Here is a 143,247-nt window from a genome sequence, read left to right on the forward strand (position 1 = left end):
GGTCCCAACTCCCAATGCTGAAGTCATAAATTAGCACATTCCTTGCCTGACCTGCCTGGCAGGGGCTACAGACTCCCTGGTGATGTCTCAATGACAGTGGCATTTCTGGGGTGCCTACCCTTCACCCTCTCCTCTCTCCTGCTGCCCTGTCTCACATCCAGTCTCCTTCCATCTCTAATCAAATCCATCAGAGCTCTGCTCGTCCAAGCCTGTATGTTCCTCTTTCACTCTCCTGCCATAGAAGGCTGTGCCCACATGGCCTTCTGCCACACAGTGTGGCCTTGCATTGTCGTTTCAATTCCATGGGCCATAGTCTCTCTGAAAGACAGTGAAAGTGTCTGGGAGGATTTAATGTAACAGTGGGTGTGGAAATACTGAGCACACAGTAGGTGCTCAATTAGTACTACTTTTTCCCTAAGGGCTGAGAGGCTGAGAGGAGGCCTTCTGACTTTTGCTTCCCCCTTCAGGCTTAAAAAAAAAAAAAAAAGCCAGAATTATAGGTGGTGGCGCACACCTTTAATCCCAGCACTCAGGAGGCAGAGGCAGGCGGATTTCTGTGAGTTCGAGGCCAGCCTGGTCTACAGAGCAAGATCCAGAACAGGCACCAAAACAACACAGAAAAACCCTGTCTTGGAAAAAAAATCCTCCAGCTGAACTGGCATCTGGAGCCCCAGAACTTGGCAAGCAAGAGTAGGCAAGCCAGGGCTAGGCAGTGAGACCCTACCACAAAAAAAGCACAAACAAACAAATGAAAAATCCTCCTACAGTAATTCACCCAAACAGAATCCCCACCAGAGTGGAGAGTCTAGTTGATCTTACCTGTCAGATGCAGTGAGTCTCAGCTGAGAGGTGCTTAAGAACTACCCCTAGGGAGCCTGGAGATTGTTTAAGAACTGCCCCTTTAATTTCAGCACTCGGGAGGCAGAGGCAGGCAGGTATCTATGGGTTCGAGGCCAGCCTGGTCCATCCAGGACAGGCACCAAAACTACACAAAGAAACTCTGCTGTGGGATGTTCTGTATGGCAAATGTGTTGCTCTGATTGGTCAATAAATAAAACACTGATTGGCCCGTGGCTAGGCAGGAAGTATAGGCGGGACTAACAGAGAGGAGAAAAGAAAGAACAGGAAGGCAGAAGGAGTCACTGCCAGCTGCCGCCAGGACAAGCAGAATGTGAAGATGCCGGCAAGCCACGAGCCATGTGGCAAGGTATAGATTTATAGAAATGGGTTAACTTAAGCTATAAGAACAATTAGCAAGAAGCCTGCCACGGCCATACAGTTTGTAAGCAATATAAGTCTCTGTGTTTACTTGGTTGGGTCTGAGCGGCTGTGGGACTGGCAGGTGAGAGAGATTTGTCCTGACTGTGGGCAAGGCAGGAAAACTCTAGCTACAAAACCCTGTCTCAGGAAAAAAAGAAAAACAAAAACAAAAACAAAAAAAAATTTTATCCCTAGGGATCCTGGAGATTGTTTAAGAACTACCCTGAGGGAGGAGAGTGTTTGAGAACTACCTCTAGGGAGCCGAAAGTGTGTTCAGTGGCTAGGAGCACTCCGTTTGTCCAGAGCTAGCCCTTGGTTTTGAGACCCTTCTGAGGTGGCTCACAACTGCCTGTAATCCAAGCTCCTGGGGGTCTGACATCTTCTTCTGGCCTCTACAGGTGCCTATATCACACACACACACACACACACACACACACACACACACACACACACACACAAATAAATAAAAGTACATTTTTTAAAAAGCACCTGTGTACATGTCACACACTCACACATACAGTGCATGCCTTCATTAAACAAGGTTCCTGTTCCCACTTCCTCTACTAAGACACGAATGACAGCTGTGAGTTCCACTGCTGGCAGAAGTGTGGAGTGATTGAAAACTGAGAAACGCTGAAACAGAGCATCCAGAGTCACAGCCTGGCTTCAGTCTGGGTTGTGGACACCCCTCTCTGTCAGGCCTGTGGTTGCCAGGACCCCGGGCCTTCCTTACTCGGTTAACTTTGCTGACAGTCCAAGCCAATCTCACTTGGCTCATTTCACCCATCTCAAGTCCGTCTTTCTAGTTTATTTCCACTCAGCCACTGTAGCTGGACTGTCTTTGGGGACCACCAGCCCCCAAATAATGACACAGAGACTTCTTATGAAAGCTCGGCCTTTAGCTTAGGCATGTTCCAAACTAGCTCTTGTAACTTTAGTTAACCGTTTCTGTTACTCTACATTTTGCCGCATGGCTTTTTACCGACTCCATTTTTACCTGACTCCCTCTGTGTCTGCTAGCGACTCTCGGGCACATCTAGATTCATCCGCAGTTCCTCTCTGGGCCATTGAGCTCTTTATTAAACCGATCAGGTGCCTTATAGCAACACATCTTTACAGTTTGCTCAAGTATCCTGCCACAAACCACCCAAAACCAGTCTCAACTAATTCAAGCAAATTTAACTCCACTCAACTTGCCACATAGATTCAAGCCACAAACTCAGCTTCTCTCTCCTCCACTGATGTCGAGTTGACAAGGGATGAACCTGTAAGGGTAATCTCAATTGTGAACCTCACTGAACTTCGTGTATCCATGAGCTTGCTTCCAGAGAGAGTTAACCAAGGGCAACACCTGCCATGAATGTGGAATGGAGATGGCCCCATCCCATGCACCCCCACCACACCCCTGCCCAGCTACGGTGAAGTGAACGACTGTGCTCCATCAAGATGGACTGGAACCTCTGAAACCAAAACCTCAAGTCGGATAAATACTTTTTAACACTTTTTTAAGTTTAATGTGTATGAATGATTTTCCAGAATGTGTGTCTGCACAGCGTGCTCCCACCTTGTCCTCTCCCTCCTCCCTCTCCCGGTGTCTCCGTTCTAACTCTTCCCTTCTGCCTGTGCTTATGGCAGGAGCTGCTTCTCTTTCCACACTTCCCTGGGGAGTATTCTGACCAGAGATGCCCCTCCTCCCCTTCCCCCACCCCCTCCCCTTTCCTCCCCCTCCAGCATTCCCAGGGAAGCTTCTGAGAAGCCCTCGGAGGCTGCTGCATGCACTGTGGCTGATGCACACTGAACCCCGAAGCTACAGCGTTCCTCTGGCCGTGTAGCCAGCACACAACACTGACGGGGGCTAGAGGGGCCGCCGGTGCTGTCTGGGGTCCGTGGAATGAGAAGGAAACATGGTGCTGAAGACCCCAGACCCTGAGCTCAGAGGAAGGAGACTTGGGCGCAGGAAACCGAGAGGGCACAGTGGTCAACCCCAAAAGCCACTGCAGGGCTGACAGAGACTGTGGGTCCCGCTGTGGCTTTCAGGGCAATGGCTCCTCTGGAGGGCAATGGCTCCTCTGGAGGGCAATGGCTCCTCTGGTGCGTTCTCAGGGGCGTGGGAGGCGAGGACACAGGAAGGGACATCCACGCTGAGGGCTTGCCCCAAGCTAGGGCAGAGTTTACCACACTGAATTCAGAATCTACCTACTGAGCCCTTGGTCACAGCTCCCTGCCCAGCCAGGTACCAGGCTGTTCCAGGCAGAGCAAGCATCTGGCGGAGGGCCAGGCCTGCATTCTTTCTGCCCCACCCACCACGAACCTCTTGTGCATCCAGGTTCCAAAAAGAAACTGTTTCCCCGGAGAAGGACAAGAACAGGGCCGGGACAGGAGCCTTGGTGCTCCTCTCTCTGAGCACTCAAGCCTAGCCTCCTGTGTCCCCACACTGAGAGCCCCTGTCTTCCTGAGCCCATGCCCCCCACACACGCCACCACTGCTCCGGAGATGCCTCCTCGGCAACCGAGTGCCCAGGTTCCGCCAGCAGCCCGGCCTTCCTCAGAACTCTAGGACTTCTGAAAATAGAAAAGGAGAAGACGAAGATGTGGTCTATGTGGTGTGCGGAGGAGAAGCTGGGTGGGGGTGGTCGAGCAAGGCCCAAGCCTGTGGACAGAGGCTGGAGAGACCCGTCCATCCAGGCTCCTCCCCACCTGCTTTTCACACTTTGTGTGTCTGCAGAATCAGCCTCCATTCACCCACCTACACCCCTATTCAACACACACACACACACACACACACACACACACACACACACACACACACACACACACACACACTGAGAGAGAGAAAGAGAGTTAGCCAAGGACACGTTGCAGAGCTGAGCCCAGAGCTCCTGGCCCCCAGAACTTTTCCAGCAGGCTCTCAGGATGGAGTCTGTTGGAGGCCTTGATTTCTGCTCCACCTGTCCCAGGGACCAAATTCAGGTGGCCCACTCTCAACCCTAGAGAGCCTCTTCTCTCAGAGCCAGAGTTCAGCCTGTGCCTGCAAACCCTGACTCCTGGCTCCTTCCCAAGGGCTCCCTCCTCCTCCCTCCTGCTCTCAGGATGACCTCTGCCCAGGGCGACCTTCCTTCCGCTTTTCCAGGCCCTCTCCCCACCCAAGCCTGGGTTCCAGCCCCAGCCCCAGCCTCCCTAACTGCAATGTCTGGGCCACAGGACACCCTAGGTCCCTACCCTGGGGCAGAGGGTGGGTTAGCCTGTGGCTGGCTCCCCTCAGCACACAGCCTCTACCCTAGGAAGGTCCTGGGGCACATGAAACCAGAGTCTAAGCTTCTAATCTGCGGAACCCACTGAGCATCACTTCCTCTGCCCCAAAGCTCCTTGGAGCCTCCGAGCTCCTTTCAAGAGGTCATGAAGCTGGGTTTGACGGTGCATGCCTTTAACCCCAGCACTCGGGAGGCAGAGCTATCTCTGTAAGTTTGAGGCCAGCCTGGTCTCCCAAACAAGTTCCAGGACAGCCTACACAGAGAAAAACAAACAAAAAGGCCACCAGGGAGCAGGAGCCTGCCTGGCTCCTCCTGTCCTTGGGAAAGTCAGCTGTGGCCTCTCTGACATGGAGGCAATTAGGCACACAAGAGTTTAATGAGATCCAAGGTGGCGCAGGCATCCTGGACCCTGAACCCGCACTCAGCTACTGAGCAGAGTGTCTGTGCTTATGTAGGTAACAGGCTCGGATCCTTTCTCCAGATCTAACCTGGTTCTTAAGCATGGTGGAGAACTAACAAGTAACTTAGTAACTGGCTGCCTAACACTTACTCTGCGTGTAGCACTGGGATAGGAAAGATCAGGACACACACCCTCCTGCCCGGGGAAGATGGGCGCAGACAACTGACAAGACCATAGCGTTGGCACAAGAGGCAAAAACGTACACCTAGGGCACCTAGCTGAACCCTCGAGTTCTTTCCTGAGAGAACAGCATGTGCAAAGGCCCAAAGGCAGGGACCTGCGAGAAGCAGAGGGAAACTGCCTAACAATGGCTAAGACTCTGAGGAAGCGGGGATGTCTGTGTAGTTATGGACTTGACCTCACCCTGGGCTTCTAGGAAGTTCTCTCTGTTGTATCTCCTTGGGGTAGACTGGATACTCTTACAGGTGTGATTAAGGGTGGGACAGACACACTTGCATTGTCTCAGCGTTGGCGCTGGCCATGAAACCAAGCATACGGCTTAAGGTGTGGGGCTTTGGACCCGGCTCCATATGTCACACACACTGAATGTGGGGGACTAACTGGTACATGGGTGATGCCGTACTACGTCAGCTCTGAACATGGAGGCACAGCTGAACTTGACCTTCTGACCACGCTCCATGCATGATGCCAAGTCCATGCTCAGGAACACCACATCTAGGTAGACAACTCCCCTCCCCTGGGGCTCCATTTTTTCCTTTGGCCAACCTTCCCAAGCCTGGAGCCAACCATAACCGGAGTACACCAGCTCCTGGGGGAGTTGGGTGAGTCTTTCTAGAAAATTCTCAAACCTGAGAATGGCTCAAGGAACCTCCCGGCTTACAGCTGGGGTGTCATGTGAGGGTGGCCTTGCCTGGCACAGTACCTCTAACCTTGTAGACGGCCCCAACTCAGCACAGCTTCTTATATGGTGTTTCTTCCTACCCTAAAAATAACGCCCTGAAGGAGGCATAATTACCCTTAACTCTGCTTTCCAGATTGGGACACTGAGTCAAACGACCTGACTAATGGGCGTCTAATGATAAAAGCAAGCTCTGAAAGTGGGAGCCAGGAACTGGAATGCAGCCTGAGCTGCTGCAGGGAGCCGGGAGAGGTGGGGGCGGAGCTGAGCTGGTCTTGAAGATGAACATCGGGGGACACATTTCTATCTGTAGAATGGGTCTGGGGTCCCAAGAAAATAGCCACGCAATCCAAAGTATCTCAGCAAGGCAGTAACTTTGACTTCTGCAGAGGGTACACAGCCGTGTCTAACCAAGTGGAGAGCACATGCCGTGTGGGTCCTGTGAGGCGTCACTCCCGGGCATCAGATCTCCGCCTCACACTCTCACGTGACTGGCTACAGTTGATAATCAGAAAGTGATTGTGAGCACCTTGATTTCAGGAAGTGCTGACCCCGGGGCTGGAGAGGTGGCTTTGTGGTTAAGAGCACAGCTGCACATGGAGTGGACCCAGATTCGAGTTCCAGAACCCATACAGTGAGTCACAACTACCCAAAACTCCAGTCCTAAGGGATCCGACACCCTCTTTGTCCTCTCTGGGCATCGGCAACACACACAATAACAAACAAAAATTCAAACTGAGAAAAGAAGTGCTGACCTTGAAGGAATTTGAGTTTCTGCCAAGCAGCTTCTTTACAATTTTTTCAAAATGGAATTTGTCTCGTTTAATCTTTGGATAGAAAAGATACTGAGTTTCTTTTACATTTACCACTGGATTTGAGATGCATGGAGAGGAAGGAACCAAGACTGAACCCCCAGGCTGCATAGACAGCCAGGGTGCGTGGTCCCCAGGCTTAGGAAATACAGAAAGCAAACCACGTGACCGGATCCATACCGCAGTAAAGGTCTCTAGAGTCGCTAAGGGCTGGACGCACACAGGACGCGCACCCCTGCACAGGACAGTGCTCCGGAGTAACCACCAGATGGCAGCAGAGGCCACCTTTTTCAGGTCTGCTCGGGCAAGGCATACTGAAGAAAGTCTTCCTAGGGGCCGTACTAGGGGTCTGTCTGCCCCAGCAGCGGAACCACGACGGAACCAGGATGCGGCCTCCGCCAGCGCCCCTCGGGAGGCACAGGGTCCAAAGGGCCCAGTGGAGAAGGCTGCCTAGCCACAGCAGGTGTCTCTGTGAGGCTCCTTAGGGAATTTACATTTTCACCCCCAAGAGCTGTGGTCCGAAACAGATTTCGAAGCAATATTTTTGTTTCAAACAAAGTTCCGATACCCCAACTCTAGCCACATTGTAAAACTGAGGCCAGACTCACGTTGGCCTGCTATTGTTGGAGTGAAGTCGGGAATCCTCTTGAGCAGCCTGAAACCCCTCACCTGCCATTGAGACACCCCCCCCCCCATCCCTAGCTCTTGCCCACTCACCCCATCTCCACCCGGGCATCTGTACACATCCTTAGTGTTACCATGGGAACTCCCTCCCCCTCTCCTTCCCCCTCCCCCTCGGTAAGGTTTCTCCAAAGCTTCTGAGGAAAGTGGCTCCCTCCGCACACTGTCACTTGCACCTTGGCCCTCCAGCAGAGACCAAGCACTTGGAACAAGCAGATCCTGAGTGTGTCCAGGGTGAGGGACTATGCTTGACTGCCTGGTAGCACGCCCAGCCTCACCCACATGGAAGGCAGTTGAGAGTGCACAGAGACCAGAGCGAACAGAATGCTCAGCTTGTGCACAGGGGTCACTGTCAACGCTGAGATGGTGTCAGGACCGTTAAACTCACCACAGGTCACATGCAGGAAACCGCCCTGGCTGCCACTAAGCATTTGCTATCTACAGAGCACAGTTCCAGGCCCTGTAATCAGCAGTGAGGAAGACATGGGGGTGGGTGCTGAATTCCAGACAACATGCATCCAGGGATGTTGGCCAAAAAGACTGTCCCTTCTTCGCTCAAGGGCCCTTTCTGCTACTGGAACTGTAGCCCAGCAGAGCTCCGTGCTCTCAAAAGGGGACCACCACCCCCCCCCCAGTCACACAAGGTGCTCTGCCAGCAGGACCCCTGCCTGCACCCCTGCAGCTGTGCCAGACTGCTAGCAGACGAAGAGGAGTTAGAGGTGAAGGTTAGCATCAAGGTCAGCCCATACTGGAGCCCATCCGTGTTGGTGCAGGAAGGAAGTCATGGACAGACACACAGCAGTCAGACACTCAGAAAAGGTCCTGCAGCAACATGGCCCAAAACAATATTGAGAAAGACTGGGGCTGGCAAGGTGGACCAGCAGGCAAGGTGCTTGCCACCAAGCCTGACACCCCCAGACCCCAAAGTGGAAGGAGAAAAGCTTCTCCTGCAAATTGTCCTCTCTCTCTCTCTCTCTCTCTCTCTCTCTCTCTCTCTCTCTCTCTCTCACACACACACACACACACACACACACACACACACACACACACACACCCTTCAGGGCAAGTGGCATAAAAATTATTTTGAAAAAAGTATCAGGGAAGTGGATTTTCAAACTTTCAAAGCAAGGTATCTGCAGGGGTGTCTTGGGGGCACCAGGAGGGAACCCAGGAAAAGCCAGGCACTCAGGCAGCAGCCCTGTCCCACCTCCCACCCTTTGCCAGTGCATATCCTAGGCTTCACTTGGGCTCCTGTTTGAAGAAGAACCCTGCTGGCTCAGGAAAAGCAAGCAGTTTGCCCACCATATGCATGAGACCAGAGACAGTGGACCGCTGGTAGACCAGGAAGCCACAGAAACCCGAGTTTATGACCAAAAAAGGGTGAAGTTGTGCTGACCTGGGGTCTGGAGGTCAGAGGTAGAGCTTCAAGGTCATATTCCACTGTCAGAGGTCAAAGAGAGCTACTCCAGCAGAGGCTCCACCTTTTAGTTGGTATTTGCTGAGCACCTACTATGTGTGGGCACAGCACTAGGACCGCTGATTGTGAGCAAAGCCCCTGCCTGCCCTCAAGGTAAACACAACCATCAGAGCTGAAGAAAGGACTCCCCGTAGGTGGGCTGGTTCCTAGGGGGTGGTCAGGGAGGGCCTCCCTGAGGAGGTGACATTTGAGCCGTCTGACTGAACCTGGGCCAGCTGCTCAGCTCCAACCCCGAGAGCCTGCAGATCCACTCTGGAAAGAGAGGCTGCCAGAGGGGCAGGAAGTCTGGCCCCCTGTAACCGTATCCCCAGGAAGCAGGAAACCTGGACGTCGCTCTCTGCAGCCCTATTCATCAAGGCCCAGCTCTAACCCCAGGCAGTACCCGAGGCTCCGCCTGGGGAGGGGGCAGTGAGGGAGGGGGGAGGCAGGCAGGGAGGGAGGCAGGGAGACCTGGATTGCCTTGCAAACAATAAATGCTTCCAGGTTCCCGGGAGCATTCCTCGGGTCACAGGCGCATCTGATCTCAATTACCCCCGGTGTAGGGTTCCCGGTTGGGGGGCAGGGGTGGAGAGGAGGCAGTTCCTCCATAATCAGAATCTCTAGGCCCAGCCAGCCAAGGCACTTCAGGACAGGTCCCCAACATTTCAATAGGCAGGAGGAAGGATGTATCCAGAAAAGAGGCCTGGGTCCAACCGTGGGTGGAGGTCAGGGTCTTGCTTCACAACTGTTCTGCTGTGTGACCTAGGCTGTTCACTCGACCTCTCTGAGCCTCTGATTCTCCCTGCCTAACTGCAGAAGGTATGGGGATTCAGTGAATCGCGGTGTGCAGCTGGTTCACTCTCAGCGGGCTAGTGTTAATTCGATCAACTACATCCTACAACCACACACACAGAGAAGGCCCGTGGGACTGTCAAACTGCCGAGCTAGCAAGACTTTGTGACTGGCGACCTCAAGCCGGTATTGTCTTCTCCCAGGCCTCAGTTTCCCCATCCATCACAGTGCTCACAGGCAAAATCCTGCCCAGATGAGGGTCCTTTAGGCTCCAATGTGGGAAGCCTCTTTTGCACCGTGACCTCACCAGAGCTGTATAACCAGTTTCTTTCCAGCCGCTAAAACTCCACTTTGAGGGTAGCCGAGGAGCGAGTGGGCTGGAGGGAGCTTGCAACCGGTGGCTGGAGTTAAGGGCATCTCAGGGGGAAATTAAGGGAGACTGCAGGCAGGGATTTGAACCTAGAACCCCGGGCTTGGGGCAGAGCGGATGCCGGGGTCAGCGGAGTGTGGGGCACAGCGGGCTCCGCTTTCACCCCCGACCGGGAACTCCTCTCTGGCCTGGGCCAGGGAACAATGCGCCGCTTCCTGCCCGCCCTGCGGCCGCCGGGAAGCGCGCAGGGCCCGGGTCCCCCGCGCGGGTACACGAGGTCGCGCCCCGGGAGACCGCAGGGAGGAGGCTCCGCCGCCCGCCAGGCAGCGCGCAGGAGTGACCCGGGGCCCGGCAGCCGTGATGCACCCATCACGTGAGCTTGCACAGCAGCATGGGCTGTGTGCCTGGCGCGGAAAGAGGTCTGTCTATGCAGCCCCGGGGCCCCAGCTCTGCTGCTTCAGCAGACGCAGCTCCAGCCTCTGCAGCAAGCCAGGCCCTGGCTGGACACTGGGAACTGAGGCTCCTACTCCAGGGAGCTAGTGAGGAAGAACGCAAGCCATGGGCTGTCAGTCACTGTGCAAGCGGGAGGTCTTTAGTTCGAATCCCCAGCTTCTACACAGTGCCAGCTAGGTGTTCTGGCCTCTGCAACCTGTGTTGGAGAACAGATAGGCAGGTCACCAAACATATTCCCCTCTGGCCTCTGCACAGCTGCATGGGCACACACCACTGCACCATAAAACATACACAACACTCTCAAAATGAAGGATGCCTCACATTACAGTTACATTATGTTTCATAGAACACAGTAAGGAGGGACTGGCATGGAGACGGAGCTGTCTTAAACACAGTGGTTAACAATTTAGCTTCAAGGTGACACGTAGCAGTGACGCTCTGACTGTATATGCGCCAGGACCATGCCTGCTCCTTGGGTGACTGTCATTACATTGTGTAGGTTCATCTATGTCATAGATGTCTAGTATGTATTTGTCCACGTCAGACATCTGGAAACATCATTCTACATGGATTTGCACGTCTTGTGATCTTCCTATGAAATGTATGTGCATGTATGGATCATAAGCCCTTTGAAAGTGTAATTAACACACTTCTGTGCCGGGCACAGATGAACTTTCTGCCTATTTTTCACACATTCTCAAAGCTATTTGATACACCCCATGTACACATATCCTGTGCCGATGACATTCACTGGGTTCTGGCTGCGTGGTGAACCAGGAGCTCAGTGGCCTGTCAGTCAGTCCTAGCCTCCGCGCCACAGGTGCAGCATTCATGCCGCAGTCCGTCGGCCTGAGTTTGCCGCTGCAGTCACCCGCCAGCTCAGGGCTTCCGCTTCCCCATCTGTTAAATGCAATGAGCACATGGCACAGTACCAGACGTCTCTGCGTGTTCACCAAGTGAGACCCAGGCTCGGAGAGGTTGAGTGTCGTGCCTACCCTGGTGTTGACTGTCAGCTTGACGCTGCCTCGAATCACCATGGAGACCAATCTCTGGGCTTGTCTGTGACGGCGCTTGTAGGTTGCGTTAATTGAGGTGGGCTAAATGTGGACAGCACCATCCCACGGCTGTGTAAAAAGGAGACACGGAACAGAGCAGCAGCACTGTGGAGACCATGTGAGCAGCTGCCCAGGCTGCATGCCTTCTGGCGTGGGTGATGGCTCCTCCAGATCGCGAGATAAAATAATATAAAATGGTAAAAGGCAAAATAAGAGGAAACTGGTATTTCTTTACATTGATTTATCTCTGTATATGAGTGTATTGGAGGGGCATGCTACATGTGTATGGAGACCAGAGGCCGGCCCATGGGGGTCAGTTCTGTCTGCCCACCATGCTGATTCCAGGGATCAGACCTAGGTCATAGACCGTGGCAGCCAGCACTGAGCCACCTCACTGGCCCCAAGCCTTCTTCTGCTAAGTTAGTTCTCCAAGTGTTTTAGTCAGAAACAGTAAAAGTAAAAAGTACACCCATGCCCCACCACCAGTCAGTGGCAGAGGCGGGCCTTGATCCCAAATCCTCATCACCACAGGTCAGGTTTCTGAAGTTTTCCAGGCAGTCTGCATAGTTCATGACCCCGATGACACAGTAGAAGAGCACACATCCCTACATGCACACACTCACACAGTCACACACACATATACTCTACACATACCCACAGTCACACACATGCACACTCACACACCACACTCACCACACTCATATATGCACACACATTGTCTCTTTCTCTCTCATATATACACCACACTCATACATGCACACACACTGTCTCTTTCTCACACACACACTCTCTCACATACACACTCTCACACACACACACATTCTCACACACACACATTCTCACACACACAGTCTCTCTCTCTCTCTCTCTCTCTCACACACACACACACACACACACACACACACACACACACACACGCACGCAGCACTCCAGGCCATCTATGCTCACAGATTTGAGATACGCAGACATGCATCACACAGCTCTCAGGTGCCTTTCATATGAACTCATTCACCAGCTGTATACCTCACACCTCCAGGCACCCCACTGGAGTTGAGGGATTTGATCCATGCCTTCATGGCATTTAAAGCCCAGCACACACCACTGGGAACATAAAATTCATAAAACCTGTGTACACATGACTCACATATGTACCGTATCTGATATTCAATCGGCATGAATATACTGCACAAGTACGTGACGCGCCCCCCCCCCCCCGCCCCGCCCCGCAATGTGCCAAATAGATGGATCAGCTGCACACAGTCCACACAGAAAACTCTGTGTCACTTACACCTATCTTCACACCTGCACCCCATGCATCCCACGAACAGTGTGCATACCACAAATGCCATACGCATCTTCTGCACTGTGCCATCCACATCCTACTAGTGCACACATTCCTTAACATGTCCATAGCCCAGGGCAGATAGCACGAACAGTATGGGTGATTTGTGTGCCAGTTCCCTGTCCTTATTGCTGCTCAAGCCAGTTCTTCTGGGCCGGTCTGGCATGGAAAGGGGGGTCAGCAAAGCAGGGCCTGGACCCCCACTGCAGGAGAAAGAAGGTGGCCACTGGCTTCACGCCTAATGACCAGGAAATTATAGTCGACACAAAACCAAAGCAGCGTCTTCGCAGTCCAGGTAATCAGGCCTCTCCCAGATTCAGCCTGACAGTTTAAATGTTCTAATTCCGCTGCCAGGACGGACTCCCCCCTCCAGTCTCAGCCTGGCCCTGGCCTGCTGTGGTAATTAGACCCACGTTTTCATTACACTGAGATTAGGCAGGTCCCCTCCGGCTGGCCGGAGGACGCCCACAGCTGCGCGGGAACCATCCTTTACATGCATGCATTTACCTGATTATAGAGTTTACTTTATAGCAATTGCTCCAGAGCCCCAAGGCCTCCTTTGCCCCACTCCAGACCCCCAGACCCTAGAGGCCTCAACCAAACCTGGACTAGTGGATTCTGCCTGACATACTGCCACCACTGCACCAACCCTGGAGGCTCGGCGGCGCAAACATGGTCTCCTTTATAAAACTCACTTGAAGAATTCAGGGAGGGAAAGAAAGGCATCTCAGGAATCTTCTCGGGGTGCATAGGGGTCTCTATGGGGAATCTTCCTTCCAACGTTGTTTGGTTTACTCGTTGAAGAAGCACACTCAGTTCCCGAGTTGAAACATCTTTGCTGGATGAGGAAATCATTACACCAACTGTGTGTCAGGAGAGACTACACACAGGCCCACTGCCCTCCAGGAGATCCATCTGGAGGGGAGACCTCTGGTCTTTGACAGCCTTTGCTGGGTATTAGGGTAGAACCATTCACCCTACAGAGTAATGTAGAGTCAGAGGGAATGGGATGGGGGCCACTCCAGATGGAAGACCCAGACGCTGTGGCAGTCTGCAGAAAAAAGACCCTATGTGCAAGGGACTGAAAAGAGCAAGAATAATAAGGTGATTGAAGATAGAGCTTGGGGTGCCAGGACAAAGTGACACCTGAGACAGGAGCCCGGGCCTTGACAGAACTTTATCCTGAGGACGGCAGAGCCATGGGAGTCTTGAACAAGGAAGGGGCTCACTCGCTGTGTGCCAGACCCGGGTCCAAACACCCTGCTTTCCCTCACATCAGCCCCCTGAGCCCTTCTTCTCCACAGCATTGACATTCAGGAGCCTCGGAGGCCTTCATGCAGCTGATGTTCAAACTGACCTGGAGTGAGGGGAGCTGTTTGGATATTTTCTCGCAGAGTGAGCTTGCTCAGGAGGTCCGTCCGGGCCCCAGAGGGCATGAGAGCGGGTCCTATTTGACTCACTGGCTGGCTGACTGGCTGACTGAAAAGCAAGATCTCATGTAGCACAGACTGGCCTGGAACTTGCTGTGTAGCCAAGAATGACCTTGGACCTCTGGTCTTCTCCCTCCCCCTCCCAAATGTTGGGAATTACAGACGCGGGCCACTGTGCCCAGTTTTGTTAGTGCTGGGAATTGAACCCAGGGCCTCATGTATGCTATGCAAGCACCCTACCAAGTGAGCCACATCCCAATCCTCTAAAGATTATATAAGCTAAAGGGCTCAGAACTACCTGGATTCTCTGATTGTCAGGCAGGCACTGTAGACGGTCAATCCTTAGTCTACAGCCGAGGAGCTGGGTTCAGTGCCCCCTCCGGGGTCCACACAGGAGCAGGAGCAGCAGTTTTTGGCTTTTGATATCCTGAAATGGGCTCTGGGCCTGGCCCAGGGGTGCAGACCCACCTCCCAGCTGAAGCACACAGGGCTCAGAAGGGGATGTGGGCTACTTGGTCAAAGTCCTACAGCTAGAGAGCAGCAGAGCTGAGGTGGGCGTGGTGTGACGTCACTGGAACTTTTCTGGGGGAACAGCAAGATGGGGACATTAACTGCACCAAATGGAGAGGAAAAAATGAACTTCCTTAATCACAGGTCAAAAGCCCCAGTGCCAGGTCACCAGGCAGCACAGCCATGTCCTCAGGTCCTAGTGACAGCCCACCCCGCCTCCCCCCTCCCAGGCTCCAAGTCTATACACCCAGACCCTGGGGCGGGGCCCTCTTCTCTCCCCTCACTCAAGAAAGTGTTTCTGAGGCGCTTTACACACACACAGCTCCTCCTCCCCGGAGATGCAAGATCCCATCTTTGGAAGACAGTGTCATGACAGATCCTCCCTTCCGCTGGGCCCCGGTTTGCCCTTCTGAAGGTGGAGCTAAGGGGCCGGTGTGAGCAACAGACAAGGCCTTTGCCTGGGGTGGCTGGTGCTGCTGTGGGCACTGCTTAGAGCACTACCAACACCGGGTGAGGTCCTCGGTCATTCCCTTCCCCAACACAGAGAGTGCCCAACTTAAAAGAGTCAAACCCTGCAGCCCGCCTCCAGACTGCACAGTGGAGCCCTGGCTGCAGCTGCACTGGGCATCATGCCCCTGTCGCAGCGTTTCCTTCATCTACTCTCTCTCATGCCGCTGCTGCTACCAACCCCTCTCCGTGCCCATGTTTACACTCTTAAAATTCTGCAACTGGCTATTGACTCAGTCACTTGTTCTTAGTAAGTGCTTTATTGAGCGCCTGCTTTGTGCTCAGGTCGGGACCAGGTACCTGCACAGCTAACCCTATGATGGCCAGGCAAGGAAGGACACTGTCTGCACCTTACAGAGAAAGAAACAGGCTCAGAGAAGTTGCTGGCCTGTGCCAGATCACTAGCTACGCAATGCAGAAAGGGTCCTTCCTTGTCAGGCTGCCATAGGGTTAGTTGTGAAGGCACCTATGTGTACCACAGTTCAAGGTCAGGAAGGGGCAATGGGGAGGGGTTTGGGGAGCCCTCTGTGCTGGAACTGGATTGTGTATGAAGGAGAGGAGGCTGGTGAAGGTGCTCAGGTCTGAAGGTGGAGAGACAAGACCATCCTGGTCTGAGTGCTGAATGGTGAGCACTCCCAGCCCCATCTTTCAGACAGGAGAGCAGTCAGCCAGGGCTCTGTCCCCTTTATGTGTCCCAACTGGTTCATTCATGTCCGGATAATGGCCAATCTGATCACATATCCGACGAACCCCTGACAGCTTGAGTGTCTGCATGTCTCTTCCTGGGTCTCAGACTCTTGGTTATCTGTGTCCTATCTCTGATGGTTGCTGCCTTGCTGTCCTTGCCTGGCAGGCAGGATAGATGGCCAGGGGAGGCCATTGTAGGAAGGTTCTGGAGACGTTGGGAAACAGCCTGTCTTGCTCTCTCTCTGGGAGTCAGAGTTCTAGCTGGAGCTGCCCTGGGGTCTCAGACCAGCACCTTCCATTCAGACAATAACTCTGGCAACCACTAAGAGCAAAGGACCAGGCTAGATAGATCTAGAAAGAACCAGGAGGAAAATGTGCATGGATGAATGCTGGTAGCCAAGAGGCCCCGGGAAAGCAGAAGGCAGACTGTACAGGCATTCGGAGGTGGAACTGGAGATGGGAATGGTCCCCGGGTGCAGCCAGAACAGGAAGAGTCTCCAGACCACACCAGAAGAATCTGGCTTCGATTCCAGCACTACCTCTTGCCCTCTGAGGGCTTCAGTGGTCCCACTGGCTTAAATACAAACTCCTGGGTATCCACATGCCCAGTCTAGGGAAGGGATAGAAAGGGCTTGAGGCAGGGTGTGCAACACTGATAGGACCCATCCACGCTCCATGGCTGGCTGTCACTGTCTACTTCAGGGTTCCATTGTCCAGGAGGAAGACAATAGGCCAGGTGACATCTATCTCTAGGTCCCAGATACTCGGTGTTCAGTGCCGTGTCTTCGTTCACAGTAGGAGGTTTTCTGAAGAAGTCAGAAGGAAGTGTGGTGGGACATGCAGACCTGTGTCCCAGCCATCCTTAGCGTTGATGCTGTCTGTGGGGCAGCACAAGGTGCAAGACTGGGTCCTCTTTCATCTCCCGCCCACAGCGTCCACCCTGATGTTGATTTCAGCAGGACTAGGAACCATGACAGACACTAGGGGCATCTGAAGGCAAACATTGGTGAGGGGCTGAAGTCAGCCGTGGAGACTGCTCAGCTCTAGGGAAGGTGATTCTGGCTCCCACCACCTGCTTGCTCCCTGCTAACCTCAGAGCTACCATGGGCTGAGCAAGGCAGAGATGGGTCTCGGAACCCAGAGGCCAGCGCAAGGGGCAGACAGACAGTGCTTCAGGGAGCTCAGAAAACCCCTGAGTTCTCATCAAGGAACTCCTCTGCAGTGAGGGCTGCTCGGTTAGGAGGAACACAGAAGCCGACAGGCCTCTCGTGGTCCAACTCTTAGAATATTCTCTCCCTCTATCACAAAAGGGCTGGAGAAACCCAGAAAGAGACACTGAGAACAACTCCGAGACAGTTTCTAAACTCTGCCAACCGCCTTAGGCTGGCTTTCCCGTTTGCTGATTGCTCTCAGAACCACAGCATAAGCTGCCACAGCAATAATGATGCTATAATAACCACAGCACCGTGGGCTCTAATCTGGTCAGAGCCACCACCTCGCAGGAATGCACGGAGCAAACCACCAGCTAGTTGTTGACAATAAACTCTTGCTGTTAAACAGACCCACCAAATCACCTCTAGCATCCCGCCATGAGCCCAGGTGGTCAGGCACGCCACTGTCCATTTTGGGCCCAGGCAGAGAGTCTCCACTCCGAGCATGCCTGTGCCTGAGGTCATCTGGAGAACTTCGTGCAGACTGGGAGCCCTGTGCCAGCATAAGGCTAGCTACAAGCTCCCCTCACCCTCCTGCTCCTCCAAGCCCCTCTCCCAAAGCCTGAGCAATCAAGACTACTGCCTCCCCGGGCTAGAGCTAGTGCCCGCCTCTCTCAGCCCCTCCCCTCCGCTGCAAACCCAGCTCATTTGCATGTGGATCGCGCCTGCAACCATGGGTGCTGGGGTCAATTGAAACTCAAGAAAAGAGAAGAAATTTATGCAAAACTGTTGATTGCATTTGTATGTAATGAAATCATCCAATATTCATCTGACTATAGAATCTAATCTGAGAAGAGAACTGAAGGACATGAGTGTCACTGCAGAAGCGTAATGAGCCACTGTAGTGATTAAAAAAGCTCTTGAGCCTTCTGAAAAATCCAGGCAGAAATAGCGTCTAATCAACTCTGAATATAGGAGGCGAGATTGGGCTGGCGTGCTGCACACGGCCCGCCCGGGCGCTGGGGGTGCGTGGTAAACCCTGGCGGTCGTGGTCTGTGGGTGCCAAGCTCCTGGCCACAATCAGCTGAGGCCTGGGTGCACAAAGCAACCGCCTCTCGCCACGCAGAAAGAACCCAATCACAGCTGCTGAGAAGAGCAGCTTGAGGCTGGCACACCGCCTCGCACCCACAGCACAGAGGCCCCCTCCTGAGTCTTTGCTCCAACGGGAAGGGCTGGAGAATCTGGGTCTGCCACACCTAGCTGCTCCTTGGTCCAATCAACCCCACGCAGGAGAGAGTGGTGTCTCTCAGAAGCCTGGACTCATCCCACTCAGAGAGGTGTTCCCTGACAAAATCCCTCTCTTCTCTAGCTCCAGGCTTTGTCTTCCTGCACTTGGCATTGTCTTATGACTGCTTGGTGAATGTTGGTCTCTTCCATCAGACTATGAGGTCAGCAACCGTGTAGTGGCTGGTTCATCTCTGGAACCTGTGGAAGCTGCCTCCAAGGATACTTACCAAGCATGGACAAGACGCTGAAGCGCCAGGTGAATGGAAAAACCCATCCCATCCAGCAGCCAAATGCGCTAAAACTGTTTGTTCATTCAGCAGATCCTTGCCTTATGGACAGTGTGTGTGAGGCTTCGTTTCTGGCCTAAGCAGGCTGTGCGGGTTAAGAAGGTTAAGAAGCCCTCTCAGAGCTCATAGTGGGGGAGAAGGAGAACTAAAGACTACAACACATCAGATCAGTCACGGGGCGGGGGACAGTCCGGGGCAGTAGGACAGCTGTCAGTGGGCACTGAGGTATCAGGCTGGGACCTGAGTCCAGATGATGTCCCAGGATTCCCAGGTTCTGGCGCCCCTTTACAATGAACTGCACAGAAACCCATGGATGGCCACAGGAGCGGAGCGGGAGGGGATGGAGATGAGAAAGAGATATGGAGGGAGCTGCTGGTGCACCTTTCCCCTCTGTGGTCTGGTTCCAAGGAGGCAAGAAAGGAGAGCAGTGAGGCAGGTCCTCAGTATTTCCATAGGACCCACCACTCCCAATTCAGGCCACTAGGAAGTCTACTCTGGGCCAGTAATGCTCAGGTAACTACCCGCTCCCAGCCTTTCCTGTGCCTTTGTGTGTTAATCTCTGGAGTTTTCTCCTTTATTCTCTGTCTTCCTGCCCCCACTAACTCATCTAGCAGAGTCACTGATGACTACTCCATGCAGCTGTGGTCCCTTAAGTTCCTTCTACCCAGAACGTGCAGTCTCTGAAGGGGGAGTGGGTGGGCAGAGCAAGGGGGACAGACGAGCAGCCTTTTTACCTGTCCTTCCTGTTAAAACCTTGGGGCCGGATTTCTTATGCCTGGGAGCAGCAGAATCTCTACCAGGGAGGGGCATGGTTTGCATTTTGAAGAGCTGGTCGAATAGAGAAAGATTGGGGCACTTAGGTTCTGCAGGAATGGAGATGGGCCCAGTTGGCCATGGGGAGTCCCTGGAGGCTCTGAGGAGGGCCACCCCACTGCAAAGGCTGTCCCAAGAGGGTTGATCATAAATGTGTGTACATGTGTGAGTGTATGCATGCCATAGCACACATGTAGAGTAAGGGGACAACTTCCAAGAGCCAGTTCTCTCCTTCTACCATGTGGTCCAGGTGATGGAACTCAGTCTCCAGGCTTGGTGGTACATGCTTTTATTCACTGAGCCCTTTTAATGGACCCCAAAGTGCTACAGAATGATCCTCTTGTACACTGTAAAGATTTGTCACTCAAATTGTCTTAATAAAACTCAAATTGGTTTAATAAAATGCTGATTGGCCAGTAGCCAGGCAGGAAGTATAGACAGGGTGACCAAACTAAAATGATGGGAAGAGGAAGGATGGAGTCAGGAGTCACCAGCCAGATGCAGAGGGAGCAGGAGATGAATGTGCCATGCTAACAAAGGTACTACCATGTGGCAAAGCATAAATAGAAATATGGGTTAATTTAAGTGTAAGTGTGTTGTAGCCAACTAGTTTTTCTAGTGTCTGTACCCAGCAGGACTGCATAAGAGGTTGACTGGACCACGGGCCTGAGTATCAGGTGTTTGGAAGGGTCTACACTTGGCTGTATCTAGCAAGGGGGAGGTCTTTTGCTCCACCCCTTGGCATTGTTATAAATAGACCTTTGGAATAAAGTTCTGGGCTGGTGGATAAGGATCCAGATCCACTCGAGTCTATCCTGCATTTTCTCTGTTTCTCTCCCCTCTATTTCTAACTAAGTCTCTTATCCCTCATTCCTAAAAGTCCCTGGGGTGAATAAATGTGGGGGCTGGTCTGCCACATAAGAGTTAGCTAGTAACAAACCTGAGCTATCAGCAGAGCCTTTATTAAGCCTCTGAGTGGTTATTTGGAAACAGGCAGTTGGGAGGGAACCATCTGTTTACACCAAAGCTGTAGGTCTTGTTAGCAATGTTGCCACAACCAACTAGCTAAAATACAATGGTACTGTACCTTGGACATGGTACCCGGTGCCTTCTCTTTCCTCCCAATGTCTTTACAGCAGCTGCCCTGAACTCACTCCCATTCCAGGAGCCATGGAGAATTCGAGAGTCTATGCCCTCCCAATCCCCAGTTGGTTGTGTTGGACCTGAGATGTGATGAGAACCTTGCTGGTAACATCATAGGAGGATGAGGTTCCAGCTCAGACACCTCTGGACAAAGCCCCTAGGTTGGCTACGCACAAGGCCCTGCTCCCAAGAGGCTACCTTAGGGGGAGACACAAGGGGAAAGTTGTTAAAGCCCTCAGAGCTGCAAAGTAAGGGGAGACCACAGGGAATCATGGGAATGGGGATTTCCTGCATGTGGAGCCATTTAGGTTAGACTTAAAGAAGAGCTATGAGATCTCTCTCTCTCTCTCTCTCTCTCTCTCTCTCTCTCTCTCTCTCTCTCCATTCATTCTCTCTCTTCCCTCTCTCTCTCTTTCCCCCATCCTCCCTCCTTTCCTTTCCTGAAAAAAAAATTGTTTGAAGTCTAGGCTGATGGAGAGTGCAATGGCTCAGCACATGGCTGCTGCCAGTCCGACAACCTGAGCTCAATTCCCAAGACCCACATAGTGGAAGGAAAGGACCAACTTCCAGAGGCTGTCTTCTGACTTCCACATGTGCACATATATGCGCACACACTCACATAATAAACAAATGAATAAATGAAAAATAAAAAAAGATGAATGGGAAAAATAAAGCTGGAGAGTGCTGCTGCCTGGACTACAGAGGGGCCCTATCTCAAAGCAAACAAACTAAATTCCTTGGGACCAGGCATGGTGGCCCACACCTTTTATTCCAGCACTCAGGAGGCAGAGGCAGGCAGATCTCTGTGAGTTCAGGGCCAACATGGTCTATAGAGCGAGTCCCAAGGTAGACAGGGTTACACAGAGAAACCATATCTTGAAAACTGAGACCCTGACTCAAAAAATAAGACAACACAAAACAAAACTGCAGCTGGAGAGATACATGGTTCAGCCATTAAGGGCACTGGCTGCTCTGCCAGGTGACCTAGGTTCAATTCCCAGCACTCACCTGGAGGCTTTCAGCCCTCTGTAAATCCAGACCTAGGGGATCTAATGCCCTCTTCTGGCCTCCATGAGCACTGCTCACACATTATACACAGGCACGCATGCAGCCAGAACACCCATTGAAAAAATAAATAGATAAATAAATAAACTAAAACAAAAAACAAAGCCCAGAATAAACAGTAACAAGCATTCCTGTCTTCACAGCATGTATATGTACACACAAATATCTACACATCATATGTGTATCCATACAATGGCAATCACCATTATAATTTAGTAAGCATCCTTCACAACCCACTCTACTTTTAAATTTTCTAATGTCCCCTCAAAGAGAAAGAGCCTCAGTAATTGTTTCAGGAAGAGTTGCTCTGTGTGACATTCTGGTTTATGAGCGACACTGTCTGTGTGACAAGGCTGGCCTTCTGTACTGCTTCTTGCGCACAGAAGCTCCATTCTAGCTAAAGCCTAGCACCCTGGCTCAAGACTACAGCTACACTGTGTTTATCCATTCCCACAAGGGGTAATCACTACTGATCTTCCAGGTAGAGGGAGGAGCATAGAAAAACGGAAGGGGGGCCTTGAACCCCAGGCCAGGACTGTTCCTGTGGTACACTGGGCATGTGGGAGCATGGGGACAGGCCCTCAATAATCCCACTTCTTTGCTCTCCCTGGGGAAGCCTCTGCTGCTCTTTGTACTCATTGTCTCTTTAATGACCTGCTGAAGTCAAGTACCCATTGTTCTCTGGGCTGGGGCAGCCTCCCAGGCTTTCCTTCCCTGCCTTCCTTTGGCAAGCAGCCTTATCTAGTCCTGCAGCCTGCCAGCCCCAGATGATGCAGCTTCCTCCACCCACATCCCTCCTGGGCCCCGGCTGCTGCACAAGGCCCCAAGGTCTCCACCCACCCTCTCTCCCACTTTTCCTTTTAAAAAGCAAACTCCTGCTCTGTCTTCAGGCTTCTGTCACCTGTCTGTCTGTCTGTCTGTCTCCATGTGTCGCAGCCTGTGTCTACGTATGTGCCTCCCACAGTGACACATGACGTCTCTGTCTCACTGTCTCACTCTGCACTGTCTCCCATCTTGCTGCCTGTCTCTGCCTGGAAATATCTGGGCTTGCATGTGTGCAAGTCTTTGCCTGCACATCTCTGTCCCCTTCCTGTGTGCAACGCTCTTTTCTACCCCCTCCCTGATTCACCTCCCTCATCCACCCCTCCGCCTGTTCTTCCTTTGCCCGACTCTAAACCCTCCTGATTGACTATTATCCTGTTTCCAGCCCTGGCCTCACCACTACTGCACACTCACCCACGGGGTCCCTGACATACCGCATGGGTCAAACCGCCTCCGCCTGAGCCTTTTCTCCTTAGTTACAGCTCCAGTGTCCCTTGGATGTCAACCTCAGAGACATTAGCACCAGGAGTGGGTGTGAGGTCCTACAACTCCCAGACGCTGAGATCTGGGCATCTGCAGAGTTAAAAATAGACAAACAAATGGGAACCAGCAGAAGTTAAAAAGAAATAAAGGCCAGAGAGATGCTGGGTTGGCAAAGGCGCCCAGAGCCAAGCCTGACGACATGAATTCAGTCCCCAGATCCCACAAGGCAGGGGAGAGCTGACTCCTGAAAGTTGTCCTCTGACCTTCACATATGTGCCCATGCATGCATGCCCACACAAAATAATGTGTTTTAAATAAATAATAAATAAATGGGAATCAGTGAGCAAGTCTCCATTTTTTTATTAAAAAAAAAAAACACAAAGGCTTTTTCAAAAGAATGCATCAACTTATCATTGAATAGAATGCCTAACGCCAAAAACAAGAGAAAGAACCAGAAACAGTCATCTTTAACTGAAACTTTAAATTAAATTTAGACAAAGTGCATGAATGTAATTTTATGGGATCATTTGCTATATTACCTTTATTTTACTAATTTTGCCTTAGTCTGGTGAAGTGGTCAGGGTCCCTGACAGGGTCCTCCCCCTGGCACCCATAGGAAAATAGGGATGTTTATTAATAGTAGAAAGTGTAAACTGGACCAGGCCCTAGGAGCTCTCGCTGGTCACTCACTCAGCACCTCACAGGACCCTTTCCAGTCCCACTGCTCTCTCAGTTAACTTGTGGGGGTGCCTGGCTAGGAGTCAGGCACCAGACTGCCTGGGGTCCTAGTGTCCTTGTTCATATAATAACCTGGCCTCCAGGTTGCCAAAATGGGCATTCCAGCCACTCTTACTGTCTGGAAGGAGAGGTGGGGGAGCTGTTTTCATTGAGACCAGAGCCTGGAAAGAAGACATCCGTGACCAGCACTGTGCATGGGCAGTCAGAAGGAGTCAGTTTGGGTTGATGGTACTGGAAAACTTCGGAGGCTTGGAGTCCCCCCCAGGATGCCTTGAGATGCAGAGGTCAAGAGGCAGCATAGAACCAGGGCAAAGACATCTCCAGCAAGATGTACCCCAAGCCCCGGAACGAGCACTCTCTCAGGAACGAGGGCATTGCCAGGAGCAGAAAAGCACAGCCTGCTGATGGGCATTGCCGCTACAGTGGCCAGCCACAAGGGGCCTGCACCGGAAGGAGTATGGTAGATGCCACCACTGGGAACACTACACAGTGCCTTCCAGAGTAGCCCAGAAGCCCTTGTGGCAGGCTTAGCTGATGAGACTGAAGGTCCTGGGGGAACAAGTTCAAAAGATTATTAGAGACTGGGTGGCTGAAGGAAATGGGACTTCATTTGTCTCCAAGGCCTAGCAGACCCTTGGAAACGGACAGATGTTTCCTTTAGCCCAGCTCTGCGCCTAACATGGTGCTGGACAGAGATGCAAACCCTAAAAGAAAGAGATTCTTGTAAGACACTTGCAAGAGGCTCCTCCAGGGTTAAGCACAATTGCCTCACAAGTGGAGCCAAATGCTCAGACCCCCGTGGAGGCCTGCTTGGGACATCTCCACAGCTGAGCCTGTAAGAACCTCTTGATGATCTGCCTTGAATGGAGAATCACTTTGAAGAGAGAGGTGATAGGAGGTGACTTACTGGACAGAGAATGAAGGGGGATAAAATGGCACCTGGGTGGGTGGTGCCTATCCTTTAGGTAAGGATACACAGAAGGGAGGGGTCCGCTGAGTGTGAGGGTGTGAGATTCTAAAGAGGCAAATCCAAGTCTAGAAAGCACAAGGAACGAGATGAGAGAACAGATGCACTGTGCGGGGAGGGATGTGGAACAGAGGGCCATGGAGTCTCGCTAGGTTTTGCCTGTTGGTTGGGGCAGGTATTAAGGTAGCCCACAGCAGGCAAAGCCAACAGCTGGAGGACAGGCTGGGAGGGGACAGCGGCCTGCCACCTGAGGAGAGCTGCCAAGGCCACTTGAGCAGTGGTTGTATGAGGGCGGTTGTGAGAGTCACATCCTGAGGAGGCACATGGCCTGTACTTGACAGACTTGAGGCAGAAGTCTGTATAATTCTACAGGCAGTGGCGTGGGGCGTAAAAGGGTTTTGGGGAAATTTGGGGCCTTTTCCTCAGGTTGACTTTACATAACAGCACAGAAGGATTGACGGGGCCCAGAATGGAATGAGAGAGGACAGCCATGACCACCTGCTCAGTCAGCCAACACTTACCGTCCTCAGAGCAGAAGCAACCCGGTCTTCCCTCTCAGTGTTAATATTATAGAGTAAACTGATTCTCCAAACACACCAGTGTTACCAATCAACGTGAAGTAACCGCAAGGAGTGTTGTAAATACTGGATATAACTTATGAATGGAAGAATAGTCTTTATCCTTGAAAACAAAAAATTCTGACACATGATGTAACATGGATATTAAGGGCGATAGCCCAGTCACAGACAGGTTCTGTGTACGTCTCTACAGGAGGATCCTAGAGAATTCCAACTCAGAGAAGGGGCAGCAGTGGCCCCAAGGGTGGGAAGTGGGGACAGAGGCAGTGTTTGTTTGATGGGTGTAGGGTTTCAGTCTTTTGAGGTGAGGAGTCCTGGAGATCGGTTAGACAATAATGTAAATATGCTCAACACCACTGTGCACTTAAAAATGGCTAAGATGCTTAACACTGTGTGCTTCTCGTCACAATTTAAAAGCAAAGAAAAGATGCAAGGTTCAGGACAGCTCAGGGTAATGAAAGGCCAGCACTAGAAGGGAAGACACCGCAGCCTGGGACTCTGAAAGGCTTTTTAAAAATGAAGAGAGAGAGAGAATGAAAACACCACAAAGTATAGCTCTCTCTCTCTCTCTCTCTCTCTCTCTCTCTCTCTCTCTCTCTCTCTCTCTCTCTCTCGCGCGCACACACACACACACACACACACACACACACACACACACACACACACACACACTCCACAGAGGTGATCCACAACGTGAAGTGATATTGGCCTGGACTCCAGACAGAGCTGCAACTGCACAGAAATGAAGAAATGCTGTTAGCAAGGCTGACCGACCACTCCAGTCTAAGACTCACTAAAAGGCTAACAACTTCTTTCTTCTCCTCCTCCTTTTTCCAAGACAGTTTCTCTGCGTAGCCTGCTCTGTAGACCAGGCTGGCCTCACACTCAGAGAGATCTGCCTGCCTCTGCCTCCCGAGTGATGGGATTAAGGGTGTGCCCCGTACTTGGCTTAAGAACACTATTTCTAAACACCGTTTCCTGGATGCACACACGGAGTCTGCTCCTTACTGTGCATCGTGGAAGCTGAGCTCAAACAGAGCCGAGAAAGCATCAGCTGGGGGCTTCAGGAGCATGAGCCTTCATGGCAAGTCTCTTTCATAACAGCGGAATCGGGCTTAGTGGCTCCCCAGGGGTAAAGACGCAGATGCATTCTGCAAACCAAATGGCTCACAGTGAGCCTGGCACCTGCTGCCGCCACTACTACTGTATCGATTGACCATGTGGCTGTCATTTCGCAGGTTCTCCAACATGTTCTAGAAAGTCACCAACACCGGGGTGTGGATTTATGGGGCCAGGGCCTGAGGACGCTATCTTTTCATCAGAGATGGCTTGGTGCTTTATCCAGCAAGGTGCTTCTTTTCCATTACTGTCCATGCAAGCAGATGTGCCACACACATTTGGAATAACCGTCAGTGCAGCACACGGATTAAGGACCTGCTTCAAAGTTCTACCTGGGTTTGAAACCTCTAGTGCTTGCCAGGCTGCATGGCTGTGGGCAAGCGACACAAACATAATTAACAGCAGCACCTACATCAACTAAGTGTCAGTGGAGTGATGCATGTTAAGGTCTAGCATGCTGCCTAGTTCACAGGGGACATTCAATAAATATGTCTGTAGCTACAGGACTTAGAGTGAAATTTACCAGGTCATCTGAGAATAGGGGTCCTTTTTTAAAATAAAAATTTAACTGTCATTTATTTATTGTGTGAGTATGTATATGTATGTGTATCGAGGCACACATATGGAGGTCCGAGGACAACCTGAGGGAGCCAGTTCTCTCCGTCCACCATGTCGGTCCCAGGATCAAACCCAGCACTTTCACTTGCTGAGCCACTGCTTCCACTTTTTAAAAGATGGGATTGTAGCCCAGGCTGGCCTCAAACTCAAGGGGATCCTCTTGCCTCAGCCTCTCGAGTGTCAGGTTACACTCATAAGCTGCAAATCTGGTGAACAGTGATCTTCTAATCATGAAAAAGAAAAAAAACCTAAGTAAAAACATCCTCCAATGCACAGGATTATTAAAAAATACTATAGTCAAATAAGTAACAGTAGTGCAGCAGGCAAAGGGACTGTCTGTGTGTACACATGGACAGATGGCCACGGCGGCTTCACGGGTAAGAAAAGTAAACTTCAGAAAATGAACACAATAGTTCTCCTCTTTTCACACTTTAAATGGGGCTAAGAGCAGAGATTTCTGAGAAATTATTGTGAACATTCATGTGTGTGGGGCAGGCACATGTGAGTGTACGGGTGCATGGCGACAAGTGTGCACACACAGAAGCCAGTGCACAGGGCGTCAGGAGTCATCCCATCCCCCTCTTCTCTTGGGACAGGTAGGGGTAAGCGAGCTCCTGGAGCTACCTGTCTGTCTGGGGTCCACCTGTCCATCTGCCCAGTGCACATACTTCCGTGTTGAGGAGTCAAAGTCAGGTCCTATGCACACTGCAAGCACTCTTACCACCTAAACCATCTCCCCAATTCCGAGAAGTTTCATTTTTAAATTTTTGTTTCTTTTGTGAGATCTGCACACTTGTGCGGTACACATATACACCAAAAGGAAGATTTTTAAGCAGGCTAAAACCAAGTTTTTCATGGCACTTTGAGAGCCACTAAACTGAACACAGGAGGTGTTAATTCTGCTAGTGGGGGAACTTCCATGCCCCGCTAGCTCTTAAGACAGAGACTGTCATGGGAGAAGCTCCTGAAGACTGGTACCTCAGCATACCCAGTCAGGTAGTCACCTTCTGGTCCCTGCCACCAACATATCCCTAACACACAGGACAGCAGAGCTTCTTTGATAAATGTCAACTGAAATAGAGCAATCAGCTGAAAACCATTTGCTGAGCCGTCTCACTGCCCTGGGCTCGGGCTTTCCTTTATTCATTTATCATGATATATGGCTTTGGCCAACATACACACAGGAGAAAAATTGTTGACATGTGGAACCCAAGTACTGAAAATCTTTCATCCCCCCCACCCCCGTCTGTTCACCAAGTAAGTTTTGTTTATTTAAAGACTACAGAGGATTTGGCTGTTAAGAACCAAATGCCTTTAGAGTGGAGTTACAACATAATTTATCATTTCCTCTGTTTATTAAAAAATCCTGCATCTTTGAGCTGCACATTTGCAGTGAGAATTCTGCCATTCATAGAGCTAGAGTTCTGCAAAGTCTCTGCGTGGCCTGCCCTGCTCCCCCGGCTAACTTCCCATTGATCTCAGGATGTCAGCTCCTTCCATCCTTGGCCTAATCCTAACCTTAAATTCTCACTGCTGTTTCACAGCCGGTCCCACCAGTGTGGGCAGAGGAAGCAGCAGGAGGCTCATTACCTAGCACAGGCCAACTTGGTCAGGCCACATCACCTAGAACTGGAACAAAGCTTCCTGCCTGAGGCACTATGAGGGCAACTCAGCTCAGCGTAGGGACACTCAGAGCCAGAGGTCACACAGCAGCACCAGACAAACTGCTGACACCCACTAGATCCTGACAAGACAGTAGGCAGCAGTGGCTTCTGGGAGTGTGGCCACACAGGGTGCCTCAGAGTGGAGCCACACTTCCCAGCATTTTGTCCATTCTTATTCACCTGCACCCTTCACAGCACACTTTCTAAGAAGCCAATAAACCTACCTCCCAAGTCCTGAGCAGCATCCTGGCTAATTACCCAGATCACAGGAGGGGCTGGGAGCTAGGTTTGTGTGGTCTCAACTTACGATTGTCACCAGGAATGGGGCTCCTTTTCAGGGCGAGTCACATCTCAGAACTGAATGAGTGCAGGACACCTGGCTGGTATCCTGGAGAACTGCTTGGTATGTGGGAAAGCTGCAGGCATTTGTTACCTTAGAGTTCTGCGAGGACCGTGGGAAAAGAGCACGGTTTTTACCCCGCCGGCAGCAGTGGGAGGAGCAGACTTTGGAGTCCGAGATAAACTTTTCACCCCTGCTTTGCTCTTGCTAGCTCTGTGACACTTGTGACATGAGGCCGATGGCAAACAACAAAAATGCCTTAGCCAAATGCAGAGGCGCACGCCTTTAGTCCAAGCTCTGGGAGGCAGAGACGGGGATCTCTGGGAGTCGTAGAGAAAAGAAAAAGAAAAAGAAAAAAAAGGCCCACTACTTCCCTACTCCATTGTCTGGGAGGATTCATTACCTTAACACAGGCATGTCTGTTTCCATATTTCTAAGTGTATGTGGGACATATATGTCCAGGTTCCTGTGAAGATTACAAATAACGCCTAAAAATAGCTCAGCTCATGATAGTTTTATTATTAATTGAATAAATGAAAAAGATGATTGTGGGAGAGGAGAAAAAGACAAACTACATGCTACAACAGGTGAGCTGGCTTAGCAGAAAAAGGTGTTGAGTGCCAAGCCTTGAAGTCTGAGTTCTAGCCCCAGGTCCCACATGGTGAAAGGAGAACTGACTCACAGGAGTTGTCTGACCTCTACATGAGTGCTATAGCATGGGCGTGTGTGTGTGTGTGTGTGTGTGTGTGTGTGTGTGTGTGTGTGTGTGTGTGTATGTGTGTGTGTGTGTGTGTGTTCGCGCGTGTGCATATATACACAGATGCGTGTAAATACAGAAATGCAAAAAGATGGGCCACAACAAAGCACCTGTCTATCAGGAAGACAAGCCCCGGGCAAACGGAGCTCATCACCAAGTCAACACTGACAAGGACAAGAGTGCAGTGACAGAAAGAGAAGCAGAGCTTTGCTGAGCAGCTGCCAACTTACTCAACACCAAGACGGGGACAACTTCAAGCGCCAGTTGGTGTCATTCTCTCCAGTTATTTTTGTCAAGATACAGACTAACAGAGGAGAAAAAGAGATTTAATACAAGGAGCCCGTGAGCCCAACATGGGGTCTAGATCAGAAGGCAGAGAGACTGCCCAGAGGGCGAGGCTGATGCCACAGTGAACAGTCCTGTGGGGCAGCATGTGGGATGACAATCCAGACACTGCTCTGGCTTGCTTTCTTAAGAGGTTCTGGGGCTCTCCCGCCCACACCACTCTGTCTCTCCTCTGTAGTTGTTATTTTCCAATTTATTTAAGTTTGATCATCAGCAGTCAGGGTGAAGGCCCACTTAGTCCAGGGTCTGATCACTGTCTGCAAGGAAGCAGTCTGTGGTGACATCAGAGTCAAGGTCACTGCCACAGCAGACATCCTCTGAGCTGTCACACCAGAAGACTCCAAGCAGAACAACACTATGCAAGGAAGAGATTCGGTGAGTCGGCAGGGCCTCCGTGGAGGAACAGCAGTGAGAGCCTCTGATGGATGGACAGGGGAGTGGTAGGCACCAGCTTGTCACCTAAGGGATGACCAGAATATGTGACTGCTGACTTTCATCCAAGGAGTTCTTTGGTCTTTGCTGCCAGATGCCTGTCAAGCTCCACAACTGTGGCGTCGGCCATTTGGCTGATCTGCAAGAACAAAAATGGAAGTTTGATGACTGCAATAGGGGGCAAGCCCAAACTACGCAAAGGTTACTGGGAAATAATGACAGTGACAAAGTTCACACTAACTGAGGCCACCCAGGCTCTAAGAAATGTGTGGAGACCCTGCTACTGTAGGTGAGGTAGCTAAGATTATTCCCTTTTCAAATAAGAAAAACAAGGCAGGGCACACAGTCAGAAAGTGGTAACATCAAACTGTAATACATAGTAGCCTGAGTCTATAAACCAACATTTAAAACTGTTACACAACACAGAAAAGCCAGCCTAGCTGCCCTAATAAACCTCCAGAGCAGTGGTTCTCAACCTTCCTAACGCTGGGACCCTCTACAGCTAGCTCCTCATGTGTTGTGGGGACCCCAACCATAAAGTTATTTCATTGCTACTTCATAACTGTAATTTTGCTACTGTTATGAGTCGTAATGTAAATATCTGATATGTAGGATATATACTATGCGATAAGGGTTGTTAAACCCCCAAAGGGGTCGCAGCCCACAGATTGAGAACCTCTGCTTTAGAATGCCTTACATGTCAGCTACTCTAGTTCAGAAAGCCTTTAGATGAACTGATATAAAGAGTAAGACTCTAGAGTTAGAAAATCAACAGAGAAATTTCAATAGACACAAAAATGCAAATTACAACAGGATAAACCTTCAGCTATCATTAACAAAACTTGATGCTATAGTTCTAATTACAATATTCAAAATCTGCAAGCTACAGTGAATGGATAAGCTACACTGGATTTAATCCCCAAATATCTCAACTGGGAAATTATCAAGTAAACATGATCTGAACATAAAATTCTTCTTTACTGTAATTATTATTTATGTATATGGGTGCTTTGGCTATGTGTATTCTGTGCACCAAGTGTGTAACTGGTGCCTAAGAGGTCCACAAGAGCATGTCAGATCCCTTGAACTGGATTTATAGATGGCTGTGAGCCACCAGGTGGGTGCTGGGAATCAGACCTGGGTCCTCTGGAAGAACAGCCAGTGCTCTTTAACAACTCAGCCATCTCTCCAGCCCCAAGTTTGTTTTTTTAAATACTTTTCTTATTTTATTTATATAAGTGTTTGTCTACATTTATATACACACCATGTGTGAGCTAAATCCAACATGGATGTTGGATTCCCTGAAACTAGAGTTATGAACCACCATGTGGGTTCAGGGAATCAAACCTGGGAAGAACAATGAGTGCTCTTTATCAATGGCCAACTCTCCAACCCCTAGCCTCCAAATTCTTAAATGCTAGCTGTAAAGATGTTTATATGGGCTTAAATTTTTTAAAAAATTTATATGTATGTGTGTGTGTGTGCCTGCATGAGTTTCTGTGCACCGCATTAAGAAGTGTACTATGTGTAGTGTGTGTGCCTGCATGAGTTTCTATGCACCGCATTAAGAAGTGTACTATGTGTAGTGTGTATGTGTGTGTGCCTGCATGAGTTTCTGTGAACTGCATTAAGAAGTGTACTATGTGTAGTGTGTATGTGTGTGTGCCTGCATGAGTTTCTGTGCACCGCATTAAGAAGTGTACTATGTGTAGTGTGTATGTGTGTGTGCCTGCATGAGTTTCTGTGCACCGCATTAAGAAGTGTACTATGTGTAGTGTGTGTGTGTGTGTGCCTGCATGAGTTTCTGTGCACCACATTAAGAAGTGTACTATGTGTAGTGTGTATGTGTGCCTGCATGAGTTTCTGTGCACCGCATTAAGAAGTGTACTATGTGTAGTGTGTATGTGTGTGTGCCTGCATGAGTTTCTGTGCACCACATTAAGAAGTGTACTATGTGTAGTGTGTATGTGTGTGTGCCTGCATGAGTTTCTGTGCACCACATTAAGTACAGGTACTCAGGAGGCTATGAGAGCTGGTCACACTGCCAGGAACAGGAGTTATAGGGGTGATGAGCTGCCTGATGTGGGTGATGGGAAATGAACGTAGGTCCTCTCTGTAAGTGTAGCAAGCACTCTTAATTGTGGAACCAACTTTCCAGCTCCCCACCTCCAACCTAATTTTGAATAGTGAGAAAAATGAGAAAAATCTAAAGTTATCTGATGGAGAAGCAGATGAACACGGCACTACCATGGCCATGTCAAATTCTTGGGAGAGAAAATACAATTGACTGAGATCTTGGCATGGGTTCCATCTGTAATAATAAAATTGTGTTTGAATAATGCTTCAAGATAATCTTAACATCTTGGAGACATGTTCATGCTTTCCTTCAATTAAAAAAAACAATTCAATATAGAAACGTCTGTGTGAATATCTGTAGAAAAACTAATCTATAAAATATCTAAACAAAAATCACATACTTTAAAAAAACTAAGCTGGGCAGGGTGGTACACACCTTTAATCCCAGCACTCAGGAGGTAGAGGCAGGTGGATCTCTGTGAATTCGAGGCCAGCCTAGGGCTACACAGAGAAACCCTGTCTTGAAAAACAAACAAAAACAAAATAAAACAACAAGAAGAAACTAAGACACATGCCAAAATCTTTTCATTTTTATTAAACACTTTTTCATAATATATTCCTTCCCCTACCTACCCAACTTCATGTTCTTTCTTCTCAAAAAAGGAAAAAAACTAAAAAAAAAAAAAAAAAAAAAAAAAAGGAAAAAGAAAAAGAAAACCAGTAACACAAAAAACAAAATCAAAAAGTGCCAAAAAAAAAAAAAAAAAAAAGTGTTTAATGGTCAATCACTCTTGGAGATGGGGCATCCCTACAGTGTGGCTGATACACCCAGTGATACTCCATTGGAGAAAACTGATTTTCCCTTTTTCAGAAGGCATAACTGCAAATAGCGTCTTGGTTAGGGTGGGATTCTGTGTCCACTTCCTCTTCTCCAGGCTGGATTCTGTGTGGTGTGACCCTGTGCAGGCCGTGTGCCGCTGTCACGGTCTGAGACTTCACAGGTGTGTCTGCCAGGCCTGCTGTGCTGAGCACCGCTTTGCTTCTTCCTTGGAGTCACTCCCTCCCTCTGTCTCTTACAGTCTTACCTGTCTTCCTCTTCCACACAGATCCCTCTGACTTGAGGGAGGAGTTTGACAAAGACAACCCTTTAAGGACTGAGTGCTCCACTCTCTGCACACTGACCAGTTGTGGGTCTCTGCGCTAATCATCATCTACTGCGAGAAGTTTCTTTGATGAGGGTTGAGCAATGCTCTTTCCTACGGGTATTGCAAATATGTCACTAGGAGTAATTTTATTGCTAGGTTCCTTTAGCAGAATAATAATAGTACGTTTTCCCCTAGGCCCATGACCTATCTAGTCTCAGTTTCTTGGCCACTTTATCAGAGTCATGCATGGGTTTTCATCACAAGGAAGGGGCCTTGAATCAAAAGCAAACAACAAAATGAAGGGGCACTCTGGTCATCCTGTAGTGTGTCACTATTACATCAGTCCATCTTGCAGGCGCCCCTGTCGTAGGCCACAGGGTTTACAGTTTGGTAAAAGTGATCACTTTTCTCTCAGGGGCCATGAAAAGTACTTTCTAGCACCACGACAACTAGTCGGCAGGGGTGAGGTTTCTAGTTGGGCACCACCTTGATTTACACATGTTGTGATGACATAAGCTGTCTTTAGCAGCAGAGCCCTACCATCGGGGTACAGAGAGTAATCAGTAGTTTTAGCAATAGCTTGTGATTTTTTTTTTTTTAGGGGGCTGGTCTATGAGACCTTTTTGGACAAGGACTCAACAAAATGTAACCCACTCCTGGCAGTGGAGGTTTTACTTGGTGGCATAAGATGTCTAATTGGGGCACTGTCTCCCTCATTATATGGTGACTCCATTTCAACTTCTTTCATATATGCATAACATGCCAAAATCTTAACATTCTATCTTTTAGTGATGGGAAAATAGATAATATGTTATTTAGGTCTGTATTGATTATATCCCGCCTAAGAAACAGAACATATCAAGTTCTCAGGAAGTTTTTGTTTGTTTGTTTTGTTTTTTGAGACAGGGTTTCTCTGTCTAGTTTTGGTGCCTGTCCTGGAGCTTGCTCTGTAGACCAGGCTGGCCTTGAACTTACAGAGATCCACCTGGCTCTGCCTCCTGAGTGCTGGGATTAAAGGCGTGTGCCACCACCGCCTGGTCAGGAAGTATTTATTAAGAGAAAAATTGTTGAAGTTCTCTGTGTTTGTTTGCAGTAAGTATGCATGCCTTTCTAAGGATGAAAACATGATTTAGTAGGTGTTGCAGGCTCCATTCTAAGTCTAAATGGGGTTGAAATGAAGGCAGGCAGTATTGGCAGGAAGCACTGAGGGCTAGCATAGTATGCAGATCTGTGTGCTCAGCAGCAGGCAGCTGCTTGACATCTTTATTTGCCGACCACAGGCCTTGGCCAGGAATTAGGAACTAAATACATGGCTTGAAAGAAGAGAAAGTAAAAAGGGCTTGCTGCAATTGGCCCCAGGCAGGGAAGTCTCACCCTAGCAAACGCTACACATTTTTTAAGCTGGAAAAGCACAGCTCCTGGGCTGCTGGATGCGATGGAAGAGCGGCTGGACTGGGATGGCAGCTGCCCCTGCTCCGCAGCCAGTCACAAATGTCTGAGACACTTCTGGTCCCTGGTGCTGCCTCTCATAGGCCAGGAGCAGTGCCCAGCAAACACCAGCACTGCAGGCTGCCAGCCTGGGCCAGCCAAAGGTGAAGGCGCAGTAAGGTTACCAGGGTGGAAGGACTGAGAAGTAGAGGGATACCCAGGCTGACAGTTTGAAAACATGGGAGAACAGGAGCAAGTAACATTTCCACTTGGAGTCTGTTTCCTCACCCATCAAATGAGGTGCTGTCCCTTCCTCAGCTAACAGTTAAGACTATACAAGCATGTGATAAGCTGGTTATCTTATGCAAATGCTGGCTGTGTTACTGTGACTTTTACCACCACTTTCTGACTTCAAGCTAATCCATCAACGAAGTATTTACTAGCTTTTTGAACAGCCGATAGGTACAAAAGACCCTTGGGGACAGTTCACCTGCAGGCTCACCATTTTCATCTTTATCAGACTCTGAAACACTGAGGATTAATGACACCACCAGCAAGAGCAGCTCCTACTGCTGAGTAATTACTACATGCCAGACACTGGCTAACAATCCACACAACACATGAAATGCTGCTGTCTCCTTTAGCATGCTTTCACCTAGCAGTTGCATAAGCGTTTCTACTGTATAAAATCTTTCTGTTTCTGTTAACTCATTATTGAAATCCGGCCATCTCACATAGCCCCTATAAAGTAGATAGAACAGTTATTGTCCCCATTCTACAGAAAACTAACCCAAAGTAATCTTGGGCAAGATGGCTCTGGCCATTCTGCTCTACCCACTAACTTCTTGTGTGATGTGGTGTGGCCCAAAACTCACTCACTCCTGATTGGCAATCCTGCTCCACAGCACCTGGCCTACTCCTTCCTCACCTCGGCTCCATGTTGTGCTGGGGGCACTGAGAGGGTTCGTTCCATTTCATTTAAAATCACAAGGTCAGGAAGCAGAGTGGATGAACAAACAGTGAAAGTTCTCAAGGGCCATCAACATATTAGTGTGTCTTCTGGTCCTCCAATTGTTCTAGTGAGATGGGAACAGATCATCCCACTTTACAGATGAGCAAAGAGACTCACAGGTGAATGGAGCCATTGCTCACTTTCACAGCTGGGAAATAAAAGAGCTAGGGTTTGAATGCCTGACTCCAAAGCAAGAAGCATTTCCACTCTCGTGCCTCACCTTATAAAATCATAACATTATCAACACCACCAGGACCTCTGTCATTACTGTGTCTGCTGGTTATCAGTTAAGGAAAATGGAAGACTTCAAAGACAGAGCATGGGGTGACAGGACCACAGAGCACAGCTCTGGGCAGGCCTGCACACAAGCCACCCTTCATGAGGACTGCCTCCCCCAGTCCAGCACCCTGCAGGGCCCTCCCCTCCTTCAGCCCCACTAGCACCAGGCTTCACTCATTCCAGAGAGTGCTGCTTCTCAGAGAAAGGCAGCAGTGAAAGGATCTTGGCCAGAGTCACTGGAGGTTTCTGCCAAATGCTTTAATGTTCAGCAGGCCCATTTATGGCAAACCACAGCGAAGGTACCACAGCAGGCTGGCAGATGTCAAGAGTCCTGAGCAGGAACATCCGTGGTCCTATAGTAGACATGGCTGAGCTAGGGGCCGGGGAAGTCGGGGGTCAGATACAGTGACTGAGACAGAACCTATCACTCAATCATTTCAATCTCACACACCAAAGATGAGAGAAATATTGTTATAAAAATATTTCAAAAGAATTTGACCAAAGAATTTTGAAAACAATTTTAAAAGAGAAGGTCAATTTCATACAATAAAAGGCTATTCATAATCCCATCACTGAAGGGGCTTTGGGTATTTTGATAATTACAAGCTATCGATCTTTGTATGCCTGTGTATCTTTAAAACTTCTTTATCAGACTTACTCATTTTGTTTTATGTGTGTGTATTTTATGCGCACGTATGTAATACACCACATATATGATTGGGGCCCACAGAGGTCAGAACCCCTGGAACTGAGTTACAAATGGTTAGGAACCATATTATGAGTGCTGGGAACTGAACCTGGGTCCTCTCTAAGAGCAGCCAGTGAACTATCTCTCCAGCTACAATGTTATTGTATAGTCCACTATTTTAGAAAATAATAAATTCATCAGTGTGGTGGTTGCATGCCTTTAATCCCAGCACTCAGGAGGCAGAGGCAGGCAGATCAATGAATGAAATTCAAATGGACTCAAATAATGGCGTTCAGGAACTTGGTTCCTGGTTTTCTATCATTATATGTAACACACTAATGAGACACAGTCCCATAGACTAAGGTTGAAAATTTCTCTTAGACATGTTCCTAAGTTATAGATCAGAACTAAATGGTCAGGGCATCTGTCATACTATCCTCTAGGAAGGTTATAAAGATTTATATTAGCAAGAACAAACCATGAAAGAGGATATAAAGCTAATGGTTTCTCTAGTTCTAATCTGTCATGGTGGTTGATAAATGCATAAAAATAAATTCAACAGTAAAAATGTAAATTCCAACATGAAGCACTACAGGTACAGATGGCCTTAAAAAACAAAAACAAAAAACTACTGTATAGGTGTTTTGTCTGTACATCTGTGTACCAACTGTGCCCATGGTACTCAGGGAGGCCAGAAGAGGGTGTCAGATCCCTTAGGGCTGGTGTTACAGATGGTTGTGAGTCACCTTGTGGCTGCTGGGAACAGGCCTCTGGAAGAATGGCCAGTGCACTTAACCGCTGAGCCATCTCTCTGGGCCCCAGAATGGCTATACTAACTGAACAGAAGTTCAGTAGGACATACAGGATTTTAGTCTGGTTATTTTTAGTGTGTGACTTTTTTTTTTTTATAATAAAGTTTATTTAAAAGATAAATACATTTTAAAAACTATTTCTCTAGAGTGTAAAAGATGATTTGAAGACATGCAAAAAACTGTAAGCTCACATTAAAATTTTTTAGTTCAGCCAGGTATGGTGGCACATGTCTGCAGTCCTTACACTCAGGAGACTAAGAAGGATCACAATGAGTCTGAGGACAGCCTGGGCTACATAAGGAGTACCAGGCCAACCAGGACTACATAGAAAGGTACTGTCTCATAAAAACAAAAACTCAGTCTAATGTTAGAATCTAGTAAAAGGTAAAATAAGCTGGTGTGGTGGTGCATACCTATAATCCCAGCACTCAGAAGGCTGGGGAAAGAGGCCATGGGTTTGAGTCTCACCTCAGATACAGAAAAGAAATCATGCATGTATGTTTGAGAAGAGACAAACCACACACTTGAAGTGATTTTAGAAAGATATATTGAGAACCTGACAAACAACACATTTCTGGACTAGAGGCAGAGCCCAATGGTAGAGCATTTACAAAGCATATGCAGGGCTCTGAGTCCAATCCCCAACAGTGAGGAGAAAACACACAAGCAAACCAGTGCATTTCTCTTGCCAGTGATCTCCAGTTGGCATGTTCTTCCTCAAGAAAACACAAAGATTCATAAAGAAGATAGTCACTGTAACCTCTGTAACCTCACTAATACAATTTTTTTAATTTTAAAATAAGTTTTATAAAATAAAAATATCTACAAGCAAGAACTTCTAAAAGATAATTTTGCATATGGGCACAAGATGAACTACTTAGCAATCATGAGAAGTGGTCATTTGCAAAAATTTTTCAAACACAAACAGTGCCTTTATTAACAAATGAAAAATTAAACCTTGGCTCAAAAGTTTACATATACTGTACATCCTCAATATTGTTTAAAACTATGTGTTGAAAAAAAGAAAAGGACCATTTCAACATGCTGAGAGATACCTCTGTATTTATGGGATGATTCTCTTCCACATGTTAAACAGTCTTCACATTCTACATTTTCTTTATATTACTTTGATAATTAGGAACAAAGAAAAATTTAAATTGTTAAAGCAACAATCAGTCAGCAGCTTTATTACATAAAGCAAAGCAAAAACTAAAGCAACAGCAGAAACTCCTTTGGTGCCATCCACACAGAGAAAGGAACACGCTGTAGAGTGCACAGGGCTGCCTCCATTATGTTGTTACCCAAACTTCAACTACACAACTGTAAGAGACGTTAACAAGACGGAACTGATGTCAAGACCATGACAAGGTGTGCACTAAGATGCTGGTCACTCTACTCTACTGAGTAAGGGGCTGTCTTCACTCTGTCTCACAGGAACCAGGCAGTTTAGTATCAAAGGACAAAGACTTTTCACTTAGGAAGCACTAGAAAGAAAGGACAAGCTGAAAAGGGTGGGAAGCCAGTGGTCGTGAGGGAAGACTTCTGTCAAGGTCTCTGTCAAGTGTGTTTGAACAAGAGCACAGATTATCTGATCATTCTTCAAGGAGCAAGGACTCTGCACTCTAAGGCAGACTCCAACTTGTTGAATGAGGGATCTGACAGCTTGGAAGTCCACAGCCTACTACCAGGAAGCAACATGAGGGCCAAGTGTCCACTGAAGAGATGGATCCCTAGGGTACCAAGGAGGAGCAGGCTTTGAGCCCTGATCAGTGCTCAGAGACGGACAGCCTGATCTATGACTGGCCCTCTGAGCGAAGACAGGAGAGCAGAAAGACAGCAAGAGGGGACACTTGAGACTTAAATGCTAGGCATCCCAATGGCACCTTCTAGCATTCCAGGAGCCCTTTCAAGGGAGAAATTACCAAACTCTTTTGACAGGAAAAACAGACCCCAAGCGTCAAGCAATTTCTCCAAGGTCATGGAACATCAGCTGCAGAATGGCTTTTCCTTTTGTACTGCCAGCTTTTGGTTCTTTCATAGTATACTTTTGCAGAAACTATCAGAAAACATTTTAAAAATACACTTTCAAAGCCGGAGAGATGGATCAGCAGTTAAAAGCACTTCCTGCTCTTCCAGAGGATCCAAGTTCAGTTCCCAATATCCACATGAGGTGCTTTAGCTACCTGTAATTCCACTCCAGGGAATCTGACATCTTCTTCTGGACTTTGCAGGTACTTGCACTCACCTATATATCCCCCACATAAACACACATGTATACATAATGTAAAAAATCTTTTAAAAACACCATTCTAGGCAATATACTGAATCAGAAGATGTAGGAACAATGCTCAGGAACCAAACTTCCCCTAGGTGATTGCTGGCTGACCTACAACCAGAATGCTAACTGCTGGTCCAACACGAGGGCAGCGACTCACTCCACGCCTCCTGCAGGCCCCAACAGCTCTCCTGCTCTGCTTGCTTCTTCTTTCATGCTCCATCCTACCCCATCTTTCTTCAGCTTTCCTAAGATGATGCTTTCATCATGAACACAGCAGCTCTGAGGCCTACCAAACACTTGGTATGACATTACTCATTTCAGCTCCTAAATCCTGATAAATTCCCTTCTTGCCTCCATCTCGCCACCTACAGTGTTCTCTACCTGGCCACCACAGTTACTTTTCCTAGGCACACATGTGATCTTATTGTCTGAAAAATGAGAACTTTCAAGAAAAAAATTCCTGGGCACCACTCCAGATTCATTGACTTAGTATCTTGGAGCAGGCTTCAGATACTTGCCTAGGGGGTGGGTACAAGTGCACACGTGTGTGCATAAGTGTAAAGACCATGTGCTTTTTTTTTCCCCCTCTTATTTTATTTTATAATACCATTCAGTTCTACATATCAGCCACGGATTCCCTTGTTCTCCCCACTCCTGGCCCCCTCCCCTTCCCCCCAGCCCACCCTCCATTCCCACCTCCTCCAGGGCAAAGCCTCCCCCGAGGACTGAGATCAACCTGGTAGACTCAGTCCAGGCAGGTCCAGTCCCCTCCTCCCAGATTGAGCCAAGTGTCCCTGCATAGGCCCCAGGTTTCAAACAGCCAACTCATGCAATTAGCACAGGACCTGGTACCACTGCCTAGATGCCTCCCAAACAGATCAAGCCAATCGACTGTCTCACCTATTCAGAGGGCCTGATCCAGTTGGAGGCCCCTCAGCCTTTGGTTCATAGTTCATGTGTTTCCATTCGTTTGGCTATTTGTCCCTGTGCTTTATCCAACCTTGGTTTCAACAATTCTCGCTCATATAAACCCTCCTCTTTCTCGATAATTAGACTCCCAGAGCTCCACCCAGGGCCTAGCCAGACCATGTGCTTTTATCAATCACTCTCCATCTTGGGTTTTGGGTCAGGGTCTAGTGGGATTTTATCTCTAGCAACCCACTGAGTCTATTTAATGAGCAAAGGAATTTATTTGTGGGTTAACTCACAAGACAGAATAAAGGCATTTGTCACAGGATCTTGGAAGGGCAAGGCATGGTCCAATGCTGTCTCTGGTGAGCTCTGCCCTGGTCCATTCCAGCATCCAAAAGCATGAGGTATCGAAGAGAGCACGCATATGTGCATCCTAGGTCTTAAGGGTCCCTTAGCAGCCACATCCAAGAGGCATGTACCTCAAGGTCATAGGCAGGTGTAACAGTTACCTGCGATGCTTCATGGCTCAAAGACCCACCCACTACAAGGGTCTCTCACTGAACCTGGAGCTCACCTTTAGCTAGAATGTCTGGCTAGTGAGCCCCAGGGTTCCTCCTATCTCCGCCCCCTCCAATCCCTATGCTGGGGTTACAGGCAATCACCTCCATGATCAGCTTTGCATGTGGGTTCTGAGGGATCTAATTTAAGTCCTTGTTCTTGCACAGCAAACATGTTACTGAATTTTGAGTCATCTCCCTAATTCCTAGACATCTTCATTTTCCTAAGAGTAAATTATTATTCATCAAATGTTCACACACACCTTCAGACCTCTATGCAGTTAAGTATATACTTCTCAGCAGCAATGCTATCTGGTTTGGCTCATGTAACAAGCTCAGCCAATGAGAAGGGGCAAGAGCAAGTCCTTAAAATGAGCCAGATGTACAGCCAATGTGGAAACACTCTGGACATTGTTCACATTCAAATTCCTCACCTGGTATATAAGACCTTTTATGATGTGGCCACTCTGTTTCCTCACTCATTGCCTTGACCCATCCTAGGATTAAACCCTGCTGACCCAAGTAGAAAATGTTCTTTTACATGACCACCCTTCTGCACATGCTGGTCTGGTCTACCTGGTCTCTGTCCTTTCATCACTTCACTCCAGGAGCATAGCATTCAGCACACAGAAAACACAGCTGCTCACTCCTCTGCAGTCAGAAAGCTAGACAGCAAGGCAAGCAGCCCTAGGTCTGGGTCCCATCTCTCCCATCAGCAAGAGTTGGATGGAACCGGTTCCCAGATTTCCCTGGACCAGGTCTCCTCACCCTCCTCTTACAGTGCTGCTGAGCTGCTGTTTCAGCAATGCGGACTGAACCAGGCCCTTGGCTATTCTTCCAGCCTCTAACTCAGTTTCGTAGTAATGAGGGAAAATGAAGTAAAGTGTCCAGCACAGAGCCGAGCACACAAACAAGGATCAAGAGCCTCTTATCCTCTCAGTGGATCCGTCCAGGGTCTAGCATAGGCTAGACTTAGAACAGAGACTTGGTGTTGATGGTGTGGATAAAGTGACCAGAGGCACTCTGTTTTGCTGTCCTTGCTTCAGACATGAGTACAAAGACTCCTTGGGTCAGATACATAAATACTGCATCTGTTGGCAACTGTACCTGTTTCTCTATGAGCCTGATGGTGTCCTCTGAGGTTTTGTCCTTTGATTTCTTCAGCTTATTCATTGCGTTAGTGCGAACCTTCCGTAAATTTTCTTTGGCCTTGTTGGTGTTCTGTTTGGCCAGTTTCACCAGCATTTCTCTGTGTTCCCTGGTTACTCTGAAAAGAAGACACACACACACACACACACAAATTTGAACACACTATTCTTTCTAGTAAGACACTGACCTCTAGCCAAGAATTTAACACTCCTCTGTTCACTAGCTCAACAATCTACAGCCTTGACCTATCAGCTGATGACCTGACTCCTGACAGATACCAATGCACATGCTTAGTTCCTGATGAGTTATCTGGTAAAAGCAAGTAAAAGACATTACAGAACAGATAGGCTAGGTAGATCCGGAGTCAAAATTCAACCATGCTACTTACAAGATGCAGACTTGTCTTCTAAAACCCCCCAGCTGTCTAACGGGAATCAAAGGGGTGGGAGGAACTAAGATGATCATGTGACTCACTTACCATTGGCCCTGACACATTTTAAATGTTCAATAAAAGAAACCAATCAGCCACAATTAGCTTTCCATTCCACAGCAATGTAAATGGGGGACACTCAGAAATAACACTATTGCTAAACTCTACATCACCCAACCGTCATCATCCTCATCATTATAACACTCAGGATCATCTCAAAACTAACCTTCACTATCCTGATCACTATGACAAAATACTTAGGAATCACCTCAAAACCAAGAGATAGCACGAGTCCCCCTGTAACGCATAACAACTGCAGCACCAGTTGACTTAGAAAGCACCTTTGAAAGTATCCAGCATCTTACAAGGGCTTGGTAAATGCTATCAGCCTGTTATTGTTTCCTTTGTGTGTGGCCCTGGCTGCCCTGGAACTCACTCTGTAGACCATGCTGGTCTGAAACTCAGAGACCTGCCTGCCTCTGCCTTCTGAGTGCTGGGATTAAAGGTGTGTGCCACTCAGATAAATGTCAGTTTTTGTTATCAGCATCTTCATCATCATGACATTGAGCATAACCCGTGAAGAAAGGCATTTTACCGCACACAGCAGTTACTATCTCACATTTCATCATCATGACAACACAGCAGCACAGCACAGCATAAATGTGCTGCCTTCCTTTCTCCATCTTGCACACACTGAGTGCCAGGAGCTGAGGTAATGGATTTGGATGAAGACAATAGACCTTCATCCCGCTCCTATGGAACTTAGCTAAAGAGAGGCAAAAAGATAGTCATCAGAGTGTGAGAAGTACTGTGGTAACCGAAGTAGGAAAAGAAAGGGGCCATACGTAACTGGATGTCAACATGCAGAAGATTGCAAATAGATCCATATCTGTCACCATGCACAAAACTCAAGTCCAAGTGGATAAAAGACCTCAACATAAATCCAGTTACACTGAACTTGATAGAAGAGAAAGTAGGAAGTAGTCTTGAATGCATTGGCACAGGAGACCACTTCCTAAATATAACACCAGTAGCACAGACACTGAGAGCGACAATTAATAAATGGGACCTCCTGAAACTGAGAAGCTTTTGTAGAGGAAAGGACACAGTCAATAAGATAAAATGACAGCCTACAGAATGGGAAAAGATCTTCCCCAACCCCACATCTGACAGAGGGCTGATCTCCAAAATATATAAAGAACTCAAAAAGCTAGACTTAAAAATACTGAACAATCCAATTAAAAAATGGGCTACAGAGTTTAACAGAGAATTCTCAACAGAAGAATCTCAAATGGCTGAAAGGCATTTAAGGAATTGCTCAACATCCTTAGTCATCAGGGAAATGCAAATCAAAACAATTCTGACACCTGTCAGAATGGCTACAATCAAAAACACTGGAGACAGTTTATGTTGGAGAGGATGTGGAGCAAGGGGAACACTCCTCCACTGTTAGTGGGAATGCAAACTTGTACAGCCACTCTGGAAATCAGTACGGCGGTTTCTCAGAAAATTGGGAATACGTCTTCCTCAAGACCCAGTTATACCACTCTTGGGCATATACCCAAGGAATGCTCAATCTTACCACAAGGACACATGCTCAACTATATTCATATCAGCATTATTTGTAATAGCCAGAACCTGGAAACAACCTAGATGCCCCTCAACTGAAGAATGGATAAAGAAAATGTGGCAAATATACACAATGGAGTACTACTCAGCAGTTAAAAAAAATCATGAAATTTGCAGGCAAATGGATGGAACTAGAAAATACCATCTTGAGTGAAGTAACCCAGACTCAGAAGGACAAACATAGTATATACTCATTCATAAGTGGATACTACATGGAGGGAAGGGATGGCCAGACTGTAACCCACAACTCCAGAAAGGCTAGCTAACAGGGAAAGACCCTAGGAGGGACACATGGATGACCCTGCGAAGGAAAAGTGGATGAGATCTACATAAGCGGACTGGGTGTGTGTGTGTGGGGGGGGTGACAGAGGGTGAGGAGTGGGGGATGAGAACATAGGGAAATGGGAAGGTCAACCTGGAACAGGGACAGAGTGGGAGGGCAGGGAGGAAGATACCATGATAGATGAGGACATCATGGGAATAGGAAGAGGCAGGGTTCTGGGGAGGCTCTCAGGTATCCACAAGGATGACCCCACCTTGATCTGCTGACAGTGGTCCAGAGGATGCCTGGACCAGTCTACTCTAGTGACCAGTCTAGTGAATACCCTAATGGTCATCATAGAGCCCTTGTCCAGTGACTGATGGAGGCAGATGCAGAGATCCACAGCCAGGCACCAGGCACCAGGCTGAGCTCCAGGAATCCAACTGATGAGAGAGAAGAGGGATTCTGCAGGAGAGGGACGTCGAGATCATGATGGGAGGACGTGCAGAGATGACCAGCCACACTAGTGGAAGCCCATGAATTGTGGACTGGTGACTGTGGAGCCCCCATGGGACTGGACTAGGCCCTCTGGATACAGAAGACAGTTGTTTGGCTCGAACTGTTTGGGGAGCACCCAGGCAGGGGGATCGGGATCTGTCCCTGGTCTATAGGCAGGCTTCTGGGAATCTGGTGCCTGCGGGGTGATGCCTTACACAGCCTTTGTGCAGTGGGAAGGAGCTTGGACCTGCCTAGGCTCAGTGTGCTGGGCTCTGCTGACTCTACATGGGAGACCTCAATTTGGGGGATGTGGGTGGCTCGGGAAAGAGGGCTGGTGGTGGGGAAGGGAGGAAGGGGGATCTGTGGATGGTATGTGGAATGACTAGAAAATTTCTTAATAAAGAAAAATTAAAAATGAAAAAGAAAGAAAGAAAGAAAGAAAAGGAAGGAAGGAAAGAAGGAAGGAAGGAAGGAAGGAAGGAAGGAAGGAAGGAAGAAAGAAAGAAAGAAAGAAAGAAAGAAAGAAAGAAAGAAAGAAAGGAAGGAAGGAAGGAAGGAAGGAAGGAAGGAAGGAAGGAAGGAAGGAAGGAAGGAAGGAAGAGGGGCGACAGAGGAGCAGCTAAGCCCAAAAGACATTCCTCGAGAAATGACTTCTAAATGTAGCAGGTGATAAGGTCCACTCACCACTACTCAGGACTCTTGCTCATAGGCACAAGCAGAAACACATGTTCCTACCCTGAAATTAGACTGCAAAACTTGCATGATCTAAGGAAATGTGAGTAAAAATGTTGGGTATCATCTCGGGGCAGAAGCTTCCAGAGGCCACATTTGTTTCCCTGGGTCATAGTACAAGCTGAGATAGAATGTCCATCAGCTCAGGATGACTATGAAAAATAGTACCTAACACGTGGTTTGAGAAATGCATGTCTATTGTTACAATCCATGGTGAAGTGTTATAAACCATGGTGACTGGGGACTTCTTGTTACTGCAGCATAATCCACACTATCCTAACTAATATACCTCACTTAACCTGAAGAATAAGTTCAAGTTTCTAGTGCTGGCAGAACAAGAAGGATTTCCAAGAAAAAGCATGTATAAAAGCTTTGAGGTACAAGAAAATCATGTTTCATTTGACCCAGAAAGAGCAGATAAGAACAAATGGAGTAACGAGAGCTGAGGCTTGAAAGCTATATCCTGGATGGTCTTATTAGATCATGAACCCTGTCCTAGTCAGGTTACTATTGCTGTGATGAAACACCACAACCAAAAGCCACATGGGAGGAAAGGCTTTATTTGGCTTACACTTCAGCATCACTGTTCATCACTGAAGGAGTTCAGGACAGGAACTCAAACAGGGCAGGATCCTGGCACAAGGGGCTGATTCAGACACTATGGAGGGATGCTGCTTACTGGCTTGCTCAGCCTGCCTTCTTATGGAACAGGACCACAAATCCAGGGATGGCACCACCCACAATGGGCTGGGCCTTCCCCTATCAATCATTAATTAAAATGCCCCCAGCTTGCCTATAGCCTGATCAATTCTCTGCCCTGAAGTGGTTATCACTGCAATGCTTCCTGACCCCTCAGATCAACAATCCTGAGTGAGTTGAGTCAGCACAGTCCCAAGTTCTAGGCATAGCAATGGTGACTCAGTGGCAGAACCCTCCCAAGTTCTGGGTACATGCTCAGTGTGTACTGGCAAAGGTGTATGTTCAATATTTCATGGCATCTACATATCCTTTTCTCCCATGACAAAAAGAATTTTAAGAAAAGCCAACCTCTGAAGACAAAGCAGACAGTTGAGTTAGGTGACCTCGCTAATCCCCTCCAAATCCCTCCTCAAATTAAGAGTTCCATTTTTCCTAAAGAAGAAACTGAGTCTCAGATGTTAAGTGACTGGCCCACTGGCTTGAGTGACAGAACTGGGATTCAGACCTAGATCTCTCTGGCCTGTATCCTTGTAATCTATTTCAAATAAATCACGAACTTTTGCTTCCAGGCAGAAAGCTTCCAAAGTCGTAATATGAAGCTTGGGATTGAAAAGGACAAAACCACCATGTCAGGAGTTTAGGGATTTGAATCTGATCTTGTTACTTTTATGGTTTTTAATTCACTGCACAAAAATCATGCTGACATGTTTAGGTCTCTTTTTTGTTTTGCCAAAGCATATGTCAGTATAAGGAAGGAACAGGAAAATTAAAACTTGATCCACTGGTTCAAAAAACCTAATCCTGCTGAAAAACTAGGAGGGGCAGAAGAGAAACGAAGCTAACCTTCTAAAGGAAGGTTTAGGAAGAAATCTCTTAAATTTCTCCAAAAAGATCTTGAAGTACTTCAATCTTGTGTTTTATACATAATTTGCAATAGGTATCTGACTATTGAGAAACCTTTAATAAAGAAAGCTAACTAACTTTTCACTGCTTTGTTTATATTTCAAATAGAAGAAAAAAGCCATGCATTTTGAAAAACATAAATTGGGATTCAAAAAGCCTCAAGAATAAAAGGCTATCTAAAAAAATGAAATCATTATATGTAATGTAGCCTTAATACAATCTATTATTTTACATAAATGTTATTACCACCAACTAATATCAGTTTCTAACAGTGTATAACTATTACTGATATTGTCAAAAAACATGTTTTAGGATTCAAATACACAGCCAACTGTCAAAAAATATATTAGGAGGCCGGGCGTTGGTGGCGCACGCCTTTAATACCAGCATTCAGGAAGCAGAGCCAGGCGGATCTCTGTGAGTTCGAGGCCAGCCTGGTCTACAGAGTGAGTTCTAGGACAGGCACCAAAACTACACAGAGAAACCCTGTCTCGAAGGAAATAGAGTAAGAATGGGGAGAGAGGTGAGAAGAGCTAGATACTGGGCACAGAAAGGCCCAACAGGAAGAAGGGCAGATGCACTGGTGGATACTGAGCTTGTACTGCACAGTAAATATGAGAACAGACACCTAGGGCAACGGCAAAGCACTGGTTTTGAAGTCAGACCCATTGTATTACCATCTGTGTCAGCAGAAGACAGTCATCCGTGAGAAAGCTACTTAATCAAAGAAGACGAAAGGAAATCTCACAGAGTGGTTCAGAGAAGCAGGTACAGCAGACAGAATGTTCCAACAGAGAAAGCAGCACATAGTAGTCTCAAATACATGATAGTGTTTATGGATGTCTTAATCAAACACATTTAATTGCTTCCTCATGAAGCAACAAGAGCACATCTGTTTTAGAAAAAGAAACATACCACATTATATTATGGAAATGTCCTAATCCCTTTCTAGTCCAGTGATTAATACATCTGATCCTCTGCAGCTCACATTCATGGGGCTTGGTACTCATGTTTGTGTTCCAGGCGCCTGAATGTCCACTCTAAATTGTGCCCATTTGCTTCTCAAGCAATGGCTGAGTCCCTTAACCCCATGCCAGATCCTGTGCTGGCTGACACACTTGATAGGAGAGGGATACAAGTCTTTTCCCAGAGACTGAAAAAAGGCAGTGTGACCAGAGTGGAGAAAGCAGGAGGTAAGGATGTCCACAGCGAGGAGGCTGACAGGTGCAAAACCACACAAGCACTCCAATGACATACTGAGTTATGTGTGTGTGCAATGGGATGTTATCCAGCCTTCAAGAGGAATGTGATACTGATACATGTACACATGGATAAATCCAAGTGAAACAACCCCAAAAGAAGGACACATGTTGCATGACTCCATCTCTATAAGCTTTCTAGAATGGTCAGAGTCAGAGGGGCAGAAAGCAGAATGGTTCCCAGGAACTATGCATGTATAACTTTTTGATATATACAATTTCAGCTTTACAAGATGAAAAGCAGTGACACTTAAACTGACAGAGTTTTTAATGTTTATTTTATCAAAAAAATTATTTTTGAGACAGGGTTTCTCTGTGTAGCTTTGGCTGTCCCTAGAACTTGCTCTGTAGATCAGGCTGGCCTCGAACTCAGAGATCTGCCTGTCTCTGCTCCTCTGGGATTCAAGGCATGCACCACCACTACCTGGCTCATTTTTTTTTGTTTTGTTTTGTTTTGTTTTAAGGGGAAGAGTACTAGTAGATTCTTCTATAAACAATGTGACACACCACAAAAGAGGCTCAGGAGGTAAAGGAAACCCAACTAGACTGGTATTTGTATGGAGAGCAGTGTGCACACCCTCTCTAAGCAGAGGAAGACTGTGCAGAAGCCCCTGGGCAGAGAGAGGGAAGTGGAGGCCCACCCCGCAGCAGCTTCTTGGCTGGGGGATGAAGACAGCAGCCTTTTCCGCTATGGTCACAGAGTCCGCCCAGCACCATACAGGAGTTTTGGCTGAGCCGGCAGGGTCATACTTTGTTTGCACAAACTCTGCCAAACAGGTCTTCCAGTAACATCCTGGTGGGGGCCTTCCTGCAGAATTCCTTGAGCATGTTCCCATGAACAATAAGCAGAGGGCATGCCCCGTTGGTAACCAACACACAGAAAAACCCACTGGCTGAAACGATACTTCCCATTGTTGCTACCAAACAGGACACATGTACAACGCTATACACCACCCAGGGAAATCCCTGCAGAGTTGGGTCATTACAGCAAAACCCACTTATGATGTCTTTGGTCACTTAAAAAGTAGCACCAAACACAGAAAGATGAGCTTGTCCTAGGGCTCTGCCACTTGCTAGCTTCCAAACTTTGAATGTTCTATGCAACCCCTCCAAACTCAGTTTCCTCGTGTTTAGAACAGTATGGCTACGAAGAGGAGGCAAGGATGAAATGAAATGATGGGTGGCAAGGGCCTGGCACCCTGCCAGCACATATGCACTGCAGGAGCACTACACAGGGCGGCTACACTAATTATTCTAACCACAGAATCTCCAAGACTTAGGGACAATGGGATGTGAGTGGTGAGGGAGAAAACACTTGAAACGGATTTGGTTCCTTAAAGCTTTTGTTCATGGAGTAGATGGAGAACAGCAAAGGATAAGAAGGACAGAGGGCCAAGCCTGGTGCTCAACCTGTAATCTTGATTACCTGGGAGGCTAACTCGTGGGTTGCCACGTTCAAGACCTTCCTGGACTATACAGAGGGAGTTCAAGGCTTGTCTGGGCAACTTTGTGAGACCCTGTCTCAACACAAAAAGTAGAAAGAGGGCTGGGATATAGCTCAATGGTGGGGCACTGGTCTAGCATGTGGGAGGTCCTGGGCTCAGTACTCAAGTACTACCAAGAAAGGAAAATAATAGAAGAGAGGGCAGCAACAGGCAATGGGCTGTAGAGGCCACGACTTCTGCTCCAATAGCAGGGGGTAGCAAGCTAAGAAGGCAGCTGCATTCCAGGGAACAGCATATCAAAACACATCTGACAGTTCCAAAGAGAAAGCTTGCCACCCTGTCACTGGGCAGCTAGGAGACATCCCCCTAGCAGGAGCACAGACCCACAGTCAGCAGTCGACACATGCCCTGCTTTTTTTTTTTTTTTTTTTTTTTTTTTTTTTTTTTTTCTAGCAGGAGCTGCTCGATGCTTTGGGGCTGAGAGTCCTGAAGAAAATGTTTGCACAGCCCAGCTCGATTTCTTATGTTTCTACGTACTCTCTCCACCCCTCCCATTAACCCATCTTACATACATTAACATCTCACAAAGACATCAGACCAAAGAGAATCAGACATTTGGGAAGGCTTCCTACCACCTATGCTAATTTTAATTCCACCTAAGGACGCAACCGGCCACATGCTTCCAAAGGACTGTACACTGACTGAAGTTCAGGTAAGCGGGGCAGGAAGAAAAAGGATGAGTCCCAATGCCAACTGCCAGCTGCATGGTCTCTCTTACATTATCCATCTTCTCTTCACTCAGCTAGAAAGACCAGAACCCAAGCCCTGGACTAAGTGGCCAGAACCCTTGCTGAGGCTTCCACACACATGAATGAACACAAATCTGGCGGACAAATGAGAGCTGACCTCTAACCTCTGCTCTGCCACCAACAGTCTGAGTAACCACGGACACTGGCTTTTTCTCTCTGAGCTGCAGCCATCATCTATGTGGTGGAGCTCTTGAGGCAGGTCTGAAGACACTGGCAGTGTTTGAGGCCCAGGTCTTCTGTGTCTAAGTCTGTCTCAGTTTCCCTGTTTGTCAAACACGTCTAATTTTACTTATTAACTGGATTATTTGAGAGAATTAAGTAAGTCAATAAATGTGATGGTACACAGTGACATACTCATAAACATTATTTGCTACTGCTTTCTCCCCTTTTAAATACAGGACTGGGAAAGGGTTAGGTTAAGTGCTGCCTCTTGGTCATTAAGATGGCTCAGCTGGTAAATGCACTTATTGCCAAGCCTGACAACCTGAGTGTGATTCCTAGAACCACATGACACAAGGAGAGAACCAACTCTCCAAAGTTTTCTTCTGACCGCCACACATGGGCTGTAGCACACACACTGGAAGCAACCTAAGTAAATGTCTTAAAAATATTGTCTTCTACAAAGAACAAATGGTAGATGCTGGTTAGAGAAGCATATGTAGGCACTAAACTATTTTAAGTTCTCAATAACAGAGAACAAATAATGGAGTTCTAGGATCAATTAGTGGGAAGCACCTGTCAAGCACGTGCAAAGCCCACCTCCACACCTACCACCAAAGGGAAAGGAAGCAAAGGTCCCACCTTCTCCTGAAGAAGAGCACAGCACGGCAGCTGAAGCTTAGGCTCTGGAGAAAGGTGACCCTTTCCTTCACTTACTGACGGGGTGACACTAGGCACAGAGAACCAAAGAACTTCCTTCCTCTGTGACAAAATGGGGATGATAACCTAAGGCCCCCCAAAGGGTTATTAGGGATGTGTTACATGATACACCATAGCACCAGAGGAGCAGGGTGCACACAGTAGGTGCTCACACTCAAACACTGGTCCTATTATTACATACTTACTACATGCTAAGCCCTGTTCCTTGGGCTAGGGATACATCATAAATGAATAAAATGGACAAAGCTCTTCCTCTTTCTTCTCAAAGCACTCATACTCCAGCAAAGGAGAGACAGACAGTAAATAAATACAAACTGGCATAAGTGTGTGAAGAAAATAAAGCAAGACAGAGATGTATGGAGGACCTTGTTATCTGTGGTATGGTGACATACTGCTCAACTCTATCTGCCTCATCATCTGACTCTAACATCTTTTCTGCTGCAGAAAGAATAATATCTCCAGGGCACTTTCCAAGTGCCCGGCTCTAAGCCGATGCACGCTGTGTGTACTAACCTGGTGATCGTCACAACACTCCAGTGGCCTTAGTGTCATACCTGGGATTATAGGTTATAAAGCTGAGACTCACAGATGAGCAGCAGATCTGAGTTCCTGCTGGACCTGGAATATGAGGCCAACATGGTCTGAGTGCTGAATTTCATGCCTTATGCTACAGCCTCATTGTTGGTTGGTCAAATCCAGCAGCTATGCTTACAAGTGCACTGTACATAAGACCTGCTTACATATGGAACAGGAAGAGACAGCTGGCTGGACTTGCCTGAAGAATGAACGGTCCTGCAAGGAATGGTAGATAGAGCAGAGTGGCTCAAGGGAAGAGTATCCGCCATCACTAAGCACAGTTGGACGCCGCTAAGCCCCTTTCAAGATTACCGCAGTCTATATACACGGGGGCTGTGTAATGAAATGGCTTTACCAACACTTCCTAGAATGTGCCCATCATGTACACTACCCCTGTAACAAGATCTATAAAATGGAACAATAGATAACATAGTTAGACTGTGAGCTCCGGAAGCAGATGGGTTCCAATCTGAAAAAATGGCTCTTCCACTTCCTAATCTGTGACCTTGGGCAGTTGTCTCAGCTTCCCACCCGTCTCCTCATTTATACTACAGTCACTTCAAAAGGGTGTGTCTAGGCAGCTGGAGAAAAAGCGAGACAACTATGAAAAGATGTGTGCAAAATAATAAAGCAAACTGTGGTAGTGCAGATATTTGATCCCATTTACATAAACTAAGCACAAATGTTCCTCGATTTATGATGGGACATGTCCAGAGGAACTCATCATAAACTAAAGTAACCTAAGTGGAAAAGCACTGCTCACACACCTAACCTTCCAGGCTATGCAGCAGGGCAGTCAGCACTCTTTCCTGTGACCAAGTGGCTGGAGCCACGACTCACCATCCTTACAGGGTTGCTGTGAAACGACTGTACTCTGCATTACTAGACTCCGAGAAAAAATTCAAGATTCAAAGTATGTTTCCACTAAATTAATTCTCTCTCTCTCTCTCTCTCTCTCTCTCTCTCTCTCTCTCTCTCTCTCTCTCTCTCTCTCACTCACACACACACACACACACACACACGTGTGTGCTCTCTCTCTCTCTCTCACACACACACACACACACACACACGTGTGCGCGCTCTCTCTCTCTCTCTCACACACACACACACACACACACACACACACACACACACACACACACACTCACTGATGGCATCCTTTCCTGTCCCACTGCTGTCAGACCCGCATTGCAATCGAACAGTCTCACTGACTCCTGCCCCTCTCTCCTTCACTCCATAGGAGTCTCCCAGTCATTCTTCACAAGGGTAAATGCTGTGATTATTTTGTCTTGCACACAAAGAAAGTAGGGCTCAGAGAACTGGAATATCTTGCCCAAGGACGCAGCATGTTTTTATTGGTTTTCTTAGGGTTGTCCTCCAGCTCTGTCATGGCTTTCCCTGGCTCCATAGCAATTTCCCTCTCCATCCAACCCAGCTGGGGACCATCCTAATCACCTCACCCAACCTGTTATCATAGGAACATTTCCTGGAGAAACTGTGTATCCAAGTATGGGGAAATGTTGCACGAATTCTAATTGGTCTTACTAGTAAAAACCCGGAGTCAGATAACAGGGTGAAAGTTAAAAGATCAGAAAAGCAGAGCAGCCATTCACTAGTTCTTTTTTTATTACTATTAAGAAAATTTTTTATTCATTTTACATACCAATCACAGATCCTCCTCTTCCCTCCTCCCGCCCCTCCAGCCACTAGTTCTTACCTCTATGAAATCCTCAGCCTGAAAGAGACCTTAGATCCTGTCTCTTCCCGCATTATATTCCTCTCTCTGCCCAGCCATATCACTTCTTGTCTCCACCTCCCTAGTGCTGGGATTAAAGGCATGAAATCCCAAGTGCTGGAATCAAAGGTTTGTGCCACCACTGCCTGGCTGTTTCTCTTTTAAACTGGATCAATCTTGTGTAGCCCAGTGTGGCCCTGAACTCCAGATCTTCCTGCTTCCTCCTCCCAAATGCTGGGATTAAAGGTGTGTGCCACCACTGCCTGGCCTCTGTGGCAAAGTAGTGGCTGGCTTTTCCCTCTGGTATTGAGGCAAGCTTTATTTGTACAGTATACACAAAACACCACCACAGGGAAATGTTGAAGTCAGCCTGAGGGAATGTTAGCTGAGATCTCTTGTGATCTCGGTGTTAATACTCTGACCCGCCCCTTGGGGCCAGCCTGCATCCTGATGTTTAAGGAAAACTCAGCCCCTTTCTCTCTCTCTCTCCCTCCACTCCCAGGAGGTGTGCACCCCTCGACCCCTCTCTCTCTGTCCCCCTCCCTCTCTTCTTTCCTATCTTCTCTTCGTCTCTATTATAATAAACCACATCTGTTCAGATGCAGCCTTTGGGTTGTGAAGGTCCACCTGCCACCCCACCACCATGCCCGAAACAACGGGCGGGTTGCCTGCCAGCCCACCACTGCATCTGCCTAGCATGCCAGCATGTTTCCCTGTATGCACGGGATAACCTTGGGGTCTCCCCGTGTAATATGTCATAACACTTGGGGACTCCCTGGTCTGATTGTACTGGGCATTCTGTTTTGATCACCTTAGAACTTTGGTATGGGGGAAGAAGCCAGCAAGACATCAGCTCTACCATCCAACATGTACAGAGGAAGAGGGAGCTAATGACAGCAAATATCCAATGATGAGCCTTAGATGTAAGTAAGTTTGTTGCAACTCTGTGGGTTTGGTCCCGGATTTAACATGAGTTTTGCAACTCTGGGAAGAGGTAGCCTGACCACTTGGGAGTCAGGCGATGGCTGGAGCTGTGATGAGACAGCAGCCCTGGAGAGTGAGATGTCCCAGACACCTGGAGCTGCTTATGACAACCCTGACAGTTGGTGCTGCAAAGAGACAGCTCAGCCTTGGAAGGGAAGTTTTTCTGACTGCTCAGGAGAGTCAGGCCTAGAACTGCTAGGAGCTCTGCGGGGAAAGGTATCCTGACTGTTCATGTGAGCTAGGCTATACCTGGTGTGGAGGGGGATGGTTTCCCACAGGATATAGCAACCCTGCTCTTCTCCTGGAGAGCCGCTACAACTGAACTTTGCTCAGCCCCCACTTAAGGGGGCTTCCCAGCAGCAGAGCTCTGCTTCTCAGGCCTAAGATGTTGCTTCTTTTGCTTCACTCTGCAAAAAGGGAAGCCCCTGCAGAAATGTAGCAAACCTCCAGCTAGAGAGAAAGGTGTTACTTTTTCAGCTTTTTCTTGCTCTGTCCACTGAGGGACATCTCAGCAAGGATCCTCTGTACACCTGTGAAAGAAGATCTTCACACCCAAAACTGTTTTGAGAGATTTATTTGGGAAGGAGGGGTCCAGGAGAGTAGCTGCCTCTACCAGGGTGGAGAGAATAGTTTTTTTTTAACTGACCAGGCAGGGCAATTTATATAGGATGTCTTGGGGCGGAGTCAACCAGTGATTGGTTAGTTTCACAAGTCAGTTGGCCAGGGGCAGAGATGGCTCTGATCTGACTGAGCCAAACTGTGTTTCTCTCTGCCCTGATCTGAGCCATCTTTCCCTAGTTCTGGGCTCCAGGGTCAGGGTAGGTTTCTTTAGCCAGCCCCTTTTCCCTACATTAGGGGGAACAGATCACTGGTTTGGAAGTGTCAAGGATAGCCAGAATCTCTGCCTTTACCAGAAACATAAAGCCAATTTACACCCGACTTTATCTGGATATACCTTCCAAAGGGTCTTGTTCACTGTAATTCATAATCAAAGAATAAACCAAGTGCTTATTAACAATCAAACTACAATGCTCCTGAAAAACTTAAATTCCAAGATAATTACAACATAATGACTCAACTCCTCACATCCCTAAAAGTAGAGCCAAAAAAGAAAAAAGCCATGAACATGTGTCTGGGAGATGGGTTAGTTCAGAAGAGCAAAGAAAGTGCTAATGACTAGAAGAGAATCTGTGAACAAAAAGAAAAGTAGCCTTGATTTGACTCCCAATAACCAGGATTTAAAAAAAAAAAAAAGCTGTGTCCAAGAATTGCTTAACCAGGAGAATTAATTCAAACACCACAAGACAAGGAATTAAATGTATTAAGTACCTGTGACAAGCCTCAAGGAAGAAGTCACACATATAATATCTGATTATTCCTTAAAATCGCTGGTACTTAATCTTGTTATACTGATAAGGAGACCAAATTCAAAAAGTTAAGCACTTCCTAGGGTCTTGTGGGAGGTACACATACCACTGTGACTGCCCTCCCCAGGACTGGCTTTGAGGGGCAAAGATGCCCACAGCTTCTAGCTCCCACAGTGTCAACCCTCCATGACATTTGACTGAGATCATTCCCAAACAGACTCCCTGGCTATTCCTAGACAATAACCAATCATTCCTGGCACAGGACTGACTAACTAACACAGGCCTCCTCCAGGGATGGGCTCTGCCCAGGATCACCCAGCAGCCTGGCTGGGACTTCTCTTAGCTGTACTATAGGAAGTATCCTTCCTAACCTTTATCCTTGCCTTTTTCTCAGACCCGTTGTCAGATCTGGGCTGCCTCCTTCTCCCCTGTCTCTCACAGGTGTCCCTGAACATCTCACACATCTAATCCTGTCTTGGTATCTGTTTCTTGGCGAATCCAAGCTGCTATTTTCCCATGTCAGAGCAACTGGGGAGAGAGTTCATGGATAGAACATTTGCCTAGCATATGCAAAGCTCTGTTCAGTCCCCATTCCTGGGAAAAAGCAGTGCTGGCTGAGGGTCAAGGGTAAAACCTAAGCCTTCATGCATGTTAGGTAAATGCTCTACCGTGAGCTTAACAAACCAAGTTTTCCTGTTAAAATGTTTTATTACATTTTTATTTACTTATCTGTGTGTTGGGGGCTGGTATACATATGCCATAGCTCATGAGTGCAGGTGAGAGGACAACTTTCCACTATGAGGATCCAGATGATGAAACTCACGCTGTCAGGCTTGCCAGCTGAGTCACCTCCCTGGCCCCAACATTAAAACTAATCCAGAATCCATTGTCACCAACACCAAACCAAGGCCATCCCTGGGTTAGAACAGCAGCCAGTGTGAGTCTAAGGAAATTTGTCACTGCCCTCTTCAAAATCCTTAACCGTTTCTTTTCATTCTAAGTAGAAGCCAAAATCCTCATCACAGTTAGTGAAAATCTTAAGGACCTCAGCTTCCTCGCTGCACTCCGATACCACCCCCTAGCTCTCTTCCCTAACCTACTTGCTACAGCCACAAAACTTCATGCTGTTTCTCAAACATCCAAGTCAGCCTCCCTCAGGGCCCTTACACTTGGGGTTCCTCTGCTTCAGAGTTAGATACGGGGGCACTTTGCCCTCCCACGAGCTTCAGTTCTCTGCTGTCTTCTCTGAAGACAGCCATGAATGTCCTCAACACTGAATCACCAACCTCATTAGATCCATGCATGGCGTCCTGTTCCTTCACTGCCTCACTTTTATGCAGGAGAGAGAACAAATCATTTTCCTTCATAGCGCCCTTCTCTCCTTCTGTATGAGTTACTGACCATCTCCTCATATGTATGGTGTATGGCTTTGTCTAGCCTGCTGTCTACTTTACCCTCAGTGTCTACAACTATGCTTGCATATAGAACATACTCAGCAAATACCTTTTGATTAAGTTAATGAATGTCCAGGACACACTTTCTATTTATGGGGGGTGACGGGGGCAGCTAAAACCCAAAACCAAAAAACCAAACCCTTCCACACTCTTATAAAAGTAGATGGTGGCTGTCTGGTATCAGAGAAGGAGGAGACAGCGATGGGTGGGAGGTGACCTGCCAAGAGGGAGATGGGAAATAAAATCTACTCTATATCTTGAATGGAATGGTAGTTACAGGGACATATACATTTGTCTAAACTCACCATCATGTACATTTGACTTTTTTTTTAGATGAACTTACCATTGTGTACACTTGATTTTTATTTATTTACTTATTTTTAAGACAGGGTCTCACTATGTAGCTCTGGCTAGCCTGAAGATCACTATGTAGATCAGGCTACCCTTGAATTCACAGAGATCTGTCTGCCTATGCCTCCTGAATGCTGTGATTAAAGGTATGGACCACCAGACCCGGCATATACACATAAAATGTGTTCATCTTACTAAACTTGAGTTATACCTCTAGAGTTAAATAGTTTCTGAAGTATTATACTCCAGACTGCCCAACTAAAGCACTGCATATAAACCCACTGTCAGATTGTGTCTCTTGATTTGAGCTTTGAAAATCTTGGTATACTTGTTTTTTTAAGATTGATTTACTTTTATTTTATGGATATGAGTGTTTTTCTTGCATGTATGCCCATGCTTGATGTCCACAGAGACCATAATAGTACATTGGATCTCTTAAAACTGGAGTTGCAGAGAGTTGTTAGCTACCATGTGGGTGCTGGGAGCTCAATCTGGGTCCTCTGCAAGAACAGAAAATGCTTTTAACTATCCATCTCTCCAAGCCCTAGAAATAGTTTATTCTACATAGTTTGTATTATTATGGTGAAGAAGAATGGCTCCCACAGGCTCACAGGCTTGAGTGTTTTGACCCTAGTTAGTGGACTCTTTCGGAAGGATTAGGAGGCGTGGCCATGCTGGAGTAGGTGTGTCACTGGGAGTGGGCTTTTAGATTTCAAAAGCCCACACTAGGCCCAGTCTCTTTCTGCCTGCAGATCAAGATGTAGCTATCAGCTACTGCTCCATTGATCATGCCTGCCTGCTGCCATGTTCCCCACCATGATGATCAAACTTCTGAAACTGTAAGCAAGCCCCCCAATTAAATGCTTTCTTTTATAAGTTGCCTTGCTTATGCTATCTCTTCATAGCAATAAAACAGTAACTAAGATGATTATATAATTAAATTTTAAAATAGCGATCACTGGACCCTTTACTATGAAAACAAGCAAATGTAAAATAGAAGGCACCCTTAAAAGTATACAGATGCAAGAATATAAATCTGATGTGAAATTGCCCCAAATCTGGATCCTTTTTAATTCTGCTTGTCCTAGCTAATGAACCTGAACAAACTCTCGAAGGTTTACAGTGCTTATGCATAAGAACAGGGAAGAGCAGAATGAAATGATGCAAACAAAGAGCACACATCGTCACCTTCCGTGCAGTGAGCCAGAGGAGGCATCAAATACTAGAGAGGTTTCTCCAAGGACAACAGCAGGTTTGGTTCTGTGGAACAATGGAGGGGTCACCCAGGTAAGCTGCAGATGGCCCTGAAACACCCACATCTCTAAGCAACTGGGCACTGCAGTGATGCTGCAAATACACAATCAAGCAGCAAGAGCAATGCCAGGCCCCACACTCCACATTCACTTCTTTCCCCATCCCCAACTTCCCTACCTCTCTGCTCTCAGCAGGACCTGGAGTAAAGTTGTAAAATTTACAGGAACTAAAACACAGTTAAGAGGCTGGAGAAACGGCCCAGCAGTTAAAAACACTGGTCACTCTTGCAGGGGACTCAGGAAGGCTAATCACTGTCCATATGGTGGCTCATAGCCACCATAACTCCAGTTCCAGGGGAATCTGACACCCTCTTCTGATCTCAATGGGCACCAGTGACACATGCTGTACACATGTATATATATAGGCAAAACACTCTCATGACTAAACTAAACTGAACAAATCTGTTTTAAAAAGCTACCAAAAGAAAAACAATTTAAAACAAGATATCTGGAATTTGGAAACTAGTTAATGCTAAATACATTAAAATACAAGCACTGAACCTTTAAGAATAAGGAAGCAGGTGGTGGTGGTGCCAGCCTTTAATCCTTGCACTTAAGAGATAGAGGAAGGCAGATCTCTATGAGTTCAAGGCCAGCCTGGTCTACAGAGTGAGTTCAGGACAGCTGGAGCTACACAGAGACACCCTGTCTCAAAAACAAAACAAAAGAATATGGAATAAACCAGGTAGTGCACGTAGGATCAAACATTCAGAGTTGTTTTAGCTACCAAGTGTGGGGTTAGCTACATGAGACCTTTTCTTGATAAGAATAAGAAATCTTCATAGAAAACATGGACACACTGCTTCATTCGGGGAGAAAACAGTACCAAAGCTATTTTCTGAAAAACAATATGGTATTTTCCTACAGCCACCAAGTATAATTGGTGCACACCTTTAATCCCAGCACTCAAGAGGCAGAGTCAGGCAGAGTCAGGAGATGGAGACCAGCCTGGTCTACACTATGTAGCTGATGCTACATAGTGAGACACTGTTTCAAAACAAACCAAACAACCCTGGCCACAGAGCTGATCTCCAATCGACAACAAAAACAGAAAAGGACTGCTCTGCTTTTGGCCTGACCTCCTCCAAGGGACTTACCTTCTCCTTCCTTCTCACAGAACAGAGAATTATGAGCTCAGTAAACTCATTTTCAAAGAACTAAGACTCACAGCAGTGAGGTAGAAGCTCAGAGCAGCTGCAGAGAATTATAGTTGGACAACCAGAGTCAGGGCAAAGGCAAACATGCAGATGATCCTGAGGTACAAGAGTCACAAATGGCCAGAAAAGACAAATTTCCCTATAACTAAACTTGCAATTTCATAAACAGAAACGGATCTTAGAGATTTCTTCTTCTTATTCTCTTGTATTTCCCAAACTTGCCTTGGGGTGTGTGTGTGTGTGTGTGTGTGTGTGTGTGTGTGTGTGTGTGTGTGTGTGTGTGTGTCTGCCAATGACTTGCTGTGATACCCAGAGCCAGAGCTCTTCTTCTTATTCTCTTGTATTTCCCAAACTTGCCTTGGGGTGTGTGTGTGTGTGTGTGTGTGTGTGTGTGTGTGTGTGTGTGTGTGTGTGTGTGTGTGTGTCTGCCAATGACTTGCTGTGATACCCAGAGCCAGAGCTACAGCCTTTGACTCTGTCCTTATCCCTAGAGGGGATGATGCCCTGACCTGCTTGTGAAAGGGAATGAAGGAGACAGCAGCGTTTGATACCATCAAGTGGGTTTGACCCTGCATCAATAGCTCCAAGTACATTATCACATTATCTCCCAATGACCACATACATAATTCCCATGAATTTAATTTTACAGATGAACTTTCCAAGATTCAGAGGTGAAAGAGCTGCTACTGTCATTCAGTCAAAAAGAAGAGCTGGATCCCAATTCAGTATATATGTGGTGGCGGGGTTTAACTCTAACCACTGCGCTCTTCTGCTTCCCTGTGTATCAGGCACTTGGAAGCTCCTGGCAGAGTGGTACCCACTTCTTCGCTCCTTATTATTTACTGTTTACAGAAGTAACAGTGTATGTGGTTTCTTTAAAGAGATCCCGCTATTTATTGTCTCTCTTCATCTCATGAAATCTCTATCGTTGTATACTCTTTCACCTGCTTTACAAATAATAAACTTAAACACAACAGTCTGCTGGAGCCACATGGGAGTCACTGACAAAACCTAATGAAAACTCTGGTCCTTTTACTTTAAAATAAACTTTTATCCCCTCACATGACACAGCCTCCATAATAAAGAACAGACTGTTCATTTTTTATCTGGAAAACTACCAAACGCATAATTCAGTAAGGGGCCTCATGACCCTACCACCTTGTCAAGGAGAAGAAAGTATATAAAAAATGAGGTTTGCAGGAGCAGAGGGTTTTGGTCTGTCAACTTTCTCTTGGATTACATCCATTAGCCAAGATAAAATAATGTAAAAACTAATGTAACGAACCCCACATCTTTGAAAACACAAGTTAAACACACCGACCCTTCAAACTCACATGCGACACACCAAGGGCAACTGTTAACTCCAGTGGGGTTGCAGAGATGTGTGTTGTGTCGATCCGAGCTTTCAAATGAAAATCTGACAAGCCTTCGGGCTGCTCTGAAAGAACCCAAGTCAACAGTGTACATCAGCAGCACAAGCTCACAGTGTTGCAAAATGAGGGGACTGCAAAGGGACCTGCAGACTGAGCACAGCCCTTTGATCTGGTCCATGAGGAAGACAAAGAAACGTGAAGTGGCCTGCAAGACTACGGACAGGAGATTACGAACCAAAGAATGAAGATGCTGCCTACAACCTAGTCCTCTTTTACTATGTAAAAACAATTTTTAAGTTTCTTTTATTTTTACTTACACGTATGTGTGTTTATTCTGTAGTCATATGCCAAATGTGTGGGTACTCAATGAGGTGAGAAGAGGGGGTCAGGCAGTTGTAAGATGTCTGAGAAGGTGCTAGGAACTGAACCTGGGTCCTCTGGAAGAACAGAAAGCACTCCTAGCTGCCGAGTCACCTCTCCAGGCCCTCCATTTGTAAATCTTGCTTCTGATAGTCATAATTACTTTCAGCACTTTCCAGAATTATTCATCTGAACAGAAAATAACAGAAAAACTCATGATTCTCAAATCCTGCCAGCCAATACTGGTCATGTGATCATGGGCGATCTCTATTTCTCAGGGCTTCAGGGCTTTTTGTTTGTATTGTGGGTCGCAGTAGTTTTCCCAGTAAGCTGGAGGTAATACAAACAAGGAGCCTGACAAATGTCCTAGGAGCAAACATAAGGTCTCTGTGTCCCTAGCAGAGCCCAGTATACATACATGCTCAGAAGATACTTCCCAAGCAAACATGTACTGAACTTGAACCCAAGTCCTTATGGCGTTCAACACAAGGTTATGTCCAGTTCACAAGATTTCAGAGCAGAGTGTTAATTTAGTTTTATACAGTATCAAGAACACAGCCATTTCCCTGGCCATACAGCACATAAAAGTTCAGTCGAGGAAGGTCTTCCTTTCCTCAGTGTTATGGCTGGTTCTCACAGCTGAGTGTGGTGGTGCACATCTGCACTCACAGTACTCTGAAGGCTGAGGCAGGATGATCTCAAAAACCTAGCTATGTAGTAAGACTTCATCATGAAAAAAAAAATCTTGATGCTATGATACTTTGTAACCAAGGAAACATGGGCAGCACTAGTTTACCTCTTAGAGCCTAAACTTTCCTCATTGGAAAAATGACGTTAAAAGGGTCATATAACAAGTGAAGCAATTCCTACAAAGAAGCACGGGAGGACAGGTGACACAGAAGGAACCCCAGCCATTCTATTTCCTCTCGTTACTGGAAGATGTCATTCATGTGCTTACATCGTTTGAATGTCCCTTCCTTCCTGAAGCTTGCTTCCATAAAGCCCCCAAATTTCTACTTTTATAAAGAAGATTTTTTAAAAATTCTCTGTATGTGTGACTGTCTGCATGAGTTAGTTCATGTGGCATATGCTCACAGGCCTGTGGCAGTCTGAATGAGAATGGTCCTCATGCTGTGCACATTTGGTCCCTGGTTGGTGGGACAGTGGAAGGATTCAGAGGTGTGGCCTTGTTAGAGGAGGTGTGGGTTGTTTTTGAGGTTACACAAAAGGCTCTGCCACCCTACTCTACACTCTGATTCCTGCTTGTGAGCGCTCACCTGCTATCCAGTGCCACCATGCTCCTGCCACAACGGAACAGGTCCCTGCCTCTCTGGAACCATCCGCCCATGTAGAGACTGCCTTAGTCATGGTGCTTTGTTACAGCAATAGTAACTGAGACAATGCCAGAGGGCATATCAGATCTCTCGGAACTAGGGATAAACAGTTGTAAGCTGCCTAATGTAGGTGCCAGACACTGAAGTCTGGTCCTCTGCAAGAGCAGTAAGTGCTCTTACCTGCTGAGCCACCCTGCCAGCCCTCCTCCAGCTCTTTGCCTTACCATTACCAGAGCTTATTATATCTGCTCAACTATCAGATGAGTTCCAGAGGAACAAGGAGTTTTGTTGCTTTGTTTACTGCTGTACCCCAATAATTAGGAAAGGACCTGGCCTACAGTTAGTATTTAATAAATATTTGTTGAATGGCCAGACGAAGTGACCCAGTGTGGGGCACTGTGTAGGAACGGGGCTTAGTTCTGCTGTGTAACCACGGGTCATGTCTCACTTGGATGCCATGACTCTACTGCTCTTTATATGTCCACTTCGTCCCCTAAATTTCTCGTTAATCAGAGACACTCCAAAGTCCCTGTCTCGTTACCATTAGAAGAAATCCCAGTTCCTCTCATGGCCGTGAAGCCTCCACCATCAGTACTTGAGGTGGTACTGTGTTCCCCAAAATATTGTACACCCTAATAAACTTATCTGGGGTCAGAGAACAGAACAGCCACTAGATATAGAGGCCAGAAAATGGTGGCACACATCTCTTTAATCCTAGCATTCCAGAGGCTGAAATCCATCTGGATCTCTGTGAGTTCAAGGCCACAATGGAAACAGCCTGGCATGGTGACACCTTTAATCCCAGGAAGTGATAGCAGAAAGCAGAAAGGTATTTAAGGCGTGAGGACGAGGAACTAGAGCTGGTTAAGCTTTTAGGCTTCTGAGCAGCAGTTCAGCTGAGAGGCATCCAGTTTGAGGAAACAGGACCAGCTGAGGAATTGGCGAGGTGAGGTAGCTGTGGCTTGTTCTGCTTCTTTGATCTTCCAGCATTCACCCCAATTCCTGGCTCCAGGTTTGTTTTTATTAATAAGACTAAGATTCGTGCTACAAGTACTAGTCCAGCCCTTGCTCTCACTGCCTTCTTGAGCTTCAGCACACCAGCTGCTTTTCTTTTACTCAAACATGTCACCATCTTGTGGGTTCTTTATTTTGAGGAAGAGTTTCGGTGTGTAGGCCAGGCTGGCCCTTGAAGTTGTGATCCTTCTGACTCTACTTCCCAAGTATTATCTTTTCTTTTTAAAAAAATGTAGCTTATTATTGGGAGTTGCTGCCACGGCCCATGTGTGGAGGCCAGGGGATAACTGTGTAGAGGCACAGTTCTCTCTTTTCACCGGTATATGGGCTTCGGGGATCAAACGCATTGTCAGGCTTCTAGGGCAAGGATTTTACCCACTGAGCCATCTCATGAGCCCTGTCTTCTCTTTCTAAATTTAGGAACAAAGATCTATTCTAATTCACTTAAAAATCCATTAAAAACATAACAAAAACCACTACTCGGGACTTATGCCTTTAATTCTTCAATTACCAAAGAGGAATGTAAAAATCCCGACAGGGGACGTGGGGTCAGAGCTGACAAGTGTCAAGCTGCTTGCTGAGCTGAAGCCTTTGTGCTTGCCACTCACCCTTCTTGGAGTGGTTCCTCCAGGCTGATGATTCCGCCTCATCATCTTCTCTCAGCAGAAACGTTAACTCCTTAAACGACATCCCCACGATAAAGCTGCCCTTCCCACTATCACGCCCGTCAATCACTCCCTCTTGAATACTGGTGGCTTTTCTTCCCTCCTAGAATTTATTTCATTTGACCTGCAATGACTTGGTGTGCTAAGTTGTCCTAACTTGCCAAGCAGAATATGTGAGGACAAGGTGTTCTACAAACTTACTGCTGTCGACCAGCATCTAGTACACAAGTCTGCATCAGCAAACTGATCTCATAGCATAGCCAGGATGAAAGATACAGGTAAGGGAGCCACACCATTGGCCCAAGAATGTCTCAAGGTACTACTAGTTTCCATCCAAAGATAACCATCCCGCGTCATTGAAAAACATGGATTTCAGCCAAACTTACTTAGGAATAGGTACCCGAATTAGTGTCCCTTCCACTTCTGGGTTCAGATTCATTCCACTTTCTCTTATAGCCTTGATAGCTGCAGCTGTACACTGAAAACCAGATCAAAAGGTAAACAGAATTAGTAAATAATTATTACCAGATGCAAGCCCTCTGTCGATAACTGGCAACCCATCTTGGCAGAACATGGAAACATTTAGTTCTGTTACCAGTAAGATCAGGAAGTTACACTGGTGTAGAGTGCTTTGATCAAGCTGAATAGCAAGCCATGTCCACTCCTGGTACCAGTGTACTGCGGAAGGAAAAAAAGAAAGGGAAGAAAAAAGAAAAAGAAAACAGCTCTGCTTCTTTGAAAAGATTTCAATGGTTTGAGGCAACACAGATCAAAACCACAATAAATCCTCAAGGGAGGAGGGCTGGTCTGTGCAAAGATTGGTGTAAAGACAGATGAAAGATTTCATACGTTAAAAATTCCAGTTGACATTTTACACTCAAAATATACCAGTGCCAGTTTGGAATGAGTAAATAAATTTAACTCATTCGCATCTACACTCATACCAAACTCACTCATGCTTTGGAATAAGCAGTAAACCTCCACTGGTGTGCACCACAGCAAAGGCGGAGTGATAGGAGAAAAGCATGGGTTTTGGAATCATAAAAACTTCAGTTTAAATCCAGCTTTGGGACCACATACCCTGAGCAATAAATCTGAACATTCATAATCTGAGATGATATGGTACCTAAACATCACAAAAACAATGAGATAATGAAAGCAATGTATCCAACTCAGTGCCTAGCACACAGTTAACATCCAATCAAGAGCAGCTATCGTATGAACAAACCATATCCATGTATTGAAAATGTGTAAAGTCCTCAAATTAATGGCGGAGTTAATGTAAAGATTATACTGACACACTGCTGTCCTCCTAACATCCTTCAGGAACTTCGCTTACAGGCTCACTCACTGGTAAACAGATTTCCTAAATGTCCAACCTCATACTTTAACAATATGCTGACTGCACCTTATATCAATCCTAAAGGCAACAGGAAGGGGGTGGAAGACATGGACTCACAAGAACAAGGCTTCTGACATGTTCCAGAGCTGATCCTTGCCATCTGAACTCAAAGGCCAAGTCCTGTCCTTGAGTTCCTCCAGCTTCACGTCTGAAAGGCATGGAGGGTGGTACACACCTATTTTACTTTTCCAAGCATTTCACTGTTACTGTTTTAGCAGAGGTATCTAAAAACTTACTCATTCCATCTTTAAATGGCCTTAATTCTACACCTGTATGAAGTCAAAACGACAAACCAGAACATCTACATACAGATGTGTAGAACCTAAGTGTGTACAGAATATAAGTATTTACAGTAAGTGTTTTAAATGGTGCCTCAGACCATAGGCTCTCAGTGTTAGAAAGGGGTCTCTGACATAACCAAGCACCACCTATTTATTATGAACAACAGGTCTACAGGGTATATTCACATCCTTTAGAATAGACAGCCCAAGAAAGATGCAATAAAGAGACAACCTATCAAACTTCAGTTACTCTCAGGGGTAAGGAGAGGCTGAGCTGCATTTAGTCTAATGTGACTTTGTCTTTATTCTTTTTAACAGATCCTCAACTCAATGTATTCAGTAATTACTACATAAAGAAATGAACAACGTGTGTGTGTGTGTGTGTGTGTGTCGATTGAGCTGGAGAGATGGCTCAGCAGTTAAGAGCATTTGCTGCTTTTACAGAGTACCCAAGTTTGGTTCTCAGCAGCTCACAACCACCTGTAACTCCAATTCTGGGAGACCCAATACCATTTTCTAGTCCCTGTGAGTACTGCATGCACACGGTGCACACATAAGCAGACGACACACTCATACACATAAAGTAAAAACAAACAGTAGGCAAAGAAATAAAGTAAATCTCTCTCTGCAGAGAATGACCACCCTTCATAAAACCATTCATAGAGTTAAAAGCAAAGGGCGAGCCCTCGCTTTAAAGAGGAAGCTTTATCTCCCATCCCCCAACCTTCCATAGCTTCTCGCTCCATAACCAAGGAAACACTGCTCTGACACCCTATGTCTCAGTGCTGTGAAGACACACCATGACCATGACAACTCTCATAAAGGAAACCAATTACTTGAGGTTGGCTTACAGCGTCAGAGGTTCAGTCCATTATCATCATGGTGAGAAGCACTACAGCATGCAGGTAGACATAAGGAGCTGAGAGTTCTAAATCTTAATCCACAGGCAGCAGAAGGAGACTGTCACACTAGGCCTAGCTTGAGCATATGAGACCTCAAAGCCTGCCTCCAGAGTGACACACTTCCTTCAAAAAGGCCACACCTACTCCAACAAGGCCACGCCTCCTAAAAGTGCCACTCCCTAAGGATCAAGCATTCAAAATACATGAGTCTTTGGGGGCTATACCTATTCAAGCCACCACACCCTACTATCACCAAACTCCTTTTCAGTCTGGTCCAAGTAGTTCATGCAGCCTTCCCCTGTAGGTACAAGAGTACTCACTACCGGGCTGGAGAGATGGCTCAGTAGCTAAGAGCACTGACTGCTTTTCCAGAGAACCTGAGTTCAGTTCCCAGCACCCACATGGCAGCTCAAAACTGTCTGTAACGCCAGCTCCAGGGGACCCAAAACCCATGGCAAAACACTAATGCACATAAAATAAGTACAAGAGTACTCGCTACCAACATCAAGCTAGGCAGGAGTATGTCTCACTATTTGCACCTTCACAGTGGAAGGCACAGCTCCAGTGAAGTGCTAAGCAAGTGTGCAGTAAAAGCTTGAATGACTACTATTAGTAATCCTATTTAAACCTATTAGAAAATGCATTTCTTGACTTTATTTCAAAACCTTATTTTACATTTAGTTTTTGTATGTCTTCATATTCAGGGAAAATGTTAGCTGAGATTTCCCATAAAGAAACTTACCGAAAGTAAGTCTTCTAATTTTTCTAGGTATGTATATTTTCGTTTGACACAAAATCATTTATTATGATTATAACATTTATTTATAATATAGTTATTAATATGATTATAATAATTTCCCTAACAGTATGTTTAAACTATTCATGGGTCAAACAAAAAAGGCACACACAGATATACAATACCATCCCTTATTTTTCGCCTTTACTCCATCACTGGAGGGGGACACTCACCGGCATCACAAGGCAGACTGGTTACTCTGCTCTCAATACTGACTGACTGGTTATGGCTGCTGGAATACTGTGTATTGAAAAAGATCACTGACCCCATTTGGAGACCAGCAGATAAAAGTTCCACTATCAACTAGCAATGCCTGCCCTTGTTATTCTTAAGCTAATCCACAATAATGGACAAGGGATGGCAACATGTCTGTACATAGGTAAACATATTCTTGAGAATTCAGAGTCAACTGTTAGTACCTTATCAATTACTGGCCTTACATTTCTTTATACCTCAGTGAGTCTCTAGAATAAAAGGCACACAAAAACAGACCTCTAGTATCTCTTCTCACCAATGAGTTCCCAACCCTCCACATAGAAACTCCTCAAGTGGAAGACACAAAAGACACTGGTGAGTTAATGGAGGACAGTGAAAGGAGTACAAGCCTCCACATCAAGCAGAGCCATGTTCAACAGCAGTGTGAAGTGAGGGGAGGTATTTCCCTTCTCTGATTCTACTGCCTCATCTACAAAACAGAACACTAGTGTTGATTTTCACTGTTGATGGTGTGGAAGAAGCTGTAAGAAAGTAACTGCCAACATGGCAGAGATTTGGTGCACATCAGTTCTTTCCCATCCACAGACAAATTATGGAGTCTGCTGGTGTATTGTTGTTGCTGTTGTTTGCTTTGTTCAAATGATGCTAAGTTTTCATTCACTTCTCTTCTTTCCCATCATTAACTGTAGCTTCAGGCATGTTTAGGGAAGAGGGCAACTCTGTGCACCATTATCAAGCAGAATATATGCTCAACAAATGCAACACAGTTTTTGCCTTCAACGTGTTTGAAAGATTATACATGTACTGTGTCCCAACAGCATGACACAGAAATGTTCAGATTTGGAAGGAAAGTCAATTGCACATGAAATAGAAAGGAATTCTATAAACACAAGGAGGATTAGCTCAGCATTTTGAAGCTACAAACCTCAGTACTTATAGGCAGCTTTTAAAGCTGGAGGAAGGACATGTTTAGCTAGAGCTGTTTGTTTAACGTACACAGCAGAAGAGATAAAGAAATTCAGAAGACTGCGTAACTCACCCTTCCTCCCTGGGCCTCTACAGGAGCCCTCTACTCACAACATGCTGGTTAAGCTTTTCCCAAAACCCAAGGAATTGCACACTAGAGAAATGGCAAAGATACTTTAGTTGAAAGATGAAAATATACTCCAACTTCCTAAGAAAAAATTAAGCAGTTAATACCTCCTCTTGCCTCCTAAGAGATGCTCTGGTGGCCAATCAGGTGCTACTTCTGTGAATACCATTTGCTACTTAATAACAGAAGTGGTTGGCTCTGAAAAGCAATCTGCCTGATGAGGTCTTCAAGCTGTGTAATTAGGAGGCTAGTCCCTAAATTGGCCTACAGTGCCTACAGGATTAGATGAACATGGCAGAGAGGCCTCAGGGTTTCAGAGGGACAGCAGGGAAAGAGTTGACAGTTCCTTTTCATCCGTTTCTACACTCCTCAGTGACATCATGAGTGAGTGCTTCCCTTCCATACACCTAATAACACATATCCACCAATTGAAGGACAATGTATGGAGGAATTCCATGTGCCTAGCACTGTTTGATGTGAACACAATGAATCAGTTATATATGACACTTCTACTACAAGCTTACAATCTAGTGAAAAAGTGACATCTACATTGTAATTCAAAACATGAATAGCAAACAGCCAGCTGAAAATGTTCCAGCCACAGGAGCAGTACCTAAAAAGACCCAGAGGGTACAAAAGTCATGATTCATTTCAAGGCCAGTCTTAAGTAGAGCAGAGTACCAGGAAGACAGTACCACAGGACTGCAGAGACTGGAAGCAGGCTGAGCCAGATCACCCAAAGCCTTCTTGTCCACAGTAAAGATTCTGAGAATAATACAACCCAATACATACTTGAAACATTAAAGTTCACTGTGCAGAACCAACAAGGGCAGTGGGTGAGCAACAACTCTAGAAGTAGGCCTGGCCTATCAGTCACAGGAGGCTTCTGACTGGAAATGGTTTCTTCTGCTCCTACTGGTAAGTTGGTTCATCAAATCCAAAACACAGCCTGCCAGTCACAAAACTACTGAGACAGAGACCAGAACAAGTGAGGGAATGGAGGCCAGCGAGGAAGTAACTTGCCAAATGACAAGGCAGAGAGAGGACTGGAGTTCAGGTTCTCTAGGTTTCTCAACTACAGTTAAAACCATACAGCCTCAAGGTTAAATGGAACTCACCTTCCAGTCTCTAACGCCAGCACTGCTTATGTTGTTCTGTCTAGTCTAGAGGAAGGTGAGTTCCTGGAGGTTCTTCTCCAAATTCTAATACAGAAGTCACAAAATGGTGGCCCTCAGGACATATCTGGCCCATTAAAATGTTTTATTTGTCTCAAGGTTTTTTTGTTTGTTTTGAGGCTGTCTCGTGTAGCCTAGGATAGCTTTGAATTCCTGATTTTACTGCCTGTGCCTCCCAAGATCTGAGATAACAGACACATGCCAGCCCTCCAGGATGTCCGCATTTTAAAAGGAGAAAAGTAAATTAGGCCAAAACATTTAGAGAGCAAAAATACTTTGTACAAAATTCGTGGTTACTGGTTTCTTTTGGAAATAAAAACTGGAGCATCTGTTAATATTAGTACCAGGCCTATATTTCTGCCTGGCAATTATCAGCAAGAACTAGGCAGAGGTGCCCCAGAGATAGGCCACATGGTTTCCAGGTATGCTGGTTTGAATGAGAATGTCCCCCTAAGGCTCACATATTTGAATGCTTGGTCTCCGTTTGGTGGAACTGTTTGGGAAGGATTAGGATGTGTGGCCTTGTTGGAGGAGGTGCATCACTGGGGGTCAGTTTTGAGGTTTCAAAAATTCTTACCATTCTTCACCATGCTCCAGTTCCATGCATACCTGCTGCCATGCTCCCCTCTATCATGATCACAGATAATTAAATTAAATGCTTTCTTTTATAAGTTGCCCTGGTCATGGTGTTTTATCATGGCAATAAAAAAGTAACTGAGACCCAGGTTACCAAACCCTTATACTGCCCCAAAGCCAATCACTTCCTCTCCATTATTGTTTTTCAAATCACTTACTTGGTCACACTATACATTTGAATTTAACAGATAAAAAATTAAGAGAGGGGCTGGAGAGATGGTTCAGTGATTTAGAGCACTGGCTGCTCTTCCAAGGGACCCCGGTTCAATTCCCAGCACCCACATAGCAGCTCACAACTGTCTGTAACTCTAGTTCCAGATCTGACGCCATCATACAGACATACATGCAGGCAAAAATACCAATGTAAATTAAATAAAGATAAAATCATTAAGAAAAATTTAGACATAAGAGACTTTTCTTGTCCTATATTTTCTTTAATAAATTTCTTTCCAAACTAAAGGGACCATTTCCTTTCTGACCTGATTAAACCTCTGTTATCCAAAAGAAACTGAAGACAGACCAATTCAATAAAACACCTTACCTCTGGGAAACTGGCCATATTCACCAAAATCAACTGCGGTGACTTCAGGGAGATCTGGCCAATGTGATTTAGAGCAAGCTTCCCATCAGCAGTTACCACAGTAATATGATCAAGGGATCCTAAAGAAAAAACAGTAAGGTTTAGAATTCTAAAAGACCTTAGAAGCCCGTACCTCTTAATCTAATTCTGATTCAAAAAGCATACAGGACTCCCTTACCAAAGTGGCAAAGCTGTTCATAGGAGCAGTTTCAGGCAGTGGATAGAGTATGCAATGAGCCACATTGGAATTCCTTGCTAGAACCAGGATAAGTAACCATTCTGGTCTACCTGGATTTAAAGCCTTCCCTGTGATACAGGACAGATCATCTGAAGGAAGCCAGGACAGGAACTCAAGCAGGGTAGGAACCTGGAGGCAGGAGCTGGTGCAGAGGCCATGGAGGGTGCTGCTTACTGGCTTGCTTTCTTATAGAACCCAGGACCACCAGCCCAGGAATGGGATTGCCCACAATGGGATGGGCCCTCCCCCATCAATCACTAATTTAAAAAATGCCCACAGGCTTGCCTACATCCTGATCTTGTGGAGGCATCTTCTCAATTGAGGCTCCCCTCTCAGATAACTTTAGCTGTGTGAAGTTGGTAGAATAAACTATCCAGCACAGAGCTGACACTGAAAAGCACTGACCTCCTTTCAGTAACTCTACCACTCACTAGCTAGAAAACCACTAAGAAAGACATCACTTGCCTCTCTCTGTGTGCCTTGGTTTCCAACTCAGCTTTAAAAAAAAGTAGCTGCTTTTTTTAAATTATGTGATGACTACAGCTAAACAAAAATGGCCAACTACATAACATACCAAAGAATAAGCACTGACAAGTCACCTCCTCCTGCCCCTTAGTTCTTACCACCATCCCACCCTGTAATGCTGTGACTATTACCATCACTTCAGAGGAGAAAATGAGACTTGAGGAAGATAAATGGACCAAGATCAGAGTTAACAAGCGAAAAACAATCAAGAGCCCTAAGTCAAACTCAAGTGTGCTCAAGTCTGATTTCAGACAAAGTTCTTCCCTTCTCTACACAGATCTGAGCACAGAATCATCAGGGCTTCAGCCTGTACTCTTGCACCCCCCAGAGATCCTGATTCTGCTGTAATGTTTTTAATTCACCACACAATTCTAGCACACAGCCAGTTTAGAACAATTTCCTTATGTCACCCTTGCCTTTGGTACTGGGGACCCACCTTTCAGAAGCAAGTACACATTGTGTGTGTGTGTGTGTGTGTGTGTGTGTGTGTTTGTATCACTGTTATCCTGGATCTTTTTCCACACCTATAAAATCCTAGGCAATTTTTTCCGAAGTCAAAAAAGATAAATAAGCCCACAATTCTCAATGGGAAATTCTTCTAAATCCCTGATTTCCTATACAAATGAAACTAGCAGAAAACCCTTGTCACTCACAGTAGAAACCACTCATGGATGGCTCACGTATCTTTCAAATAAACTGAAACTATTCTGGCAATACGCTGTAAGATGGTCCAAAGATCTGATTTGAAGTACTCAACCAGATTCAGTGTCATGACAGACAGTTGTGGACACCACTGGCTTTAACCTACAGAAAGTATAGGAGTATAATGATAAAAAGTCGCCTTGATTTTAAAATCATTCAAATACCAACTCACTGCTTCCAGAGTCTAAGCACCTTCTGGGCCTCTACTTCTTGATCTTTAAATGAGACCAAAACTATACTTAACAGGCTTTTAGGAGGATTAGACTCAAAAGTATATTAAAAAGCATTTATAGCTACAACCCATTAGTGCTGTTACTATTTTTTTAGAATTTTTGTATTTTAATCAAACGAATATCCTTGCATGTAATTTCCCTTCTATTAGGAATAAACTTCTCTTTTCTTGAAATTATAAAAGTTATTTAATTCACCATAGCTTAAAAACAAGAATAAACTTAACTAAGAAAGTATAGATGTCTACTTTAAGAATTACAAAGCAGAGGCAGGCAGATCTCTGAGTTCAAGGCCAGCCTGGTCTACAGAGTGAGTTCCAGGACAGCCAGGGCTACACAGAGAAACTCTGTCTCAAAAAACAAAAAACAAACAAAACAAAATAACTATAATCACTTATCATAATATTTTAGATTCATTTATAATTTTTCTCAACATTCCTTGAATAAATCCTATTTGAAGCTGGGTCTACTGACTCATTCTCATAATCCTAGTATTTGGTAAGATGAGGTAGGACAATCCCTGTAAAATTCTAGTATATAACTTATTTTTTCCTCAATGCTTTTTATTTTATTTTATTTTAAAACAGGTTTCACTGTGTAGCTTTGGCTGGCCTGCAACTCACTATGTAGTCTACTATGTGAGAATATACTTCTTTACTGGGTAACTCATGTTCCCTCTTTAAAGTCTCACTGTAGTGGTGTCTAATCTCAGGAGCCTTGTCTGACTCTTACGAACCCTCAAGCATCCTAAGGATGCTTCAACAATAATGGCAGCAGCTTAAGTTACTATGTTCTATAAGCAAAGCTCCAGTGCTAATGCTTTTTAATATTACTTGCTTTTATTATCTTATAAGGTGATTATTACCACCATCATTTTACAGATGAGGAAACTGAGGTAAACAGAATGAACTACCCAACATCACAACAGCTCTTAATAATAGAACTTAAATCCAAGTCCAGGCACAACCGTCTCCAAAGCCTGTCTTCACTGTTCTGCTGTTATGTGGTTTTATACACATTGGTTCACTTGTCTGCCCTTCCATATGAGGTTCTAAGTTCCTGGACATTAGATCTTCCCTCTCCATGTCCATACCTATTAAAGAAAGTGGTACGAAGTAAGTGCTCAGTACTACTGTGGTAAACAAATGGATGGACGAAGGACAAAGGGAAAGCAGCAAGAAGAAAAGAACAAGCCTGCATCTCAGGCAAGCGTTGACAGAATCCGCTGTTTCTGAGACACACGCAAGACAGAGGAGTGAAGAGGAAAGCACTGGCAGTCAGGTAGCAGAGAGAGACGATACAGAAGAGGCAGTCTAGCAGAGGACACGGGCTAAGCTTGGCTTGCTTTGCCCAGTTTCTTCACAGCCTCAAATTCTACACAGAACACACACAAACTTAACCTAAGGAAAAGAAGGAAGGAGGAGACTCTAAGGGGAGGTCTGCTGAAGGAGGATCTTAGGCCAGCCTCCCTGACTGGCTGTAAGAGCCTCTGCCCCAGAAGTCCCCACATGGGCATCTCAGTGTGCAGTTGTGGTGGCTCCTATTCCTCAATCCTTATCGACATAATGCATCAAGCCCTTTCCCCGCAATCTGTCCCCAGTGGGAATCTCCCTCAAGCTCCCTCCTGCCCCTCATTTTCTCAGAGGTTAACAGTTAACAAATTACACTCCCACCCTCCTTCCGAGCCCATCATCATCTTAAGTTCAACAAGAGTGGAACTGGCCGGCTCATTTTAAGTATCACGTTTCTCCCTGGGCTTCTCTCAAGCTGCTCTCTGGTTTCGGCTGCAGAATGTTAACAGGCAGAAAGCACAGGGGAGACAGAGCACTTTATCAGTTTCATACCTAAAATAATAAGCAAGCTTAAAATAAACAGTTGCGAAAGACTGAATGGCACGCTTTACTGTCAGCAAAGGCAGAAACACTCCAGCACAAAGGTTAACAAATGCCAGGAACTGCCTTCTAGTCTCACGCCAGATCGCATCTCTGAACTCAACGTGGTTCTGATCATTTTTAGAATGAACTGAGTACTTTTCACAAGCAAGTTCATAAAATATCTTCTATTTTCCTTACAAACTTCCCCAATTAAAACATGAGTGGGAGGGGCTGAAGCTCCCGCAGACACCTTCAGAGGGGGTCCCAGGCCTAACTATAGGATGATGACAATTTGCAGAAGGCCAATTTAACAGCAATTGGATTTTTCCTGCCCACTTGCACCATTAGCTGACAACCCACTTCTCCATCACATCTGCAAACAGTTCTCCTAGACAGTTCTGACATTTCCCACTTAGAAAAGCCACTTTCAGGAAGCTATTAACCTAAACAGAATCGGAATCTTCCTGGTCAAGCTCACGGGCACAGAAAGGCCTCAGGTGGGCAAGTCTGCAGAATTTGGTTTTCAGTGTAAGATAAGAACTGCCAAATAGGACAAACTAGAAAAAGCAAACTAAAGGACATAGAACTGTGAGTCTAGAAACCCACATATGCTTATAGCATCCACAAGAGAACCAAATTCCACAAGCACTGATCATGACAGGTTTTGTTCACTGCTATGCTAGTTCTCTGTGGACCAAGCACAATGCTACTCCACAGGAGACAGTTGCTTAATGGACACATGCAGCACTATCCCAGAACCATGACACAGTTAACTCACTCACATTCTACAGCCCCAAAGCCACACGGCAGGAATTGGACAAGGCAACTCCTCAGTTACAGAAAAATAACTGCTCATAAACACCAGTCAGTCAGGCCAAAGCTGGGACTGATAGGGTGACAGGCCCATGCTCTTTTCCACTATAACACTCCCTGAAACATCGGTTTAGCCACTAACCTGGTGCAGTCCTTATGTTGAGAGTCTTATTGAAATTATCCTTGAGTGCTTCCATCACAGATTTCATTTCTTCATCCACCTCTTCCAAGTTGATTATGTCCTCAACCAAGGCTGTGTTAATGTTCACTCTGGCCTGGGGCTGTCCTTTCCCTTTAGCTGAAAAGCGAACAGTGAGCAGAGGAGTAGACGCATACACAGAAATAATAAGCACTGACTTTTTTCTTTAAGTGCCTACTGTGTACAGGGCAAAATGCCAAATATTAGAAGTTTATAAACACATCCCTGCCCTACACAAGTGCTCACATCTACTAAGTATTGGCTAGCTCCCAGGTCTGTGCTAAAGCCTTAGCCATTAGCAAGAGCAAAGGCTTTATAATTAGACACTCTGGGTTACACCTGCTGTAGTGCATGCTGGCTTTAGGACATTGTGCAAGTTACTCTATCTTTGAGTACTGGGACAAATAAAATGTGTATTATAAGGCTGCTCCAATAATACAAAGTCACTTACACACCCAAAAGAGTGTTCTACATATACTAGGGAATCCAGGAGTAAATTAATACCTTATTTTTTCAGAAAAAAATGAAAGACAAGAAAGGTAAAGTGACTTGCCTAATGTCACAGGTCAGGAAATGGTCAAGTCAAGATTGGTCCCAGATCTGTCTAATTTTAAGCCCATGAACTTTTCATAAGACAATCTCCACAAATCTAATTGAGAGAAAGGAAATATATTAATTCAGTTTCAAATGCATACTAAGAAAAGGTTATGCTCAGCATTGTATGGCTGCTCTAGACAAAATGAACTGCAGAGACATTAATCCTACCCACCACAGCACACTGGCTTCTATTCTAGTAAATCAACAGTGCTGGAAGACGGACGGAATCTGATTTCATGTCTAAACCATCAGGGGTTTTTTACACACATTCTGAAATGTACATATGACACAAATACTCTTGTATTTCTACATGGGGGGGGGTGAGAAAGGAGAAGAAAGATGGAAATAAATAGTATCTGAGTAATGAAGACTACGATGCTTATTCACTAAACATTTAATAAAACATTAAAATCCATTCAGCAATGTTTATTATTGACTTGACTCTACACTATCTGTGTTTCACATCCTAATTTGCAATTTCAAATGTGCTCTTCCATTTAATTTCCAAGATAGTTCTGAGGTAGGAAAATAAGAACTTAAGATGCAGGCCATTGAAATATTTTGCCCCAAGTAACCAGCAAACAAGCAGCAAGGTAACTTTTCCAAAGGTTTGTCGGGTCACCACTCTGCTTGAAGATCCCACTGCTTTGGAGCAAACAAGCTAAGGGCTTAGAAGTTTTGGAACTGATAAAAAGATGTCAATTCAGAAAAACTGATTACAAGCAGGACAACAGAAGCAAATCCATATCTAGACAAATTGTAAATAAAAAAAATCAAAGACATACAGATCATTTTAAAAGATGGAGAGAAAAGACAGATTTATCCACACGGGATTAAAATTATACGTTGAACAAAGAGGCAAGACACAAAATACATACTACAGTAAAAAAAAGCCCCATATTAGAACAGTGTAACAGACAAAAACCAATCCATGCCATCAGACATCTGAGTAACAGTCACCAGGGAGGGGGCACAGGGAGAGGGTGGCACTCACTAGATGTGGATAAAAAGGGACTTCTGATGTGCTGAAAATATTCAAATCCAGGACTTGAGTGTTCCACCACAGAGCTACACCCCAGCCTCTGGTTTCTGAGACAATATCTTGCTATGTATGCCTGTCTGTCTGTTTCAGCCTCCCGAGGGCTAGATTATAGGCATGACCCCCCCCCCCCAACACCAGTTCTTGATTGAGGGGAAAGGGGAGTCCTGGCTACAATGGTGATTTCAATTTGTAAAAATTAGCAAGTGTAGTTTATTTCTATGAAAAGGTTTAAAAAAAAAAGTTTTTACTATCCAAGTAAAGACAGATGGTATACACACACATCTTGCAAATCAGCAGAGATGAAAAAGGAATAAAGAAATCTGATTAACTTAATAGAAAGGAAGAAAAAGTTAAGAAAGCCACAAAAAAGTACAAAACAAGATTAAAATGTAAATACTCAACAAATAGGATAAACAGAAATGAACCAAAATGACTAGCTAAAAGTTCAAGGTTCTCAGTGAGACTTTAACTTAACCATATAGAATATACAAGAAAATTTATAAATATATGAAATCACAGGTTTAATGGATAGGGAAAATTTTATAGGCCTGAAAAATACTAATGAAAATAAAGTTGGGTTTATTATATTAACGGCAAGTAAAGCATTTTAAGACAATGTACTATTAGAAATGAGGGCTACTTCAAAATAACATCAGAAGATATATAACAATTCTGGGCTTAAATATATAGCCATAAGGTAGCCTCAAAATTAAAAAGGGGAAACTGTTCAATCTACACTCACACCAGGAGATTTTAACACACTTTTCTTGGTAACTGATAAGCAAAGGAAATAAAAAGTTAAGTGAATGGAAAATGTGATCCTAAGTACAGACTACCTTTAAGCCCATCACTCAGGAAGCTATGATATCTTTGAATTCAAGGCCAGCTTGACCTACACATGAGTTTCAGGGCATCCAGAGTTACATGTTGAGACCTTGTCCCAAAAAGAGTAAGTAGAAAATACAAAAAATATTATCAACAAAATAAGAGACTCACAACATTAAAAGATTTTTTTTAGCCAGTCAATGGTGGCACATGCCTTGGGAGGCAGGAGTAGGCAGATCTCTGTGAGTTCAAAGCCAGGCTGGTCTACAGAGTGAGTTCAAGAACAGCCAGGACTATACAGAGAAACCCTATTTCGAAAAAAAAAACAAATAAAGATTTTTTTTTTTTAAAGCTTGTAACACTGATAAACTTCTGGTAAAATGATGATATGAAAGATGCTAAGAAAAAGAGAACATATAAGAGTTATCAAAACAGTAAAAATTTTAATCTTTTGTTTTGTGTTCTGTTTTTCGAGGCAGGGTTTCTCTGTGTAGCGCTGGCTATTCTGGAACTTGCTCTGTAGACCAAGCTGGCCTGGTCCCCCTACCTCTACCTCCCAAGTGCTGAAAACTTTGAATCTTAAGAGGCTATTAGGTGCAATTTTAGACCAACAGCTTTGAAGACATAAAAAAAATTCTAAAATAGAAAATATAAGCAGTCTCATAACTATTAAAGAGACTGGATCTCTAATTTCAAGTTTATATACACTTTCCAAATCCAGATGACTTACAGGCAGGTTCTACCTAGGAGACAAGGAACTTTAACCATCCTACTGCATCCTATTACATGAGATATGATGCACTCATCTCACACCATAAGGCTAATGTCAACAACAAGACCTAATAAAGGCAGCAAGAGTCAAGCCCTTCAGTATGTGGAATTACATTCAGCCTAATCTTACACATGCAAACACAGACTAAAGAGCCTAACACTTAATCCCATATACAAGCTTGCTAAGTCCAGCAATGAATACACAGATTATGTATCAAGCAAGACATATACAAATTATCAAAAACAAGCAGGGCATTTGTCAAAAACGCAAAAATGATTTAACACAAGAAAAGCTTTTGATGTTGAGTTATTCTATTAATAGATTCAAGGCAGGGGAGTACTGGGGATTGGCATAGAATAGAGTACATGCTTAGCCCACACCAGGCCCTGAGTTCAATTCCCAGTCCTGCAAAAACTAAAGGGTCGGAAGGTAGGACCACCTCAATGACCATATGTATCATTTGATTAGAAGTTGGTGTCTTTTAAACAGCTCAAGGATTAGATACATTTACCTAAAAGAGACTTCAAAAATATAAAGGAAACATTCTTTACATCAACATATAAGAAGTGTTCTCTCTAAAATCAAGAATAAAAACGGATGCCCATTATCACCAATCTCACTTACTTAAATTAGAGATCCCAGGCAGTCCAGTGAAGGGTAATTCCAGGGAAATGGGGATGTATGTGCATGCATATGCACCAAAACACATGTACAAGAATGTTTATATTGTAATGATACTGCTAGTTTAACTCCAAATTCCAAGTGACCCAGATGCCATTACAGGATAGATACATAAACTACAGCGGCACATCTGGGACACTATAAAAAAATTAAAGCACACAGCAATTGTTGCAGGTACAACATGCAAACAGCTCACAAGAAATCTGTTACCCCACAAAGCCAAACATCAAGTTCAAAAAGGATGAAACTAATCTATGGTGTTAAAACCAATCTCCTGCTGAAGCTTCTAGAATATGGGATGTTTTCTTCTTTTCTTTTTTTTAATAACTTTTGTTTCTGTTTTTTTTTTTGTTTGCTTGTTATTTTGTGGTTGCTGTTATGTAAGTGTGGCTCACCTAGAATTTGTTACACAGCCCATGCTAGCCTTAAATTTATAGTGAACCTCCAGTCTCTGACTCCCAAGTGACACCATGGCATGCTACATTTTATTTCTTTTAATTTAATTTTATTATTTTATGTGTATAAGTATCTACCTGCATGTATGTCTGTGCACTACAGGTGGGCCGAGTGCCCAGGCAAACCAGAAGAGGGTCTTGAGTCCTCTAGAATTATAGTTACAGACGGTTGTGAGCCACCATGCTGATGCTGGGAAAAACCCCCAGTCCTCTGGAAGAGCAGCCAGTACTCTTAGCTGCTAAGCCATCTCTCCAGTCCCCTATATTTTATTTCTTGATCTGGAAGATGGATACAAGGTTGTGTGCACTTTCTAAAACTCCACTGTGACAACCACTTAACAATGTAGGAATATACTTTTCTGTATATGCTATGCCTCAAAATAATTATGAGTATATCATAAAATGATACAATAATGATATCATTTTCTAGAAAATGTTGGTTTGTGACTATAAATTTCACATAGAAAAGGAAAAAGGCAAGAAAAAAAAAAGTGTGTGACAGGTAAAAATCTGCAGCAGTGCACACAAGCCTTATGACTGGTTCCAGAAGTAAGGGCAACTTAGTGAGGAAACAGCAGGTCAACAGAACAACCAGGAATTAGCAGCACCAACTGGATGACAAAGTGCTGGCAACACAGCTCATGGCCTGTGTGAAAAAGAAACCTAAACTGAGCTTTAGTTTCTGTTTTTGAGATAAAGTCTCAATTTGCAGACCAGGGTGCCCTGGAATTCACTATGTAGCCCAGGATTACGTTCAACTGTCAGGAATCCTCCTGCCTCAGCCTCTCAAGCACTGGGATTACAAGTGTGGGCCACCACAGCCAGCTTTTCAGTTAAAATTATTAATTCACACCACATTCAGAAATAAATTACCTTGGGATAGAAAAGCATTCTTGAAAAAGATACAAAGAGTAAAAAAAACTGAAAATGACCACATTCACAGACATAACACCCTGGTAACACAAACAGTAAGGGATAGTATCCCTATTGTAGAAAGACTCCAAGGGATCTAAGAGAATGAAAAGAGCCGACTCTTAGAGGAGCAGCCAAAAAAGATGAAGATGCTGCTTGCAGGCCATACTGAGCATCTAGAAGACTGTGATGCCATGGTGTCAGAATCGCCAGCTTCCCTGTCCTTCCTCTATCTGGAGGCAACCATGAGCAATTCTTTTCCAAACAACTAGACCCTGGCTTCTGTATTTGCAACATGTTAAAGCCTGTATTCATTAGACAATTGTAAGGATTTCTTCACTGGAAAATTATAATTGTTTCCAATGAATAATGGTAAGGATTGGATTAGAAAATCTCAAAAATAAGATACAAATCACATCTGAACTTAACAAGATAAGTCTTCTAAGAGTTAATTTTATTTCAGAAGCACGTTAATCCTCCTTTCAACAAAAGCAGATCTGTGTGAAAGCAGAAAAGGAAAGACTTAGGAGCACATTCTAGCACCATCCTCAACAGCAGACCACCTGACCCCACCCCAGACAGGGGGTCTGCCTGATCACTCTCTGTCATCCATTCATCCAAGTTTCTGAAAATACAGTATATATACCAGCCCTGGAGAGTGCTAAACCGCAAAGAAACTGATGTTCATCAGATCCAACATAGCAGGCAGCTAACAAACAATAATCAATTTTACAACTGATTAATTAATTACTTCAGTTCTAAGAGTGTCAAAAGTTAAGTAACAGTGTACATGAGTGCATGTAACAGGGAATCTGACCCAGTCTCAGGCCAAGGAAGGCATCCTGGAGGAAGTGGCATTTAAGCAAAGACCTGCGGTACATCAAAATCTCATTCTTGGATGACATAAGCCATTAAGATCATCCATCTAACTCGTAGTTTTAATGCCCTGTCACCCAAAACCCTTCTGGCTTTAATTATACCCCCAATCCGAATCTTCCTAAAGAATGAGTGTATGCTGATCCCTGCCATAAGCACTCCAGCAGGCTTGATACTTTTACCTCTAGTTCTGCATCTAAATAAAATAAATGAGGCATTTTCTGAGCCACCAAGAAAATAAATGAGGTGTAATGGTAACCAAACAAGCCCTGGGTTCCAACACAGTCTGCATGTGAACTTCTGAGACATCAGGAAGGACTCTGAACATCTCTGAGATCTCTGCAAATGTAAGAAAGGACTGAGAGGGGAAGGAGATCACCTACCTTTTGCTTTCTTGGTTGCAAACTGGCGAACTGGCATGGCTGGGTAGGCTAAGTACTGCCTGTGGTCATGTTGTCTTCCATGCACAGGTTTCATGGAAACTTCTGAAACAGGTCTGGTCAAAGTAGCAAGGTAAGTGCAAAAGGCAGGGTGTAGCCGGCGGAAGCAGTATACTCCCAAGGCCATGATGGGAGAGAATCCACAGAAACAGCCACTAAAAAGAGAAAGACAAAAGATTCCAGTAAAAGAAAGCCCACAACAACTTTCAAAACTAATCCACACCAACTACCAAGCAATTCCTCTAACTGGGCCATGAACTTGGCAATTCACATACTTAACTCTAAGCCGCCTCCCAACAGACTCAGGAAGAACTATTATCCTCATTTCACAGGATGAAAAAACTGAAGCTCAGACTTAAGTGACCCACCCTGTCTGTGGAGTTCTTTCAGTGCATTTAAATGCCTATTAAGCAAATGTGCAGCAGCCTAAATCTGTGATGATGCTAATTAAGCTTTATATGAGCAAAAGCACAAAATCTTGATAAAGCTTAAAGAGGAAGGGCAGAGTACTAGAAGAGGACTTTAAGTAAGAAAAACATTTTAATAGGCATAAAATGACTAGAGAATTTACATGGCAGCATTTAATTAAAATTTTCTTTGGTTCCTTATGCACTGATTACCAATTAGAATGCACTTTAATTTGAGTCTGAAGCATGATTGAGGTTTGAGGTCTTCCACAGTCTAGAACTAGGAAACGCCAACATCCATTGAGTTAACACAAGTTATACACACTTCTGAGGTCTTTGACCATACAAAGATGCTATTGCTTCCTCAGACAGAACACAGTCCTAGTCAACAAATACAACACTAAGAATTTCTGCCAAGAATCTGGTTATTACTTAGCTAAAAAATTAAGAACAATTTAGTATCAAGTGTCTGAAAGCACTATCTTTGAAAATCACATTTCATTAAAAAAAAAAAAACTGCTCAAATGGTGATGTAGCATTATGGAAAACAAGAGTTGGCATTCTGCAGCATGAAGACATAAAATCCAATCCCAGCTCCAGTTTCAAGGACTTCCATGCTAGGGTCAGATATGATGAGGGCACCTGCACTCATGTCAGGACTGTAAAGTGGCCTAGATTCAGTCAAATGTGATACATCTGCCTGGGGTAATTCATCCTTTCCCTATCAATGAGAAAGATAAGCCTCATTTAAAAATGGAATACCAAATACGTATAAAACATTCAGCATGGTACCTGGCACACGCTAACTGCTCAAGAAGTGTGACTATTGTTGACTATTATTACCATCACTACTTCTTTTTAGTGAAAAGAAAAAGAGCAACACATAATGCCACATATGGTGAGGAATGCCTATAATCCTAGCAGTTAGGTGTACACAGGAGGAATAGGGGTTCAAGGTCATCCTCAGTTAAACAGCAAACTAGAGGCTAGCTTAAGCTAGATGTGATCTTGTCTTTAAAAGACAAGCAAAAAAGGAAGGGAATGGATAAAGCAAAGGCGAACCATTTCTCCTGATGGGATTTTTAACAAGTTATGCTGGATATCAGCAATCAGCATGTGAAGTTCACACAAACGCAGGCCTGGGCTGCTGGCTCACTCATATCAGTTCATTTACTCCCGTGAGTAATGCCGCAGATAAAGCATTATAGTCCTACTTTGTAGATATTGAAACTGAGGCCCAGAGAGATTAAGACACTGCCCAAGAATATGGAACTAATAGTCCAAACTGTTCACAAAAGTTTGGCTTTGAGTTGACATTTCTAAATCTAAGTTTCTACCTACTCACATTTATATCCAAATATGGCTGCATAATAATGTGCAGTTTGGGTTTTTTTAGTTGGCAGGGTCTCAATCTGGCTGCAGTGTGTGTGACAGGTTTCCTGGAGTTCCTGTTGTGGGTCATAATACCAATCCACAAAGCCACAGCAAACTAAAATGGGTTAGAAATAAACAACCTTTGACAGAAAATCCAGCACTAAAAAGCAGGCCCAACACATGTGAACCGGAAGACAATTCTATAAATACACCACATTGCTGGAATGCTTGAGGCATACGTTTCCACTGCACAGAAGCCGGGGAATTTCACAGTGAAGTTCAATAAACCAACCTGTTAGGTCTCTAACCTTAGGAACATGAACTCTCAGGTCAGTATATGAAGCATTAAAAGTGAAGAAGAAACTTATGAAGAGTTTAAGTATGTTCCAATAACATTAATTTACTCACAATAGAATGTTTCCCTACTTACTACATGTGTAACCTTGAGTAGGTTAGTCATTCTCAGCAACAACTTCCACATCTTTTCTCACTTTAAATAACTAATATTTTTAATAATAACTTACTTATTTTTATTTTATGTTTTATTTTATCTTATGTGCCTTGATGTTTTGCCTGCATGTATGTCTGTGTGAAGGTGCCAGATCCCCTTGAAAGACAGTTGTGAGCTGCCATGTGGGTGCTGGGAACTGAACTCAGGTCTTCTGGAAAAACAGCCAGTGTTCTTAACCACGGAATCATCTGTCCAGCCCCCAGATAACTAATATTTTAATAACAATTTTTGTTTACTCTATAAGAGTTTCATACACTTATGAACCTATATCCTAGCTTGTCCACTGTCCTAGTAACCCCTTCCAATCAGCTGTGTATTGATACGCAACATACATTTCTAATATGTTTGAACACGACCTTATGTATAAGATACTTTTCCCATTTTATTGTATTTGATTACCACACACATTTTACAAAATAAACTGATCTTCCATTTCCTCATGAGCTTCTCCCATTCCTGACTTTTCAAATATGATATTAAGAGGGCTGGAGAGATGGCTCAGAGGTTAAGAACACTGGCTGTTCTAACACAGGATCTGGGTTTGATTCTCACACCACATGGTGGCTCACAACCATCTATATAACTCCAGTCCTAGGAAATTCAACACCCTCTTCTGGCCTCCACAAGCACTAGGCACATATATGCATGTAAGCAAAACACCCATAGACATACATTTTTGTTGTTGTTTTTCAAGACAAGGTTTCTCTGTGTAACAGCCCTGGCTGTCCTGGAACTGTCTCTGTAGACCAGGCTGTCCTTGAACTCACAGAGATCCACCTGCCTCTGCCTCCCAAGTACTGGAATTAAAGGCGTGCACCACCCCACCATCCTCCACCCCCCATACACCTACCCAGAACAATAAAACATTTTTTAAATCATTAAATATGCTTGGAATGGTCTCCCCTTGTCTCTCTGCCATCGTTTTTCTTTAGATGACTTAAGCATCTGTCTGTCAGAGCACAGGGTCAATGGCCACTTCTTCCAACTATGTCACATTTCCTGAAATCCAGTTTTCATACCCAACACTTCATCACAACACTTAGTTTTTAACATAAAAGTAAATATTTGTGTAATTGTTCGATCCTTGTCTAAATATCTCCACATGGCTGCTGGCACTCCATAGACTATTCTAGTAGACTAATCTACTTGTTCACTACTGTATTCTGTACTTAGGATAGTACAAGAACACAGACATCGTACAGATGTGATAAGTATGGTAAGAGACTTCTAGAAAGATTAAATCCTTGTCCAATGTCAAAATGCCCACATCAGAGTTGGAATCTACACTTCTGATGGCAGGTCCTGGGATCTGCTTCTCATCACTGCTTTTCCAGTTCTTTGCTTGGAAGAGGGTGTGCTCTTTTTCAAATTCAGTGTCATATAAAGAAAGGTATTTGTAATATCTGACTCAATACAGCATCTTAATGTCCTTGGCACAAGCCAAAGAGGAATGATAAAATTTAACAAGTGGACAAAAGGCTTTGCCTCAAGACTAGAAGGCCTAGACTCCAATATCCCCACTTTATCAATCCCCATCACATGTATCTTTTGGATTCACAACCACTCCCATTCAAAAAGCATGTATCTCAGCTCCACCAAGGACCTGCACTGGAGCAAATCATTTCTCCTAGCTTGGTTTTTTTCCTCAACCATTAACTGAAGGAATCAGATGACGTTTCCAGCTTTCCAACTACAAGTTCTCCAAAATTCTGGGAAATGCAATGGAATGTGCATTTCCTTCCCTTACAGGGAAGGCCATCCCGCTCCAGGATGAACCCTCACACACTATAGAAAATGCAAAGGCCAAGAATCGGGGTAAGGAGGGGATTCCTCCTGATGAGCAGAGGTTGATCCTGCTGGTAAGCAGCTGGAAGATGGCTGTACTTTGTCTGACTACAAAATTCAAAAGGAGTCCACTCTTTATCTTGTGTTGAAACTTCGTGGTGGTGCTAAGAAGTCTTTCTTACACCACTCCCAAGAAGAAGAAGCATAGAGAAAGGTCAAGTTGGCTGTGCTGGAATACTATAAGGTAGATGAAAAATGGCAAAATTAGTCAACTTCGAGCGTCCTTCTGATGAATGTGGTGCTGGAGTTTTCATGGCTGGCCACTTTGAAAGACATTACTGTGGCAAGTGTCTGACTTACTGCCTCACCAAACCAGAAGACAAGAAGTGTGTATGAGTTAATAAAAAGACAAGAATGGGGAGAAAAGAAAGAGCACCAAACTTTGAGACGGCCTAGGCAAGAGTCCTGCTTCTAGCACTTCCTAAGCAATCTCAATCTCATCTGTAAAATTTGCCAGAGTAGTGGAAATGTTGAAGTACCATCGAAATGACAACTGTTTGCCCACAGGACGGCAGAGTGACGATTTTAAAAGCCCAGGCGTTCGATTCAGGCCTGGGTGGCATTTCAACTCCACCACTTGGGAGCCGTGAAACCCTAGTAAGGATAGTGCTTCATCACTGGGAATAATTATACCTCTGCGCGTAGCGCTGGTCGGAAGAGGCGACATTCCTGTCAGGTGACGTCCTAAATATCAGGAACTATTTACCGAGTTCCCTGCAAGGCTCTAAATGCGGAGTGAGTGACACGAGCCCCGCCCCCACCCGAGAGGGTAGAGGGACCAGAAGTCCCGCCCCTGGCCTTAGGTCGAGCCGAACTCTGCTGAGCCGGTCACGGGCGGTAGCCTAGCCCCACGAGGTCCCTTCGAGGTCCTTGAAAAAGTGTCAGTGGCAGCTGGACCCCGCCCGCGCCTTGAGACCCCTGGAGGCCACTCACCAGCTATAGCCCGGATGATAGAGAAACACGCGCGACAGAGGCGGCGGCGGCGGCGGTGCGGGCGTCATGACGTCACGGGGCGGCGCGGCGGCGCAGACGTAGCGCGTCACGGGCGGCCGGGCGGCGACCGGTGTTTCGCCTGAGGTTTCCTCACGTCCCTCGCTCGGAGCCGGGCGTCGGAAGCTGGTTTCAGGGCATGAGCTGAGGGCACAGCTCCGAGGCTGGCAGGTGAGTACCAGCGCCAAGCTGGCGGCGGGGCCGTGGCGGAGACTGCCCTCACCGCAGGCTCCTAGGCCCCGCCCCGGATTGTCCTGCTCCTGGCCCGGAAATAACAACCCCATTAGTGACCTTTCGCAGCCGCGAATCGGGAAACCCTGGTCCCTGGCTGACCCCGCTGGTAGCGTTTAGGAATAAGCGACCCCAGTCTCCTCCTGGCTTCTAGAGTTGATACAGCTCAGCTGGGAGGGATCGAGAGAGGCATTTTATGAACTGTTACTCCAAGTTGTCGTCACTGCAAACCCCAAAAGATTTGGTAGTTGCATACTACCTTATTAGACTTCACTGTTTTTCAAAAATCCACGTGCTGAGCTTTCACGTGTATATTTATTTTCTTATTTAAAATAGCCACGTGATATAGGAATAATTGTCCCCGTCTTTGGAAAGAAGATAATGACTTTGTTTCATTCATTCTCTCAGAAAACAGTACCAACTCTGAGCCAGGCAGTGCACTACCTGCTGAGCATAGAACCATGATCAAGCCAGGCGAGTCCCTGCGCTATAGGAGCTTTTATTGTTTTAGAGACATGGGCAGAAAGTAAATAATACATTTTATTCATTTTATATGGAAGGGAAAAAATGGCAGAGACAGAATGTGAGGAAGACACATAAGGGAGATACTGTTACTTACAAAAGGCACATTAATTGGGAAAGTCAGTTTTGAATACGGATCTCTCTAGTCGAGTGCCTTGTATTCTTCCAATTGGAACATGGCATCTTTGGCATTTTTAAAGAATCTTTTGGTGTTACTGTACCTTTTAGACCTGAGAACATCAGAAGTTATAGCACTCAAATCTAACTCTATTCAGTCTAAAGTAGTCCAACCCCAAGTCGCTTGATCCTTCTTGTTGTAAATAGTATCTGTCATTAATTAATTTCACTTATTTAAATTTATTAAAATTTAGCCGGGCGGTGGTGTCGCACGCCTTTAATCCCAGCACTCGGGAGGCAGAGGCAGGCGGATCTCTGTGAGTTCGAGGCCAGCCTGGGCTACCAAGTGAGTCCCAGGAAAGGCGCAAAGCTACACAGAGAAACCCTGTCTCGAAAAATCAAAAAAAAAAAAAAAAATTTAGTTCTGCTCTCCTTTCAAATATAAGCATTCTGAGGGTGGGAACTATTTCCTACAGGGCTGAGCTCTGAGTCACCTCTCAATATAGAAGACATATGGGGTTTTTGTTTTTCTAGCAGGGAGGTCTGAAGTCTGGCATGGCCTGCTATTTTCCCTGTCCCTTTATCTTTCCTTTATCATAGTATAGATTTATTTAAAAAAAATTTTAGATTTATTAAAATTTTTTTTCATCTATCAACTCATTTCTTCTCAGCAACCTTAATAAGCAAAGCAAGGTTTATCTTTATGAATTTTTTAGAGTAAATAAGCAAAGCAAGGTTTATCTTTATGAATTTTTTAGATTTATTTACTCTATGTGAATGAGTCTTTTACCTGCCATCTGTGTATGTGCACCACATGTATGCAGTGATTGCAGAAGTCAGAAGAGGGCATCTCATCTCCTGGAACTCAAGTTAGAGATGGCTGTGAGCCGCCAAGTGGGTGCTGGGAACTGAACCCCTTGGTCCTCTGCAAGAGCAACATGTGCTCTTAACTGCTGAGCCATCCTTCCAGCCCCTCAAAGTTTGTATTAAAACATGAAGAAACTGGGCCAGCAAGATGGCCGAAGCAAGAGTGGGAAGAGAGAACCAGCTCTTGAAAACTCTATCCTCTGACCTCTACCTGTGCTGATGATCTGCACGTGCCCCCCCCCCCATAATAGAGTAAATAAATAAGAAGAGGAACGGGGGTACTGAGGACAATCACTTCAGTGGAAGTGGAACATTCAGGTCTTCTCACACCAGGCTCTCTGTTCTTTCCATTACTGTCTCTGCCACAGCTGTCATTCTCCTGCTCTGTGAGATGAGATACTTCGGGAATTAAGACGAGTAAGAATTATTGGTCTTGAATACTTCTAAGAATCGTGGTCCTAAAAGCCTTAGTGGTATAACTTGGCAGAGCTACATTCCTTTATGAGATACTGTCCTCACAAAAGGACTTAAGAGTAATTAAGTGACTTGCTGAAGGTTACACTAAGAAAGCAGACGATGAACTGTAATAACTAAGGAGATTCCCTTCTTGTTTCTACCAAAACAGTAAACTTGGTGATCAATAACTAATGTATATTGACTACTTACTGTTGTTAAACATGTGGTTTGGTAATTTTTTTAATGTATGTAATCTTCACAACAACTCTATAAAATAAGAACTATTGCTTCTAATTTTACATTTGATGAAATTGAGACCTGTAAAATTCAGATAATTAAATAAGTCACACAACCTGCTTTCAAATCCAGCTCTAACTCCAGTGTTTGTGCTCACATCTCTTGTGCCACCTCCTCCCTTGCTGAACTGCTCCAAGAAGAACAGGAGCCTAAGCTGTCCTGTCCCTGTCCCCTCTCCCCCTCCCCCGTCCCACCATTCCCTCAACATTCAAGACTATCTTCTTGGTGGCTTTCCTTTTTTTTTTTTTTTTTCCTGGTGTACCATGTGGTGATAGAGCCTTTGGCCTCCTGCCTCAGGAAATTAAAAACCCTCCATACAACCATACCTCTATCCTAAATGGCAGCTCTGACTGCCAGAAGGACTGTCCCAAGGGAACTGGTCCAAGGCCAGTTGGGAACAACAGGCCTTTGAAGGACTGCCCAGAGAGCATGCCTTCCTTGGATAAATTGCAAGTCTCATGTTCACACAAGATTGTTCCACTCCTGCCTCAGTGCTCACATTGCCTTTAGTATTTCGTAGAGATTGATGGAAGCAGAAACCAAAACCCTCCCCCTGGAGAACGCATCCATCCTTTCAGAGGGCTCTCTACAGGAAGGACACCGATTATGGATTGGCAACCTGGACCCCAAAATCACGGAGTAAGTGCAGATCACTTAGTTGATTGTGTGCAGAGGTGCAGTGTCTGCTGTGGATGCTCAGGAGACTTCCAGAGCAGTGCTGTACATCTCGACCCCTTCATTTGGTTTCAGTTTATCTTTGATGGGGACATGATACTCTTTTTAGCCTGTTCCCATTCTTCATACATTTGCACTCCACAGCTATAAGGACACAGCTTTGGATTTCCTTCAGCCTCTTCCTTCCTACTCAGCAAAGAATAGAACTCTTTGCCAACTGTTTGACTCTGAACCCAGTGGTTATGAGGAATTGTTCTAGAGCCAACCTAAGGCATATTTTATCTCCCAGAGCGGAGGAACACGAAGAAGTCTCAGGAACTTTACAAATAGGCATTTGGGCCCCATGTGACTGACTGCTATAAGTAGCCACAGAACCATAGAAAGTGAGAGTGGGAAGAGATCTTAGCAATCACCCTAGTCCCTTTGCTGTTCATTCATTCATTAAATGAGCGGAGTGCCTGTAGTGTGCCCAGCACCATGCCGAGCAGCTTAAACAAGAGAAGCCCTCTGGTAAATCTGAAAGAAGCCTTGTGTAAAATATGACTTCAGGGCTGCTTTGACCAAGGAGGGAAAAGAGGCGCTCGAAGCCTTTTATCACTTGCCACTCTTCTTTTGGCAATCCCTAGGCAAGCTCCATGGGTTGAGATGACTCTGATACTGTCCATCTCTCTTTCCCTACGATAAAGGAAAAGAGGGTCTGAGAGACAGAATTACTTTGCCCAAGATCACATTACCAATCGGATGCAATAGTCTTGACTCCCACTCTTTCCATCAGAGCCGTTATAGTGAAAAGGAATATCTTGGCAGGGAATTAATAGGTTTTTATTTCTACCACTTGTTTTGAGGGGGGAAGGTATTGGTTGACGGCAGAGGAGCAAAGGGTAAGAAGACGGACCTACGTGGAATCAGTACTTAAAGCAAGCATGGAATAAATGAGCAGTCTTGGAATTACTCCTCCGAGAGTGGGGCTAACCACAGAGTAGGAAGAGAGGGAACCTGCTTTCCTGAGTCTGGGGTGAGATGAGGTGTGTTTAAGGATGGGATTAGGAAAGAGGAAAAGAGATGTGATTTTACGTCACAACACCAGTTTAGCTTCTACACCTTTGAAAGCTCAAATCAGGTAAGTGCAGATGTCTTTGGGTATCCATATAAGTTGCAGAGATAGTAAAGCTGTGTTGTCTGCATGTCATGTTGCTGTGGTCGTGGGAACTCTGGAATGTGGAATGTATTTAACATCCTCTCTATGACTGAGAGTAGATGTGTGAACCAGCACAGGCTCTTAATTAATGTCTGTTCATCTAAATTTTTCCATCATCTAAAACCCAGGCCCTCAGGGGTGCTCCCCAGAGGGTTTCCACTCCCGCCTCTCCTTGTTTGAATGGAGATCTGAAGTCTGGACACAGTGCTGGTTGTGTTGGCTGTAGTTCAGGTAATGAGATTTCTGTGCTGATTGTGTCCTGCTGTCCATCAGAGGGTTCACAAGGGCACCTGCCCCTGGGTTTATGGCTTAGTAAGTGTATGAATGTATTCCTGACAGGAACATTGGAATAAGACTTTCCCATTGATATTTCAGTCAAAGGCAAACATTAAATGCCAAGTGTAGGTCAGGGCCCTGCTGACCAGATGTGTTGTACTCTACCTGTAGTATCTCCATTTCTGTTCTACTGCCAAAACCATTTTCTCTGTTTTCCTTCTATGACTTCCTCACCTTGGGATGATTTGTATTAAACTAATTTGTTTCAGAATTTTCAAAAACATAGCTGTCAATCAAAGCTTGTGGTTCACTTGACAGCTTTGTGTCGCTTTGCTAAATTTCATGAGTCTTATGGAGACATTATTTCCTTCAAGTTGCTCAAATGCATGAACTTTTAGATCCTGCTTCTCAAAGGATAGAAAATATTGAACCTAGTTAAATAATTAACGTACAGTCGCTCCCCAGCATGGAAGGAATATGAACACATGGTACCTGTGAATGCAAATCTCTAACCTTCTAATGACTCACAAGGGGAGTTTGCAGAATGTCTTCCAGTTTTCCTAATTAAGCTTACCCAACCAAAAAACTGCTGCCACTTCCTGCTATTTCCTCTTCACCAGACCCTTAATTCTCTTTCCTGTGACTGTATCCCAGCTCCTTAACACTTCTTTCCTAATCTCTTCCAGAAGTTGATTTGAGTGTCTCTCCTTAAATACTCTCTTACTTCTTCTTAGGAAACAAAGCATATATTTACTATCAGGAATAGTTACAGGGGTATCTTAACACAGTGGTGGGGGTGCCTTTTTGTTCTTACTATTTTATACATATGGGTATTAGCTGCATTTATGTATGGTGCACCACGTGTATGCCTAGTACCTGCAGAGACCAGAAGAGAGCGTGACATCCCCTGGAGGAACTGGAGTTAGAAATGGTTGTGAGCCACCATGTGAATACTGGGAATGGAATCCAGGTCCTCTAGAAGAGCATCCCATGCTTTTAACCACTGGGCCATCCTACAGCCTCAATGGTAGTTTTTTAAACAACATTTGAACAATGCATTCTGTCTTTAATTTACCCACATTTATTTTGTGATTAGTTCTAGTTGCTCTGTGTATATCTGTATTTTTTTTGGTTATTAAAATGAATTCTTCTTAAGCTATATAGGACGTCCATCAGTCTCCTCTCAAGAATGTGACAGTCTGGTCTCAAAAATAAGCTCTTCATGCTCATGCGATTCAGATACATAAACTCTTGGATCGTGCTCTTCTTCGGGTAGATATGGTGAACCTATGTGAATAATTAAAATAATAATCACTCCCAAATATTGCTGTATTGTAAGATAGAGCATTGTGAACATAGAGTGTTTTAGGACTGGACTGTGCTGTATGCCAGAAGCATTCATGTGACTGAGGAGATGCTGGAGACTTGAAGTGATGGGCACTTGATTTTACAGAGGCATTCAAGCCTAAGTGCATGTTACTTCCACTGTGTTCGAATTCCTCATCTTCATTGTACCTCATGTTTCTGTGAAGTGAGAATGTCAACTAAATAGCAGAAATGTTTCTTCTAACTCTAATACTGTGTGACGTCCTCCTATTTCACCTCATAACAGCTTGGGTGAGGGGAACAGATTTGCCCTTCTGTATAGGAAAAGGAAAGTGACACAGGTTGGCTCAGTTGACAAAGTAAAGGATGATGGTTCTCGTTTCCTCCTTCCTAATTCAGTGTACCTTTGCTCAGATAGTCTGATAGAGTCACTGAATAATCGTGACCTAAAGCATCCTGTTTTGAATTCAGACATGTGGAAACTTATAAATTGCTGTGAGACCCAAGCAGTAAGCTTATAACAGTACCTCTAAATACCACCAGTCCTTTCGGCAGGGAAGCCGAAAAGTTAGTATCCTCACATGTTGATTTGCCATGCTGTACTCAGTACTGGCTTTCTTTTTCGGGTATTAAATGTGCTCTGTAAATAAGTAAGTAACCTTTGCATTGTATGAAAGTATGAGAGAAAACCAGTAGAAATTTTCATAGTGCCTTCTAAGCAGAGGGGAAATAATGACTTAAAGTGTGTCGGTCAGAGCAAGGAAGTTGACTCAATATAAGCAGATCCAAAAGGACTTTTTAGTTTAAGGCAAAAATGAGTCCTACTGGTAATGAAGAGGCAGTTGGATAGGTAGAATACTGTCAGGTGGAGATGGGCTCTTTACGTTGTATTCCGACAAGTTGAATTTCCTGTAGAATAAAGCCACTGGATATTAACAAGAACCTGATACCAAGACAGGAAGGTTTGGTGAGGACTTGACTGCATGCGTGCGAGGTGAGTTGGAAGGGCGAGAGCGAAGCTGCAGGTTTGTCAGGAGACAGGCACTGTTCCTGCTGCCACGTGGGTGGGGTAGTGCGCTTGGAGATTGCTGGGTGAGTGAGGTGTGAGAGACAGGAACTGAAGAAGAGTGGAGTAAAGAAGATTCTGAAGGGCCTTCTACTTCTGTTTGTAATGGTGGGCCTCAAACCCATGGCTTGCCCAGAGGTCTTGCCTGGGGAGTGTAAACTCAAATCTCCACTGACCATGGGGTAGTTTGTGGGGAAGAAGTCAGTTTGCCACACATTGAGTAAACTTAAAAGCCAAGAGGTGGTGAACCAACCATATGCAAGTGTCCTTCTGGTGCTGACTGGATAAACCAAGACTCGCTGGAAGCAGATGCACGAGCCTGTGACAGCCGGGTGTCTGCCACTTCAAATACTCTTCCTTCATGAAATGGCATCTGCTGTTTGCTTACTTAAATCTGAGACAAGAAAACATTTAGTAAGGTGTATGGCACAAGATAAAAAGATTCTCTTCAGAGTAATTTTTATAGACTTACAAAGAAAATTTTCTCTAAAAACTTTACATACTAAAAAAAGACAAAGAACCTAAAGGTCATTTCATTGGCTCTCTGCTTCCTGTACCATCAAATCGAAATTCCCTGAATGCACACCCTGTATTCATGGCCTGTCCCTACTCTCTCCTCTCTTCCAATAGGTCACACCTCGCCTTTCTCATTGCACAGTGTTCACTCACACTGATGCTGCGTACAGATAGCCCCTTCTCAAGCCTTCCTGCTCTTCCCTGTGTGTGTGTGTGTACACGCGAACATGTGTGCTCTATATTGTAAATGTACACTGCTCATAGTTGTGTATACATTGCTCTCCTCTAACCAGCATTGAGGGTTATTCGTCTAGAGGTCCTGATTCCTCATTGGTCCTCAGCACCTAGTAGGTGTTTGTTTTAGCATTTGTACATGTGATTGCTCTGTGCCACCAGGCCAGAAGGCCCTTTTAATGACTCACTAGAAGAAGAGAGCACTGATTGGGTTACAGAAGTGTGTGGGGGACGCATATACTAATTCTCTCTCCTGAAGGCAGCGGTGCACGTTTCATTAAGGGAAGCGAGCCGCTGATGAGGGCTGAGCTCCCATACCCCAGCAGCAGATAAAAGTACTTGCAGATGTGAAGGCAAGAGGCTTCAGGCTTTTTTCACTATCAGCCTGCAGTCCCCATCTCCAGGAAGCAAAGTAGTAAACATTTCATTCCTTTTGTTTCCGTGTTCCGATAATTTCAAGAAATTATCAAACAAGAAAAGAAATCCTAGCGAAGTTGAAAGACACAGACCTAAGCAGATGTTCCTGGAATCTTAAGGTCACACTTCTCAAGCAGCATGTGTTTGTTAGCTTTACAATGAATAATCTGTTGGCATTTTTTTCCTGAGTAAATGAAAATTCATTTCCTAGGAAATGCCAATCGCGTTACCTTCCTGCTATTTAGTAGAACGAAGCTAATGAAAAGATAGCTAAGCTATAGTAGCCTGAAGTTTTGTTTTGTTCTAAATGGGTTTGACCCACCATTCTATGGCATTGACGTGGTGTGAAGGTTTGAACGGGTGCAATAAGAGCAGGTGTGGCTATGAATTAAAGCCTGTGGGGAGACTCAGCCTTGCTGTAGCCTGTTTAGATAATCAAGAACAGAGGTTTGTACTAGAAATGTCTCCCAGCTCCCCCCCCCAGGGAGTCCTGCATTCTCATTGGGTGATTGAGGTCTCCTGATGGAAGATAGTAATTAAATACAGAGTTGTGGTTCTTTTCCTTTTCAAAACCAGTCCAAGGACCAGATTACTATCCTTAATGGGGCTTGGGGGCCTTTCCTCCTATCCCAGTACTAGACCTGCATGGTGTCTTTCTACAATGGTATCAGACACCTGAGTAACTATAAGGACTTGCTTATTGATGCACATTAGTGTCAGATTTAGTGCAGTGTGTGACGTATTTCCTATCTCTGCTTCCCAAAGGAGATCCTGCTCAAGAATAAAATCTTGGTGAGTTTCTCCTAGCAAACAGCAGGAATATAAATGTGCCCACAAGGACTTGACTGGCTCCCTGTGGGGTAGAATTCCGAGTAGTAACCGATTTAGCATGTGGCCTGATACCTTTTTAGTATCAAGGGGACAGCATTGTTTAGAGAAAGCCTTGACTCCATTTGAATAGCTTAGAGGGTGCCAGGAGGAAGGCCAGAGGAAAAGGAAATGGGAGAGCTGTTGGTTTGTCTCACCCTTACATGGATGACAGGAAGTCAGAATGGAGGTTGGCCACAGCAACCTGCTAAGGCCACATCTGTTTGAACAACTCGGAAGTCTTATTGAAGCCAAGTGAGTTGTAGGAGTGGGGAATACAAGAAAGGAACAAGCAGGATGGCAAGAGATAGTGTGGTGAACCTCTCCTGGGAGTAAATTCCTCCATTGACTCTGTCTTTTATTGACCATACCCAGATGAGGTAGGCTGATTACAGAGCTGGCCAGTATCACCTGCATGGTGAGACCAGCCTCAGTCACATTTGACTTCCATGTTGTCCTAATTTCCAGTCACGTCTAAAGCCTTGTGGAAGTGCCACTAGCTGTGTTTGGGTTCAGCAGAGTCACTACAAAGTCTAACAGAGAGGTGCTTTAGGGCTGGTTTTTGTTTGTGTGAATATGGATGGTTTTGCAACTTTGTTTATTTTAAATGCAGGATAGATTCGCGCGCGCGCGCGCGCGCGCGCGTGTGTGTGTGTGTGTGTGTGTGTGTGTGTGTGTGTGTGTGTGTGTTTTTCTGATGAAGTTACAGATACTCACAAATGCTAAATCATTGCCAAGAAATTTAAAAAATAAATAAGTCGACACTATTTTTGAGCTTTCTCCAAAAGAAAAACAAACAGTGCTTGTAGGCAGACAGATGTTTGTTAGGTGTGGTTTTTTTGTTTGGTATTTTGTGTTGGACAGGCGCATAGCCATGACAATTCTAGTTCCCATTCCAAGTGGAGGCAAACAATCCTGTTTCCCAAATAAAATAGTACAGCATTTTACAGCATTTTGCAGGAAAGCATAGGGCAGTAGCCAGGGAATTTTTTTTTTTTTTTTTTTTTTTTTGGCCTGAGGTGAATTATCTCCCTCTTTTATCTCACCTTTGAGGCTGAGCAGCCAGCAGCATTCCAGGAGTGGACTCATGGGCTTTTCTGTCTTCACAGATACCACCTCCTCAAGCTCCTCCAGAAGTTTGGCAAAGTGAAGCAATTTGACTTCCTCTTCCACAAGTCGGGTGCTTTGGAGGGCCAGCCCCGAGGGTACTGTTTTGTTAACTTTGAAACTAAGCAGGTAATCGAGCTCCCTCTCCCGCTCCCTCTCTTAGTTTGCACTGTGTCATGATCATTTTTATATCTCTTGACCACCAGACCTCATGGGCAGGAGTCATGTCTGGTTATTCTCTGTGTGCCTCGCACTGAGCCCTAACGGATACATCCCTTCCACCAGTGACGTCAGTAGTGCGGCTTCACAAGCTTCCTCTTCCTGGGCTCAAGCCAGAAGATGACTGGTTCCTACTGGCCACATGATTTGGCATACCCACATTGAGCATGTGATAGACAGATTTGGCATACCCACATTGAGCATGTGATAGACAGATTTGGCATACCCACATTGAGCATGTGATAGACACCCTTCATACCTTGTTTTGCTTGATGCTTTAGTGGCTGGCCAACCAAGTCTCCTTTCCTTTCGGTCAATTCTGTTGAGGCCTGTTTCTGGTGGAGCCACTCACACACTTGATTCCATTTTATCTTTTAAGCATGTACCCTTCTGGGGATAGGGAGAGGGTTCAGTCAGGCAGGTGCCCAAAGGGTACATAGGAGGGACTGAGTTCCAAACCCAGCACCCACATAAAGGCATGGTGGCACACATTATGACCCCAGTGCTTCACAGGGTGTGCAGAAGGTGGGACAGGCAAACCCCCTGAGCTAAGTGGCCAGCCAGTCTAACCAGTCCATGAGTTACAGGTTGGGGGGGGGCCCTGCTGTAAAAACAAGGTATGAACGGTGGAAGAAGGCACTCTGCATTGACCTGACCACTACATGTGCACGTGTATGGGCCCGCACACCACTTTGATGACACATATGCCCACATAATTTATGTATTTTTATCTCAATGTCTCAAAAACAATGCATGCAAATTTTATTTATTTTTGTGATGTTGGGATTAAACCCAGGACCAGTCTATCTGTTCCTTTTTTTTTTTTTTTTCCTGAGGCAGCCTCACTTGTGTAGCCCTGGCTCTCTGGAACTCACAGGGTGCCCGCCTCTGCCTCTCCAGTACTGGCATTAAAGCTGTGCACCATCATGCCTGCAGGAACTCAGGGTCTTGTACATGCTAGCTAGCTAGATAAGAACCCCTGATCTACCCTACCCAATAAATAGCACACGTTGGTCTACAGTGATCTGTATCTAAGGCTTGTACTTGTTTGTTTTTCAAGACAGGGTTTCTTTGTGTAGCTCTAGCTGTCCTGGAACTCACTTTGTAGACCAGGCTGGCCTGCCTCTGCCTCCTGAGTGCTGGGATTAAAGGTGTGTGCCACCACTGCCTGGCTATGAAATTTGTACATTTTACATGTAACTTAGGATGCAATTAAAAAGTAATCATCAGATGCTGAGTGTGATGGTATCTCTGAATTTGAACCCATCTTGGTCTATATAGTAAGTTCCAGTCTAGCCATGGCTACATAGTGAGACTCTGACTCAAAAAAAAAAAAAAAAACAAGAAAAAATTATAATTTCTGGTGACTGCATAGTATTATATAGATTTATGTTACATGATCCCCAGTTATTAGTTATATGAGTCACCACCAGTAACTGACTAGTATAAATATTATGGAGTGGGTATCTTTATAGCTGTAACTATGTACATTCACTGCATTTAGGGAAATGGAATGAATGGCATCATCAAAGGGCATAATTTTTAGCCAGGCATGGTGGTGCACACACTTAATCCCAGCACTTGGGAGCAGGCACAGGCAGGTGGATCTCTTGATTTTGAGGCAAGCCTGATCTACAAATCAAGCTCCAGGACAGATAAGGCTACACAGCTCAAAAAGAAAAAAAAAAAAAAAAAGACATAATTTTTCTTAATGCAGTTGCCACAGCTGGGCATGGTTTTACATGCCTGTAATTCTAGCACTTGGGAGACTGAAGCAAGGAGATTGAGAGTTGGAGGGTAGCCTGGACTACATAGTTTAAAAAAAAAAAAATGCAGTTGCCAGAATGCCTATCACAGTGATGTATGGGAGTCCTAAGACTGCCCCCAAAAAAAATCATCTGTCCTCACAAGTCTGAGTATTTTTTATTTCCTCTGATTTTTGAAGATATTATAGGCAACAAGGACATGTTATTATTCTAATTGTCCACTCCTTTTTGGAAGCAATTAAAGAATGGTCATATGATAACTATTTTTATATGTTTTTCCTTAATGATAGAGTGATGAGGATTATTGCAGACAATTAAAATCAGAGGTCACGTTAGGGACACATGTTCATTTTAAAACCCTGGACTAGTGGTCATAAAGCCTACTCTATATTCCTGTATCTTTTCTTACTAGCTTTGAGCAAGTCTCTTTCGGCCTCAGTTTTCATCTAACAAGTGGGGCAAACGAGGAGGCTCTCTCACAGAGGTGGAGGCTAGGAGGGTGTGTAAGTGTGTGTATGACAGTCCGGTTGGTATTTAGTATGAAGTTTGTGAACTTTGAAACAGCACAGAGATGGAAATTGTTCTTCTGGAATTCTTATCCCTTGCCGGCCTCTACTGCTGCAGACGCTTGAGAACTAATAGAGCCCTGGGGCATTCTAAGCTACCAAGGGAGACAAAAGCGTATGTCTCCTGTCTAGCACTCCGCTGTAGTGGAGCATTGCTGCAACAAGTGAACAGCCAGGGCCTGGTACATGGTGGATAGCGAATAATAGGAACTCACTGGGGATGCCGGTTTGGCTACTCCTCAGTCTCAGGTGCATCTTGCCACTGAGGTCTTCCTTAAGGGTCCCTTCACCCCTACTAGAGGTGGGTTACCTTTAGTTGGATGCCTCATGGATACCTGAGGGGCAAAGAAGGTTTGTCAGGATGAGGAAGCATGGCCGGGTTTGCTGGGAGTATATACAGTGACTTTATGCAGCTTTAGGAATTCTTTTTAACCTTGTTACTGTTACATCTGATCAGGGAAGGGTCAGGGGAGTTTGTGCTCTGAAAACTAGGTGTATAGATTGCCTCACATAGGCACGTTGCTCAGTCTCTTGGGACTGGCTCCTGCTTTTCCAGACTGATTTCTTGCACACCATATCTGTGAAGCTATAGTCCAGGATGTGGCTCCAGAGCTCCTGAAGGGAGCACAGCTCCTTGTGTAGTCTGTCTTAGGCCCGCTAGAGCGTGTGAGTCGAGAGGTAGACCTGATGGGGCACTGCTGTCAGCCAACACCAGGAAGCTCCTCCCCTGTTGGCGAGTGCTCACACTACCCCGGGGGACAAGGAGTGACTGCATTTTACAGCTGACAAATAAATGACAGAGGATTTGAAACTTTGTTTCAGTTTTTAAAAATTCAGATGCTGTTGTTTTGCCATTTGAAATTATAAGCCATTTCCCAAGTACCAAAAGCAATTTGCTTAGAAACCCAGCCACTGCAACCTACTAAGGCCCGATGAGAATACAGATAACTAATAAGCATTTGATTTTCTGACCAACTATTGCCCCTCTCTTGGACAGGAAGCAGAACAAGCCATCCAGTGTCTCAATGGCAAGCTGGCACTGTCTAAGAAGCTGGTGGTACGATGGGCTCACGCTCAAGTCAAGGTAAGTCTAGGTGAGACAGACAGACAGACAGCATCCTGCCTCGTCCTCACCCAGTCTCTGCAGAAAGCTGCCACCTCTCCATTTGATCCCAGCCTCTTCGCTTTCCTGCTGCTGTCTTGCCTGATTTTTCTTTTGAAAAGCTTCTCAGGAAGAGAGCAGGTTCCTTCGTTGTTTCTCTGCACATGGCCACAGATCCCGTTTTTGATTGATTTTTGCTTGTGGCTGATGTGTACACTCAAACCTCTGCCTTTTTTTTTTTTTTTTTTTTTTTTATGGGAGTTGTTCTTTGAAGGGAAAACAAATTATTTTTGCTGTGGACATTAATAGACTCTTCCCAGCCTCACATCTCTAAGGAGAGTTTGAATGTATTTATTGTTCTAAATGCTTGAGAAATGAGTAGTTTCTCTGTGCGCGTAAAGCATGGCAGTCTCCTTCCAGAGGTCTGGAGAGTTACTATAGTGTAGGTTTGTGGGATGTCTCCAGGCCCTGAAAAATGGCACACTGCCCTGTCCATTTTATAGTTCATCTCTTGAGGAAAAGTACTAGAAAAGCTGTGGCTGGTTTGTTTGTTTGTTTGTTTTCTTTTTCTAAAAAGGTATTCTGTTCCGCTGGCACAGAGGTAGTGAAGTATGTGGACTAGAGCAGTCCCAGGAGACGGCTCCCAGTGCAGTGGACCTGGGCTGACCTGCCCGCAGACAGGTCTGCAGCTGCCAGAGCGGAGCCTCTGCTCTTATCTAGACGAACATAGGTCCTGAAGCATGCTGCCCACTTCCCATAAAGACTCAGAGTAAACCAACCCTCGAATGGAGATTCTCTGCTGAAAAGCAGATCATAAAATTGTGAGGCCTGTGAGCATCTCAGGTCATGATGGGGCACACTTAGTGTCTAAGACAGAATTACCAAGTGCTTTTACTCAGAATAAAATCAAGTCTCATTTGCCAGACTGGCTGGTGTTTTCTCATCCTGCATCTCATTGAAAAGGCAAGCAGGAGAAATTACTCGTCATCCTGTCTCTCATGTGAAATCTCTACCTCATGGTTCCTTTTTGACCAAAGGCTCCTGATTGCTCCTTAATACCACACTTACTTTTCACAACAAATGTGTAATTTATCTTACATCAAATTAAACTCCTTTACTATGTAATGTTTTCTGTATCTGCCACTGAATGCTGTTACTACTTCTCTTCCCCACTCAGGCCTATTAAGAGTTGAATGTTATGCTTGGTACTTCGCAAAATCGACCAGAATTTTAAAGTGTTTTGAATAAAACAAATATTGTAAGAGGCAATCTATGGCAGTTTAAGAATGTGAGAGGGTAGCCCTGCTGTGCATTTGTACCATCTGGAAATTTGAACAGTGAATTCTCAGCTGGGAAATCCTTCTTCTCCCAGTGATGAAGACAAACAACTAGACAAAAGCTTTTCTCAACTTCTCTCCCTAAACTGCTTTAGACCAAAACTAGGATGATTTTTGTATGATATTAAATATAATACAGGCTTAAGACTGGAAATATGCTGAGATAATCTGGGTAGGGTTGGCATGTTTTAACCATGCACTACAGTCAGGAATACTTTCTGCCCAGGTGAAATAATTTACCCTTTTTCTCGATTTCAGAGATATGATCATAATAAGAATGATAAAATCCTTCCCATCAGCCTTGAGCCATCCTCAAGCACTGAACCTACTCAATCTAACCTCAGGTAAGGTGGCGTCTGTAGGACTGTCATTCAATAGGTCAGCCATGTCTCTCTTCCATGCCTTCATTTACAGCACGGTGACTCTTATTCTAGAATAGAATCTCTGGTTCCTTGTTGAGAGATGTATTCAGTATATAGTTCCTCTTTTTCCCACCCACCCCCACCATGATCATGTACCACCATTTATAGAATTCATTCACTCAAAAAAGAACAAGTTTAATTGTCACGTACCACGCCTTGATCTGGGGATACAGAGATACATCAGACACAGCCCTTACCCTGAAAACACGCATTCTTACGAGGCCTCAGTCTCCGGCGTTTCCATCATGTACTAGTTCCTCCCTGGTTGTGGCTTCCCTTGTTTGCAGACATTAAGTCTGTGTACCCGTGCAGCAACTATAGTAGTTTTGTTCCAGTGTGTATGAATTGTCAGTCGAGTTAATTCAGAACAGGAGCACTGAGAGTTGAGGAGAAAAGGGACGTTCAGTGGGTGGTTGAGCAGAAGCAGTTTGGGGGGGGGGGGTGTTGGGGGTTTTGTTGTTTTGTTTTTTCTTTTTTTGCACTGTAGCTTAGGGGAAAATTTTAACAATAACAGTAACAATACCCAGGATCTATTGAACTTTCTATAAGAACTTATAAGTACTTTATTATATCCTTTCTTTAGCATATATCCTTTAATGCCATAAAAAGCTTAGAAAAGTGAAATACCATGCCTGAAACTGTGCTGTAGTAAGCAACAGAATCAGAGTTAAAGCCTGTCAGGAAACAGGAAGAAGGTATTCGAAGCAACAGCTGTGGATCAGAAATCAACAATTACACTCAGTCTATCGTAAGATTATAAAATTTGTGATACCTGTTTGGACAGAACCCCGGACAAGAAGGAAACATGTCCTTATATGCAATGTGCCATGAACCCCACAGACTTAAAAGCATCTCACTGAACTGCAAGAGGAAGAGATGGTCTTGAAATTGAAATTAATTACTTAGAAAACAAACATAATATTTTGGGTGTCATTGAGAGCTCATATCCATATGGCATCATCCCCATAAAATCTGATCTCCATGGAGATTTTTATAGTTCTGCTGTATTGATCTCTGGATTTTTGCTTGATGGTCTCCATGTTACAGTGAACATGGCTTTAACTTGTCAGACTCTGTACTTGCAGCTGTTTATCAGATAGCCTGGTGTATTAATACATTAGGATTTTATTGCAATATAGGGCTCTTCTACTAATGCAAATATGGCGCATATTTGTGGGATCCAGGCGATGTTTGAACAACTGTACGCAGGGAAAGGGTCTGTCTCTTCACACATTTGTTCTTTTCTTGCTGACTTTATTTTTTAATTTGTTGCCTATGAGAATGTTCAACCACTGTATGCCCTTTGAGGATCTCTAGAAGACCTTGTAGACACTCCTTACAAATTTGTCTCACTAGCTATAGACCATTGACGGCACCAAGAATGAAAAATGGGGAATCTGCCAGGCAACATGTTGCTGCCTGAGTGCTTTGCATTTTACTCCAGCGATTGCAGTGTCCCTAGTCAGACTTAAATGCCTCTCAGCTCGTGCAGCATCCCTCACTTCATCCTTTGTGTGTCTACAGAGCTATGCAGCTCCCTCTCTGATGCAGAGGGAAAAGCAAAGGCTTTTTGACAAAAAGGCAGGTGGAGTCCTAGCTCTGCAGTTTGTTAGCCTTGTGACTCTCGGGTGCACTTATCCCATAAAATCCTGAGGGGAACCCCTCTTGTTGTTAGAAAGATTAAAAGTGGTAAAGTCCAGAGGATGGTGGGTGTCTGGCTCACTGTATCATATTGGTTAATAAAAAGAAACTTGGGGCTGTAGACATGGCTCAGAGGTTAAGAGCACTGGCTGTTCTTCCAGAGGACCTACATTCAATTCCCAGCACCAACACAGTGGCTCACAGCCACCTGTAACTCCAGTTGTAGGGGATCTTCTAGACTCCAGGGGCACCAGACACAGACATATCTGCAGGCAAAACATCCATACACATAAATTAAAAGAGAGACAGACAGACAAAGAGACTTGATAGGATTTCTAGATTTTTTTTTTTTTTTTCTGATACTGCTCGGTGGTTGAAAAGGTATGGTAGTTAGTGTATTAGTTAATAACATGGGGTTTTGAGCCAGTTTGTATCCAGATCTCAACTCTCACTTGCTAGCCATTTAACGTTTGCAAAATAAGAACTATACCCTACATTCTGACGTCATTGTCGATCTATCTTTGTCTACTTCCTGACAGGCACGGAGATGCCACCTGGTGTCTGTGTCTGAAGACTAACTATATAAGGCCATGTGAAGTATGCAGAACTGCCTAGGCTTAGGTCATACAAAACATAACTGGTTGTCAGACTTGACTTTTCTTGGTTCATGTTTATAGTTTCATGTTAGGCTTCCCTAATACACATGAGTGTAAGGAGGGGAAGCGGGAGGGTTTTCTGAATGTCCCCGGCACGTTCTGACCCTCTGCTGTCCTTTTCCAGTGTCACTGCAAAGATCAAAGCCATTGAAGCGAAGCTGAAAATGATGGCAGAGAACCCTGACGCAGAGTACCCGGCCGCACCCGTTTACTCCTACTTCAAACCACCAGATAAGAAAAGGACTACTCCTTACTCTAGAACAGCCTGGAAGTCTCGAAGATGATGATGAGTTACCAGAGCAGCGAAAGCAAATGGTCTCCATGTTTGAAATCCTTCTCCTTTGTCTTTGTAGATGTGAATGGTACTGCCAACAACACAGTCACATGTTAGGGCTGCTAACATAACGTGTTTGGTATTCATATGGATGTGTCTTCTCTGAACTATGTGTGGAACTGAGCATCATCCAGAATAAATAGGAACGTGTCCAAACTGTGATTTGAACACTGAGCTGCTCTAGTTGGCTGCTTTGTTTGGATTTGTAACTCCAGAAACACAATGTGCCAGAGAGAAAAGCATACAAAGTTGTTATTTAAATCAGGAAACTAATTTATTAACATCTACCAAAAACTTTGAGCACTTTTATGTATACACATCTTTTCAACATAAACAAAAAATAAGGGTGAGGGTGGGAAGTGAGAGACATTTTCAGTCATTTTTAGAACTGTTTGAGAATTTACTGTGGAAATCCTTCAGTTGGACTAAAAAGAGAATTCTTGGCAAAAAGCAGCTGATCCCTTGAGTGAATATTGTAGCGATCTGTTTAAGAATTATGCTTATTATTTCCAAATCTCAATTAGGAAAACATGGTGTATGTCTTAAAATTGTTTATGTCAACAAAGTGTAGAATCAAATTTAGCATTTTATATCACAGCAGTATTCTATTTGGAAATCCAGCTTTTATTATTTGGCAATCATGGTTTTAAATCTGAATAACCTTGCCTTCTGTAATACCAAATGTTATTACTAACCTGGATTTTAATACCCTCGCTCCAAGAGACTGTTTTATAGCATGAAGTTGTTCCAGTTAGCACCATACCCTGATCAGTCTAGGTAGAAAAGAACATTTCTCTGAGAACCTAAAGTTTACTTCATTGGTCACTCTCCACCATTATTTTCCAGCAGTTCTGTGGGGTGTGAAAAGTGGCTGAGTGACCTTGTACAGCTAAGGAGGGCAGTGCCGCCAGTGCTTGGGCACCAAGACATAACAACCACATGTGTTCTGTCATTTTGGAAGATGGCACAGCTTAAAAATGAGTCTTACTCTGACAGCATGCTTCTCCCCAGATAGCTTTGTCTTTGGATATACTGAATATGATAGTATAGAGACAAACGTAAACAGACAGCCTTGGGTATGTGTTCCTTCAGCTCAGTGTTGATCATTTTGGTGCCGGACCTGACAGACTGTTTCATTAGCAGCACCATTCTCCGCTAGGCAGATCACTGTCACTCACCACAGGTGCCACCCATGATAACTTGGAGTGTAGAAACTCAAGTCTCCCTGAGGTTAGACACTTGACTCAATCGACCTCTGAGGTTTTAGAGTCGACAGAACTGCTTCGGAGGAATTCTTACCACTTTTCCCAAGGCCGGTCTTTTTAGCTGTCTTTAGATATTGAATACTTCCTGAATTTATTAGTTGTGTGTATCTATGACGCAAGAAACTCTCTTTCCACTTAGGAGCTCATTCAGGGAAGTGGGAACACTGGCTCCCATTTGTCTGGTGACTTCTTAGACTGTAGACTTCACCGTTTCATCCTAAGTTCTCAAAGGGTTGTGGTGGGGTAGAACTTGACGCCAATAGCCTTCTATTTTTAATAGGAACCTAGAAAATACTTAGGATTATCTAGAGTTGTTTCTTTGGAAACTAGAACTATTTATTTGTATTTAAACAATGTCTATGATTTGTACCAATTCTTACCCCTCTGTGTGAATAAACGCAAGACGGTATCTATGTGGTTGTATCATCCTTCATCCATGTACCAGATCACAGCTCTCTGGTAGGCTGGTTCCACTCAAATTGGCCAGCAGATTCAGGTGATATGCTACTTTCGAGTGCCTTCTCTCCAGAAGGTTCCGTGGGCCCAGTCGATTCACCCTTTTCCCTGCCTCACTCTGCCATTAGAGATGAAGAAGGGGGCTAGGTGGTCTCAGGGCACGGGTGATTGGAAGGAAAATGGGAGATTGAAGTCCCTGCATGTATCATAGAATGTCCCTCTCTCTAAGTAGAACTTTTAAAAGGATGAATGTGTACATTGTAAATGTGCTGAAAGGGGCTGATGAAAGGCTTCTAATACAAGTGTTAACCTGACAGCTAAGAGGTTATCTGGGCAGTGGCGGTGGTGGCACAGACCTTTAATCCCGCACTTGGGAGGCAGAGGCAGGTGGATCTCTGTGAGTTCGAGGCCAACCTGGGCTATAGAGCGAGACCCAGGACAGCCAGGGCTTTTACACAGGGAAACCCTGTCTTGGGCAGGGCGGCGGGGGAGAGGTGGTCTACAGTTTGAAATTATTCTCTGGTTTGCTGTTTTGTCAGCACCGTCTCGCTTGTAGTTTTGACTGGTTTGATGGAAATCCTGAGGTGGGAGGTGTGAAGTGTCAAGGTCTCAGCTCGTGTCTCATCAGGTGTACAGCGTCACCCTGACCTGATAGCTTTCTGTTCTGAGGGAGAGGATCACCTGAGGAGAGGCTTCCCAGAGTGCTCTGTGAGTAGGTAAAGCCAAGCATTCTACAACCCTGTCTCCTGTTTATGAAGACGAGCATTTTATTTCCAAATCGACACATTCACCTCTGGTTTTCAATACTAGTGTATAAAAGAACAAGATATTCTTGCCTTATAACTGAAGAATTAAACATTTCCTGTGTGTAATCACCGTGTTCCTAAAATATTTGAACCCAGCAAATTTGTCCTTGATTTCTTTCTTTTTCTTTTTTTTCCTTCTTGCTCCTATCTGGTCCATTTTCCCCAACATCTGGAATATGAGTACTACTCACCCAGCACTCCTGTTCTGCTCAAGTCACAGCTACTGCAATATCTCACTAATTGTCCCCTGCCTTTAAAGACACTCCCACAGAGAGGATTTGCACAAAAGATTGAACCCAGGAATTTGCATGTGCTAGCCAAGTGCTTTATCTTTGAGGTACATACCTAGTCCTTTTAGTGTTTTTTTTGTTTGTTTGTTGTTGTTGTTGTTGTTGTTGTTTTTCATTTTGAGAAAGGGTTTCACTCTGTAACCCAGCAAGCCTTGAACTTGTGTCTCAGGCCTCAAGCAGCTGGGCTAACAGATCTTGTCACCAGACCCAAGAAGCTTTTGGTGGTGGTGGTCTTGGTGGTGGTGGTGGTGGTGGTGATTTTTCGAGACAGGGTTTCTCTGTGTAGTTTTGGTGCCTGTCCTGGACCTCACTGTGTAGATCAGGCTGGCCTCAAACTCACAGAGATCCGCCTGCCTCTGCCTCCCAAGTGCTGGGATTAAAGGTGTGCACCACCACTGCCTGGCCCAAGAAGCCTTTTTTAACATTTCTTTTGAAATGTCTTTTTTAAGCTATATACAGTAACGTATATATCAAATCTGTAGTCTCAAGTACTTGAGAGGCAGAAGTAGAGCCACATAAGTCCAGAAAGCCACTGATAGCGTGGACCCCAGAGCAAGACTTAAAAAGTAAAAAAAAAAAAAAAAGGAAAGAGAAAAGAAAAAGTTACTTTCCATGGCTTTCCATTACATTTAGAATAAAATCCAAAAATCCATATGGTCCCAAATGACTTGTGCTTATTTACCTGTCAACCCTGTGGCCTCTTCCCTTGATGACTGCACTCAGCCATGTGGCCTCCCTGTTCCTTTGGGTTCAAGGGAGCGGTTCTCTGAGAAGTCCATTAGTGGCTGCTGTTGCCTGAGATGCTCATGGGCCCACACCATCTGGTCATTTCTCTGCTCACATATAAGTGATTAAGAGGCTGTCCTTGGCCTCCCATTAAAACTACATCCCTGCCACTTTCCAGTTCTTGCTTTTTAACTTTCTAAATAGAACCACTACCCAGCATTCTATATAATTCGATATCTGTCTGTTTAAATATAATGTTGACTACAAGAAAGAACTCTGTCACTGCTATGTCACCAGACACTTAAGACAGTGCCTGTCATGTAACACATACTCAATGGATTTGCTGATCCATTCTGCTGAGACCAGAATCCTGTTTGAGAGGTGAGACTTGTAAGACCATCCCATCTCACTCCTTTGTTATCCAGGTGGAATATAGGGAACCCTAGAGAGGTGATGTGGCTTAGGCAGGATCACACGGCTAATAGATGCTATGGTTTCAGTGTGTCCTTCAAAGGTTCATGTGATGAAGCTGAACACCTATTGTGAAGTATTAAAGGTTGGATAGTGGAGGCAGGCATGGTGACACACACTTTTGGTCCCAGTACTTAGGCTGTAGAGACAGGCATATCTCCATGAGTTCAGGCCAGTCTGGTCTACAGAGTGAGTTCCAGGGCAGCCAGAGCTACACAGTGAGACCCTGTCTCAATAAGAAAAGGAGGGGAAGAAGGAAGAAGAAAGGCAGGAAGGCACTAGATGCAGGCACACATCCCTGTGACTCAGCTTGTGTACCTCACATACACCGCAGGACCCTGTCAGTAAGATGGCCGCCATTAGATGCAACACCTTGGCCTCTGGTTGACTTTAGAACTGTGAGCGAAAATTAACCTCTAGCTATAAAGTAGCCTACCTCGTGTACATCATTATAGTGAGGCAAACACAGCACAGTAGAAGAGTAGAATCTATAAATGTCAGGGCTAAAACAGCTCCCCAAGTGGCCACTGCTTCAGCACAGTGACACATGCTACCTCTGTGTGTGTGTGCAGCTGTGAATGTAAGTGCTTGAGCGGAAAAGTCAAAAGACTCTTGTCTTGTGGCACTTGAAAATCAAATTTCAGGGTCCAAGGAAGTTTTAGTTAGAACACAGATGTCCTCATGAATCCACGTAATATCTCAGGACATTTTCCATTATAGCAGTATTGGAGTAATTACAACAAAAACCTGTGGGCCCTCAAAGCCTGAAATTCATATCTGCCCTAACTGTCCTGTTATTGGGAATGTCTTCCTGCCAAGGAAACATACCCACTTCACAGCCATAGACACCATCATGGTGTCTACAGAAAATACAGAAAGCAGATAATGTGACGCGCAGTGGATATCGCTGCTTCCCCCCCCCCTCCCCCGTTATGTGTATGGGTGTTTTGCCTGAGTGTATTTGCACCAAGTGCATGTAATGCCCTTAGAGGCCAGTAGAGGGCGTCAAGTCCCCAGGAACTGGATTTAGAGACAGTTGTAAGTGCCTCAGTGGGTGCTAGGAAACATGATGCCAGTGTTCTAGGACAGAAACCATCTCTCCAGCCTCCTATTGCTAGTTTCTTGTTTGCCTCTGGAATAGGGAATTGTCTGTACCCATCCTGGTATCACTGTACTGCATGTGAGAAAACCAAGCCACATGAGCACTGGCATCAGATGTGCCTGGGTTAGTTTTCCAGTCCCAGTGAGAACTCTTTCAGCTCACATGAAAAAAAAATCAATGTTCCAATCACCTTGTGGTATGAATTTTATTGGCTCATATGACTGAAAAGTCCAGTGTTCAAATGATATGTTCAGAAGTCTGTTTTTGGATTGTGTTTCCTCTGGGTTGAATCCATTCTCAGGCAAGCTCTCCCTAGTGATCTCAGATCCATGAGAACCTATCCCAGGCCACAGGACACTGGGTCTTTACCTTCTTCCCTCCACATTCAGTCCAACTTTTACTAGGACTATTGATGATGCAGAATAACATTTTTTTCATGTGTCCGGCTACTTTCCTAAGGTAGAAATGACATTAAAATGGTTGTAGCCTTTTTCTTCCTAGAACCTTCACTATTTGAGATGCTGTTCCTGCCCTTCCCCCAGCCAAGGAAACACATTCCACAGCCATAGACTGTAAGGATGACAAAGTCTAGCTCCAGTGCATGGTCATGTACTACGACAAAGGCAAGAGCAGAGGAGAGACCTCTAACACAGGGACAGAGGCAAGCGAATGATGACTTCCTGGAAAACACCTGTGCTAAACCAATGACTTAGGAAGAGCATTGGCAGGGGTAGGAGGTCGGATGGAGAGATCAAATACCTGGAGTGAGAACACTTGGGATTTAATTGCTCTGTAAGTAAGGTCTGTCCAAGTACCTGCATGTGTAGAATAAACCAGGTTTATATACTTTTGCAGTCTGCCCCAATGTGCCATCTCCCTAGCCACAAGAGACTCTATATTCCAAACTAAAAAACCTCCCAGATCCACTCGCCACCACCACTACCTGGGCTGCATTGCTGAACAAGACACTCCTTCTACCAAGAAAGTCCTATCTTTCTATAAATCCTTAAAGGGTGACCCAAAGCAGTTACTACCTTTCTGCTTTGAAATACAAGTCCTAGTGCCGGGCGGTGGTGGAGCATGCCTTTAATCCAAGCACGCGGGAGGCAGAGGCAGGTGGATCTCTGTGAGTTCCAGGACAGGCTTCAAAGCTACATAGAGAAACCTTGTCTTGGAAAAAAAAAAAGGGGGGGAGGGAGGGAGGGAGGGAGGAAGGAAGGAAAGAAGGGAGGGAGGGAGGGAGGGAGGGAGGGAGGGAGGGAGGGAGGGAGGGAGGGAGGAAGGAAGGAAGGAAGGAAGAAAGAAATACAAGTCCTGTGTCAGCATTTCTCACTATACAATCTGCTTTGTCATTTAAAAATGATCACCACTGACTGAAAGGAAGATAAATCTCATGTGCTAGGTTCCTCCCAGAAAGCAGACAAGGCCACTCTTTCTATATCTCAGCAGCTCCTGAGACTTCTGTCTGTCTCCATAATGACATCTCAGAAGTACCCTCCCAACTCTAGCCTCCTGAACTTCCTCCTGAACACACCCCCTGCCCCCATACCCTGACCAAACTGAGCTTATTAAACCTCCTTGCCTGTCCCTAATTGCCCAGCCTTTAGAGAAAATAATTAGAAATTAGAAACCCCAGAGTTAGCTTTGCCATTTTCCACTACATAGTAGTTATATATGATGTCACTAGACTCATATAACATAACTATACATACAAATATATATATATATATAGGATCATATATAAAACATAAGTATACAACATATGATTCTACACAGGAATGCAACATTCATGATTCTATCATTTAATACTATACATAACTTTAATATGTAAAGCCAGTTTAGAATTGATGTGTAGTTATAAGTATAGTTATATGTCTATAGTATGTGATTACACACAACAATAAACCAGGTATCTCTTCATTATACTCCTTCCCATCCTCTTTGTTCCCATAGCTGCCTCATGACCTCTCCCTTGCAGAGGCTCAGGGCTCACTCCCCACCCTCAAATCTGTCCTCACATCAACTGTCTGCCATCTCTACAAACCCTGTTTGACTGTGTCATCTACATGCTTAAAGGTCTCTGGTGGCCCCTCACAGTTTATATTTTTGAAGCTGATATTCCTTAGCATATTATTCAGGTCTCATTCCCAGTTGAGGGATGTTTATATTTGAAATGATGGAGTAGAGCAGGTTGACAGTGCAGAGTGAGTGTGGTAGGAGCAGAATTCCCTGGGAGGTGCCTGGTCGTCCTGGAGGACCCCACTCATTCTAGTGCCTGTACCCATGCATTCTGAGCGATGACGATGGCTTTGGGTAACAAAGTGCTCACCAGACACTGGACCAGGGCCAAGTTTATTGTTGTTATTATTATTACCATTATTACATTTATTTACTCACTTGGTGTATTTATATGTTGCATGTGTGTATCTGTGACAGTACGTGTGACACATGGCATATGTGTGGCAATCAGTGGACAGCCTAGGGTTTCAGTTTTCTCCTTCCACCTTGTGGATCTCAGGAATTGAAGTCAGGCACCAGGCTTGGCAACAAGTCCTTAACCCACTGAATCATCTCGGCAGCCCAGAATCAAGTTCTTAACTTGAAGATGCGTCATGGATTCCTGGACTATCCCAATACTTCTAAGAGGGTTTTCTGTTAGTCCTGTTTTATGATGGGGAAACTCAGCTCCCGGAGTTTGTCGCTGCTCTAGAACTCCATACCTAGTGTGCTACTGAGCTAGGCGTCATCTCAGACTTCCAGGGCCCTTCACTCCACCCTGTGCACACCTGCAGAGACCGTGGAGCTGCCCATGCACACCCAAACTTCCCACTCACCTCCTCTCCTAAACACAGCCCCAGCACACACTGTCTGGGTCCCCAGTCTTCACTCTGATCCAGCCCTGCCTCAGCCCCTGCCTGCCCCACACCAACTCATCCTTCAGTACCTTCCTGAAAGGCCACCTCCCATAGTGCTCCACTGGTGCTGCACTAGGGGTCCAACTAAGCAAACCCTGCTCCTTGCTCCCAAGGGACCCCTTGTAACACTTATCACATCACACTGCAGCCTGGCTTTTCTCTCTCAATAAGATGATGGGCCCTTTGTGGCAGAGACCAGGTCAGCTTCCTCTTTCTGGTCCTAGCTGGAATCTGGGATGGAGTAAAAGCTTCATAAATATCTGCCAACCTGAATTTGCTCAGTGGATGTTCAAACAGGCTGATTTGGGGTGACTATTCCTATAGATTTTGCAGTATACTTTGAGGTCTAAAGAATTTACATCAATCATTCCATCTCATCTTCCAAAGCTCATAATGTTCCCACAGCTGTGGAAACTGACTCAGTTCCCTCAAGCTCACCCAGCCAGGAAGTGGCCAGGCGAGGACTCGACCTCATGTCTCTCTGAGTTCAAAGTTCTCTCCAGCACTTCCCAGATCATCCGATTCAAACAACTTGCACATTTTACCAAGGGTGCTGTAACTGGGAGAGAGAAGTTGCTGGCTGAGGACCATTCCGTTTGTACACCATTGCTCCTCTCCTCCACAGGAAATGTCCAGCAAGGTGACAGGGTGGGAAGAGGTCCTGGACAGGACAGGAGTGTGCTGCCTCCGTCTCTTCCCATTTGCTCTCTCCCTGTGTGTCACAACCTGAATGTTTAAATTTTCTATTTAGTATTTACTCTGAAATGGCTTTCATCTGATTTCCCCCTTGCTCACCAATTTAGCTGTCAGAGTAAATAAACGTGAAGCTGGGTCTCCAGCCTCTCCAGCTCACATTACCTTCCTAGAATTACTCCCGGCGGGTTGGAACCACTGCTGGGGGCCTCCCACAGAATTATCCGGTTACTAATGAAGCCTCTTTTCAAGCCCAAACCTTTCAGGACAACAGAGTCTCAGGTTGGGGGGAGGATGGCAAAATCCACCTCAGAGGAGCAGATGACCATGCCCCGTTAGTGACCAGTGGGAGCGGAAATGGTGACAGCATGGATGCCTAGTACTAAACACAGCTCCAGAATGGAGTCAATGTTTGTAAAAGTGTTCATGTGTAATGTGTGGCTAGTTGTCACTCCAACCCCGAGGGGTGAGGATTGTTAGCCCCATTTGCAAGTTGAGAGCTCTGAGAGGTAAAGTGACCTGCCCACAGTCTCCTACAAGAGGAAAATGAGTATCCTGTCTGAACAGACTAAATGAATTGTTCTAAAGTTTGGCAATCTGGTCTCATTCTGCTGCAGGAGTCTGGGCTCGTGGGAAGGAAGATTTCTTGTCCGAAGTGATTTCATTTTTGTCTTTGAAGTTGGATATGCTCTGAGCTAGAATAATAGGTCTGCTGCTTCCTTGAGTAAGTTATTCAGGAGAGTTTTTGAGTGTTTAAATTATGCCTTACCTATTTCAGAAAGAACTTGAAGTAGTATCCAGTAGAATTAACACAAACTACAAAATCTGGTGGGTCCCTGCCATGGTGGCCCCTAATATTCAAGGACTGGCTAGTGTGTGACAGACATTTCACAGTTGGGTGGGACTGTGCTTAGGAGGTTGGACTCTGTTATCATCCCTGCCTCGAAGGAGAGGGAACTGAAGCTGAAGGAGTGAATGGAGGACTTGCTAACCCAAATCATAAGGGGCAGTGTTATGGCTAGTACCAAGACAGGCTGTCTGCCTCTTATTCTAGTTTGGATTTTTCTGAGGATCTAATCAGAATCCAGGTGTGGACCTGCATGGAGATAAGAGTTTCTGTTTGGAGTGCCAAGACCCAAAATCTAGATTCCAATAAGCAAGGGCACCATCCCATTTTTGTAGAGTTACTAGGAGGGTTGAAGCGGATGGTGCATGCAGAACAGAGCTAAGTCACACAGATGGTGCTGTGTCATTGCGGCAGTCGTTCTGGGAGCACGCACTTCCCGATCCCCCTCACAGCGTGGCACCACCTGCCTGCTGCCACCGGACCTTTCCATCCTTTCTCTACCTGGACCACTGTCTTCTGTCTCCCAAACTATGTAAATCTCAACGACCATTTTGTTTCAACTGGTCTTATCTTACCTACGAAGTTTTGGAGGACCAGCACCCCCTTCAAGCCTGGTCTTTTGGGGTTCCTATGCATGCTATGCTCTGTGTATTGCCCTCTGGATTCTCCAGGCCAGGAAAGGAGAGGAGAGGAAAGGAGAAGAGAGGAGGGGAGGGGAGGGGAGGGGAGGGGAGGGGAGGGGAGGGGAGGGGAGAGACACAAAGACAGTGCTGTTGTTTTTCTGTCTGTGCTGATGAGCCAGAAGTATCCATAATTTTGACAAACTATGAAAAGCATGTGTGTGTATGCACATGCTCACCATGAGTTGTCAGAGTCATGGGTATAGCCTAGAAATGAAGGGCATAAGCTCTGTAGGTGAATCCAATTTTGAGTTCTTGGCTCAGGCAGTTATTAGCTATGTGGCACAATGATGGGCATGAGTTCTTTAAACCTCAGTTTAAAATGGGTTAAATGGGTAACATAAGGAATGCTGTCTCACATAGAAAGTGAGTTCACAATTGTAAAATGCTTAGCATTTTAATGCCTAGCCCAGATTAAAGCATTCAAGAATAGTAGTGTATATGTGTACATATGTGTGCATGTACACACCTCACCTACTTCCAAAGTTTAATATGTTCTCTTTAGTATAAAAGACTAGTTCAGAACCTTTCTTCTCTGTAGATGCCTGTGCCTGAGAGCAATAAATTACTGGAATGCAAGGGCTGATGCCATTAGCTGGGGCTGTTTCTGCCTGAAGGAGCAGATATGTGCATCTCTTAAGGATTCCGGAGACGGGTGTTTAATTCTGTGATGGTGTGTAGAAAACGTTGTCAGTGTGTTTCTGGCTATGTCTATTTGTGCAGCTAGAGACTGACAGCTGGGAATGCTGTTCTTTGCAAAGGTGTATGCTGCTTTCTCATAAGCCTAGTGCCTGTTTCAACACCTGTAAGAATGCAGTAAATAGTAGATGTCAGATAACAGACAAGTGGTTATATGGGTTTGGAGCTCTGTGGGAGCCTGGACTCTCCTGAATATGGCTGTGTGTACAAGTGTAAGCATGGTGCTGTTTACATCTGTAAATGAGGGCAATTACGGAGATGGTGGTCTGTGTGATGGTGGGTTGTTGTGCTATGCAGGACTGGATCTAAATCTGAGTGTGCACGTTTTTTAAAGGAAAGGATGCGTATTTACACACTTCTTTGGCACAGTTTGTGTGTAGAGAAAGAGGCTGAGGCGTCCATTTGTGTTTGTCAGTTTGAGGGCTCAGTGTTCCGGGGGTGTGCCTCCTATCTACATGTCCAGGTCTCTGCCTTTCCCTAACTCTCATTGTAGTTAGAGCCCCATGGAAGGTAGAAAATGTAGAAGTAAATTGTGAAGTGAAGGTGGATGTACCAAGCAATTCCTTCCAAAAGAATCCAGGCGAACTGCCCTCCCACCACCACTGGCACACTCAGCTTTGACCCCAATTCTAAGCAGCCCTTAGGAGCTAGTGCAGGCTCTGGTTGTTATGGAGTGGAGATATCTTTGCAAGAGTGTGAGGGGTGTGTAGATGTCCGGGACCTGGAGGGTTAGTGTGAGCACGTAACCATTTGCGGCCATATGTACACAAATGTGCCGGGCTCAGCACTGCACCAACAGAGTGTGGCTTCACGTGGAATCCAGCTTTGCAGATGGGCTGACCACGGATTCCTCTCACACTTATGAACCGGCTGTGTGAGGGCGGTGGGTGCCCTTGAGGGAGGGGCGGTAGTAGGAGCTGTGAGAATGTAAGCCCGCCAGTGTCTTTGTATGTTAGCATGTTCCGAGAGTCCCTCTGTGGCGCTGAGTTTCAGTGTGTCTCTCTGTGTGTAAGTCTCTGAGTCTGCCTCCTTGTGAATGTCTCGCTCTTCTTAGCGGGGAGGGGATTGGTCACGCATGACTCATCTTGAACGGAGCGGGGCTCCAGCGGCAGGGCGGTCGTCGCCGCAGCTGGAAGGGGAGGAGGACGAAGAGGAGGGAGAGGAGGAGGAAGAGGAGGAGGAAGAGGAGGAGGAGGCAGCAGCGGCAGCGGCAGCCGCAGAGGCAGCTGCAGGGACCTTTCCAAGTTTGTCGGGACCTTCTTCCGAGGAGGCAGTGGCGCCGGCAGCCAGGGAGGCTGGGTCTGCGCTCAGGCCGGGGGCGGGAGCTGGGGCTGGGCCCGGGGCGGCCCGGCCGGAGCCTGGGCTCTCCAGCTCTCGCTGCAGCCTCTGCCCCCAGGGCACCCAAGGCCCCCCTCCGCGCCGCTCTCCGTGCTGCGCGCCCGCCGAGCCCTCCGCTCCCGGGCCCATGTACTGGAAGCATGAGAGCGCCGCCCCGGCGCTGCCCGAGGGCTGCCGCTTGCCGGCGGAGGCCGGCCCCGCTACCGACCAGGTGAGCTAGCTGAAGAGTGGGTAAGCCTACTGGATCCCGGGGCCAGCGAGAGTCGGGATTCAGCTCGGCCCGGCCGGGTGGCGGGCGGCAGCAGGGAGGAGGGGTGCTGGGTGAGCCCGGGGAGTGTGTGTCTGCGAGTGTGAGAGCGTGCAAGCGGGTGCGGGGGGGGGTCGCGGAAAGCGGGAACACATTATGCAAATGTTGGAGGAATTTCTCAAAAAGCGATTTAGCAAAGACATAGGCGAATCAAGAGGAGGCGAGGCCAGTATTGTCCGTCTGAATAGGCGCTGATAGCGCCGATGCTCCGGGGTTGTGCCGGAGCAACGCTGAGAATCCCGACGCGGGGCCGGTCCCGGGCTCTCCGAGAGTCGGGAGGGTTCTCTTTCCTCCTCCAGGAGGCCTCTCTTTTTTCTTTTTGGCCTCATTTTATTTGCCGATCTCGTCCTCTTTGGCTCCGGGCTTCCCTTCCAAAGGCGTTTGAATCGGTGTCAATATCCGCGCTTCAATTTCGCGGCGCGCGTCGGGCAGGAGGGCGGATGCTCCCAGTGCTCAGGGTTTTATTTTTCTCAACCATCACCACTACCACCACCACCCCCATCTCCTTTTTATTTTCTTTCTTTCTCTCTTCTCCTTTTTGCATTTTGTGCCGAGAGTAGGAGAAGGGAGGGGTGGAGGAAGAAAAAAATTCGATTTTTAATTACTACCATTAAAAAATCAAATTTGCAATTCTTTGGGCGGCCTGATGGATCTCACTGATTGACAGTTGGAATTGACACTCTGGCTACCTCTTATCTTGGGCATTCACGACAATTTCTAATTGCAGGTAGTTTGTGTGTGTGCGTGTGTTTTTTTTTCCCCCTCAGAGGCTTGGATTGCAAAGGAACTAAGCGATTACTTCAAGAGCCACGGGTTAAGTGCAGGGAGAGGGGGAGAGAGAGGGAAAAAACCCAATCCAAATTCAAATTGCTTCATTAGAGAGACACCGCTTTTGTGGGGAAGGGCTTTAAATGCCCACTACAAAGTTAGGATTCATTGTTCACCGCCGGTTTATATAACAGGCGCGGGGAGGCGCTGGGCTCTGACAGCTCCGAGCCAGTTCAGCAGCCGCCGTCGCCTGCATTCCCTCCCCCTCCCCCAGGTGATGGCCCAGCCAGGGTCTGGCTGCAAAGCGACCACCCGCTGTCTTGAAGGGACCGCGCCGCCAGCCATGGTGAGTCCATTCGGCTCTGCTTTCGGCCCCGAGTTTTCTCCCAACGGCACAGGCCAGGGCATCTGGCTCAGCCTTCTGGCTACCAACCTCTACCCCTGCGCTGGAGAGATGCCGATAGGAGCCGCCTCTCTTTAAGCCTTGGTTTTTCTGGTTTGGAATGTGGGCTTTGGTTACTTCCTGCACCCAGAATACGCTGTGTTAAAAGTTGGGGGCCGTCCCTTCTTCTCCAATAGATCCTTTCATTCTGGTCCTCCAGCCTAGGGCGCGACATCCCTGGCACATTTCGTTGTCAGTCCGTGCGCAAGGGAACCAGATTTGTCTTTACGGCAACTCCGGGTGTCCGGCTTAGCGCTTCGCTGTTCCTCTTTCCTATTTCAGGCTCAGTCAGACACCGAGGCCCTGGCAGGCGCTCTGGACAAGGACGAAGGTCGAGCCTCTCCATGTACGCCCAGCACACCGTCTGTCTGCTCGCCGCCCTCTGCCGCCTCTTCCGTGCCGTCTGCAGGCAAGAATATCTGCTCCAGTTGCGGCCTCGAGATTCTGGACCGGTATCTGCTCAAGGTGAGTCAGGGTAGGTGTTGCCTGCATGTCGGTGGGTGTGAACTGTAGGGAAGCCCTGAGGACTGTAGAGAAGCAACGCCCTTGCCCGGTCCATTTTATTCGGCGTCCTAGTTCAGCCGCTGACGGATTGCGCCCCTTTGGGCAAACGTGGGAGGTCTCCTTTTGCCCCGAGTTTCAACTAGAAAATGAGAAGAGTGTATTTCAATGTCCTTGAGCCTCCGTATTATAGAAGAAAACTAGAAAAGCCGTTCGCCCCTTCTGAGCTTCAGTGTCTCTCTCCGCAAATGAGGCTGGGGAGGCTGGGGGGCGGGAGTGAAAGAGGCCCGCGCTGAGCCGACTCCCCCCACCTCCGCCCCCTCCCCAGGTCAACAATCTCATCTGGCACGTGCGGTGCCTCGAGTGCTCTGTGTGTCGCACATCGCTGAGGCAACAGAATAGCTGCTACATCAAGAACAAGGAAATCTACTGCAAGATGGACTACTTCAGGTAGGCTGCAGCGGTTTGGCCAGCAAGCGCTGGTGCACGCAGGCCCTGCGCAGGAGTTTCTAGGCCACTAGTGTGGCCTGTGGTCTCCGACTCCTGAGTCCTGCCATCCCGAGAGCACTACGCGGCTTGGCGCTCTGGTCCAGCCCTCCTGCTCTGCACGTCTTAAACAGAAGGCTCTGGGTAGAGTGCCAGTGCCAGCACGAGTTCGGGCGGGCGATCTGCCTCGGGTTCCTGAGGTCTGATCGGCCCTGGTCACGGTTCTGGTTCCGTTTCTGGTCTTTTCTGAGTCTCGGGCTCCAGTTGTGATCTGTTGAACATTGACATCCGTGGCTCTGGCCAGGATCGGTCCGGCTTCTAGGCGCCATCCGGCTGCTTCTCTAGCTCTGGTTCCCACTTGAAATCCAGTTGTGTGTGGCCTATCCTGGGAGGGAGATCCTAAGATAGGCTCAGGACTCCAGTTCTAGCTTTGCTCTGCTCTCAGTTCTGGGCTCAGATCTGCTCCAGCCCCAAGCGCCAACGCCACATCCGACTGCGGCCCTAGCCCAGATTCTGGCGCTTAGTCCTAGGCACCAATCTTGATCTCTGCCTCTTCCTCAACTCATGCCGTGGTCGCTTTTTGAATCTGGAGTTATGACTAGGATCCAGGCTCCTGTTCCCGCCATTGCTCGACCATCGTTTCAGCCCTGCCTAGGTTCAGACTCTATCTAGCTCTAGGCCTCCAGGACGCGCTTTGGGAGCGTTGCAACGCGTTGGAACGCGTTGCGTTCCACCTAGCTACACTTTGCGCCGCCGCCACTGTGCCGAAAGCGTGCTCCCCAGCAGCTCACGACCCATCACTGCTGGTTGCACGGTCCCGGGCCCGGCCTGGCCGCTGAACCTCCTACAGGCACCTAGCTTCTAGGCACGCAGCAGGCGCCTGCTGACCCGGTCGAGGTCACCGCAGTGCCCAGGGGCACAACGAAGGATCTATCAGCTCTATGAGGGAAGCCTAGAGTCTGCAGAAGAATGATGTGGAATTGGTTCCTCCCAGCAATGCCTTCTTCCAAATACTTTCTCCGGAAGTGGAGAAAGCTGCTCTATGAATACATTCCCCCTACCCGCAGACAGACAGTCAGGCAGACAGACAGATAGACATACACACACACACACACACACACACACACACACACACACACACACACACACGCTTCTCTTTCTAGAGAAGTCTTGACTCAGTCCCAGAACACTTGTGAGTCAGGAAATGTGGTGGGTGGCCACCCTCATCCTCTTTGAACCTCCAGGGACCCGGCAAAAAGTCCTTGAACCCAGGGAGAAGGTAACAGCATGTGGGACTGCAGTTCTCTGAGAAACCAGGAGAAACAGCCTCTTCCTTCACATCATGGGTCCTAGGACTGTGTGCAAGGAGCATGTGTCTATGTGGTGTGGTCCAGCAGTGGTGCTGGGTATGTGCCACCAAGCAGGATCGGACATATGAACAGTAGGTATGTTCCTTTATAGAAAAGCATGTGTCTTTCTACTCACATGTGAGTGTTGAGAGTATAGGTCTTGCATGTGATTGCTGAAACTTTGTGCGCTTCCCAGTGGTTTGCAAGTTGCTTAGGACAGGAAACACATCTGGACCGAGATGTAGGAGGGCAAGTTGGGGTGAGAGGATTTTAACATCATTCTCCACCTCCAGATTCTCTGAGGGAGCATTGCAAGGGTAAGGGTGTGGTGTGCAGGTGGACCTTTGGACTAACAACTGCTGTGCATGTACATAGAAGAAGGTTATGCCTTGTGGTGTGTAACAAAAGATTGAGGTCTTCTCTGTCTGATGTTTTATCGGCTTAGTTTAGACAGAAAATGTGTATTACAGATATTTTGTAGTCACCTTTTGCTCTAAGCCTTCCTGCATAGAATAAAGCTGGGCAGGTGCCTTCTTCTGGCTCCTCAGATGACAAAGGCCCAGGCAGCCCTAGCCTGTGTCCGAACTCCTCATTATCTCCGTGCTGGACTGAGACTCCTTGATGTCATGTTTCACAGAAGTTTGAAGGACCTGTCAAAACTAGGCTCTTGATTCCCTCATGTATAACCCCCACCAATTCCCCATGCCACTGCACTGGTGTGGTAGGTGGCATGCACAGCCAACCTGAGAAGAGGCTAGAGACTCTGAGTCTAATTATGACCTTGGGCAAGTCACAGCATCTCTGCTCTGATGTTCCTTTCCCAGGATGGCCTCCTGAACCAAGGAGGCCACCAAGAGGGAGCAGTCTCCATAAAGGCTCATACCTGACAGTGAATATGAATGCATCAGTTATAACCATTATGGTCATTGGCAGGGTGGGTACCAGTTGTGAACCTATGATAGCATTTCCTCAGGCAGCCTGGAGAGCTGGACCTGCCTGTCTGGCCAGGCCATTTCTGAGAAGAGGTTCCAACTGATAACCCTTTCCCAATGACAGGCTATCTCAAAACAAAACCAGATTCTAAGTCAAGAAAATAGTGAATAAAAGCTTACTTTGCCCAAAACAAGGGTAGGGTTGCGGATTTTCTGATCCCTTCTCTTCTTGCCAGTCTCCATGCGGGCATAAGTCATCTCTGGCAGCCTCACCAGTTACACAAATAATAAAACTCAAGACAGGGAAAGAGAAAGTCTGTAGAGGATCAGGCAAGGACTATTGTCTGCCTGAGCAGCAACACAGACTCTTCCCAGGGAGTTGAATAATGGTGTGTGGGAAGCAGAATTCCCGCTCAAGAACTGGTGCTAAGAGAAGGCCAGCTGTGCCTCTCCAGGCCTCTGTTTCCCGAAACAGGGGTCAAGGGTCTGATGGGGTGTGGACTGAAGTATTCTGCCAAAGGAAGGCAACATCTTCCAACGGGGTAGAGGAGAATGGTGAGCAAGAGAGTGCCCAGGGCCCCAAGGAGTGGACACTTTGGACTCCCAAGAGCTTCTAACCTCTGACCTTGTCCCCACAAAAGGGTTTTATCCCAGATTCTAGCTCCTCTCTCTCCCTTTCCTAACATTATCTTGTAGAGTTTTCTTCAGTCTCTATTGGCAGAGTGGGTGTTGGTGGCTCAGAAGTTGGAGGTCAAGAAGAAACTCCAAGTTCAGCAGGGACTGAAGTTGCAAAACCTGGGGGAACTGGGGTGTCTGATGCTGCTCCTGGCTTATTTGCACTTGTGGGGGCAGATGGTTCTCCCATTATGTGCCCTTGGCCAGGTTTCTGGACATTTTGGCCTCAGTTTTTCCAATTCCTTCTCCAAACAGAGAACTCACCAGCCATTGTAAGTTCATTTTGATTCTCCACCTACCCCTACTCTTGGCAACAGGAAGTAGGGTTTTCTTTCTTTCTTTCTTTCTTTCTTTCTTTCTTTCTTTCTTTCTTTCTTTCTTTCTTTCTTTCTTTTTCTGAAACCATTCCTCCTCCCTAATTTTCCCCATGAACTGAAGAAGATTTTGGTGTGTGTGTGTAGGGTGTCTGAACTGAAGAAGATTTGGTGTATGTGTGTGTGTGGAGGGTGTCACATTCTTCTCTGGAAAATTCATTTTCCATTACCGCCAGCAAACACACCACAGGGCAGTTTGATGTACCTACCTACAGCTATTGCTCCATGGCCTGCTGGCACTACCCTCAAAGCTCCTGTGGTCTCTTAGAGTGTTCTACCCATTTGTAGCAGAGAAGACCCGTGTGCTAGGAGAAGAGCCCAGGATCACCCAACGATTGAGAGCACACAGTGAGGCTACCAAACCTTTTGTCTGCAGTATCCTGAATCTCATGTAACCATGTGATCCACCCTGTGTGATACTGTCAGCATCTCCACCTTATGGGATGAGGTCAGCCAGGTGATGCTCAGATAAGCTCCACAGCCACCTGGCTTTACAACTTCTTCCTCTAAGTGTCCCTATGACTCTTCTACAGTCAAAACATAGCTGCCACCTTTTGCAATGTAAGGCATATAGAATGGCAAAGGCCTTCCTCTGCTATCCCTGTGATTCTCATCCAGGCTCCCTGATTCACATAAAGAGCACCCACTATTTGCTTGAATGGCCCCACAAGCACTACATCAGAAGTAATCTTTTCAGAAGTCAATAACTAGCAACTTTCCTGAGACCAAGGACTCTGGTCCTTATCCCTTTTCTCTTTGACAATGGGAATAGGGAACAAAGAGGTATAGGGATGGGATTGGAGCCTTAGAGCTCCAGAACTAACTGAAGTTCCTGTTCTCTGCTTGGCTTACCACGGGGGTGGAGCGTGGGGGTGGGGGCGCCCCAGCCTTCTCTGGCCTTCCACTCTGAGCTAAGCTCTGTCTCTGGTCTCCAACCCCTTTCCTCAGAGCTGGGTTCCCAGGGGAGACTGACAGCCTGGACGCCAGCCCCCCACCATGTGCAGAGAGGCCCAGCAGCAACCAGCTGTTGGGGGACAGATGTTGAGGGAATGGAGGGGAGAGCTAGGAAAGAAGGAGCCTCAGGCCAGGACCTCCAGGCAGGCTTAGCTGCTGTTTAACCTCTTAATTGCTGGTTCTGCACCCCTTTTCCTTTTAAGGGTTTTGTGCAGGAAGGAAGTGAGGAGAGAATAGGAAGGGCTTCACTTCCAGTTCTCCGTCTACAGTTCTCTGTCTTGAATGTCTAAAACCTAAAATAAGTGAACTCCAGTTTCTTTTGGTGTTAAGAGACCTCACCCTGAGCTTCATTTCCCTCGTGTAAAAAGAAGCAATTTAATGTGTGGGGGATTCCAACGAGCTCACTTATTTTTAGAGGCTCGTTCACACAACACATATTAGGAGCATCTTCTACGTGTCCAGGGAAATAGGCCTGGAAAATGAGCCTGACCTGGTCAAGGACGCAGTTCCACCTACAAAACCGGCTCTCCGGGTTTCTGCTCTCCACTGTGGGGAGAGGTTTGTTGGTCTCCCTTTAAGTTACTAGGATTCGCTGCCTCTGTCGGGCACCTCTCCATCCTCGAAGCTCATCCGTCCTTTTCGTCTCTTCCTGTGGTGTGCTGGGACCCCGGAGGGGAAGCGCAGAGAATCCAGATCTCACGGCGTGGCTGAGGGTGTCAGTAGAGTCATCCCCCATCCCTTCAGCAATTCCTTCACAGCTCCCAAGCATCCCTTTCTTGAAGTTTCGTTGTCTCCGCGGACGAGGCCGTTTTTTCGCTGCTTCCGGAATGAAGTGGTGGAGCCTCGAAGCCGGGAGTTTGTCGGTTTGTCAGACTTGAATCGTGGCTTCCTTTCGCTCTCTGTGAACTATCCCCTGTCCTGAAGACACTTTGTCTCTCCGGACACAACGGATCCAAATGCGGGCAGTGACACCTTTTTCATGCTTTGTTGACTGGGCCAGTTCGTGGTGCTTCAGTATAGGGTTGAAGACAGCATTTGAGATGTGCAGAGGGCGAGGACGTTGCTGGTGGGTGGGTTACAGGAGGCACTTACTCAGGAGCGAGGGGATGGGGCACTATGACCTATCTGTGTAGGCACCAAAGTCCCGCTCATAAACAGGAAGATCTGTGATTCCAAGGGAGACTGGGACCAGGAATCCCGAGGAGTCAGGTGTGGGGACCGCGTGTTCCAGGCGCAGAAGAGCACAGCACGGAAGCCAAAGGCGGCTGCGCCTCAGGGCAGCCCTTCCCTGCTCCGCCTCTCCTTGATCTCCGATTCGGCACTTCTCAGAACCCACTCCAGGAGTGGACCAGCGTTAGACCAGGCCCCTTACTAACCCCCACCGGGATGCCAGGTGTCCTCATCTCCATTCCAGTTGCTCCCAAGCGGGTTCTAAGACCTTCAGCACCTCGAGGGGACAGACCTTAGCTCCCACCACCACTGTGTTGTGGAATAAGTCAACACTGTTTTTGCACCTCTGACTCCAGGTGCCAGGTGTGAAAAATAAGTTTGAGTCTGTACTTCACTGGTCCCAGCAAAGATGATGGGGTGCACTGAAGGTACTGAGCTGGGGGGAGGGTTGCCTAACAGGAAGCAAGGGCTCTGAGAAGGCCTGGTTGTTCTGTTACCCCAAAGTACAAACAATGGAAAACCAGCCTCCCATGGGTGGCCAGAAAGTGGTTCCTCTAGGACTACCACCAGCAGGGCTGCGGGGTGGGGTGGTGGTGGTGGTAAAGCGGGTTCATCTCCATTTTCTGAAGGTTTAGGAATAGAGACCACAGACTGGTCTAGACTCTCCCACAGGGAAGCCTGATTTCTAAGGTCATGAAAAGCATCTACTTGGGTGGGGGGGAGGTGTTTGATTAGGCAAAGGGCTGAAGCTCAGCCTGAGCAAACCTAGAGGCCTGGGCAGGGTCCCTGGACTCCCCTTGAACCAGAGAGGAGAGAGAGATGTTGTGGAGTTTGTGTCTGAGGTGATGAAAGTGCTGGAATCCAGCATTTCCAACAGCCAATTGCTCACATTTGCCATGGTGTAACTGGAGTGAATTTTGCTGGCTGTTTATACACACACAGGTAGTGTGAGCATGCCTTCTGGTGGAAAGGTGCTGGCCCTGGAGACAGGAGGACAGACACTTTTGTATACCCTATCTCCAGGAATGCCAAGGGTGAAAGGGGCAAGCCAAAGACCCAGACACTTAAAGAGAAGTGCCATCAATGCTGAGATGGTGGTATGACTCTGGGGGAAGTCAGGGCCAGGGAAGGAACAGCCTGCAAAGGCCTGGGGGTGGGGAGAACAAAGGGCTGAAAATGAGCGTCCACTGTGGCTTGGGACTCCTGCTTGAATACAGGGTGGGAGATACTGAAGATTAGGAAAGAGGTGGGCCTGAGGAGGCTGTGGTCTGCTGGGATTTATAAATCCCAAGTATCTTGGATTAGACCCTAAGAATAACATGGAGCCACCAGAGACTATAAGCAAGTCAGGGGACAGGATTCTGTGTTCTTGCTGAAAATGTAGCTGCAGACTGCGGTGTGGAGGATACATTGACAAGCCAACGTTGGAAAAGTAAGAGCTGAGTGCAGACGGGGCAGGGAGAGGAGCCTGGTGGGGATCAGCCACGGAAGGCAGCAGCGGGGATGGGTGAAGTGTAAGGTTCCGCTATCCACACTGGAGGGATGGATGGTTGTGGTCCTGCTTCCAGGATAGCGTGTGCTCCAGAGGAGACAGGCTTAAGGCTTAGGACCATCACAGGTGAGTCAGCCACTTGGAGGTGGGCTAGGCTCTGCAGCTTCCTGGAGGGACTCTCAGTCTGGGGATCCAGGCTGTAACAGCCTGACAGCCCCTACAGAAAGCAGAGAGAGAAGGGGAAGGGACAGAGAGACAGGCAGAATGGAAAAGAAGGCATAAGGGTAAAGGGAGCTTTCGATCTAGACCCCCCCCCACACACACACATTTAGTATTAGGATGCCATGGGCTCCAGAGTTCAGGACTGCTTGGGTTGACTGCAAGACACTAAACAAATAGTAGCAGTCATTGCTGTGGTCCTCTTTGTAGCTCGGATCAAGGAAAATGAAAAGTCAAAGCAACTCAGTAATATGTGGGGTCACAAAGCCAGTGAGTGCATGTAGATGTATCCCAAGAAAGGCTGGGGCTACAGCTGGAGTCCCTGTCGTGGAATGAGACTTTTCCTGTTAGGGCCTAGCTTCCCGACCTCCTCCACTGCAAAATGAGAACCGAGATTAAACTCTGTGAAGCATTAGACTCTTGCAAGGCAGGCGATACTCAAACCTTTCCGTGTTTTGTACTGTTGTGTTTTCCTAACACTTGTGGAATAGTATAATGAACAAATACACAAATGTTAAGTGACTGTTGTAGAAAATCTCGCTCTCAGTCATCTTACTGGTAGGACTTGGACGCAGTGATGGATTCAAGTGTAGGATAATGAGGGGGCATGGGTGCTATGTGAACCCTGAGCAGCAAGTGCCCTGAGCAATAGAATGCAAGAAAGGCGGCTTTCTAAACTTTACTATCCCAGTCCGCGTCCCCTTTTGTCCCGCAGCCGATTTGGAACCAAGTGCGCCCGGTGCGGCAGACAAATCTATGCCAGCGACTGGGTGCGGCGGGCGCGCGGCAACGCCTACCACCTGGCCTGCTTCGCCTGCTTCTCCTGCAAGCGCCAGCTGTCCACCGGGGAGGAATTCGGCCTGGTTGAGGAGAAGGTGCTTTGCCGCATCCATTACGACACCATGATCGAGAACCTCAAGAGGGCCGCCGAGAACGGTACCCAACCTGCCCTACCCAGCACCTAATCCTAGCCCTTTCCCACCATCCCTAGCACCTAGGTATGGTCGGCACAGTGGTACCTGCTGAGCAATAGCTGAAACACCTGAACGGGAGGGGGTGGGGAGGGAAGGCTACACGTGGAGCACGCACTCTGGTTCTATGATTTGTGTGAGTCGCCAAGTTTTTATTGGTCCCTGCAACGCATGCAGCAGGCCTCATTGGCCTGCCGGGTACCCTACCCTACCCCCCCAGCTGCCTGGGCAGTCCAGGAGATAACGGTGTTGCCCACGTTCTTTCCACTTCCTTATGGGCCACACTAAGCCAGAGGCAAAGGATGGCTCATGCTGGATCAGGGGTTCTGAATAAGGTTTAAAAGGGTCTTGGAGACACGGCTCCACCATACAATGCCAACAGTGGAGGTTTCCTCTTTCTCTATGGGCCTCTTCCTGTCCTACATCTGTGCAAGCTATCTAGATGTTGGTCTAGAATGTTCTTGAATCTCCTCAGGCTCTGACATCATAACTTTTCCAAAACATATATCCCAGGGTCAAAGCATGCGGGGGGGGGGGGGGGTTGGGGTGATGTAAAAGGGGAGGTGGGGGACCCTAAAAGGGAGTGGAGCTGTGGCCAGAGGCAACCACCCTTTCCCTAGTACTGCTGCCAGGATCTGTGGATACTGCTAACTTCCCTGGAATATGACCGGCTGTATAAATCCTTACAACACTTTTAGGAGCTTTGTGGTATTCAGAGCTAGGAAAGAGGCAGAGGTTATCTGCAGTATGCACCCTCAAAGGTTACACCTAATAGGTCTGCTCCAGCCCTAAATTTCTTAACTACATAATGGAGCAAGCACACTACAACGTGTTACTTCATCCCTATGCTCCAGAACCCCTTCAACGGCCAGGAGACTCCTGGGATGTGCTTGCCTCTGTGAGTTTCATTTTTTCCATCTAAAAAAACTAGGCACAGTAACCCTTAAGATGACTGCTTTTCTTGGAATATTAATATCGCACAGCTCCTCTCGAGAGGAGTATGGACCTCCCTACCTCAATTTCTAGGCACCAGTGGAGGGCTAGTCAGGGCCCAACAGAGTGTTACTGGCGATGGCCTCACCCGAGGCCATCACTGTCTCCTGTTAGGATCAGTAGCTAAGTGGGGAGCAGCTGAACTTAAGGCACACTGAAGTTTCCTGTAGTTCGGGACAGGTCAGCAGCAGAGCTGGGTTGGGAACTTAGGAGTCAGAGCTTCCCCTACACCGTGTAAACCACTCAGTAAACCACAGGCTCCTTTCACTCCCCGGACCACCCAGGGCCACCCTAGTCCTTGCCTTGCCAATGACCTCCTATGCAGGGGAACACCTGGGCTTCTGGTCACTGGCTGTAAGCATTGGCTATTGCTTTTCTTTTAAGCAAAACAACACACATATTCATTATAGAAAAATGAGGAGAGGTGGTTAAGGAAAAATTTGAGATGTCATTATCTCCCTGTTTCCACTTCCAGTTTTTTCTTTGTACATGTAGGTTTTTTTTTCCCTGCATTAAAACATTACAACAAAGTGTGAGCAGTGGTTACCCTTAAGTAGTAGACTCACTGTGACTTTCCCTTTTTTTGTGCTTGCCAGATTTTTGGGCTTTTGATAAGAACAATGTATTTTTTTTTATTAAGAAAAATGAAGCATTAAAATGGGAATATATTTGGTTTGCAATCATAGCTGCAAAAGTTCTATAAAACAGAAAGACAGTACCTAAGATATATCCTATTTAGTAAACTATTTAGAGAAGGTAAAATGTAATTCTTTTAAATACTTCAAAAGTTGCTGGGAGTGGTGGCACACACCTTTCGTCCCAGCAATCAGGAGGCAGAGGCAGGTGGATCTACATGAGTTAGAGGCCAGCCTGGTCTACAGGGAGAGTTCCAGGACAGCCAGGGCTACACAGAGAAACTCTATCTCGAAAAACCAAAAATAATAATATTAGTCATAACAACAACAACAACAAATAAAATAAAGAAAAAGAGGAAGTTACTGAAATATCGAAAGTGAAGTCACCACAATCATACACATTTTCCCTCCTGATTGTTTCTGTGAATTCGGGATTATAGCTTCTACAACCGCAAGTTTTTATCTCTACCTCGGTTTCCCTCCAGCTTAGCTAGGAGGGATGTTAGGGTCAGCCGGGCTACAGATGTGAGTCAGATAATTTGGGGTTCCCAGCCAGGAGCTTTCTTCTTTCTGAGCCTTAGTTTCGTCTCTTAAAAAATGGGCAATAGTATAGAGAGGACGCACTGGGCTCGGGAACTATGGCCCTGGGATCCCCGCTCCCAGATACCTCGCTCCTGACCCTTCCAGGGACAAGCTCCCCCCCACCCGGTCCTTTCCAGGCTGCCACTAGAAGAGATGGGGACGCGTGGTCAGCCGCTTCTGTCGCCCCCCAGGGAACGGTCTCACGTTGGAGGGGGCAGTGCCCTCGGAACAGGACAGTCAGCCTAAGCCGGCCAAGCGGGCGCGGACGTCTTTCACAGCAGAACAGTTGCAGGTACGCAACCCCGACCCTCCTGCTAGCCCCGAGACGTGTGGGCGGGGCCTCGGAGTGGGCGTGGTTGTGCGGGACTTGTGACTCCACCCCCTCGTACTGGGACCCGCGGGAGGTCGCGCGGGGCTGAAACTGCCTGGGGCGTGGCCTCGGGTCCCGAGCCTCTGATTGGGCGGAGGTCTCAGGGCCCTCGTACGCCCCGCAGGTTATGCAGGCGCAGTTCGCCCAGGACAACAACCCCGACGCGCAGACGCTGCAGAAGCTGGCGGACATGACGGGCCTGAGCCGCAGGGTCATCCAGGTGGGGCTCCGGGGTCTCGGCGTTCAGGTCTGGGGCGGGCCTCGGGGCGAGCGCTGGAGCTCGTAGCGGAGGGTCGCGGGTGCACGTGGCCGCCCCTCTCCAGTGTGGCCTGAGGTCGCCAGGCGGCACGGCTGACCTCTTTCCGCGATTGCTGAGACTGCGGAGGCTGTCGTTCCAGGTGTGGTTTCAAAACTGCCGAGCGCGTCATAAAAAACATACGCCGCAGCACCCAGTGCCGCCCTCAGGGGCGCCCCAGTCCCGCATCCCCTCCGCCCTGTCCGACGACATCCACTACTCTCCGTTCAGCAGCCCGGAGCGGGCGCGCATGGTCACCCTGCACGGCTACATCGAGAGTAAGTGACATTGATTCTGGGGCCGCCAGGCCTGCCGGGAAGGGGACGCTGAGGAGTGCTCCTTGGTTACGTAGGCGTGGGGGGATCTGAGGGAGACTAGGGGATGAAGATGTGAAGAGGATCAGTTTCCATCCTTCCTTAGTGGGTCGGGCTTTTGGAAGAGGGAATAGTAAAACTTCAAGCAGCCACTGTGTATGTGCGTGGGGTGGGGGGCAGGAACTAAGAAGCCTGCGTTCTGACGGGCAAGACAGCCTAGGTCAAAAGTCAAGTGTGCATGCAGTTTTCATCACAGTGATTCCTAGAGGGAAGATGCCAGGTGGGAGTGTCCGAAGATGCTGGGGCTGGAGGAGTATTGCCTCTGAGCAAGCTGGGTTCTGAAGGATGGGCTAGATTCCCTGAGGCACATAGACTGGGGAACTGAAAGTGGGTAAACCCTGGCTCAGAAGGCATCCTGGGGAGCAGAAGCCAGGATGGCATGACTACGCAGGGCTGTGAGGCCTTTGGACAAGTCACATACTCTCCTCGAACCCTTCTGTTTCCTCATCTGTGAACTAGAATAGTGATAATGCCTCTCAAAGGGTATTGAGAATTGATTGACATGGGCATCCAGCAAATGTATACTCTGATGAGTGCCTCCTGCGTTCTTAGCACTGAAATAGAAGAGTCAAGAAATAGGTCAGAATTGCACTGCTCCGGGGACTCACATTCCAGTGAAGAGACAAATTCCTCCCTTCCTCTGCCTCCCTCTTTCCTCCCTCCATGTCGGCATGATAGCAAGTGTTATGCCATTGAGCTATGGTCCCAATAAAGACAGTAAAGGCAGATATGTGGGTGGGCAGTGGGCACTAGAGGGGTGGATGGGTCATGGTGAAATGATCTTGAAGCTGGCACCTAGATGAGTGAAGGCATGGCCTGAATTTCTGAGAGATGAGAGTGAATCTGCTACTCAGCAGGTGCTTGTTACAGTCTCTCTGCTTTTGGGATCACTTCCTCAGCTGGGTATGACAAAAGGAAAAAAAAAGTCATGCATACCCATGCTCTCTCTCAAGCCATCGGTGGCTCCAACTAAGGGGGAGAAGGGAGCAAACCCCTGTTTATGGAGCACCTGCCCTTTGCCAGAGGAATGCCATCTGAACGCCAGAGGCCATTCATCCCGTTACACAGACTAAGAAACCAAAGGGCCCACTGTGAAGTTCCATGACTGAATGTGGGCTGTGGTGTAACTGCCAGGGATCAAGCTAGGAAGCCGCTTCCTAGCTTGGTGACATCGGGCAAATTTCTTAGCTTCCTGGACCGCCAGCCTGATTTTTCATCCATAAAAACAGGGACAGTGAGAGTAGCCACCGCACAGCAGTCCTGGGAGCAGCACTGAGACCACTGACTTCAAGGCCCGTTTAGCACAGGGAGGCTCGGCACCAGCTGCTCTGGGATGTGCTGTGGATGTGGTTGGCAGAGCAAGGGGCAGAGCCCTGTGTGCTGCGCCTGGCTGCCAGCTGGCACAGTCTCTCTAGACACTTCCATTTCTGAACCTTCTCACCAGGAGGGACACTTTCTCCCTTTTGTTTCTAAACAATGACTTAATGTTCAGCCTGAATAACACCTATTAAATACTTGCTGAAGGTGCCAAGACTAGGGACTCTCTCTTACTGGGGGTCTTGGCAGCCAGCTAATACTTGGTGTGGAGTTGGTAGTGGGTCTAGGTGAGTTCTGTCATGTATTCTGTTCATCAAGCCTGGATCTACCTTTCTTCTAGAGAAGGGGCTGTTAAGTTGTCTTCTTCCCCTAGAGTCAGAACATACCTCTGTTGCATGACTAAAGGGCAAACTAGCAGTTTGTTTACAGTGATCTCAAAACGCGGAGTCTTGGGTTTTCTGAAATGTTAAAGCTGTAAAGTGAGTACAGGGTTTAGAAGCAGACCCAAGGGTCGGGGGTGCCCTTCCACTTTGCAGTCAACTAAATTCAGTTCTTAGAATCTGATTTAAAATAATTTTCTTAAAAAACAAAAACAAACAAACAAAAAAAAAACCTTGGAACCAGATTCCAGAAAACATGCAGACCGAGTTATTTGGGTAATTTGAAGCTGTTCAGAAATGTCCTGAACACCCAGAGAGTTAAGAATCCTCAACTAAATAGGATTGCCTTACCCTGCAGAAGAGAGAATGGCATCTCAGAAAGGCACAGCAACTTGTCCCGACTTAGTTATCACTTGCAAGTGTCTCTCTAGGCTCCACTGAGCAAGTAGGTCAGAGTCTAGAGAAGAGACAGGCAAGTGAGTGCTTAGCTATAGTGGTAAGCAGGCAGAAATGTGAGATTTGGATCAGAACCAATGATGAACTTTCCTCAACAGTTTTAGATGTTGGAATAGGGTATGGAAGTTCGTCCAACAAATATTTAAAGAGTGAGAGATCACTCAGCAGTCAAGGGCATGGCTGCTCTGTAAGGGGATAATGGTATGGTTGGAGAGATGGCTCAGCAGTTGAGAGCACTGACTGCCTTTCCAGAGGACCTGAGTTCAATCCCAGCACCCACATGGCAACTCACAGCTGTCTGTAACTCCAAGATCTATCACCCTCACACAGACATTCATGCATGCAAAACACCAATGCAGATAAAATAAATTCAAAAAAGAGGATAGAGGTTTGATTCCCATAAATCCACACAGCAGCTCAGTACTGTCTGTAACTCTAGTTCCAGGGGATCCAGTGACATCTGCCCTCCATAGGCACAAGCACTTGTAAGTAGTGCAGAGACATACATGCAGGCCAAGCACCCATATGTATAAAAATAAAATGTAAATAAGAAAAGAGTGCCTTGTATATCCCATGCCTCATCCTAAGTACTAGGAAGCCAGAAAGATCAGGTGTGCATGGGGGAATTCCCACTGTCATAGAGCCTGCATTCTAATCGATGAAGAGACAATATTAAATAAACAGTGAAATTATATGTAAGTCAGGTGATTAGGGCTAATCAAGAAAAGAACGAAGTGCAGAAGAAGGAAGAAGGACAGGGGCTGTTTGTTGGGCTGCAGTTACAAGCAGGGTGGTGAGAACAGAATCTCCTAGGAGGCAGTTCATAAACTGTCTTTGGTGATGCTCTGGAAATGAGAATGTGTGGGAAAGGATCTGAATAGGTGGGTACATCCTTCTTTGCAGGCGGGGCTCGGTACATTCATATAGGAGTGTTGACTTATCAGTGAGCTGGGCTGTAGCACCTCATAAAGTCCTTCACATATATAGCATTGCAGCCAACTCCATTGAGATCATTCCCAGAGCTACCCATGCGGCAAGCCACAGAGATAGAGCTCTGGGTTTGTGATCAGGCTTTAGCTTGCAGAGCACACAACAGGTGGGATCCTGTATGGAGCCTGGGGGATGGGCTCCAAGGCATCCTCTCGTCCACAGGTCAGGTACAGTGCGGGCAGGTGCACTGCCGACTGCCTTACACCGCGCCCCCTGTCCACCTCAAAGCCGATATGGATGGGCCGCTCTCCAGCCGGGGTGAGAAGGTAAATGGAGCCTGGCTGTGTCTGGTGGGTCAGAGCCTTCCTGCTGGGAATGGGTTTCTGGCAGTGTTCCCTGTCACTGAGTGGGTACCATGCCATGCTATGGCAGATCACTCAGGCCCCCCAGTGTGTCCCCAAGGCAGTCATCAGAGCAGCCTGACTTCTCTGAAGTCTCCTTGTAGCCCTGTCCTCCCCACCTATTGGAGTGAGGCCTTCTTATTTACCTTCTTGGAAATTATTCATGTTTGCGGTTCTGGGGAGGGTTTCTATCCCACACCACTCCATTTCCCATTTCATATCCCTTTCTTCTATTCATTTCCATCTGTTGGCAGTAACTAATTGTATAGGGCTGGTGGGTCCCAGGAAGAGAAGACCACATGTGACCCAGCTGGCAGGGCCTTCTCTGTGGAAGTGAGTCTGTGGTTGTTCTAGGCATTAATACTGAATTTCCTAAAGGATGCACAGTCTGGTGGCTTGGTTTAATCTTGTCTACATGACAGGTGAAAGTAGCTGGATCTGCTTTAGGTGTAACAAGGAGTGGGTAGGAACCTTGTCTCTTCAGTTGAGAATACCACATAGTTTGACCTGAAAACCATGATCCCAAACAGCTCCTTATTAGATGGAGAGCCTGGGGGAGGGGAAACGTGGTGAGAAACAGAGCCTTAAGGATGCTATGTGGGGGACTTAGATTTCCCAGGCATCAGGGTGATGGTGATGGTGGTGGTCAGTGGGGCTGGGTAGGGCGATCACATGGGAAGCGGGAAGCTCTTGGCATGCCTCGGAATAATCCCAGAGGCAGCTTGGGAAGGTATAGATCCTCAAGCCAGGGGTAATGAGGAGCAATGGAGGCCAGCAGGAGTAATGCCTGGCACTTGTACTTCTGATGGGCTGCCCTGAGAAGAGAGCACTTCTTTTCAAGGCAGGTCTTCCCTACTGCTTTCTGAAATCTGCTGTGCACAGGGATTCCTGGGTAGTGGGCACTATGGGCAGGGGCTGGAGGATGGAGGTCCAGGTGGTCCGGCAGGACAGTATGGTAGCATTGCATGAGAATCTGGTGAGCAGGCTCCAAGAAGACACCTCTGAGCTTCTCAGCCACGGTGAGAGCTGCTGACCGTTGAGCTCCTCCTCAGTTGAGGTTGGCACTTTATACACACTGGTCGACACCTCCCAGCCGCTTCAGTGTGGACATGGCCTTTTTTTCCCTCCCTCCCTCCCTCCCTCCCTCCATTTATTATTATTATTATTATTATTATTATTATTATTATTATTATTATTGAGACAACATTTCTTTGTGTAGCCTTGGATGTCCTGGCACTCACTCTGTAGACCAGGCTAGTCTCAAACTCATAGAGAGCCACCTGCCTCTGCCTCCTGAGTGCTGGGATTAAAAATGTGTGCCACTATGCCTGGCATAACCTTTTCATTGTAAAGACAGAGAAACAAATTCAGAGAGGTGGCACTATTTGACCTGGGAGTACCAAATATTGGAATCTGAAGTCTGCATACTTTAGTGTTTAGTCATTGATGCTTTTGTGTGGCACTTTACAGTTTGTACAGGACTCTCTCTGACTTCATCTTCCTTTCTCAGCCTCCCTGGGGGCGGGTTATAATGCTCTCCTTTTCAAGTCCATAGAATGTGAGGCTCAGAGCAAGCTATAGCTCTCAGGGTCGCAGTGAACATGGCAGAGCTGACCTGGACCCTAGCATTGCGACCTGGAACTGGACCCGACGCTGGGACTGCAGAGGGAGAGTCATAACCTCTGCCCTCAGGGCCTGTGGGGTGCAGACAGGCTTGGGGCAGATAGAATGAGGAGCAAGTGTGACCCCGAGGATTCACAAGAGGGAATGGCAAGCTCAAGGGGAGAGGCATGGAGGAGACAGAGCTCAAAGGACCGCTCATGTCCAGTGTGGCTGGGGCCCAGGGAGGTAGGGAGAACTGGCAGAGGCCACCTCACAAAAGGCCCAGTGCCTGGAGTGAAGGGTTTGAGTCAGGGGAGCCGTGGAAGTGTGCAGGATTGGGCTCAGAGGAAAGCCTTTGTTTCTCATGCTGAGCTGTGGTTGTGTCTGGTTCAATCTGAAAGATGAGCCAGGCTGGGTGATGGCAGCTTTGGCTCTCGGTTCTTGGCCTCTGGGTTTGTCTGTTGAGCCAGAATATCTCTTTCTGGGCTGTGTCTCCAGCTTTGTGGCCAGAAGCTCTGTGGTACAGTGTGTGTCCTTCCGTCATGACCTACTACCCTCTTGCTGTCAGGCCTGCTTGCCAGCTCCTAAGTACCTCTGCCAGCCACATCTGCTTACACATGTGAACGAAGTTTGCTGGGTTACAAATGTAGGGTGGGACAGACAGACGACAGAACTAACTTCCTCCCAAGTCCTTCTGTGGAACCTATGAGGATACTCAGAGTCTCTTGGTACTGGTACACTCATTAACACTAGTGCTGGCAGCCAGGTGGTGGTGGCACACAGCCTTTAATCCCAGCACTCGGGATGCAGAGGCAGGCGGATTTCTGTGAGTTCGAGGCCAGCCTGACTAGTGCTGGCCTGGCTAGCCCTGATCACTGAGGCAGGATGGAGCTTCCTGTCTCCATGACAGCATCATTTGGCCCCACACACCTGTTAAGTTCCTAGGACCACATTTCTTCCTGGTCATATACCCTGATCCCACAGCTTTAGCACTTGGAAGGGTCTTAGAAGTCAGGCAGGCTGGGTTCGATCAGTGGAAGAATGGAGCCTGCAGAGAAGGAACTGACCAGAGTCATTTCCCAATAGGATTTCAAAGCCAGGTGTCCCAGGTTCAGGCCCTGAGGGAAGCTATGTCCAGGGCTGGGTACGGAATGGAGTGTGAACTTCTGAGGTCAGGTGATCCGAAGTCCCAGATCTGCCACCTCCTCCCCCAAAGACTTTGAAGTACAATTAGCTTTCTGCAACTTCGGTTTCTGCCTCTCCTCAGTGGGGCTGTAATAGTTCCTGCCATCCTCCGGTGCTGTAGAAATGAGAGGCAGTGTGTGTGAAGAGTCCAACACAAGCGCCTGGCGCACAGAAGGCGCTCAGCAGCTTTGGCTTATCAGCATCTTCTCGGTGGTCCTTCATATATGGGAGCTGCGGATGCCTGAAACTGAGGCTAGAACTGAACCGTACACATATATACCCATGATAGGGCTCAATTCATAATTGGACACAGTCAGAGATGAATAAAATAGCAAACAGTAAAACAGAACAGTTGCAATATGCTGTAGTAACTGTGCCGTAAATGTTCATGGGGTCCAGAGTAAAGCACATGGTGGGTCTCTGCTGCTGCTCTTGTTCTGAGAGATTTTGCCATCCCTATTTACACATGAGGAAACAGGCTGGGAGAAGGGAAGTGAGCTGCCCAAGGTCTCACAGCAAGTAAACAGAGCTGGGATTGAAGCTCAGGTCTAAGCTCTGAACTCACCGTTGTTCTCCAGCCTTGAGGCCCCCTGGGCTGCTGGGTGGGAAGGCACCAGCTCAGACACTTCCCTTGCCCTTCTCTTGCAGGTCATCCTTTTTCAGTATTAACGCTGCCGGCACTTGCGCATCTGTCCATGGGCACCGCACAGCTGCCCCTCAGCCGCTGAGATTCAGCATCCAGCTGTGGCCAGGGATCCACCACCTCTGCATATACCCTCACCCGCTGCCATCCTGCCCCTCTGCCAGCGGTCCCCCAAACCCAGGCCTGGTCTTTCCCTCTCCTGCTGAGAACTAGAACCCACCAGGAGCAGCAGAGTCCCTGTTTGGGAAGGCAGGCTCCCTGAAATGTGGCATCAGCATGAAAACAAGCAGCCTGTCCTTCCTCATCAGACGGGAGTCATCCTTGACGTCTGTCACCTAATCACAGCAGCAATGGCAAACTGAATCTCGAGTCACCAACAACCTCCTACTTTACAGGTTTTCTTCTTCCCTACATTGGCCTTTATTTACTACTTCCTTGGAACCATCTCTGAATTCTGAATAGCCAACAACCCCCAACGCTACATACTCTGTTGCTTTTGTCTGGAAAACTCTACAGTGTTTGTGGGATGTCCCCAAAGGAAAGCTATGTTCTAATTTTATCATTTCCATCTGTCTGGTTATGTCAAGTTAACTCAGAAAAAGAAGAGACAGTGACCAACCCTGAGAGGCCCAATAGGGCAGAGATGGAGGCCTGCCCAGATGGAAAGGCAGAGGGACAGGCAGGGATGGGTGCCAAAGACCCCCATTGGCTTGGAGGAGAGGGACTGGGTACACTGGACTTGGAAAGGCACTGACCATTTCATGGAGAGAAAAAAGCAAACTTGGGGAGGGCCCTTCCCCCACCAACTACCCAGCAGGAGTCATGGCAAGGCTGACGTCTCATCTGCATAATGGCACTCCTGAACGTTTGGGTGGGCTAGCATTAGGGACCCTTGTTGGCTACTTCTCAGTCCTGAGAGGAGGGCCCGAGCCAGTGTTCGCTGAGGTTTGGGTGGGACCATTTATGAGGAACACAGCCCAGTGAAATGGAGCCCGAATATTAGTTCTGACTTATCCCCGAGAAAAGAGAGGTGCCCATGGCCTTAGTGAGTATGCCAAGCCCAGGATTCCAGCTGGCACCTCTGCGATTTCCCCACCAACTCTGAGCAGAGCCAGCTCCACCCACTCTTGAGAGCAGAGGCCAATTCCAAATAAAGGTTCAGGTTACACAGGTCCCCAACTTATGTTTTCCGGGGATGCCCATTTGTCCCACGCTTATCCTGTAATTATAGAACCACTTGGTGGCCCGATGCACTTCTTACTGCAGCATGTTTTAGCCAAAGTCCTCCTTGCTTTGAGAAGGAGACTCCAGGACAGGGAAGTCAAGTTTCTGGTATGGATGCATTTGCTGTCCCTGCTTCATCCATGACAGACATTGCTAATCCATCACAGCACTCCATTCCATGGAGTCTGGATAAGGTTTCAGGATTCCCATGCTTGAAGTTGGCACTTAACAGGAGAACCACTGTGCTTTTGCTGTGGGACCTGGAGGAGGGTCAGGCAAGGGTGATGCCCTGGAAGGGACTTTCATCTTCTTCCTAAACTGTCAGCTGACTGAGGACAGAGAGCACCTCCCAGAATGCCGAGTGTGGCTCAGTCCAGAACTCCTCCAGTACCCTTGCCAGGCACTGACTCCAGCAGGAGGAACCTGGCCGGATCTCTGGCTTTGGGGGACCCAGATCTTTCCTTTGATTTTTGCTCCTAATGATCAAAACCCCAATTGCAACCATGTGGGAAGTGGCCAGCTGAGCCCAGGTCACTCAATACCCACTCTGCCTTGAGCCTTCCCCCAGGGTCTAATTTTGCGTGGATCACGTGGCAGTAGCATGTTGCAGTTCATACGTCTCCACTACCCTGTTCAGAATAGCCTGGGAATGTACAGGCCATCAAGGCTATTTATTTAAATACACACAAAAAAGGGGGGAACACACAAACGGAAAAAATTGTAAGCACTTTTTTTTGTAAACCAATGTCTGTTTTGTTACATACCTTTCATGTCGTGCTTTGTAAATGTCTTATTTGTGTAATAAATAAAGTTAATGCGAGTAGAAGGTGCTGGCACTCAAGTCCACAGCATGATGGGATTCCACTGCTCTCTTCTCATCGGTCCCTGGCTCAGGTCCCTGGCTGCTGGATGGTGCAGTCTCAGAACACTGGTACCATAGCCCCAGCAGTGGACTGTGCTAGGCATGGTGATGGGTCTCCTCTCTAACACTGTGTCATTTTACATATTGGCTTCTCTGTGGGAAGTCAGGCTGGTTGCTGACCTCTCTTCTGCTTTCTGAATAGTGACTCTGCTGTGTCCTGTGCTGCTCTGCCTCGGAGGAGGAGCTCCCAGTCTGACCAGTGCTGCCAGCAGACATTCCTCCAGTGGGGGGTGGGGGGACTGAGGAGGCATTTGATCCAATTCAGTAAGATAGGAAACGCGAGGGTCTGGGAGAGGGCGGGGAACAAGG

General features: G+C 46.5%; 3 protein-coding genes across 13 annotated transcripts; 2 read left to right on the plus strand and 1 right to left on the minus strand.

Moving 5' to 3' along the window:
* Positions 1-29,498: 29,498 nt before the first annotated feature.
* Positions 29,499-89,559, minus strand: Mrrf (mitochondrial ribosome recycling factor). Of its 5 annotated transcripts, none has more exons than XM_006995281.4 (7): positions 89,430-89,559; positions 84,303-84,514; positions 77,703-77,858; positions 73,140-73,258; positions 66,484-66,575; positions 42,828-42,987; positions 29,499-30,672 (listed from the first exon to the last, which is right to left on the minus strand). In XM_006995281.4, the coding sequence occupies exons 1-7, from the start codon at positions 89,495-89,497 to the stop codon at positions 30,595-30,597; spliced, it is 885 nt and encodes a 294-aa protein (XP_006995343.1). In that variant the 5' UTR covers positions 89,498-89,559; the 3' UTR covers positions 29,499-30,594. The 5 variants fall into 5 exon arrangements, with proteins under 5 accessions (XP_006995343.1, XP_042130710.1, XP_042130712.1 ...); XM_042274776.2 differs by lacking the exon at positions 89,430-89,559 and adding an exon at positions 89,130-89,280; XM_042274778.2 differs by lacking the exon at positions 89,430-89,559 and adding an exon at positions 78,313-78,408 and having other exon boundaries at positions 84,303-84,442.
* Positions 89,517-109,379, plus strand: Rbm18 (RNA binding motif protein 18). Of its 4 annotated transcripts, none has more exons than XM_006995278.4 (6): positions 89,517-89,657; positions 92,487-92,615; positions 99,661-99,787; positions 103,207-103,293; positions 104,907-104,992; positions 107,492-109,379. In XM_006995278.4, exons 2-6 carry the CDS (start codon positions 92,503-92,505, stop codon positions 107,649-107,651), a joined length of 573 nt encoding a protein of 190 aa, XP_006995340.1. In that variant the 5' UTR covers positions 89,517-89,657; positions 92,487-92,502; the 3' UTR covers positions 107,652-109,379. The 4 variants fall into 4 exon arrangements, with proteins under 4 accessions (XP_006995340.1, XP_076424890.1, XP_006995342.1 ...); XM_076568775.1 differs by having other exon boundaries at positions 103,211-103,293; XM_006995280.4 differs by having other exon boundaries at positions 89,523-89,657; positions 92,497-92,615.
* A 10,300-nt stretch (positions 109,380-119,679) lies between these two features.
* On the plus strand, positions 119,680-142,842 carry Lhx6 (LIM homeobox 6). 4 transcript variants are annotated; one of them, XM_006995282.4, is made up of 10 exons: positions 119,680-120,200; positions 121,339-121,410; positions 121,789-121,971; positions 122,336-122,457; positions 130,374-130,594; positions 133,031-133,131; positions 133,334-133,429; positions 133,608-133,782; positions 137,184-137,287; positions 140,798-142,842. In XM_006995282.4, the coding sequence occupies exons 1-10, from the start codon at positions 119,727-119,729 to the stop codon at positions 140,816-140,818; spliced, it is 1,569 nt and encodes a 522-aa protein (XP_006995344.2). In that variant the 5' UTR covers positions 119,680-119,726; the 3' UTR covers positions 140,819-142,842. The 4 variants fall into 4 exon arrangements, with proteins under 4 accessions (XP_006995344.2, XP_015844256.2, XP_006995345.2 ...); XM_015988770.3 differs by lacking the exon at positions 121,339-121,410 and having other exon boundaries at positions 119,681-120,200; XM_006995283.4 differs by lacking the exon at positions 137,184-137,287 and having other exon boundaries at positions 119,693-120,200.
* Positions 142,843-143,247: the final 405 nt, after the last annotated feature.

The sequence above is a fragment of the Peromyscus maniculatus genome, chromosome 4, assembly GCF_049852395.1.
Source record: "Peromyscus maniculatus bairdii isolate BWxNUB_F1_BW_parent chromosome 4, HU_Pman_BW_mat_3.1, whole genome shotgun sequence".
Taxonomy (NCBI): Eukaryota; Metazoa; Chordata; class Mammalia; order Rodentia; family Cricetidae; genus Peromyscus; species Peromyscus maniculatus.

Excerpts from the sequence above, each read along its gene's own strand:
- Lhx6 (XM_006995282.4), top strand. The coding sequence starts at position 119,727 with ATGACTCATCTTGAACGGAGCGGGGCTCCAGCGGCAGGGCGGTCGTCG. Across the intron at positions 121,411-121,788 it reads GGACCGCGCCGCCAGCCATG|GCTCAGTCAGACACCGAGGC; the intron begins GTGAGTCCATTC and ends TTCCTATTTCAG. Across the intron at positions 133,430-133,607 it reads TGAGCCGCAGGGTCATCCAG|GTGTGGTTTCAAAACTGCCG; the intron begins GTGGGGCTCCGG and ends CTGTCGTTCCAG.
- Rbm18 (XM_006995278.4), top strand. The coding sequence starts at position 92,503 with ATGGAAGCAGAAACCAAAACCCTCCCCCTGGAGAACGCATCCATCCTT. Across the intron at positions 92,616-99,660 it reads CTGGACCCCAAAATCACGGA|ATACCACCTCCTCAAGCTCC; the intron begins GTAAGTGCAGAT and ends CTGTCTTCACAG. Across the intron at positions 104,993-107,491 it reads CCTACTCAATCTAACCTCAG|TGTCACTGCAAAGATCAAAG; the intron begins GTAAGGTGGCGT and ends GTCCTTTTCCAG.
- Mrrf (XM_006995281.4), bottom strand. The coding sequence starts at position 89,497 with ATGACGCCCGCACCGCCGCCGCCGCCGCCTCTGTCGCGCGTGTTTCTC. Across the intron at positions 66,576-73,139 it reads ATATGGCCAGTTTCCCAGAG|TGTACAGCTGCAGCTATCAA; the intron begins GTAAGGTGTTTT and ends TCTGGTTTTCAG. Across the intron at positions 30,673-42,827 it reads TCAGGCTCATAGAGAAACAG|ATCAGCCAAATGGCCGACGC; the intron begins GTACAGTTGCCA and ends TTGTTCTTGCAG.